This window comes from Podarcis melisellensis, assembly GCF_964234715.1.
Source record: "Podarcis melisellensis genome assembly, chromosome: 1".
Taxonomy (NCBI): Eukaryota; Metazoa; Chordata; class Lepidosauria; order Squamata; family Lacertidae; genus Podarcis; species Podarcis melisellensis.
In genome coordinates this window covers 92425939-92568528 of record NC_138528.1, presented here as the reverse complement: position 1 = coordinate 92568528, position 142590 = coordinate 92425939, and the positions used below count along the sequence as shown (strand labels likewise).

The 142590-nt window shown below is 43.9% G+C and overlaps 6 protein-coding genes across 16 annotated transcripts in view; 4 read left to right on the top strand and 2 right to left on the bottom strand.

Annotated features, from left to right (window-relative positions):
- STEAP3 (STEAP3 metalloreductase) overlaps positions 1–22786 on the top strand; it is a 24504-nt gene extending 1718 nt beyond the window's left edge. For 2 of the 3 annotated variants that reach the window (XM_081921879.1, XM_081921880.1), the window contains exons 2-5: positions 13325–13819; positions 14482–15009; positions 18608–18769; positions 21359–22786. In XM_081921879.1, coding sequence (XP_081778005.1) covers positions 13334–13819; positions 14482–15009; positions 18608–18769; positions 21359–21649 — 1467 coding nt within the window. In that variant the 5' untranslated portion in view covers positions 13325–13333 and the 3' untranslated portion in view covers positions 21650–22786. Of the gene's footprint in view, positions 1–11024; positions 11173–13324; positions 13820–14481; positions 15010–18607; positions 18770–21358 lie in introns of those variants that run through there. The other variant, XM_081921881.1, reaches the window with a different exon arrangement.
- LOC309376000 (UPF0538 protein C2orf76 homolog) lies at positions 14989–45043 on the bottom strand. Of its 4 annotated transcripts, none has more exons than XM_081922123.1 (7): positions 44178–44400; positions 42574–42726; positions 41311–41361; positions 38869–38906; positions 38646–38723; positions 33367–33485; positions 14989–15057 (listed from the first exon to the last, which is right to left on the bottom strand). In XM_081922123.1, exons 2-7 carry the CDS (start codon positions 42704–42706, stop codon positions 15006–15008), a joined length of 471 nt encoding a protein of 156 aa, XP_081778249.1. In that variant the 5' UTR covers positions 42707–42726; positions 44178–44400; the 3' UTR covers positions 14989–15005. The 4 variants fall into 4 exon arrangements, with proteins under 4 accessions (XP_081778249.1, XP_081778250.1, XP_081778248.1 ...); XM_081922124.1 differs by lacking the exon at positions 44178–44400 and adding an exon at positions 43967–44171; XM_081922122.1 differs by lacking the exons at positions 14989–15057; positions 44178–44400 and adding an exon at positions 44943–45043 and having other exon boundaries at positions 32793–33485; positions 38642–38723.
- Positions 45044–45929: 886 nt separating this feature from the next.
- On the top strand, positions 45930–52778 carry DBI (diazepam binding inhibitor, acyl-CoA binding protein). The gene is made up of 4 exons (XM_081922179.1): positions 45930–46059; positions 47491–47608; positions 51784–51846; positions 52542–52778. Exons 1-4 carry the CDS (start codon positions 46051–46053, stop codon positions 52616–52618), a joined length of 267 nt encoding a protein of 88 aa, XP_081778305.1. The 5' UTR covers positions 45930–46050; the 3' UTR covers positions 52619–52778.
- Positions 52779–61592: 8814 nt separating this feature from the next.
- Positions 61593–70139, top strand: TMEM37 (transmembrane protein 37). Its single transcript, XM_081883555.1, has 2 exons — positions 61593–62139; positions 66297–70139. The coding sequence occupies exons 1-2, from the start codon at positions 62119–62121 to the stop codon at positions 66867–66869; spliced, it is 594 nt and encodes a 197-aa protein (XP_081739681.1). The 5' UTR covers positions 61593–62118; the 3' UTR covers positions 66870–70139.
- A 3486-nt stretch (positions 70140–73625) lies between these two features.
- Positions 73626–107409, bottom strand: SCTR (secretin receptor). 5 transcript variants are annotated; one of them, XM_081921960.1, is made up of 15 exons: positions 107330–107409; positions 103216–103601; positions 90466–90595; positions 87912–88022; positions 84299–84417; positions 82919–83016; positions 81746–81881; positions 80573–80726; positions 79187–79247; positions 77180–77246; positions 76890–76981; positions 75782–75920; positions 75639–75674; positions 74187–74228; positions 73626–74100 (listed from the first exon to the last, which is right to left on the bottom strand). In XM_081921960.1, exons 2-15 carry the CDS (start codon positions 103258–103260, stop codon positions 73918–73920), a joined length of 1413 nt encoding a protein of 470 aa, XP_081778086.1. In that variant the 5' UTR covers positions 103261–103601; positions 107330–107409; the 3' UTR covers positions 73626–73917. The 5 variants fall into 5 exon arrangements, with proteins under 5 accessions (XP_081778086.1, XP_081778085.1, XP_081778087.1 ...); XM_081921959.1 differs by lacking the exon at positions 107330–107409 and having other exon boundaries at positions 103216–104525; XM_081921961.1 differs by lacking the exon at positions 107330–107409 and having other exon boundaries at positions 90466–90592; positions 103216–104525.
- A 173-nt stretch (positions 107410–107582) lies between these two features.
- CFAP221 (cilia and flagella associated protein 221) lies at positions 107583–138268 on the top strand. 2 transcript variants are annotated; one of them, XM_081921679.1, is made up of 25 exons: positions 107583–107761; positions 111996–112183; positions 113101–113201; positions 114467–114553; positions 114673–114768; positions 116862–116962; positions 120281–120384; positions 121228–121387; positions 122224–122356; positions 122452–122563; positions 123675–123786; positions 124764–124851; positions 125791–125880; positions 127329–127424; positions 128107–128203; positions 129157–129284; positions 130144–130224; positions 131989–132096; positions 132237–132374; positions 132750–132908; positions 133010–133110; positions 134316–134408; positions 134901–135008; positions 136885–136950; positions 138047–138268. In XM_081921679.1, exons 2-25 carry the CDS (start codon positions 112042–112044, stop codon positions 138168–138170), a joined length of 2625 nt encoding a protein of 874 aa, XP_081777805.1. In that variant the 5' UTR covers positions 107583–107761; positions 111996–112041; the 3' UTR covers positions 138171–138268. The 2 variants fall into 2 exon arrangements, with proteins under 2 accessions (XP_081777805.1, XP_081777806.1); XM_081921680.1 differs by having other exon boundaries at positions 107583–107802.
- Positions 138269–142590: the final 4322 nt, after the last annotated feature.

Sequence of the window (142590 nt, the reverse complement as noted above, 5' to 3'; positions counted from 1 at the left end):
ATGGAAGGCACCACATTGAGCCACATGAAATGGAAGTCCATCAGTGTATCTGAAGAAGTGTGCATGCACACGAAAGCTCATACCAAGAACTGACTTAGTTGGTCTTTAAGGTGCTACTGGAAGGAATTTTTTTTGTTTCCCAGTAATTCAAGTTCAGCAGAAACATCATCTGCAAAGTACTCCTCTTCTGTCTCCTCCATACTACCAAAGCAGTAGGTAGTAAATGCTTTACAGTCATACCTTGGGTTACAGCCGCTTCAGGTTGCGTCTTTTCAGGTTGCGGACCGCCGAAACCCAGAAGTACCGGAATGAGCTACTTCCGGGTTTTGGCGGTCACGCATGCGCAGAAGCACTAAATTGTGCGTTGTGCGTGCCAAACGCCAAATCGCAACCTGCGCATGCACAGATGTGGGTTGCGAATGCTGCTGGTTGCGAACGTGCATCCTGCACAAATTACGTTCGCAACCTGAGTGTCCACTGTACTGTGTAAATTACTGCTGGAGGAAACTACAGCTGATTGAAGGATAAATGTGAATGCATTTTAGTAAGAGTTATCGGGTCATGCATTGGGGTTGGTTCTGATGCACTTTACTGAATCCCATTTGCTCAGAAGTAAGCCCTACAGGATCCAGTGAGACCAACTCCCAACACTTAGGATTGCAACCTGTGGGCATAGAGGTCTTCCATGCTAATTCCAGCTCTGCGTAAAAAAAAAAAAAGCTCTGACCTTGCATATGGTCGCTATTCTCGGTCAGTGTGTTTCTGGTTTCGAATTTCTAGAGAGCCAACTGTGTTAATCTGCTGCAGTAGAAACAACAACAGAATCTTGTAGCACCTTGAAAGACTAAGGCTAAGATCCTGCTCTCACAGAAGCAGTTTTCAGCAACTTGCCCTGTAGCTTCCTGTGCTCCCTGGAAATCTGCTCCGGAAACCTGGGGAGGGGACCCTCTGGAACAACATTGAGGTGGGGTAATACAGAGGGGCTGCAAGGTGTCCACAGAGGGCTTATGCCACAATAAATCAGTTTGTCTTTAAGGTGCCATGAGACTGTTGATATCGGTTGATAATTGTGCCATTCTCTATTGCCAATTCTTAATGCCTCTTAATTTTTCTGGAGGTGTTGTGGAAATGCTGTAATGTTATCAGCACTTCTCTCCCATGATCAGAGTTAAGGACACTTCCAGATGACCTGTTTGTCGAGCATTCATCCTGATTTTGCACCACATTTGTGGGAAAGCTAGGTGCCATTGTGCCAAATTTCCAGTGCATTTCCTCATCACTTTTCTTATCACAAAAGTCCAGCTTGGGGGTGGGAAGTAGATATGTTGTGCACAGCCTCCCAATCAATTATAATCCGTGTGCTGAATTTGCCAGTATGTGGCTAGGTCCCACCCCAAAAGTAGCGACTCTCTGGAAAGGGCCTTTAGCTCACATTGTGTGTGTGCATGTGCATGTGGGGGAGGGGGAGAAGCCAGTGATGTTTCACTTTGCAGATGATGTTTCTGCTGAACTTGAATTACTGGGGTTTAAGATGCTTCCCTTCACCCAGGTAATAATGAAGAATGGGACATTAAGGGTTTGGTGTGGTTTCACATAGCAGAATGCTAAATGAATGTTAAAAATGAAGACGGCGCTTGAGTTTTCATCCCTTTTCTTCCCAGGTTTGCTTTTGCTGCTTTGAAAGTATTAACATAACTAAAGAAGAAGAAACTTGACTAAAGAAAAAGTGGCCACTCTGATTGAGGAAGGGCTTCACGCTTTGAGTTTCAGAGCGGAGAAAGGGAGAGAGAAGCCTTTAGGTTTTCTTAGTTGTTAGGGTATATCAGAAGGGTTCTTCTGCATGTACCAATTCAAGGTTTTGGTATTTTATGGAAGTACCTGAACAGTTTTGATACCCCAGCAGTGAGTGAAGCAGCTGGGCCCCAGGATCTTCATTATACCTAGAGTTATCTATAGCACTCGTCCTGATTTGCTTGTACAAAGCTCACACAGAGGTTCAACAGTGTTCACTCTTCGTTGAGCAGTTGTTCAGATTTGTTTGTGGGGAGGTTGTACAAAAGTAGATGTTCGTCCTGATTTGCCTGCATGGAGTATATACATCTTCCTGTCAATTGGTCATTCATCCCATGTTGCCTGTGCATTTCCATGTCACCTTCCTAACTGCAAAAGGCCCACTGTGTTTTCTTTTAAGTGGATATGTTGTGACAAAGTACTTCACTTCACTTTAATTGCTCAGACATAAATTTCCAGTATGTGAGTGAATCCATCTTGCAAAAGTTCTTATAGGCTAAACTAGAGGCAACCTACATCTGATTCCATAGCATCCTCCAAAGTGTTGGTGCTGATCTCAGCCCTGTAGACCCGAAGGAGCATCTCCACCCCCATCATTCAGCCCAGACACTAAGATCTAGTTCTGAGGGCTTCTGGCAGTTCCCTCACGGCGAGAAGTGAGGTTACAGGGAACCAGGCAGAGGGCTTTTTCGGTAGTGGCACACACCCTCCCATCAGATGTCAAGGAGATACACAACCTTTAGAAGACATCTGAAGGCAGCCCTGTACAGGGAACATTTTATTGCTGGGTGTTTTATTATGTTTCTGTATATGCTGGAAGCTGCTCAAAGTGGCTGGGGCAACCCAGTCAGATGGGTGGGGTACAAATAATAATAATAATAATAATAATAATAATAATCCTGCATGTAGGGGAGCCTTCAAATTACTTTAGGGCAGCTGAGAAGTTTTCTTGCCCAATTAAATAAAAGAAAACGTGCATCTCTTCACTGGTTGTGGTGGTGTTTGTGCAGGAGAACTTGCCAGTGGACTGTGGACCTAGTGCTTGGCTGTTTGTGGTTGGAGTCAGTCAGGGTCGTAATCTTCCAAAATGTAATGATGTTCCGGAAATTGAGAAAGGGGATTGGAAGCAATATCAAATATTGATTTTGGTGCTTGTGTGAGTATATAAGGTCAGGTAAGATCAAATCCTGAATGCAGCAAGCTGTTAGGTGACAGAAAGTTAATGAATGCATCAAATATGGCATCTGTTTGTACAAGACCCCCCCCCACACACACCTTTTGTCCTTGCTGGTGCACACACATTTATTACAGGAATATGAGCCCTTCTCCTAAGAACATTTAAATTGCTTTCAGAATACAATGTATGCATTGAAATATTCCACTTCCTGGCATGGCCAAACATGCTGGGAAAGGTGTAGCTTATAGTATCAAAATTCCTGCAAAGCTTTTTTTTCCTCCTCCTTTAAAAAAAAAGATTTAAGAATGACACTAAGACTCTTTGTGCTGCTTGTTGTAGCAGATACCAATTTGATGGTGCAGTTTTATATGCCATAATTGCATACAACAAAAACTGAAGGGGGAAAAACCCCCAAGATTGAGTGAATTATGCAACAACAAAAACGTAGGAAAATATGCATTATAGATGCCAGTTGTTTAGTCTAGCATTCAAGAATGCCTTGACTTTGCCCTTGAACATCTCCAGTAAGAGACTAAATGGAAATAATCTTGATCAAAGGTTCTCAAAGCGTGTCGTGCCAGCATCTGCTAAGCATTTTTATATTTAAAAAATCACATCTCCAAAAATATAATTACGAGGAAATAGAATCCAACAGATGTGCAATGGTCATTATCTTTTCAGGTCTGGCAGTAGGGTAGGCAGATTATGGAAAACAAACAGGAGAATGAACAAAACACACTGTAGCCAGAAATACTATGCAGTATTTAAGGTAAAGGTACCCCTGACCATTAGGTCCAGTTGCAGGTGACTCTGGGGTTGCACGCTCATCTCGCTCTATAGGCTGAGGGAGCCAGTGTTTATCCGCAGACAGCTTCCAGGTCATGTGGCCAGCATTACTAAGCAGCTTCTGGCGAACCAGAGCAGCGCACGGAAATGCCTTTTACCTTCCCGCTGAAGCGGTACCTATTTATCTACTTGCACTTGACGTGCTTTTGAACTGCTAGGTTGGCAGGAGCAACGGGTGCAGTAAATAAACATGATATATTTCAGCCACATCAAAAATTGCATGCAATAGAATAGTATCAAAACATTATATGGGAGGAAACTTACAGATAAAAATAAAAGAAGCATATTTTAAAAGCCAAAAATTACAAATATAATAGTTTGAAATTCAGTTAAGTCTATCTAGGCGTAAGTCCTATTAAGGCTGCAGTTCCATAGACACTTACTTGGGAGAAAACTGCACTGAGTGCCATGGGCCTTACTCCCTGAGTAAGCATATATAGGATTGCAGAGTCAGTAATCTAATGAAGAAACAATCTTCTGTGATGTTTTTTCCCAGTGGGAGAAGCCTGTTTCAACCTGAATTCTTTCTCATGGAGCTTTTGCTTCATTTCATGTGTGCAAGGCAACATTCAAACATGTGGCCCTTTAAGAGCTGAGGGAAATCTCTTTTGTAAACCTGTAACAACCTTTCTGGCCTCCTTGCTTTGTATCTAAGCAAACAACACAGTGTTGCAAGTGAGTTCTAAACAAGACTGTAGAAAGAAGTTTTAAAAAATAAATAAAAAGAAGGCAGGGGACCATTTCAAAGTATTCATAGTAGTAACTAAGTACCAGACAGGAAAGTTAAAAAGTTGAAAATACCCATTTTCTGGAACTACCAATAAACTCTACTAGAAAATAGAGGCTCCTGATGTTCTCAGAAGTGACTGTTAATGCCAAAAGGGGGCAGGCAGCCCTTGCATGTCACTCAGAGTGCATGTAGGAAAGTTGGTGCAAAAGGAGTCATGAGAGAGTACTGCTAACCACAACCACCTTTCTAGAAAAGTAGGGCAGCAAATGTGCAGAGAACCAGGGTTGGAGTAATGGTTAGAAAATTGGACTAAGATTCAGGAAGACGTGGGTTCAAATCCCCCCACCCCACTGCCATGAAGCTCATTGGGTAACCTTGGACCAGCCCCTATCTCTCAGCCTAGCCTACTTTGCAGGGTTCTTGTGAGGCAAAATGCAGGGCTGTATACACACATGTCATCCTAAGCTCATTTGCAGAAGGGTGCATTTAAACAATAATAGTTTAAAATAAAAATACATCCGTTCCAGTATAAACTTGGTGATTTTGTGCAATAATTAATTCTGCCACTTGCCCAGCCTGGTTTCATTTCTATTTCATTTCTATTTATTTAACTTTCAGCATTTTATTAGTGTTGTGGTTTGGTAGTCATTTCATTAAAGAACATTTTCATATGCAGCTCTATGCTATATTTGTAATGACTAAACCGCTTCTGACACAAAGGAACACCGTGACAGAAGCCAGGGAGCACGGAAACGCCATTTACCTTCCCGCCGCAGTGATATCTATTTATCTACTGGCACTGGCATGCTTTCGAACTGCTAGGTAAGCAGGAGCTGGGACAGAGCAACAGAAGCTTCCCCCGTCACAGGGATTTGAACCGCTGACCACCTGATCTGGCAAGCCCAAGAGGCTCAGTGGTTTAGAGCCACCCACATCCCTTGCTGGCCACATGACCCTGAAAGCTGTCTGTGGACAAATGCCGGCTCCCTCGGCCTGGAAGCAAGATGAGCGCCACAACCCCAGAGTCTCCTTCGACTGCACTTAATCGTCCAGGGGTACTTTACCTTATATTTGTAATGAATAATAATAATAATAAAAACCTTCAGCAACAATGTGACCACTGCAGTCAGCAAACCCGTATAGATCCAAAAACAAAACATCCTGAACATGGCCCAACTGGCTGTTGTCAGTGGGAGCTCAGTGCACATGCATTGTTTCTTCCATTGTATCATGACAGCAGCACAAGGAAGTAGGTTTGGTTAAAAGATAGTGACTGGCTCAAAGTCACCCAGTGAGCTTCACATCTGAGTGGAGATTTGAACCCGGCATCCCCAGTTCAAGTCCAATACACTGATTACTACACCACACCTGCTCAATGACAACAACAACAACAACAACAACAACAACAACAACAATAATAATAATAATAATAATAATAATTTATTATTTATACTCTGCCTATCTGGGTGGTTTCCCAGAGTAATAAGAAGAAGAAGAGAAAGAAAGAAAGAAAGAAAGAAAGAAAGAAAGAAAGAAAGAAAGAAAGAAAGAAAGAAAGAGAAAGAAAGCAATAAAACATTTAAAACTTCCCTTACAGCTAGCTCCGCAACCCTCTATGCTGTTTCCTGTCCCCATTCTCCACCTAAATTCATCTCACATTCTCTTCTCTAATTCCGTTCACCTCCTTCATGGCCTGCAGCCTTGTGTGTCTTTGGAGAGAGATTCTAAAATTATTGCAAAGTCTTTGTTTCCAAAGTAGACTAAATAAGGCATAGTGAGTGCAAGTGTGCTTAATTATCATAGTGATAACGATAGGCTTGACTTTGGATATTTATCTTTAGCATTGCCTCTTGTGAAACACAGCTTCAGAAAATAATTCGCAATGCAAATTTCTGGAAACAATTAGACTTCCAATCCCGTTTCTGCGAACTTGTGTTTGTGTGTAAATATATATTCACATGGTGGGGGGAGGGAAGGAAGTGCTTGACTCCCTTGCCACAAAAACTGTAAATTTGCATTATTTGTTAGGCTAAAATCATGGTTGATCATCAAAAGTGCTTAGGGATTGGGTAATGGTAGCAAAAAGCAACAGGAGATGTGAGTAGTAAATGTCACCTCTTATTAATGGGAAAGAATTAACTTTGTTTACTGGCGGTTGTTTGGCATAGGCGCTGGGCAAGTTTCCAGAGGCCTGACAGGTAGGATTTAAGGTTAATTAAGCCTCGGTTACTTGATTGTCTATCATGAGTAGGGCTGGCATGCTAAATTCAATCAACCATCCACTGGTCATGTTATGTCATGCATCTAGAATGGTGAGGTCCATTTCCACAAATCTCTGGCTCTACCTAATAAGTGCTATCTGACCAAAGAGGCTTCTAGCCCCCCCCAAAAAACTATTGATTGTTGAGTGGGCCCATATTGATTCCTAGCCTGCCTTAGTTACCTTTACAAACAAAGACTCCAAGGGACAGAGTACAATTTCTAGGTTTTCTTGATCATCACAACAACCCTGTGAAGTTTCAAATAGGTGAACAATTCAAAAAATTAAAATTGTAGTAATATATATTACCTGCTTTCTCTTTTAAATCAGTGGAGGTTTTTAATTGTAATCTCTTATTCTGCTGCTTTTTATTGATGGCTCTGATTTTTAGGGTTTTTTAATTTGCTATTAGTTTTATTTATTGTAATGCTTTAAATGAATAAAATTGGCAGTATTTAAAGCAACTGGTCCCAATAAAATCAATATTGTTTTTTAAAAAGAAAGACAATCAGCAAGCAATTTTTTTTTCTTCAAACAGGTATCTTTTAACTTGCCATTCATCTTTGAAAGGACAACAGAGGAAAGAGGCTGCACACACCTCTTGCAGAGAAATAGGAAGATAAACTACCTCAGTGAAGGATATAATTTGTAGCCGGTCCTCATCATTAGTGCATCTCAAATGCTGGGGAGGATCACGTAGATTACATGAGTCTTTGCCAACCTGGCGCCCTCCAGATGTTTTTGACTATAACTTCCATCAGCCAAAGCCAGCACAGTTATGTCGGCTGTGGTGTTGATGAGAGTTGTGGTCAAAAGCATTTAGAGGTCACCAGCTGGGCTAAAAGGAATGCAGAAACAAAATAAAATCAGAGAGCAGCAACAACGGCAATGGTTTAAAAGATTAATGGATATATTTCATGGCATAGTTAATCTCATAATTGGCCCTGATTGCTATGCTAGGTTCTTCTGTGGCAAATCTTTGTGGAATCGTAACATTCTTGGCATGATGGCGGAAGCCATTGTGGTGGGTCTGCAAGTCAACAAGAGCCTCTTTTAAGACCTTTCCTGTATGCTCATTGACCACAGTGCCCTCTTGCGCTAGCAGGACTTAGTGTGCTGGCTTCTGCTAGCGCAACAACAAAGTTGAATCTGGCCCATTGGCAGTGATGGTATCAAATGTGAACACCTGTTATGCATAGACAAGCAAACAAATCTCTGGCAATTATTATCAAAACAACCTTTAACATTTTCAGACTTTCCAAAGAAAGAGTTCTTTAAAAAAAACTATTATCGCCAGGTATTTGAGTAGTTAATGGAATTTGAGAGGTATTTTGCTGGTCAGTAAATGCATATTTAAATGCACACAAGAAATGCTTATGACCCTTACACAGCCATATTCCACAATTAAACTGCAACAGCAATTATTGTGCTGTCTGGGAGAAGCATCACATTTTCTGAACTGGAAAATAAAGTCTTTTGATTGCTTGGAAAAATGAGACTTCCTTGAAGCAGTCTATATGGAAACTGTTTGCTACAAATAAAAGACAAATATGTGAAAAAAGGTCTTAAAGAGCCCTTAGATATTCAGCCATTAGCTTTTCATTGTTCAGTTGTGAGTGAGGAGCCAGGGCTTCCTGCACTGCGGTCAAAAAAGGCTGTTGCTATTTGTGGTATCTATTAGGATATTGGGAATCTTGCAGATGGCCATGATGTTACTCTGCCTACTTTATAGCGTCTATAGTCTTAAGAACCTGATTCAGCTAAGCCCTTGCGATTCAATCCCAAGGGGATTCAGTTATGCTCTTAGTGTCTTAGTGTTAAATACATGCTTAAGTAGAATGCTGAGTCAAACTCCTTGACTTTTATCTGCTCTACAAAAATAACTATATTTATACACAGTTGGTTATGTAATATGCCTTCTGGGCTGGATGCTGTGCTCCAGCAACAGAACATATGATCTATACTAGGGTTTCAGTGTTGGAGCAATAGGGTTGTTTGTCCTTTTGCTTAGACACCAAGAACTGGTTCTGTCTCCTGCATTAGGTAAAGGTAGGCAAAGGACCCCTGGATGGTTAAATCCAGTCAAAGGCAACTATGGGGTGCAGCTCTCATTTCGCTTTCCAGGTCGAGGGAGCCAGCATTTGTCTAGACAGCTTTCCGGGTCATGTGGCCAGCATGACTAAACCGCTTCTGGTGCAATGGAACACCGTGATGGAAGCCAGAGCACATGGAAACGCCGTTTACCTTCCCGCCGCAGTAGTACCAATTTATCTACTTGCACTGGCGTGCTTTTGAACTGCTAGGTTGGCAGAAGCTGGGACAGAGCAACAGAAGTTCATCCCATCCCACAGATTTGAACTGCCGACCTTCCAATCGGCAAGCCAAGAGGCTCAGTGGTTTATACCACTGCACCACTCGCACCCCTATGGCAATGGTGCCATGGTGGCAGCAATTGACTCTGCTCAGTTAAAGCCCATGTACAGTATTTCCCCATGGATTTGCTCCATGCTGGTTTTATTAGGCAAGAACAGGACACACAAGCCTCTTCCAGACCGGAGAGCTGCACTATAGGATATAACACAATCAACATGGACTTTTAGAAGAGTGGGAAAGCCCTTCACTAAATACAACACAGCCGTACAAGAATGTAGGCTTAAAGTTACACTATCAAATTCTAATGTAATTATATTCTTTATTACGAAATGGATTCATGCAGGTCATTCCATTATTGCACTGGAGTAGTAACTGCATTCAGAAAATCCTGCAAACTGCGTTTTTTATTATAGCAAATAAAGGCATCATATTAACTCACATGCTGACTTCTTCCAGTTCTCAAGCTGGGCAAACAGAGATGTTTAAGGTACAGGCTCTTCGCAATCATGTATTATTTTTAAATATCTCTCCTGTAGCTATGGGGGCAAGGGAGGTAGCTATGCACAATGTATCATGTGTGGCAATTGCGTTGGACTTCCTTCTAGATGTTGTAGCCTAGCTTTGGAAGCCCCTGATGTCCCAGAAAGAGAAATCGGAACAGCACATTTTCTTGCCCTGAAGCACAAAAGACGTATCGGGCAAATCACATTCCCAATTTTTGGCACTCTCAAGACATGGCTGCCTCCCTCCCACTCTCATGTTGCAATATTATGTAGAGTACACTTGCCTGGGAGTACACCCTACTGAGCACAGAGGGACTTACTTCCAAAGATACATGCAAAGGATCATACTGTCAGTTTCCTAACTTTCAAAAGAGGTTGACAGGAGCCTTTGCCTTACTGTTAATTTTGCCTCACATACTGCTGGTTGTGATGCCAGTAAAAGGTACCATGACTGACACTCACCTTCGTAAATTCATCTTGCTAGATATTACTGCTGCTGCTGCTGCTACTGCTATATCAGAGGTGTGCTTAACCTGTCCTGGAAGTTAGTGTTGCCTCTCCAGCACTCATGAATCCGTTACCAGCTGAAATCAGACAGGCACTGAGTGTGGTGTTGTGTAGACACCAGCTAAAGACATTTCTGTTTGGGAAGGCTTTCCCTGAGGTGCAACTCAGTCGTTTATGGAAGATCAATTTTATATTTGAGGAAATGTTTCGTGTTTTTTTAAGCGTTTGCATGGGTGGCTTTATTGGTCTAGAATTGATTTTGTTCTTACAAGTTCGTGTTCCTGTGTTTTAATTCTGTTTAACAGTGTGCTCCACTTTGATGGGTTTGTGCCATGAAATGGTCTCTACATTTTAATAATAATAATAATAATAATAATAATAATAATAATAATAATAATAATAATATCCCAGCTTTCTTACAAGGAGCTCAGTGTGGCATCCTTGTTTTTCCCCTTCCCTATTTTATGCTCACAGCAATACTGTGAAGTAGCATAGACTGAGAGATGGTAAGTGGCCCAAGGTCACCCACTGAGGTTCATGGCTGTGTGGGGATTTGAACCCTGGCCTCTCACATCCTAGTCCAATGCTCTAGACATGACAACACAGTGGCTCTACTTTTCCTCTACGCCGGTGGTGGTGCTGAAATATATATGATTTCTGCTTAGCATCTTTGCTGCGGTAACTGCAAATTGTACGCAGATGGGTCAGGTTTATTAACTTTCTTTCTGGATGGAGAGGCTCTTGGGATATCTTGTGCAGCTGGAGACAAAAAAAGTCTTTGATTAAAAGGTCTCTTTCTTACCAAAATCTGTTCACTTCACAGCAGGGATGTGGCACCTACTCAGTTCTTCTGAGAGAAGCCTCTCCAGATCTGAGGAAGGAATTAAATGACTTTGTTTCCCTCATAATGAAGCAGCTGCAGGAAGTTTGGGGGGGGGCCCACTTTTTTAAAAGAAAAATTGGTTAAAACTGACGTTTATTTCAGGTGCCGATGTTCTCCTTATTTTCCTATCTTCCTTTAATGATGACTAATTGCACAGTCCTGAGACCAAATAAATATGTATAGAACTGAGTAATTAATTTTAAAATGACATGATTAAATGAGAGCCTATCCACTTATCTGCAGCCTTTTAAAAAGAATAATAAAGCAGTGCACATTTTATTTCTTTCTGACCAGTGCCCTGACATTAAAGGAACTCTCGGTCAGGAGTAGAATTAAGTAGGGCTGCTTGCAAACTGGTAAATCAATTTCGCCACCTCTTTGACTTGAAGAGGAGTAGAAATTGCTGTCCTTGGGATATGGGTTAGGAATTCAGCATACTTTTCAACCAGCAGTACGGCTGTCTCTCAAACTGGCAACATTGGATGAGAGCTGTTCCTGGTTGCATTGAGGTTGAAGTTATTTCCACCGCTCTTAAGAATAAGTGCCAATTATGGGAAGGAGAAACAAGAGCAGAGTACGTATGTATGACCAATCCCAGATAAACATTACATGTGAATCAGCAGAATAAGGTTTTGGACCACCAATGATGCATACTTTAGCTCTTACCAGCCATTCTGCTAGACCACACTGTTTCTTAAACAATCATCTTACAACTTGGCTTAATCGCCTTGAGCTCATGATAGCACAGTATTTAAAACAAGGGAGTTTGTTTAATCCACCTTTAATTACAGAGGCCATGCCTGTTCATCTCCTTTAAAGCACCTTGGCTTGGCTTACATTTTTCAACCATTGAATTGTCAGTGTTTGCGCAAGCCACATCATCCATCAATTTGCCCCGTGAAAAACAAAACAAAATCCTGCTTTTCTCAAAACTTTGCAAACACATCTTTCTTCCGTTTCTGAATGGCACTTAATTACAGAATATAAATGCCAAGCTATGAAAGAGAGCAGAGCAGTTTGCTGCTCCTTAGGGAGAACGTAACTGTGCTTTTGAAGTGCTGTGGGCCCATTGTGAGAGAAGTCGCCAGGAAAAAAAACCTACCTTGACGTGTTGAATATTAATATATCTTTATTTCACTGGCTCAGAAATGCATTTCTCTTTGTTTTGATACAGGTATGAAGAACTTGTGGGCCCTCCAGATGTTGTAGGACTATGGCTTCTGTCACCGTCCCAGACCATTGGCCATGCTCGATGGGGTACATCAACATCTGGAGGATCTCAAATTCTTCACCTTTGCTTTAAGACTACTTCTTACTTACAATGCAGCTCAAACGAATAAATAACCCAAGTGACCTTTCATAGCCTGACTCAAGCTTTGTCTACTCCTGTGTTCCTTCAAAGGCAAAAACTTAACATGTATCTGCAACTGCACTATTCTCACCCGTATGTTGGGCAGAGCAGTAGAAAATATGTCAATCAACCCTCTTATGGTAGCTACCTCACTCTTGTGACTGCTACCTCAAGGCTTATTTGCATCAGAGCAGCAAAAGGCACTGGCCCATCTTATCCATATGTTCTTGAGTGTGAGAACTTTCCTAAATATTTATTCCAGAGTAAAACACATAGATTAAGGTAGGGCTGAGTGAAGCCTAAAGATGCCAAGAAAACAATGTGTTGGAGGATGGAAGAGATTCTTCCCAAGCCTGAATATGTGAAAAAAAGGTGGTTAAAATTAATTCAGGCTAAGCTAATCTACTCGAAGCAATTATGATAATATGGCATAAGGCTGCAATTCTAACCCCAGCTGTTTATCTTGAGTCCTGAAATATAGACATACATTCACTTACTAGTTAGGAATAAGAGACCACCCGTTTACAGATTTCCTGTTAAGCTCTAAAATGTTATTTGTTTTGTTTGTTTGCAAAATTATATCCCACCCTTCGCTGTCAAACCAAACGGCATGAAACCAATCAATAAACATTGAAACATGCAATTCGCTACATAAATCATTCCATCTGTCAGCATACTACTAGATAGACCATGGCTCCTAAATCAGAAGGTCTGGAGAAAAGGGTGGACTTCCAGCTGGCCCCAAAAGATGGCCAATGGTGGTGCCAGCTGGACCTCAGGGGGGAAAGAGATTCTGCAACTGGTCCCAGAAGAAATTCCACAACTTTCATACAAAGTGGGGTGAAAGGAAGGCACCATTTTCAGCCGGGTATCTGATGCGACTTTGTGTTTTGTTTGCTTTAGCTTATCGTGATGCCGGAGGGTGACATGGCCAAGCCACTCCTCGGCCGACAAAATGTGGAAAGTAATGCAAGCCTCATCGCAGCCACTGGTAACACGACGGTGGGGATCCTGGGCAGTGGTGACTTTGCACGCTCCTTGTCTATGCGCCTGGTGTGCTCAGGTTTCAAAGTGGTGATTGGAAGCCGGAACCCAAAGCGCAATGCCACCCTCTTTCCATCAGCAGCTGAAGTAACTTTCCAGGCAGATGCTATAAAGAAGACAGATATTATCTTTGTGGCGGTTTTCAGAGAACATTACACCACACTCTGCGACCTCAGCGATGAGCTGTCTGGCAAAATCCTGGTGGATGTCAGCAACAACGATGAAATCAACCATCACAAAGAATCAAATGCTGAGTATTTGGCATCACTTTTCCCATCATGCACTGTTGTCAAAGGATTTAACGTCATCTCAGCGTGGACGTTACAGTCAGGCCCAAGGGACGGGAATAAGCAGGTACTGTTCTGATATATTGGTTGTGTGTATGCATCCAGACCTGTCACACTTGGAGAGAAAGAAATTATGGTGGGAGAGAGGGAGGGAAAAAACATGGCTAAAAATGCAGTTACAATACATTTTTTCTCATACCTGTGATGAGGGCTCTTTGCAGTTTGGAGATATCTTGTACAAACAGCACACAGCCTGCTGCCTTGTATACACCTCAGCAAAACCCCCAAACTCTCAGCTTCCTTTAAAGTAAAACACTAAATTCTGGGCCTCAGAGTTGCGAGAGCCATGATTTTTATGCAAATGGATTGATTATCTGATTGAGTCAAACAGAATTAATTCAAACAATCAATTAAGCTGTCTTTATAATCTAGTGACAGCCCTTGCAAAACAAAAACCAAAAAAAGCCACCCTCTCTGGTGTTCAGGTTCTCTATGAGTCTAGGTCATAGCCTACAACTTCCCTCAAAATTCAAGAAACTTGGGAAAAGGAAGTACATAGGAGTCAACAGAGACAAAGGTGCACACATGAAATGCTCAGGTGTGTCCGTATTATTGCTTTGTATGGCACTCGCCATGCCATCGCTTGTCGTCCTTCCCTTGAACCCCGTACCAGTGTTCCTGGTCTCTGCTTGCCAGTCGCTGCCATCACATGTCCTCTGTTTCCTGCAGGTCTTCATATGCTCCAACAACCAAGAAGCCAAGCGTGCCATTGCTGAAATTGCTAACATGCTGGGGTTCACCCCGGTGGACATGGGCTCCTTGTGCTCAGCTCGTGAGATTGAGAATATTCCGCTGCGGCTTCTCCCTGCCTGGAAGATCCCTGTCTTCTTGGCCCTGGGTCTCTTTCTCTGCTTCTACACATACAACTTCATCCGGCAAGTTTTGCACCCTTACATCCGGGAGCAAAAGAACAAGTTTTACAAGATCCCTGTGGAGGTCGTCAACACCACGTTGCCTTGCGTTGCCTACGTCATGCTATCCCTCGTCTACCTGCCTGGAGTGCTGGCGGCCATTTTCCAGCTCTACCGCTGCACCAAGTATAGGCGGTTCCCTGACTGGCTTGACCAGTGGCTGCAGCACAGGAAGCAGATAGGGCTGCTAAGTTTTTTCTGTGCAGCTCTACACGCTGTGTACAGCTTGTGCCTACCCATGCGGCGGTCCCATCGTTACTCGTTGCTCAGAGATGCTGTCAGTCAGGTACTGTACTTCTGATTCTTTGGAATGCTGGTACGTGGTCTGTTCTGTCTGCAAATGATGTGGGTGTAAAAAAAATGCTGGTGATCGTCGCTCGTCCCTAAGATCAGCCTCCATACCTGAGGACTGGAAAGTGGTCAATTTAGCACCATTTAAATAAATAAAAAAGCAATTTGGGTCAGAGAAGATTTGGGGAAATTACAGGGCAGGTAGCTTAATATCTGAACCAGGAAAAGGGGTGGAAAGCATTATTAAAGCTAAAATTACCAAGCACATAGTCTTGCATAGTTTCTGCAAAGTTAAGTCTTGTCTCGAGTGTGTCAAATAAGTATATGGATAAGGGTAATCCAGCAGACACTGTGTACTTGAACTTTCAATCAGCTTTTCATTCTGCCCCCTCACCAAAGTCACTTTATGGTCCTTTTATGGATCAGTAACTGGCTAAAGAACAGGAAGCAGAGAGTAGGACTAAACTGACAGTTAAGACAGTGGAGGGATTTAAGTAGTCAGTGCTGGGACCAGTGCTTTTAACTTGTTCACAAATGATCTAGAGTTGTTGTTGTTGTTTCTACCCCATCCATCTGGCTGGGTTTCCCCAGCCACTCTGGGCAGCTTTCAACAGAACATTAAAAACAGAATAAAACTTCAAACATTAAAAACTTCCCTAAACAGGGCTGCCTTCAGATGTCTTCTAAAAGTCAGATACTTGTTTATTTCCTTGACATCTGATGGGAGGGCGTTCCGCGGGGTGGGCGCCACTACCGAGAAGACCCTCTGCCTGGTTAGAGGTGATTAGTAAGGTGGCCAAGTTTGCTGATGACACCAAATTGTTTAGGCTGGGTAAGAACAAAACAGGTTTGCAAGGAGCTGCAGAAAGATATTTCCAAACAGGGTAAATGAGCAGTAAAATTGGCAAATGCAATTCAACGTAAACAAGTGTAAAGTGATGCAGGTTGGAGGAGAAAACCATAACTTCACATGTACACTAATGGGGTTCTGAGCTAGATATGCCTGACCATCGTGATCTTGGGATCACGATGGATAGCTTGATGAAAATGCCAACCCCACTGTGTGTACTAGCTGAGAAAAAGGCAAATTCCCTCATTAGGAAAATAAGCTGCCATTATCATAGTGTGTTATACAAATCTATGCTGCGGCTGCACTTGTAATACTGTCTATAGTTCTGGTCTCCAAACCTCCGAAAGGATACAGTGGTACTTCTGGATATGTACTTAATTTTTTCCAGAGGTTCTTTCTTAACCTGAAACTGTTCTTAACCCGAAGCAGCACTTTAGCTAATGGGGCCTCCTGCTGCCGTGCAATTTCTGTTCTCATCCTGAAGCAAAGTACTTAACCCGAGGTAATATTTCTGGGTTAGTGGAGTATGTAACCTGAAGCGTATGTAACCTGAGGTACCACTGTATTGTACAGCTGGGGGGGTGGGGAAGGTACAGAAAAGGGCAATCAAAATTACCAAGGGCCTGGAGCGACTCTTCTTTGGAGTAAAGGTTGGAATGTTTGCGGCTTTTTCATTTTAGGGGGGGAAAGGCAAGAAAGGGTGGACGTGGCAGAGGTGTATAAAACTGTACCTGATGTGAGGAAAATGGACACACACACACAAACTATGGAATTCATTATCACAAGGTATAGAAATGGCCACCAATTTGGACGGCTTAAAAAGAGAATTAGACAGATTGATCAAAGATAAGGCTACCAGTGACAATGAATCATGCTAACTGCATACTAACCCCCCCCCCCCCGTATCAGAGACTGTCTGTCTCTTAAGTAGCAGTTGCTGGAGATCACAAATTGGAGAGTGCTGTTGTCGCCAATGTCCTACTTACAGGGGCTTCTCATGAGCAGCTGATGGACCACTCCGGAAAACAAGATGCTGGATGAAACGGGCCTTTTGTCTAATAGCAGCGATCTTCTTACGTTCCCCAAAGCATTGCATGGGAGTTTCAGTGCAGCTAGTGGAAATATATTCCACATTAGCATTTTTCGACTCACAGCCTAAGAAATACTGATGAATGCAAGATGCCGCAATGAGTTAGCACTTTTCAGTTTTTTTATTCCTGCTAATATTGTCTGAGCCTCCTTCCCGATCACCTTGCTGTATTCGGTGCAAGGGATGCAGTCCCCCAACAGCCTCTTAATTCCAGCTGCATTTATTTCTCTTCTGTGATTCTTGTAAATAAATCCCTTGCAAGCCGTTGATGCCCATTTCCCTCTTTTCTTGCGTTGTTTCTTTCTTTTTTTTTCCCCTGAGCAACATCCTTGCTTCATGTATCGCATTGATTTTAATGGAATAAATGGCTGGGTCTAAGTGTCAGTCTCTGTAATATAGTACAAATCCCATTTCTTTTCTTCCATTAGCCTGAACGCTTCTCTCCTAAATGCACTTAAACCAAATCCCATTAAGCCCTGAGCAGTCAAGTATTCAGAGAGCGACACTTGTGGACTTGGCTCGAAACTGGAGCTGATTTCACATATTAATTGCAGCCTTCGATGGCAAAGCATGGTCTGATCATGGAGGTGCCAAGTTATTGGCAAGCCCTGCAGGGGTCAGTGAGAAATTGTGGCTGATACAGCAGAGGTGTTGCGTATTTGACATTCTCTGGTCCAAGAGGTGGGAAGACAGTCTGCTGTGAACAGGGCTGCACTCTTCTGGAAGGAGCAGGTCTGTAGCTTCAGTGTACTCCTGGAGTCACTGGAGGACCTCAGTGGCTAGGAATGCCTGTTTCCAGTTACATGGCTGCTGCATTTTGGACCAGCTGAAGTTTCCTAGTTGACCAGCTACAGCCCTTTGGAACAGAAGCGAAGCCACTGTAACTTCCAGCTTGAATTGTTGCAACATGCTGCAAGTGTGGCTGGCCTTGAAAACAACTAGGGAACTTCAGCTGGACCAAAACGCAGCAGCCAGGTTACGGGATTGGCTTCCATTTAGAACACACATAAACCCCTATATCCTTTTAAATGTGTTGTGGACGGGGGGGGGGTGTTTTTATTAAGTATTTTGTGTTCTTTTCTTTTGTATTTTAATGTTGTGAACTGCCCTGTGATCTTCGGATGAACTTAATTTAATTGTTTAATAAATAAAATTAATGTCCAGACCCAATTCGGTCCCCAAAATGTCTGAAAGGCTACCTCCTTTCTCAGAGACCCCCTCAAGTGTTAAGATAGGATTACCTTCTTGATAATTCCACCATCCTCGGTAGTGTGGCAGCACAGGAGAGGGTATTCTTTGTGGCAGTTGCAAAATATAACTTGTAAATGATGGTGACGGCGATGGATGAAATATAAGGTTGCTGGATGGACAACATTGGTGCAAACTCATTTTGTCCAGGAGTGGAGGCAGGGTGCACCAGCAGCAGATAGAGGCCAATGGCAGAATTAAATGCCTAGACTGGAATGGGAGTCAGCCATGTGCTGGCGCAGAAGAATTTAATCATTGCCACCTTTGACAGAAGGGCCACCAGGCTGCTGCTGCTGTTAAAGAAAAGAAACCCCATGAAAATGCTTCATGGGTACAGAGCGAACTGTGTGTATCTTTTAAACCCTCTTTTGTTGCTCCTACACACCTTTGCTCTTGTTCCTTCAGGTGGAGAAGAAAACAGATCCATGGGTAGAGGAGGAAGTCTGGAGGATGGAGGTGTACATCTCTTTTGGCATCATGGCCTTGGGCTTGCTGTCCTTGCTTGCCATAACCTCACTTCCTTCCATCTCCAACTCTCTCAACTGGAGGGAATTCAGTTTCATTCAGGTAAGTGCTGCAATTCAAGGGTTTTTAGAGAGGGAGGGAGGAAGACAGTTCTCAGGGCCAAACCAGACACAACAAGGCTGTGGTTCACATAAAAAGCAAGGGATGTTTTTTCTAATCTCATTCCAGTGCAGGGTGGCTGGGAAAAACTTTCCCTTTTTTTGTTTTCACCATAAAACAAGTAAAAGTAATGAAAGTAGTTCAGAAGATTGAAAAGAAGGGTCAAGAGCTGTTTTAGCCATGCCCTACATTAAAGCATTTGAACAGCCCCTTGGTTTCTCAAGCCATTTGCTGCTGCTGTTTGAGAAGTACAAGCCCTAAGTTCCTTTGGTGCACAGGATGAGTGTTGAGGTTCTTTGGACCCCAGACAATTCTGCAGCATAGATTTGACACTTAAGAACTGATTTGCGGCTGCCACCCCATATTAAATATAGAAAATATCAGCACAAAATACGTTCAATACTAGTTCAAATCCATTTTTTTTAATTTTCCTTTTCATTTCGTCATTTGCTATTTGTTTCTCTACATTGCATTACCCTAACAGAGGACTTTGTTGTTCCTCTGCCCCCCAGTGGTGAAAGTTTGTGTTTGTGTGTGTAAAAACTAGTTTAGAAGATCTCTACTAGGACATGCATGTTGTCAAACGACATCAATAATTTATTTTCCATGCATGTGTATTAGGATACAGTCCACTGCACACTTGCTTAATAATAAGCCCTACGGAATCCAATGGCCATTTACTTCTGACCAAATATCCATAGGATTGTGCTGCTCTTTATTTTAAAGGAAGCCATTGGACTAAGACAGTGGTCTGGATACGGAATTGCCCTTCCATAAACAGAAGGGACTCCCAAATCATCAATTCTTCCTGTTAGAAGAAAGAGGTTAGGGGTTGGAGAGAGGGGAGAGGCCATTTACGTACATCAATTCCCCTGCAGCCCCCAGCACATACCCCAAGCTGTTCTGGAGCGTCCCCTCTATACTCTGGAGTGGATTTGCAGAGGACATACAGTGGGAACCTGCAAAAAAATCATCGCCGCCAGCAGCAGCAGGATCTCATGAGCAGAGTTCCACATTCAGGAACTTAGGATCCATGCCAATGACTCATCAGAAGCAAATCACTGGAAAGTATCCTGCTCCAGTCATTGTATCTATTTTAGGCTGAATTTTAGCTGCCTGAGTTTTGCTCATTTATAAGAAAAGAAAGGCTTGTGTTACAGTTGTTCCATACCTATAGCTAGAGTGTTTTGTGTTAAAACTGCTTCACTGTGGTGGTGGTTGCATAAAGGGAGCTGTAAACTTTTACAAATCATTACTTAAAATTGACCTGATTACTTGGCAAATGGACCTGATTACTTTCTGCCAGCCTTTGACCAGGAATGTAAATGTAAGGGCAGCTCATATGATCAGGCCAATCCGCTGTGAGAGTCTGGGAATTTGAAAAGAGTAGCTTCATTCTGCCCAAGTAAAATGCCATAGAACAGGGGTCAGCAAACTTTTTCAGCAGGGGGCCGGTTCACTGTACCTCAGACCTTGTGGAGGGCCGGACTATATTGGGGGGGGGGGGGTAATGAATGAATTCCTATGACCCACAAATAACCCAGAGATGCATTTAAAATAAAAAGGCACATTCTACTAATGTAAAAACACGCTGATTCTTGGACCGTCCGCGGGACGGATTGAGAAGGCGATTGGGCCGTATCTGGCCCCTGGGCCTTAGTTTGCCTACCCATGCCCTAGAAGCTCATATATTCCCATCAACAGAATCTGGCCTAATAATAATAACAACAACAACAACAATGTCAGCATTACCCATTTTAGCTCCTATCCCACTCAAATTAGTTATAACTACATCACATTGAAATCAACAGCTTAGCAGTTTGGTTAGGAGGAGGTAAATCAGGGCCATTCAGGTGTAGTGGCTTTGTCCAGTTGGCTGCTCAGGATGCCAGGAGCCCCAGAGAACCCACATGCACCTTGTTGGAGGTCCCAATAGATACACCTGTTTCAAATACTAGGTCATCCACCCACCCACCCTCCCCATCATGCTATCATTCCTATTCATTTTCTCTTTCCAATCTCTTGTTCTTTTTGGATTTGCCCGCCCCCCTCATTCTCCAAGTCTGTGTCCCTTATTGTGACAAAGCTAAAGTATACCTAATTGACATAAGCACATATTGCCTGTACGCCTCCATTTCCCCCTCCATCTGCTTTCCCTTATTTTAGCATTCAGGGACCTGTCATGCTTGCTCTATTGACGCACATTCACATGGCTACTAATCATAATTTTCATTGGTTTCGGACCTAATTAAAACTTACTTGACCTGGATGGAGGGCCGCCTTTGGGGATAAGGTGCATTTCAAAGCTGCTTGCTGCTCAGGTGCATCCCAACCCTGTGCTTACTCAGAAGTAAATCCCACTGAGGAAAGTGGGACTTGCAGCCAAGGAATTGTGTACTGTATTGGACTGTAGCATTGGGTAGGATACAGCTACATACAAAGGATAAGCAACGCTTGGGGAAACAAGAGTACCCAATTCCAGCCACGTCACTGAAAACAATGTTGTTGTTCTTCTTCTGCTCCCCTTTTCAGTCCTCCCTTGGCTTTGTCGCTCTGGTGATCAGCACTCTGCACACCCTGACTTACGGCTGGACCAGGGCCTTTGATGAAAGCCAGTACAAGTTCTACCTGCCTCCCACCTTTACTCTCACGCTGCTGGTACCGTGTGCTGTGATCCTGGCCAAACTCTTCTTCCAGCTCCCTTGTATGAACCAAAGACTGCGGCGCATCAGGAACGGGTGGGAGAGGGGCAGGTATGTCAAGTTCACCTTGCCCAGAGCATCGGGGGAATTTTCGAGTGGAGAAACCAGCAGCACTGTGTGATCCAGCATCTCTCTCTCTCTCTCTCTTCCATCATGACAAGTTTTCAAAGAGCACTATGAAGATTCTGGGGGTTTCTTAATATAGTTTTTGTTTGTTTTTTGAAGCTTGTAAGTTTGGTATTATTGAATGGTGGTGATAATTATCATCTTATTTCAGGCACTTAAGGAAGGAATGTTACCAGTGTTTTAGAATATACTGGTAATTCTGGGGGTGGGGAGAGTGGTTGCCTTAAAACTTAAATCTTTTGGGGGGTGTTTGATGCGGCGGGGGAGAGACGTTACCAATGTATCTGGCTTACACCGCAGTATTTGGAATATATTGGTAATTATGTAAGGCAGGGGTGGCCAACATGGTGCCCCTCCCAGAAGTTTTAGACTACAACTTCCATCAGTCCTGACTATTGCCTAGCCTGTTACTGATAGGACTTGCAGTCCACAACACACAGAGGGGCCCATGTTAGCTAACCCTGACGTAGGGGGTGCAGAATGGTTGCCTTAAAACCTCAGTGCACAATTTTAGTTGCACAGTTTAATGATGCATAGGAAAATAGAATCACTCTGCTGATGCATTCAACAAAGGGGTGGGACACAGCATTTTCTGCGCACCTGGCAAATGGTTTCTGACTTCTTCTTTTAAGCCAGCATTCCTGCATGATCACACAGAGCACACAATCAGTCCACCCGTAAACCAAAGTGGCAACTCTGGAAGGGCCTATTCTCCGATAACAAACGGTGTAAAAAATAATAATACTCTAGGTCAGATTGGAAGTACGTGTTAAGTTTATTACACGGCTGCCATTAAAACAGCAACCACATGTTTATAAATCCCTTCTCCCCTTCTGTATACAAACTACCTGTGCCCCGATGTCACAGCCTGTGCATTTGCCCACCCGACGTGATGGTCTGAAGCTGATGGGACAAAACCAAAAAGTGTCATCGGTTGTTGCAGAGGAAGAACTAAGCGTGAAACTGCCACACATTTAAATGCAGTTCAAGCCTCACTTTTCCTTTGCAAGGGCCAAATTCACACATTACTACTTATGTATTTATTACATTTATATAACAACTTTCTGCCAAGGAGCCCAAGTCAATTTATGATTTTTTAAATATTGAACAAATAAATGATGCAAAATGTAAAGTTGGCCCTGACTGAGCTGGTGGGGGAGGAGGGAATAGGTCCGACTGGAGAAAACCAAACCATGATGTTGTCTTTGCCTGCTTGCCTCTCTCTTCTCCTTCCCACACAACTGGTGACCATTGACTGGAGGAGGCCACTATGTCATCCATGCAGCAATTGCTCAAGTCTCTTTGGCAGCTTTGAATAAGTGAAACGGCAGGTGTGCCAGTGATCGTTTTAGCATGTCAACAAATTAGGTAAAGTGAGCTTAAGAGGAACCAGGCTGCAAACTGAGCACATGCTGGCCATCAACACAAATTCCCTCAAGATGTCTTGCAAACAAATGGTGCAAAAGTTGGAAAGCAACCTCCATTCCAAGAGGGAGTAACAAGAAGCTGGTAGCTCTCCAGAAACATGAAACAGTTGATTCTAAGCAGAGCCTGTTGCCCTTTGAAACGTCCTCCTGTGTCCTCATCTGCAGCATGTCGGTCTTCCCCATCCACCTCGCCCTCCAGCCACTTCAGGTGACACACAGGGAAAGATCTCCTGGAATGGCTCACAAAGTTTGTAGTGGCTGGCGAGGAATCTCTTCAGTCCAAGGGTTACACTCCCTTAGGAGGAAACCTTTGGGGGCTGTGTGCCAGTGGTGGGTGTGGCACAGTGGCAAAAGTGGGGCAAGCAATGGATGCAACTCTTTGTGCCTTGGTATTGTAGACCATGTTCCAGCCGGGCAGAAGCACTTAAGGAGGGCTCTGAGCAGGGCTGGTCAAGGGCTGAACAGGGTGGTCTGAAGGCTGCATTTGGCCCCTGCAGTCGTGGTTCCCCACCCATTTAATATGGAGGAAGGAATACGTACAACAGTTTATAGAAAGAGAAGAAATGAGTCTTCCCACCACCTCATCTAGTGTGCCCCTTTTATATCATAGAATTGCAGAGTTGTTTTAAAACCGCGCAGGGGAAATCGGGGGTGGTGAGGCAAGGAGGGAGAAAAACGAGGGAGCAGCAGTAATTTGGTTGCTGGCCAACCACTTGAGAAAACAATGAAAACTTCCAAACGCAACTACTGACCAGGAGCTTCTACAACCAGCTGACATGGCTGAAGAGCGTCCATTTTTATAGCATCTTGTAGGGAAGAAAGAGGCTCATTGGCCCACTTAGAGGTGACCAGAGGGCAAGCATTTAATGTGACATTTTAAATTCACATCCTTCAAGACTGCCAGTCAAATGCCCCCAAACACCAGGGCACCTCAACTCCCTGCATCTTCAATCTTCATTTAATGAGCTGCTGTATTCCCACCCAACCTTTTTCACAACTTTGATGCCAAAGCATTATCTAATGAAGCAACTTCCACAGTTGATGTACAATGGAAAGGCATTTCTGCACGCCAAATATAAGTCCTGAGGTTCTGGACGGTAAAAACGCATACAAAGTTCTAATGAGGAATGAATTCATCGGCTCAGAACCACTTGTTCCAGGACCTGGAAAAGCCAATGAAGGAAGCTGGAACACCTGTAATTAAAAAAAGCCATGGGACAACCTTAACAAAAAGAAACAGCTGAGCAGAAAGTGGGATGAAGCTGCTTTCAGTATTGTCCGGAAAAACCACGTCTCCTAAGTTAACACTAGTGCAAGTCACTATAAACAAATAAAATAACGACCCAAGACTACTGATTCACAGCACGGACAGCTTATTACTCCATTAAAGCAACAGAAATCTTTGTCTAGAAACGGGCTGCTGCACCCATGCACACCCCACTTGCATTGCAAAGCAACCCCGTTGAACTGACCCGATAGTGGTTTCAATGCCACCAGGGATGCATGTTACCGTCAGCTGCTACACATACAGTATGTAGAGTGGGACTCGGGCTGCTAGCTCTGATGTGTTGTCTCATATCTTGAGAACAAACGCTGTAACCCTGGCCAGATCAGATCCTGACTGCTGAATGGATTAAATGGTGCAAAAATGTTTTGAGACTACAGACGTGCTCGTTTAATCTGAAGATACAGCATAGACATTTAGAAGTAGTAGCATTATTTGATTACTGTTAGGATATTAGATACGGAAACTGTCTTGATACATACCACAGGACCATTTAGACCACAATATGCAGCTTCCTTTTGGGCTACTCTGCCTGTACAATTTAGAAGGGGCATATCAAGGCAAGTATCAGGCTGTGGCCTACAATCATAAGAAGCATAAATACATTCTCTACATGTACCGGAAGATGTTCTTGGGGACTGTACTAATAATAATTCCCCCCACCCTTTCCTCTTACTTGGCTTGAGTTCAGAAAAGCAGTTTTGAAAGTTTGGGTAAAAAAAAAACAATTTACAGGGAAACCTGGGGAGTATTGACTGTCGTGCACTATTTACAATTTCCCATAATTTAACTGCTGTCATACAAAATCTTGGGAGGAGTTTAAAAAGCAGTTTGGGAGTTCTGCAAGGGCAATCTTTGAAAAGCTAACTAAAGAACATTCAGGTGCATGCAAAGAGCACTCCTTTGGGTCACAATGTTGTGTAACACATGAATCGTCTGAAAAGTTTTCAAAACGCTGCAGAGGGAGGAAGAATCAGGCAGAAGGCAAACAAGGATTCTGTCGAAGGTAACAAACTCAGGCAGCAAAAAAATTTCAGTAATGGGCTGGCCTTAAGCCATTGTTACCATGGAGGATGGAAAGACAGAAATGCAAGAGTTTGACATGGATCTGAGCTGTCTTCATCTGATATAGAAAAGTGAACACTGGCACCAGATGTAACACAATCGTATAGGACACCCACGTTTCTTTGTTGTAAGTCACTGTGAGCATGACTTTTTGTGTGTGGAAAAGCGGCATACGAAGAAAATTGAATGAATGGCATTCCAGTCAGGGTGTTATGAAAGCAAATGTATCTGAATGTCTCTTCCAGAGAGTTGTGCTTGCTTCGGTGGGGGCTGGTCTATGGGGGCAATGGAACATTGGACAATCAAGCTCAGGCTGCCAGCTGCCAGCTCTCTGCCTTCTGACTTACATCCAGTCCAGGGAGTGGCCCTGCCTATCTGCTTCCTCCTCTTCAGTCTCAGAGGTCCCCTTGCAGAACTCAGCAGTGAGGAGGATGGGGACAAAACTAGAATTAGTCGGCTCACCTAGTCATTGCCTCTGGTTCTGCCTTCTCTTCCCCCCCCCCCACCTCCCAATGGGGCACCAGATACCACTGACTCCATTCATACGCTATCCTTTCAAAATCAAGCCTGCAGCTGCAAGATCAAGAAACATCTCTCCTTGAAAAGTAGCCAGTTGACCCTATTTATAAGCAAAACCCCAGTGAGGACAAGAATCGAGAAATCCAATGTGACCGAAGAGCTGAGACAGAGAGGTGGAGTATTACTTGTCACAATTTTATGCAGGTCTAGAGGAGAAACTTCCCAGTGATCAGACAGCTAAGTGCTACCTGCTTTTCTTTAGCAAGCAACAGGGTAGCTACCGCACTACCATGGGAGAAGCAAAAGGACTGGGAGAGAAAAGCACCACCAACCATAGGCAAGTGGTCCCTTATGTTCTCTAGCATGCCCCTCTCTTGCTAAACTGTGCCAAGGCTGCTACTCGGGAGTAGCAAAGCGTAGCTCCTCTCCAGATATTCTAAAAAAATGTCAACGTATTTCCACAGGGTTGCTTTCCACATTTTTGTCTGCTTTCAAGACGCAAAATTCAGCAGGGAGGGCTAAGCTTGTACTGTGCTGCCCAGGGGGGCAAGCAGAAGGAGGGGGTGCAGTTGTTTGGGGACCTGGAAGATAACGACAGTCATGGTGAGAGAACTGTAAGCCTCCGTGACTGTGCCCTTGCAATGGAAATCCTGTGGGGATCCAGCCTCTTTGCTTTTAACAGATACCACCGATATTTTCCGACTTCCCTCCACAACCACAAGATCCAGAAATACACAAACACACACCCTCCAGCCCCAGACAGATCCTTATGCAGTGCACACAAGGAAGACACAGAGCTCTGGCAGCTGTAACTTGACAGGCCACCTGTTCATATTGTAAGATGCCCATATAGTTGTTACATTCTCATTCATCATTTCTTCAAATGAACCCCAGCTGCTTTACATACAAACATGGAGGAGGCCAGGTTTCAGCACCTTCCTTTGTCTACAACCCATAAAACATACAAGAACATACGAGAAGTTAAACAGAATAAAGCCTCTTTATAAATAAAAAAAGTTGCAAACCAAAAATCTTTTGTAAATAGTTTCTGCATTTTTAACCCATCAGTACTGGACAGAAGGGTTACGTGACGCTTGTTTGAAGATACATACCTATGTTATTTTTCTATTTATATTCTGTATGGATATACTGCTGCAAAATGAGAGACATGAAAATGTATACTGCTTACCATTGATGTTTTCTGCACTGCCCCAATTGTGCCTTGGGAGTTTTAACCAGTTACTATCCTGCCTCATACTGGAACTTTAATGCGTCCTGTTGCTATCTTGTACAAAGTGTAACCAGGATATATATCTATGAAATGGAAGCACTGATACTAGCGAAGCCCTGCTATTTATTTTCTTTCTTATTCGCAGTAAAAAAAAAAAGTTCTTTCTAAAGTTCCTTTGCATTTTATCCTAATTCGGCTGTTTGAGGCACATTTTCTCCCCTTGCGAAACACCAAGTTCTAGGGAGGGAGGGAATCCTAAGGCCAATAGAGATTCCCCTGCACTAATATTTATTGTCTTTATTTAATATTTGATATTATTTTTATTCAATAGGCTAGTCACCTAGCCTCTGAGCTTCTTCTAAGGAAGGGGAGAGCCATTATTTTATTTTATTTATTTTATTTTTTGAGACAGTGATGACTTTCTTGAGAGGGGAGATGTTACTGAAACAGTCAAGTTTCTTCCAGCCTCTCCACTTCCTCAGAGGCAGATGGAACAAGAGAAGGCCTCCTACTGCAAGATACAGAGCCGAGTTGTAAGAAAATAAGAAATGGAACTCTGCCTTTACTCCTTTGATGCCATGTGAACCAACAAGTCTACCACGAGGTTGCTGTATCCATATTCATTGTCGTACCAGGAGACCAGCTTCACAAAGTGATCGTTGAGAGCAATGCCAGCAGCAGCAGCATCAAAGATGGAGGAGTAGGTATCACCACTGAAGTCACAGGAGACACCCTGGTCCTCGGTGTATCCCAGGATACCCTTCATAGGGCCGTCGGCAGCTGCCTTCACAACCTTCTTAATGTCATCATACTTGGCTGGTTTCTCCAAGTGGCATGTTAAGTCCATGACAGAAACATTGGGAGTTGGGACGCAGAAAGCCATCCCTGTGAGTTTTCCATTCAGCTCAGGGATGAGCTAGCCAACAGCCTTCGCTGCACCTGTAGATGCTGGGATGATGTTCTGAGCAGCTCCTCTGCCATCTCACCACAGTTTCATTCTTGGCTTAAGATAGGGAGGAAACACTGTCAGGGAACCTTTACTGATCCATACAATGACCTAGGATATCTCGAGGCAACAAAAGTCACTTCATTCTCTGTTTTAAAAAGCTATAGCAGGAAAAAGGGAAGAAGCAAAAGAGGAAAGGCAACGATTGCCTTCATCACTTTTCTTTTTAGCCACTACCTCAAAAGAATGCAACATGTCGAAGACACCATCTCCTACTTAGGAGATGCAGAATTTTGATGAGCTTATTTGGCACATGGCTTCAAGTGAGTTCATTTAAATTCTTGCACTGAAGCTTAACCTCTGCAGGTAAAGCTTTCAAACACTCCCTAGGTATTTGCACTGGATTTTTTTATTTTTTTCAATTCCACTAGTTTCCATTATGCAAAGCTTTCCCTTTCAAAGTCTTAGGATCTAGCAAGCACTTAATTTGAAGCAGGATTTATGGGGTGGGATGTTTTATATTCACCCCTAAGATCAACTGTAATTTAATACAACGAAATAGACACGAAATACCCCAGCTATATTTGCATCCATTGTAGGCAAGTATTGGTTATGTTTTGTAAATTAATAAATACATGTTACTTAGTGCTATGGTGTAGTGGTTAAGAGCGGTAGTCTCCTAATCTGGGGAACCGGGTTCACGTCTCCGCTCCTCCACATGCAGCTGCTGGGTGACCTTGGGCCAGTCACACTTCTCTGAAGTCTCTCAGCCCCACTCACCTCACAGAGTGTTTGTTGTGGGGGAGGAAGGGAAAGGAGAATGTTAGCCGCTTTGAGACTCCTGAAGGGGAGTGAAAGGCGGGATATCAAATCCAAACTCTTCTTCTTATGGAAAAAGAGGTGCCGGAATTCACCGTGAATGCCTCCCTTGTTCTCTTATAATGGCAATGGCATCCACCTGAGAGGTGCCAGAACTGAGTTCAGGTGAGTTCCAGCGGGGGGGGGGGGAGCCTTGATGTTAGCACACAGTACTGACCATATTTATTCCTACAGAAGCCCCATCAGTTTCAGCCACACCTGCTTCTGCATATGTATTCTTAAGGAAGCTGTACACCTGATTCTATGCATGCACACTCAGAAGTAACAGTACAATGGCAGTTGCTCCCAAGTAAACATGCAGATGACTTTTTCTGTGATCAATATCTTTAACGACCGAATTGCAATGAATGCACACTATTTCAGCAAACCAGATCTGTTTTACACAAACAGAACTAAATTAACAGCATGAAGAAGATTCCACATCCATGATCTGCAGGGAATAGATTCAGGTTAGCATATAATAAAGAGGATTAACATACAGGAGAAGCAAGCTAGGAGTTTCCCCTGGCTTTTTGCTTAACATCAGTCCAGCAAATATTTGTCTGCGCAGCCTTTGGCATTTCATCGGGCATAGAGAACACAGGCCCCTTGGGTTAAACCAGTTCACTAATGGTTATTCATAAAGGCATCACTATTTTTCCTTGCACCTGCAAAACAAAAGCACAGGCTGTGCTGACACCTTGTGGCTTTTGCCGCAGACAAATCCGCTTCTCGCTTCTCCCTGCAGAGTAAAATTGCATTGGTCTTTCTTCAAAAGCAACTAGTGTGTCTGTCTGCCACAGTCGTGCTTGCTGAAATTCCAGAAACGGCTGTCGGCAAACCATGTGCTTGTCACTCGGAGAACAGCTGCAAGGTGACACTTACGACACGAGTAAACCAAACTGAATGGGACACTCGCACCAACTCAAGTAGAGGACAAGCGTCCTGATGTGCTAGGCAGCTAAATTGTGGGGGGGGTAAGGAGTCTCTGCCCCTTACCTTTGCAGAAAAATAGCATGCTAGCACAGCTCAGACAACACAAGGAGCTGAAAATCCCTCGCCTAACAAGACTCCCAATGTTCTCTTTGCTCTGTGACCCTGTCACTGGGTGCATATCCATCAGTTCAAAGCAGCTGGTGACAGGGAGATTAAAAACTGCAGGGTTTTGGGTGAGAAGAGGATGTATACAGAAACTTTGTCTCTTGCCTCCTGCACCCCGTAGTTCATCCACAACTCCCCCAACGTGTCTCTTACATTCCTTGGGCACCAAAGAAATCTCTCACTTTGCTTCCCAATCACTGCTTTATCTCTTCTATGTAATAAAAATCAAAACTCTTTCCAAGCCCTTCTGTGTTCTCCTCAAATCCATCATCACAGAAGTGCAAGGCAGTTTCACCCAGGTTCAGAAGGATATACGTTCTTTCTGCATTTGTGACTTTTCGTCCAAAGAGTTTTGGCCCCCCTGTAGGCATGGTTTTCTCACCGGCTACTAATTTTTTTATCCTCCTGACCATTTCTCCTACAGTCAATTCAATTCAGCACTCTAGAAACCATAAATTTGCTTTTTAACCTTGAAGCCAAGAGCAGCTACACATTTGTGTTCTCCCTACAATAAAAGATGTTTCCCTTATGACCATGGCAGAGTCATCCACTTCTCTACATGGCAGTATATCTAAATGCTTGCAGTGACATGAAAACAGGTTCAATTCACATGTTACTTTGGTAGCAGAGATTATTTTATCTGCAATCGCTTGCGCTTCCAAATCACCACCAACACCCCACATTCTTGAAGCATCGTGATTGATCTAACCCTGTAAGGTATCTGCCACAAGCTGAACTGCACAGCACACACAAGGAGATGCATCTGTTTCCAATTCAGGTATTAACTTAATCAAATATTCAGAAGTTAGTTATTCGTGCATCTGCAATCCCTCATAAAATCTGAATGAGTTATAAAACACATTTATTTCAATTGGGACTAAATTCTAAGGAAGCCTAGGCATTTTCACACCCACCATTTTGCAGAAAAGAAAATTGGAAGGCACAGTTTATGCATTCCCAAAGGCCAAAAATTACTTGGGGTTTCTGATGTTCCAGCCATCATCTTGTATTGCAGTTCAAAACGTTATACCTCAGAGCTCCACCAGTACTTTTTTTGCTGCCTGCCAACCAAGGCTTATCACTACACAATTTCGAACTATGTATTTCTGACTCCTTCTGTAAGCAGAAATGAGGCACTCAGCTTGTAGAGGAGAGGATGGGGTAGAAATCTAAAACTAAAATGTTTCAATGTTAGTGTTTCTCCATACCTTTGGGGGCGGGGAGTCATTTTAAAGAGCTAGTGAAAACACACAATAATCAGTACTTCAGAAAGTCGTAATTCAGAAGCATCGTTGCCAGGAATAAAACAGAGACCCTATTGTTAAAGCTCACTCAAACAATGAAATGCCCCTGCTTTCGCACTGGAGAATTCCTGAAACAGCAGCAGCATTAACTTTTCGCTCAAGAGTTTTTTTAGATATTTCCAGATTTCTTACACTGCGCAATACAACTGGACAATGTGGGAACACTAGGCACAGAGTGGAACAACTGTAATAACCTTCAAAAAGAGCCAGTGCACAATGGACAAAGTGCATCAAAAAAGAAAGAAACGCTGCCAGGTTCTGAAAATATCTGAACCACACCTGTACCTCTTTTCTTTAAAGAACACCACAAAACGGAAGCTGCAGACTTTAAATCTGCAAGGCATTTATGTTACTATCCACCTCTTAAATACACATTCTGGTCTCCAAATGGCTATCCCTTAAGACCAAAGTATATTCTATTATTCTAACAGAGAAAATAATCCCAACATGCCTTGGGATGGCCACTGACCAAATGGCAACACACCACCTTGTTGGAAGCCCCAGTAACCAGCCAATATGGTGCAAGGAATTTTACTGCATATCTACACCCAATCAGAAAACCAAGGAAGGAGAGCAGGTGTAAAATTCCCATCACAAAAGGGGCTGCTAAAAATTATTGACTCTGCAAATGGTTTTATGCCCTCCAGGGTAAATGACAGGCTAATAGGGCGCAGGTTCAACTACAAGGAAGCTTCTTCTTCTGCCCCAAATCTACTCTAGTGTGTCAGGAGAACCCACAGAACAACATGTGATGGTGGGTGGGGGGAAAGAGGAGCTCGTTCTGTAAGGCAAGCCGAAATACTTATGGTGATGGAACAATCTCCTCAGTGCTACAAGGAATTCCACCCTATTTCCAAAAAGAACAAACAAAATTCTCCATTTGCTACCCACAAATCCACCAAGCATCACCCCTGTGTTTTACAAGAACGTATTTCACTTAGAACTCTAGCCATCCCTTTAAAAAAATAAGAAGAAGAGAAGCATTTTGTCTGCAAGGCTGAAGAAATGAATTTGAATATGGAACATGAAAGATTTGGCATGGGTTAGTGCTAATGGATCAGTCACACCTGTTCCTTTATTATTTTCCTCACAGAAAAGGATCTTTGAGAGTGAGCTCTGAGGGAGGAACTGGCTATGGTGTGACAAGATTTTGAACAGCAGCCATTCTGAAAAAACCCCACAGGATTCCCAGCCCCAGCAGTAATGACTCACTTGCGATAAATAATCCTTTATTTCAAAAGTTTCCAAGTTTGTACACAACACTTCCCACCCCCACCCCCACTCCGTGAAATTTTTCAGATTTGTAGCAATAACATATAACCATTCAGCAGCAAGTACCCATTTACATTTTATCCAGAAGACACAGAAAGGATTTTTTTTACAAATGGAAAAGAATGGAAAATTAGCTTACGTATATATTTGGGTTGTGTACAGAAAAACCCCACCTCATAGGCTTGGCTATGGCTTCGTAGCTCAGATTAGCATCATATTTTGCCTCAGATCCAAAGCAGAGGTCATCTTGCCATATTTCCCAAAGTCTGAGATGTCTTCCCCTTGACTATAATAATAATAAAAATAGCCCAATATATTTCCTAAGTCTTGAAGTCAGCCAGCTTCACCTCGGACTCAAGCTGCCTTGGATTCTAAGGAGGTCCAAGTGCCTCCAAGGAAGAGATTTTTGCCTCTGACTTGCATCTCATCCAAGGCAAAGGCACAGCCCTAATAAAATACTGGTGTTAGTTAATTACATTTTACATCTTGTCCACAGCCAACATTTCACATTTTAAAAATGTATGGTGGATTGGTATGTTTCCACTGTAAAACACTTCCCATACGATTTGTGAGTAGGGGCTTGTGTTTGAAAAGAACTGAAGATAGCAACTGTCTGAAAAGAAGGGTTTGTTGTTCCTGCAAACAAAATTCATAATACCTATAATATACAGCTTTTTAAGGTTTAAGAATTTACAAAGCCTCACAAAACAAGCAGCGGGGGAATCTTCTCCCAAGTTGCAAAGTCTTCACCAGGTAGCGACGGGATTGGCTTTATATTTCCTGTAATCATCCATGCAGAAAAATGCGAGCTCCGTTTCATTTGCTGAAAGGAAAAATATTGAGCGTGTTTGGTGAAAACATTAATTTTCAAGCCACAGAACGTTAGATTAACATTAATTAGAATCACAGATGGTGCTGAATACTCTATGGTTCAAGGCTATTGCTAGTTATTCGCTTGTTTGTTTTTACATCAGATCCAAATAGCAAGAATGCGCTTAGTACACCCAACCCCAACAGCATACTACAGCCAGGGGCAAGAACAGCACCCTTGTTAAAAGGCACCATTTTAAAACAAGGGCTATGAAACCATTCGCAGAGCATTCCATAAATCAATCCAGTGCTTCTCTTCAGAATACATGGGAAAATAACAAAGTTCCTCATTCTGTTCCGCGGGAGGGGGGATATCCCCCTGAAATTAACCTGTAGCCATAATAATTTAATACTTAGAGGATGAGTAGAATATTTTACAGATCACTTTACATTCTCCCTCATGACCCATAAAAAAACGTGCGTCTGAGGGAGCTAATTTTTTTGCCCTGCCGATGATTAATTCATGAGGCTTCAACAATATGCAAAGTGAAAGACACAAATTGGCTTCTCCAGCAATACCTTCAAATGCCTCTAATTATCCACAGGGGATATGGCAGAGCTGAAGGACCCGCAAAGGTTCAGAGCAGCCACAATTCTTCCCACCAGCGGGTCAAGGACTTCCTCTTCTAAAACAGTAAGTCAGCAACATTACTAATTCAGAGCGGAGGATGGAGCTGACGGAAAGCCATCACAATTAAGAGACGTCGGATTCTTTTGAAGTGGCAAGCCACGACTAAGTTCCACCGGTTTTATTTTTTTTAATAAACTAAACCAGAAGTTAATGAAGTCTGCCTGTGTAATGCAAAACAGGAGCGAGGGGCAGCAACTCTGAATATTGGCTAGGATGCCTGCGGAAACTGGGGGCAAGGGAAAAAGAGGAAGATACAGCAGCAGTTCCCAAACTTTTTTGCCCTCCCCCCTGGACCTCTTAAAAATGGTTGAGGGTCTTGGTGGGTCACTTAATCATATTTTTTCTTCCTTTTTTCACAATTGTAATGTGCTGTGTTGTAATTCTTAATTGTATTTCTATTGCTTCTTTTATTTCTTATATGTTTTATTGAATGCCATAAAATTCTACAGCATTCAAATTCTAAATGTTCCTCACAGGCCCGCTGCAAACCATCTGAATGAAGCTCGTGGACCACAGTTTGGGAACCTCTGTCATTCAATATACAGTGGTACCTTGGGTTAAGAATTTAATTTGTTCTGGAGGTCCGTTCTTAACCTGAAACTGTTCTTAACCTCAAGTACCACTTTAGCTAATGGGGCCTCCCGCTGCCACCACACGATTTCTGTTCTCATCCTGAAGCAAAGTTCTTAACCCGAGGTACTATTTCTGGGTTAGCGGAGTCTGTAACCCAAGGTACCACTGTACTTGCAAAACAAAAGGGAGATGGTGGTATGCTGCCTTAAGTCAAGGCGGACCACTGGTCCATTTAGCTCAGTATTGTCGGCAGCAGCTCTCGCAAGGTTTCTGGTAGAGCTTCTTCACATGCTGGAGATTGAATCTTCTGCAAGCCACCCTGAGACCTCTGGGGATAGGGCAGAATATAAATTCAATAAATAAATAAAATAAATCTTCAACCTTCTGCATGCAAAGCAGGTGCTCTACCACTGAGTTCCAGCCCTTCCCCACGAGACAGTTAAGCCTCATTTATCAGACAATTGTTGCCAATTAAAAAAAAGTTAATTCTCCCAAGCACTTCCAGGTATAGGGCCTGTTTCTACAGGGTGAGTCCTTTAAAAGAGGCCTCGTGGATACAGAGTACACATGTTCCACAGGGCTCTAACATTTCACTCCTGGGTTTATAACCTGGGAGAAATAAGCAGCAAGCTTCAGGTTCACACACTGACCCCCACTGTCCACTCCCTCAAGAACCACATTTCTTTGAATGCAGGATCTTTCTGGTTTAGTTACTAGAGCCTCCTTGTGACAAGGAGACTGTCGTCTTCAAAAGCAACTACTCTACTCTGAACTTTAAAATGGTAGGCGCAATGCCGGTGGTGAACAAAAGAGGTTCAAAGACTCTCTCAAGGCAAATCTTTAAAATGTAGTATAAACACCAAAAACTGGGAAATACTGGCATGCGAGCGCTCCAGTTGGGGAACAGCCTTTACCAAAGGTGTCATGCGTTCTGAAGATGCTCAAGCTCAGAATGAAAGGGGGAAACGTGCTAAGAGGAAGGCACGCTTGGCAAACCCTTACCGTGATCAACTCCCGCCCGGAAATATATGTCCCTGCTGTGAAAGGACATGTGGATCCAGAACTGGCCTCCACAGTCACTTATGGACTCACTGTTAAAACTGTGTTTATGGAAGACAATCTTACTTGGCTACAAGTGGTCGCCAAAGAAGCAGCAGCAGCAGCACAGGTTGAGAAGTGGGTAACTTGTGGCACTCCTGATGTTGCAGCCCTGGTTTCTGGCCAAGCATGTTGGGCTTTTAGGAGTTGGGAGTCCAACGGCAGCTGGAAGGCTGCAAGTTTCTGCACCCCTGCCATAAAGGAAGGATGCATTTCCCAACTTCAGAAAGTAGAGAACGCAAAGGTCCATATCCCCTCCTCTGTATCTTCTTGGGCTACATCACTAGCCAAACCAAAATAGTAAAAAGGGGCAGTGATGACAGCCCTCTGTATCTGACTCAGTTCAATCAGAGAGTCCTTTTAAAAGTGCCCAAGTCTCTTAGCGTTTCAATTTAATTGTTCAAATTGATTGTTCAATTCAAATTCAATTCATTAAGTGTTTCACCAGCTGAGAACCCCATTCTGGGGGAGGGTTGAACATAATTCTTCCACTTCATGAAGCAAAATTTCTATGGTCCAAATATTCAGGCAAAAGGTATACAGCTTCCTTTAATGCTTGCCTCCTACATCTCCACCATGAGAAGACTGGCCTAAGAAAGCCAATCTCACAAGACAGCAAAAAAGCATTTAGGTCAGGCAACCCCCAGATGTTTGGGGACTACAATTCCCATCATCCCTGACCACTGGTCCTGTTAGCTAGGGATGATGGGAGTTGTAGTCTCAAAACATCTGGAGGGCCGAGTTTGGGCATGTCTGATTTAGGTTCTTACAGGACACATCTGTTCCAGGGCTTTCGTTGAGAGTATACCTACATAGCAGCTGCCCATGTTTCTGGTTCAGTGCAGATGATAAGAATTCTGGAGCTTCCCCCCCCCGCCCCATGCAAAGTTTTCCATTTCCATAAGTTCATTAGCAACAATTAATGGATGCCAATTGCAAATACGGGAACTGGCAGCTTCAAAGTAGTTGGATTTGCTTACAAAATCCAAGTAGCATCAGCATGCGAAGTCAGGTCACTCTCTAGGGCGCCATAACATTTTCCAATGATAATTACCCTTTACAAATTAGCCAAATATGCAAATTAGCCTAAATGAGCCAATTCAAACATTTCTGGAAAGCCCACATCCCTATTGCTCTGTTTATAACCACAGTCATTCCCTCCATTCCTGATGTTTACACTGTGAGTGCCATTGCTTATGTAGCCAAAATGCTACCGTCAGAGGGCAAGAAGGGGTGGGAGGAGGGGGACTGAAAAGTTTGAAGAGGTGCAAAAAGCTTTAGGAAGGGAGAGAGAAGCCCTAAGGGGGATAAGAGCCCAAAACAATGCAATGAGGGCTGCGTATGCTCAGAGACCATGGAATGCTGACTGTCGGAGAGAGGCAGGAAAAACTGAAGAGATGGGATGGAACAGCCACCTCCATGCTGTAACATTTTGCTGCAGATCCCACCGGTGTTCCACTAAACAGCTGTTTTAGAACACTTCCAAGAAGCAAAGGAAGTTTTCCCTTACAGTAGCAAAAGCATATTTCTGCCAGGAAAAAGAGGCCAGCCATGCAGATACAGCGTATCATTGTCTCATAATGAAGCTCCCCTATAGGTGCAGAGCTTTTAACAACACTGCATCAGCTTTCCAAGTCAGGTGCCCTCCTCGTGTTTTGCACTAAAACTCCCATGAGCCCCCACCAGCAAGAGCTAAGGATGATGGAGAGTTATAGTCCCAAACATCTGGAAATACCAGGTTGGGATCTTATCAACCCCCAAAATTAACTGAATGCAGAAATGCCCTAACACACCTTACTGATTTAATATTTAAAATCTCTTCATCATGTAATACATTTGATTGCTGAATATGTAAGCGAGTGTATAAAGGTATAAAACAAGCACCATTAACTGTACTGCTGGATAAGTGTTTAATGGTTCTTGTATTTGTACTTGTTTAAAAACCCAATAAAATTTTGTTTTAAAATACATATATTTAAAATCTCAGCAGTTAACTGGGAAGCTTGATGGTCCAGTAAACAAAAGACCAGAACCTAGCTCTCCTCATGCCATCAGTAAGCCTGAATCGTTTGACTACCTCACAGGCCAGCCAGAGTATCAACCCAAAAGCTTACTTTTCTTTTTCGTATAACGTGAATCGAATGAGATGTGATCGCTACCTGCTCAACGAATGTTTCAGAAGTTCAGCTGGCTTATGTGGAGCAAAAGTTTACACCCACCCAGCGGACACCTGGTTTGTCACACAACACTGTTACCTTGCATTTATCGCTGCATGACATGGCCTATGGCACTTCCCAATCGGGCAGCAAGCAAATGTGTTCCAATATTCCCTTTTTATACTTATATTCCCTCTCAAGTGATCTTGGTGACTCTCCAGAACTGAACATTATTGAACAGGCTCTCCTCATTACTCCTCACTAGTTACACTGCTTAAATTTCCAACCAAAGCATCAGTGTAAACGTCGCTAAAAAGATGAGGCAGGCACGGTACGAATAACCAAGCTGTCAGTCATTTAAAATTACCCTCAACAGAATTCCAAGCATAACCTTTTTATTTCGCGGTGGGGACGGGACGACAGAGGGAATACCCCCATTAGCATTCTGAAGAGAGGTACATGGGGCCCTCGAACCCAATGATTTGAATGTACGTTAAGCACACATACACACTGGTCCTCAATAATAGTCAGGCTGCGTATGGAACATCAGGTTTAGCATTTGCTTTTCAGCAGGCTATCCAAACATAATCAGCCAGGATAATGACAAGAACAACGAGCTGAGGCTTCAGTCAATCCCAGCCCACTACCAACCTACACCAGCGGCTTTCAGGGTGCTGTCCTCTGCCAAAATGAGTTTGTCATCATCTTCTAAACTCACGACGAGTTCATTGGTCTAGAAATGGAGGGGGAGGAGGGGATGAAAATAAATACGGAGTAGTCAAATAACATTATACCCTACTAGAAGGCAGGCACCTTCCAGCATGAACAAATTAAATTTAGAGAGATTTAGGAGGGGAGTGAGCAGTCATAAGATGTACCTTAGAGCCATGCGCCTGGTGAAGAATCTTCATTGTATCTGAAAGAGATTGCTTGCTTTGAGATAGGTTTTTTGTTTCTTCTACTGGGCATTTAGCTATAATGCTCCATCTAAGGTCTTGTGCATCAGACCATACATTCTTCCCGCACATTTGTTACCTTGCAATATTTTTCTTCTTATTTTGCTTCTCTCAACTAGAATTGGACAGGCAGTACAACATCATCACAATCCTAGAAAATCCCTCCGAATTCAACAGAGACTTGTTCTTTACCAGCTCAAAAATACTAACGGAATCAGCTGTAGAAGGTTTATATACTTAGAAACATGCAATCTAATCTCACATCCATTAAGCCCTGAACACAAACACCGAGCAGAATCCTTAAGACTACTCAAAAATACAAATAAATTAAAAACCCAGTTGACAGTATAGGCTGCAGAATTCAAGCAACAAAATGAATCTGAATTTCCAATCGCAGTTTTGATTAGTAGTTATATGGTTTAAAAGTAAAAACTCACACACACACAGAAAGCAGGTCCCTTTTTAAACTGTTAATCAGAAGTTGTGTGATACGAGATCATCTTTCTTCCTAATATAATCACAGTTTCCCAATCCGGATTGGAGGCAACCTCAGAATACATCCCTACTTGATAAACCTCTACTTGCAACAAACATGTTGAATTGTGCATGAAATATAAAAGCTGGTGGTGTTTGCTAAGGACACTCACTGAGGACCTTTTACTGTATACCAAACACAGAGAGGCCACATTACAACTGACTTTTTCTTTATCTCTGCAAAGTAAGTGGCAATCACCTATTTAAAGTAAAGTAAAATATGAAACAACCACCATGTCTTGCAATTGCTATACTGTTGCTGAATGTCCAGCCTACCTATCGGTGTTTTCAGGAAAGTCATACCCTCAAGCTATGAGCAGCATTTTATTTTAAAGTAGGTGTGCTTCAAATGGCTGCTTTTTTCTGATAATTGCACTCTGGTTTCTTATTATCAATACCTGCTGCTTTTGTAACCATTATTATGTTATGCATTAGCAAAGCAAGGCAAAAGGCAAATGTTCACAACCAAAAAACCACCCATCCATTAGCTAAACTGCTGTTTTCTTGCCGACAGTTAATGAAGAACTATAATGGATTGTGTGGGAGAGAGCGAAACCTGTCAGTTTCGGTTCTCAGTTTCTTATTTTTTTCAATCTTAAACTCAGTTCTCCAAGATGCTGCAGCAGTTTGCAATTTTTTCATAAAAATTAAGTGCTATGATCATTAAAATTTAGTGCTATTGTTTCATTAAAATTTTAATGCTATTTTCACCTAATGTACACATTTTGCAAGGATTTTTTCTTAATATGGTACTGTATGTTTTGCATGCTGTTTTCACTAATATCTTCATTTTTATACACATTTCCCCACCTATGTGCATGTTTGTAAACACTGGTTAGAGAACTTTGTTTCAGAAAATGCAAATTTGATACATTCAGCATTAAAGGCAAACGGAATTCAGTTTCTCCCCCTATCCCAAGACAGGGCTGAACTGCAAAGTACTGCAACTAGTAACCACTACAAATGTCCCCTGTAACTCCTGAGCCAAGCCTAGATCTTCTTGACAACAAGCAGGAGAAACCTGCTGTTTAATTGTTGCTCCCTGAAAGTTGAAAGTTTTCAAAATGTCAGATTCCAAGCTAGATATATTATATATACTATATTGCCAAATCAAATATATTTGATTTTGCAGCCCAAATCCTGTTTGTTTTCAATGATTAATAAAATACTTTGCTTTCAATTTTATATCCGTTTCACAAATTCATACTTAAGCTCTTTCCTGTTTACCTCCAGCCTCATTCCCACTCTCTTCTTATTTACTATGTAAATTATTTCCACACATAAGCCTCTCATTCCATGCTTCTTGCTCCTGCTTGGCTACCCCTTCTGACCTCACAATTAGTTGCTGGATATTGAAATGCAGAAGCACGGAGGAAACTGCAGTTCCAAAGGATTGTGGGTCATGAGCAGCACTTCAACATGTGAGGCGAGTTTAAAAGGCACTTAAGGAAGATGATAAAAAAATTAATACCCAAAAGACAATGCTGCCAATTAACACCAGCATGAATAATCTGCAGGCTAATACTGAAATGAATTCCAAGATGTACAACGGTTTAATTATTCCATGAGGTAAAGCTTAACCTGTCATGGAACCAAAACTCCCAATTATTTTCCAGCCCAACCTCTACATCCAGCTTCCCCTCACAAAAAAACCACAATGGGTATCTAATTAGGTCCCCTCCAGATGTTGTTGAACTACATCTTCCATCATCCCTCACCAAGCTAGCTGAGGCTCATGGGAGTTGTAGTCCAACAACATCCAGAGGGCATCACAGGCTAACCCCGATGCAAATAAACCAATTTAATGGAAGTGCAAGGAAAGATACATACCATATCTATATTTTTTAAAAGGAGGTGGAAGTCCTGTCCTTAATACCACATCTAGAAAAAAAAATGTTGAAAAGGAACATTAACCATTTTCACTTGGATTTAACAAGATACACACAATGGGTAAAATTCAACACTGCATTCTTCCAGTTGTTCCATTTGTATAAGCATTTCCAGGTGGAGCAATCATCCCTCCTTCCCCTGCACACTCTTTTGAGGGTTCTTCCAAGCCCCCCCGAGCCAGTTTGGGGGGGGCATGGGGAGAAGATGGGGGAAGCCCCATTTCACAAGCAGAAGTTCTTGCCCTGGGCTCCTGCTTTAAGTGAATCCTGCCCACAGTTATTATCTGTTCTTAGAATCAGCAGCACAATCCTATGCATGTCTACTCAAAAATATGTTCATCTGCGTCCAATGGAGCTTACTCCCAAGTAAGTGCTCCTGCAGTCCAAGTCATACAAATCAATGGAATCCAAGTTCCAAAAAAAACATGGAAAAGGCTTATAGTGGCACATTAAGTGTACCAAAGGATGTTTGAAATTACAGGTTAAAATCATGCACAATACATCCCAGTATCTGTGAACAGTCATCATAATCCCATGAATTCCATCCACACTATTACAGTGGTACCTCGGGTTAAGTACTTAATTTGTTCCGGAGGTCCGTTCTTAACCTGAAACTGTCCTTAACCTGAAGCACCACTTTAGCTAATGGGGCCTTCTGCTGCTGCTGCACCACCGGAGCACAATTTCTGTTCTCATCCTGAAGCAAAGTTCTTAACCCAAGGTACTATTTCTGGGTTAGTGGAGTCTGTAACCTGAAGCGTATGTAACCTGAAGAATATGTAACCCGAGGTACCACTGTAGATCCATAACTGCAAGAAGCCTTATATGTGACATGTCTCTGAGAAGCTGAGGGTCCTCTGAAGGATGAGCAATAGAATGCAACCTACGGATTCCTAGAGCGTTGTTTATCCAGGCGATGACATAGTAAAAACATAGGAAGTTGCCTTATACCAAATCAGACCATTGGGTTCATCTATCCTAGTATCATGAACACTGATTGGCTTTCCAGGGGTTCAGGAAGAAGCTTTTCCCAGCACTACCTAGAGATGCCAGGGATTGAACTTGGTACCTTTTGCATGCAAAGCACTGGGCTACAGCTCTTCCCTGGGGCCTATCAGCATGGGGCAGTGTCCCCCCACTTCCCCCCCCGCCACATGTTCCTTGGCACACCAAGAAGCACTAGCCAGCCGTAACAGTTTCTTACCATTCTTCACAAATTCAATAAACTCTCCGACAGTCTGATCCAGAGTAACATCATGGTACACAACAGGTTTAAAATTACGGTGCTCAAAGGAGCGAACTAGACGAACAGTGACAGTAACGTCTTCCGATGACATGTGAGTTATCCAACAAGTACCTGGAAGGCAAAAATGTAAAGCAACATAATGAAGGAGCTTGCTTTTGGAAAAAACAAGAGCATAAGGTCCTAGCATTGGGTACAATCAATGTTTCAGTAGCAAAAAACTTCAAGTTCTTTTATTTGTTTAAGATGTAATCCAGCGTTGTACATAAAAGAATTGTACCCAAAATGCATATTGATATCTAACCAGAACTTTATATATATATATATATATATATATATATATATATATATATACACACACACACACACACACACACACACACATACATACACACACACACACACACACACACACACACACACACAAGAGCAGCCCCTAGGGGCTAACAATTGGCAGGGTTGTAGTAGACAGCAAAGGGGAATTTAACCCATCCCTGCCCTGTGGAATACTGTATCATTCTTTTGAATCTAGCATTTGCACTGGAAGGATTCCCCTCCGGCACCAATTGAGGATTCTACTCACTTTCAAGTGAACAAAATTTATATACCGCTTGACTGCAATAAAACCTCTAAGCAGTTGACAATAAGTAACCTAGCGAAACAAATCTAAAATGGTGACTTGCAGGTACTATTGGGTGAATAATATTTATTAAATTTCTATACTGCCCTCCATCCTGAGATCACAGGGAGGTTTACAATATAAAACACAAAAATACATAGCATAATAACAAACAAACAAAAAAATACCCCTGCTGTTCAAAAGGCCAGATTGTTTAATCAGTGATTTAGCAAAGTTTTTACAATGTTCATTCTTGTGCCACTTCCAGTTTGTTGTAATACAGTCTGTACTTGTAAACAGATGTTTCATTTACTTGCTGTACCTTATTTGCTAGAATATACTATTTTGTCGTTTTAACCATTTAAGTAAAAGGGTGTTTGCCCCACCCACTTTTGGTCTGGCACGTTCAGAGCATCATGCAAGCTACACCAATACCACACGGTGGCATAAATAATGTTTAGTAAAAGTCAAGCAGCGCTGTGTCTAATTAAGACACTTAGTTTTTAGCACCATGAACTGTACATTTGCTCATAATGCACAAATACAAACGTTGTACTCTCCCAGATACTATTTTTCGCTACACACAATGTACCAGGGCACTGGGGTCGGAGCCATCCAACCCAAATCTCCCTGAGTATCACTCCAAACTCTATTTTTATTTTATTAGTCTCTTGCTCAATGGTGTAGCGGTGCAGGGACGAAGCACCACCACTTAGCTCAGAGTGGTGAAATCACCTTATGGCGGGCGCCAATATATAAATAATTGCGTCAATCCTCTGCAAAACCACTATAGCGACCAAAGTATCAAACAGAACGTGGAGCAATTCTGCGCTTGACACCATTCTCATGTCAGGCTAGGAAATGTCATTCTTGCTGCTACTGGGAATCCCCGACCAACTCGCACGACGAATCCCGCTCTCCTCATGCTCCCCGGACTTTGCCTCACCGGCGCTCCAGGCAAACGCCTTCCCTCCAAACACGTGGCCCAATCTCAGGCAGAGGACTTCCACTTCCTGGTACAGTACTGTACTTAGACGCCGCGTTTCCCCGGCAGCCTCCAGACACAGCCTCGCCTCCTCTGCAAACGCCTTCCACGAACTCGCTAACGATTGGCTGTCGCGAGCACATTTCTCCCGCCCTACTGGCGGAGTTGCGTCGCCCACTGGTCCCTTTATAATTGACGGCAACTTTGCCCATAGAGAGAGCAAAACCCATGGCCGGTTAACACTATATGGGAAATATAGAGATATGGAACTTGTAGAAAGCTTAACCTGCAATCTTATATACATACACGTTCTTGAAACTCAGAGGTTTACATACGTGTTTCATGTTCTCTGCTTTATTTGGGATTTGCACTGTACAGCGGAATCTGTTGGGAGCTACCCGGAGTTGCTAGGGAAACCCAGCCAGATGAGCGGGGTATAATTATTATTACTATTATTCACGTTTACATTCGCGTGAAAAGTGTAATCAGAATTTTAAAATGTATTAAAATTGCTTTGCGGTACAGTCCATTCTCCCCATTGTTGCAGGTTGGGGAGAAGGCTGTGGCCAATAGTGGCTTATGACAACCCTGCAGTGTAGCCCACTGTTAATACTGCAAAACGCTCCGTTCGTCGCAGCAAATATTTAATGCGCTGAAGTTGCCTTGAGACACCCACTTCCAGCCCAAATCAACCGCTCAGTTTCATATTAAAATAGCATGATTTGCGGTCTACGGAGACGGGAACAATCTTCTCCTTTGGCGAGGTGGGGTCTAGGGCTTGAAGCTGCGCGTTCGGCATTCCCTTTCGACTGCAGGCGCTTCTCTTTTCGGGCTTATTATCCAGAGGCCGCCGTCATTAAAGTTGATATACTTCCGGTTGTCGACTAGTCTGTTCGAATACTCCATGTGCGGGTCAAGAATGGGGGAAGCCGCGCATTGATAGAAATCATGACATTTTCTCAGCATAGTCTGCATCTATCAATTAGGGCAATTTCCATGATTTGAAATTGCTAATCAAGAGTTCTTAACCCAGATAAGAACCGTAGCTATTCTGAGCATGCAGTTTTGCTTAAGAACATAAAAAAGAAACCCCGGCTTGCAGAGTCCACCTATCGTAGCATTACCTCTGCAAACGAAAAAACAAGCCAGCAGGCGCTGGACGGTCCACTAATAATCGTGGGTGCCTGCTTTTTAAAGTTAGAATTAAGCTCGGGATGCATGCACGCGCACGACTTCCGAAAGTCCTTATGTGCAGCCCGCAGCTTCCTCGATAGACGTCATCGTAGTTGCTGCTTTTTCCCCATCCCCCCAAAATACTTGCTTACTTTAACCTTAATATGAATCCTTATGTATTTTTATCAGCTTTTGTCATGGGCGTAGCCAAAGGAGGGGCAACTGCCCCCTGCCCAGATCAAGTAAAACAATAGGAATGCCTACTTAATTGGCCAATCACGTCGGTTCTTTCCCCCTTAACAAAATCCTGCCCCTCCCCAACAAAAATACAGGATTGGCTACGCCTATGGGCCTTTGCGTCACTCGCGAAGAGGGTCTTCAAACAACGTAAGGAACCAGGGAGGTAGGCTAGTCTTCTATTTTGGTTATACATACATCTGTGGCCACCATCGGAGTCAGGCGTTGCCTTCCGCCCGTCAGTCCCAGCCGCTTGCCGAATCGTGGTGGGAACAAAGGCCGGCGAGTGCCCGCCCCCTCTCTTCTGATTGGCCGCGCGAGCTGGGCTGATTCGTGAAATAGAGACTTTGGGGCAAGAAGCTGCAACGGGCGCAGTTCAGCCTTTTGTTGCATCGGGAGGAGGTCGCTGCGCGCTTCTTTAACCATGACACAGGTAAGACCCCCCCGTCCCTAACGAAAGGGTGCTCTTCCCTTTGCAGGCGCGGCAAGTCTGCTTCTCTTTCGCTAGGCTTTTCTCAGTGTCGGTTTCGCTTTTCTCTGCAATAGTCGGCGGAAAGGTGTACGCGCCTCTGTTGAGGTCTTGTTCCTGCTTTCTTTCTAACTGGAATTGTGTCTTCCGCACTTCTCCCTCTGGCCGCTGCCTAATAAGTTTGTTTTATGTTGCTCCTGCAAGCACCCACACAAACCCCACCCCGCAATATAGGCGGCCCGGAATGAGGGGGCGGGGTGTCTCTTTCTTTCCTCGTCGGGGAGGAGAAGGAGAAATGAAGCGCCCTTGTTCTCCCATTGCAGAGCACGCGCTTGTGCCTTGGTAGGCAGTGCGAAGTTCTCCAGGGGCTTATTCCTCTGCAAAGTTGCGGCCAACTCTTAAAAGTAGGTCGCTGCTTCTGAAATAGCCAGTGATCATTATAAAACCACAAATGTGAAGCGTGTACTAGCCAGGTAAATTCTTAAAAATTCTTCCAAAGCTGTTACTTTGTATCTTCATTCATGGTGGTTGAAACTTTTCAGAAGCCAGACTTTCAAGATTTTGCACAGTGGGTCTGCAGTCCTTATGCATAATAGCTTGAAGCTGAGTTCTTGTTGTTTAGAATTGCTAATACTGTACAGACAGCCTTTTCTTCTCTCTCTCTCTCTCTCTCTCTCTCTCTCTCTCTCTCTCTCTCTCTCCCCCCCCCCCCCAAAAAAAAATAATAATCTGGAACAGGCACTTTTGCCTAACTGATCTAGTGGTTGAAGGATAGGCGATAAAACCTCAGTTTTTATGGTATGTGAGGCTCTTGTGTGAAAGGATTCCTTAGCATGCTGACTGTGGATGCAACAAGAGAATTTACAAAGTTGGGCCTGGGAAAAAGCATGCAAATGCAGCTGGAGATAATGGCCCCTTGTGGCTTCCGCTGCCAAGTGCATGAGCAGCTTGCTCAAGGTATCTGGCAGCACTTGGTGGCGTGTGCAATGTCTTGGTGAAAGTGGCTTGCAGGAACTTGAACTTGAAAAGAAATTGGGCAACATCGGAGGCAGCCCCTGTAAGTCGTGCTGGAACAGCTTTTCTGCCAAGTGTTAGTAAAGCAACTCATTTTGCAACCTTCCACCCTCAGGATAATTATCAAGCTTCAAATCTCCACACTGTTTGCCCAACTAAATTTCCACACCTTGAATCTTATGCATGCTTGTCTGGGAGTAAGTCCAACTAACCTGGTGGGACTTATTTCAAAGTAAACATGTAAAGGACTGTACCACAGTTCATGAAGCTCTAAAAAGTTTGGTGCTAAAATTTATTCTGATTTAGATGAATTACTATTGGCCTACATTAAGTGTATTGAACAGCAGTAAATCCCTTAATTTGAATCCTTATTTGAAATAGGCAGAGTTTGAAAAAGCTGCAGAAGAAGTCAAGAAGCTGAAGACCCAACCAACAGATCAAGAAATGCTGGATATCTACAGCCATTACAAGCAGGGCACAGTTGGAGATGTAAATACAGGTATGAGTTAACTTCACACCACATTCAAATCCATGCTTAGGGATTGCTCATTGAGCAATTCTTTCATCCTAATCTGTTGAGTTATTTCATTGAGAATTATAAACTACTATATACTGAAATGTAACGTATCTCACACCAGATAGGTAAAGATCCTATATGCTGTGAGTCCAAATGAGCACCGTAAGTTAAATCTGGGTATATTAACTGCATGTAACACTTGATAGTAAATGTGCTTCCTCAATACAGAGCTCCTTAAATGCCCGGGGCAGCCTTTCAACGAGATCAACTTGCCTTTCATTTCAGACTTGCTCGTTTTGCTTGAAAGCAACTTGCAATAGCAAGCAATTTACTTAGCTGCTTATAACCTCTTTCAAAATCTGCTTCATACCATAAATAGTTAAAAGCATCAGTTGCTACTGCTTGCATACATAGCATGGAGTCCTGCGATGTGCATAGATTTCATACAACAGCATATAAATAAGTGGATTAAAAAGTAATATTGCAGCAAACATAACCATAGTTTCAGGTACATCATTTCACATCGTCTCCCTATTGAGGTGACCATCACGGCTAACTTCTGCTACAGCAGCTCCTTTGAAATATGTAATAGCTCACATACTTCAATGAGTGTAGCCAGATTTAGCTGATTCTTATGAGACAGTAGAAACAAGTGGGATGTAACTTGCAATAGTGTCTGCAGAAATGTTCTACATTGCAGAGGCCTAGTCAGGACGAGTTGTCTGATCCTTGCAGAGATTCCATGTTCTAAGTGAAGCAATTTACCCAATCCAGTAGTTCAGGGCATTGCTTAACTTTTTGGTGTCCTAGTCTAACTGACTCTCAAGAGCTTTGGGCTAGGAGCACTTGCAGCTCTGAAAGATACTTGCTATGAAAGATAGCTTGCTCTGATTTGCACACAACTCAAAACAAAATGCCTTTTCTGTGAGGGTCCTTGGCATAGAACTCGTGAAACTGCTGCATGTGAGAATGGCAACTGTAAACTCTGTTCCAGTGGAACTTGCTATGAGTTTGAGTGACTGCCTTTAGAAGCTACAACCAGATCCTCTTTACCTCTCTCCACAACCCTTGCCCAGTATTGCAGTACAACAGTTAAGCAGGATATGAATGTGTCTGCTGCTTTGGATGTGTTGCCATGTTGGCACTCCAAGTATCCTTTGGACTAGTCAAATCAAATTTTATTAAACGGTCACAGACCAGATTAACTCGTACAGCTAGTCAGCGAAGCATAACACCGGAAAAACAAAGGACAATTTCAATACAGATTAGGCCATAACAGCAATTTAAAATTAGACAGCATAAATAAAATTAAGTATTTGCCTTCGCCTGCATATTAACATTGGAAAGCTCTTGTTTCCTACGCCTAATAGCGGCTACACAGAATTTGGACTAGTGTTCAGAAAGTGAATTCCAAAAGGATAGGTTGGGCCACTTTTAGTTGGAGCTGAGATAGCAGACTATTGCACAGCTAGACTAGGGTTCACATAACAGCCTAGTATTACGCTTGGGTTTCATCTTTCAAGAGGAAGGTGAAACTATCAGATTCACTAGTCGAGGACAGAAGCACCCATTTGGTATCTTACAACTAAAAGCACACCTGTAGAATCTGCACATTGCACTGGATAGCAGTGTTCGAGGCAGGGGGAGGTTTAATATTTAGATATCCTTTGCAGGAATATCAATAAGTAGCTGAAGTCAGGTTGGGGTGTGCTACAAGCAACTATTCGGAAGAGCCCTAAAAATGCTTGGGAAGTTAAAGGCCTTGTATATCTGCTTCCTTTAACTTTGGTTTTGTTTAAACATTGGTGTGAGAGCGTCATGCAAACACAACTTTTGTACTGATCATGAGAATGACTAGTTTCTCTTGGAGGCCATTCTTGTTGCCACAGCTGGTACCCTGATCTACCAACCTACTTGGTGGTTCAGCCTATTGGATAACTTCAAATGCAGGGAAGTTAGCTGAAAAGGGAGTCCAGTTTCAGTACGTAAAACTGGATGGAAAGTCTAGACATAATTCTTCTGTTTCTGTAGCTTGTGTGTGTTTTGGAGAATGGGGAGGGGAGAGAGGCTTGGTAGATGAATAAAGGATAGCATACTGGTTCTTGATAATGGGACCAACCAGAAGACTGACATGAGTACCCCTGTTTTATTTTGCAACAGTGTGGTTACTGATGGACATGCTGCAGGAGGGGGATCTGAAACTCTTGGCTAATTGCCTCCGCTTCCAGTGCCAGCAGTGCAAGGGTCAGGCAGTAGCTTAGCTTCCCTCTGGGATGACAGTGCCAACTAGAGCTAAAGGTCACCCAGTACCTTGCAAGCAGCTGGTTTTCATGAATAGCCCCATTGCCAATCCTGGTGTAAAAATGACAGTGCTGTGTTTGCATGCAATTCATTCTGAAATGCTAATCGTAGAACTTGAGCACAATACATTTGTTTATGTATGCCCCACCCCTCTCCAGCCACTCCTAAAGCACAGGCATGGAAAGTAGGTCAAAAGGCAATATTTGACCATCCTGGGCCTTCAGGCAAGTCCTTCTAAAAGAGCAGTCAAATACGGACAAACCTACTACACCAAATGCTGGTGTTCAGTAGATTGCCAAGGAAACCAAGGCTCCTCTGGTACGGTAGCCACTACACTAGGCCAAGGCACAAATGGTTAACTGTTACAAATGGTTAACTGGAAGCCAAATGAGAAGTTGCTGGCTCAGAGTTCATTCGATCCTTTGGAGGATGCTGTCTCTTTTCATACAGGGTGGCTGTATAAAGATTACTGGAAATATATGTGAACTTATTCAGATGCTTGAGGTTCACTATATAAATGCAAAATAACATGGTACGATTGAGATTGTGATTGGTTACCAAAAAAACAGAATCGCTTGGAGCCAAAAGGAAGAGGCCGTCTGTTCCAGGTGAAAATTTTTGCAATGGAATCTGCCCCTGTATCTCTGTGTACCATAGAGTAGCTAGTTGGGTAGATCAGAGAAGAGAGTGCCAGAATATTGTCTTCCTTATTGCTGAAAAGGATCCTCCTTGTAGATGGAAGTGGAACAACCAATATGGCAGTAGTGGTCCCAAAGTGAGCACCAAGGAACTACCAGAGCTTGCTCCTGAGATGTTCTGTGCATTTTCTGTCCCAGTGAATGGTTGTCTTAAGTGTCCTTGGATATATATAGAGAGAAATCTTATCTTTTCGTATCTTTTTTATTTCCAAATGGAATATTACAACACATATGGCATGCAATTTGCATGAAAATGTAGGGTGATTCTGTGCAGAGGGGTGCAAATTGAGCAAGTTGCCTACCATTAAAATTAGTTGTGAATTGATGAGTCACAGTTTTTGATAGGTGTAGCCAGTATGGGCATATTTGTCTTAAAATCTAGGCTGCCTAACTTGGCAACACAGGCTTCCTATCTTATGGAAGAACAAATATGCAGGCACTTCTGTTGATGTGCTAGTGAGTTGAGTTAGATGATCCAAAGGAAACTTGCTCATCTTGGTTTAGGGGGCTCCATTGTGGCCTTTAGGTTGGCCTTTAGGTTGCACATTAAACCATGTATGTGAAATCATTTTGAACAATGATTAGTAAATACCCTTCATCCAGGAACAAACATGTCATGTTGACTGAATAGTCCTTGGATTAAAGCCGTCCTTCAAAAGTTGAGAGGCAGCAACTTTGCTATCATTAGCAACTCTTCCATGGCTTTCAAGGAAGTACCTCTAGATTGGATATCAACTTTAGAAAAACAGTTAGAATCGGCACACAGCAAAATGTGATCTATCCTAATGGAAACTCAGAGTTAACAAACAACTTACTATACAATGAACAAAAACGGGCAGGAAGTAAATATTTGGCAGGCTTAAAGCTTTTTAACAAGCAGGGCTAAACTTCTGTTTCTAGGCTGAAAAAAACAAACAATAAGTAACAAAAGGATGCCAAAATATATACCCCAACCATGCTGTTGCCTCTTAAATCTAAATGGGAAACTTAAGATAAATAAGATTCTGACTGGTCAGGATTGTGATCATCTTTATTTTTAAGAAGTTTCACCTGCAAGTTCATGCAGTTTGCCTTTGTTCGTATACCCAAAGTGATCTCTTGTACTGTGGGGGGAAAGCAAGGCTGTTGGATTACTATGTTAAAATGTCACTGTTTCAGACCGTCCTGGGATGCTTGATTTCAAAGGGAAGGCCAAGTGGGACGCCTGGAATTCCTTGAAAGGTAAGCCTTAAGTGCAACAGCAAATACAACTCAATTGCTATCAAATCATTGGGATGGCTGACTCAACTTAATCTCACCCATAGATCAACATTACTTGCCTTAACTCTAGCAGTTCATTCCTTCAGTTTTATGGCCTTCCTTTAAGCCCTTAGTTTCAGTGTCACAAAAGCTGGCTGTACTGCAGCCATTTCATGTTTCCACGTGTGCACAGATGTGCTGGTGTCAATGGATGCAGTGGGGGGAGGGTATCTGTGTTGAAACTCCTGCTAGCAGGCTGTTTCAGCACCTTCAGAATTGCCAAGAGTCGTCTTTTATAGATTCCCAGCTCTGTACCTGAGAAGCTAGGAGGTTCCTTTGGCCAAAACGCATAACTTGTAAGGTGTACATGGGAGTCAAGGTTGTTTGTTGCTTTCCTTTCCCCACCTTGTCCATTTTAAGGGTTCATGATCTCCACCACTTAATCCGGTTTCAACATACAGCTGGGCCATCTTTTAGACTGAGTTGACTATTCGTGTTCACACGCCACTGAAGTAAAGGTTAACCTACCATACGGTTATGTAACAAATGGGCACAGAGGAGTCCTTGCTTAGGTGACTAGGGCGAGGGAGGCAGGCTGATACCATAGATCTAGCATGGCTTGAACACTACTTCATGTTTTATCTCTGCTCACATACACAATCCTTTTTCTCTTTCAGGAATGTCCAAAGAAGATGCAATGAAAGCATATATTAAAAAAGTGGAAGAGCTGAAGGAAAAATATGGAATGCAATAAACCCCTTTCCTGCATGCCTTAAAATGGAATCATGCCTTACTCTACTAACTTAAACTGTTTTACACAGTGTGGCAGTGCCAAGACTTGATGCCAGTTTCTAGAATTAATAGCTGTGCAAATTTACTTCTAATGGTTTGTATAATAAACACTATCAAATTCACTTGTTGGTAGTCTCGTGGATCTCGTATCAGGAGGAGTCCATTACTGTGCATGATACCTGCTCAGGTTGTATAGAGGACCACTAGTATAGAGGCTGGCCTCTGTCTGGCTCTCCAGCAAGGATGGCAGGATACTGTTGAAATATCTGAAGCCAGCCACAGACTGCTTTTAGCTGGAGTCCCGTGGCACTTCCTCTCTTTGTCCCTTGGCCAGTCATTAAGAGCTGCTCAGCTGCTTCCAGTGCTGGGGCAGACACTGCTTCACAGTTCCAAGTCTCTTGCCCATCTCATGTGTGAACAAACAGTGTGACACTCCACTGGTCAGAAAAGTGGCGAGTTCAATTCACGAAGGCTAAGGATCCTTGTTCTTGATGTAAGATTGGAAGTGCATTGCAAATATTGTTTTCTGTGCAGCTTCTAAAACTTGTAGGTGCCAAGCAGAATGATGCCGCACTTACTATAATTGAACAATGCAGCCAGTGTAAGGCACACCTTCAATAAAAAGGTAAAGGACCGCTGACAGTTAAGTCCAGTCGCAGACGACTCGGGGGTTGCGGCACTCATCTCGCTTTACAGGCTGAGGGAGCAGGCATTTGTCTGCAGACAGTTTTTCCGGGTCATGTGGCCAGCATGACTAAGCCGCTTCTGGCGCAACGGAACACCGAAACCAGAGCAGTGCATGGAAACGCTGTTTACCTTCCCGCCATAGTAGTACCTATTTATCTACTTGCACTTTTTGGTGTGCTTTCGAACATCTAGGTTGGCAGGAGCTGGGACTGAGCAACAGGAGCTCACCCCGTCACAGGAATTCGAACCACCGACCTTCTGATCAGCAAGCCCAAGACCGCATCCCTAAACCTTCAATAGCAGCTGTACAAATAATGTAGTATAAAGCACTGGAGGGAATTCAACAACACATGACTCACCTGCACGAGCATTTCAGCTTCCCCTATGCACTCTTCTGGGAGTTTTGTAGAATCACGGAATTGTAAGGGACGCTGATGACCATGTCGTCCAATTCCCTACAATGCAGAAATATGAAGCTGTCAAACCTGCAACCGTAGTGTTGTTAGCACCTCTCTCTAACTAGCTCGGCTATATCTATGCTCCCTCCACGCCTCCATAGCTGGTTTCAAGACAAGCAGAAGGAAAACCCATATTGTGAGAGCCCTTGTGCAGTCGTCCTGCTTATGAGATGCATTAGGCATATTCCCCTCAAGTTGTTTGGAAAATACTAGAAGTGATATCAAGCTGCTCCATACCTGGAGTTAGACCCACTGAAATAAATGGGCTGATTTTGTTAGATTGCATTGGCTTCAAGGGAGTCTGCTCTGAGCAGCACTTGACATTGGATGTTGCCCTATGATCTAGCTTCAAATAGCAAAGATGACCCTTCAGTACAGGATGGGGCAAGCCAGCTTAATCCCTTGGATGCAGGCATAGTCTTTGAAAACTGCCTATTCACAGGCGGTCTTAGACTGTGTGTCACCTTAAAGGCTTAGTATCTTCCACAGGTTTCATTCAAACAAGTGCCAGCACAAGGGACCTCAGGACAAGCAGTGAAATGGTGTGAAGGTGGTTTTTGGCAGAGCAGAGCCATGGCCCTGAGACATGGCAGCCTGTATTGTATTGGGAAGGCCAGATTTAGGTTTGATGAGGCCCTAAGCCAGGGGTCTGCAACCTTTAAGACAAAAAGAGCCACTTGGACCCGTTTCCGAAGGAAAAAAAACCTGGGAGCCGCAAAACTCGTAATTATAAAAATAACTTTTTTGTCACTTTTTTATTATTTCTTTGTTTGACCCCTCAGAATTACTCCTCCTCATAGAAATAAACGTTAAATTAACAAGTTACCTTTTGTGTGTGTGTGTGTGTGTGTGTTCTTCACGCCCCTTCAAAACAGTGACCAGTGTACATGCCCCCTTTCAATGCAGTGACCAGTGTACATGCCCCTTACAATGTAGAGGGCGGGCGGGAAGGTGACGTCGGGAGGGTGCGTGACTGACGCACGCACCGCCCCCATGCAACGTCACAGCCAGTACAGTGCCTGCCACAGTGGGGAGTGTCGGGGCGCACAATACGCCTCCTCCCCTTGCTAGTATCCGCCCCGGAGCCATGGCAAAGGCGTAAAAGAGCCACCTGCGGCTCCAGAGCCGCGGGTTGCAGACCCCTGCCCTAAGCTACTGAAGGTAATAGGGCCCTTTATATGTCCAGCTGCCCTTTGTCAACAACAAATTGTCGCTGTTTTTGGTGTTGAATGTATGCTATATGGTAATTTATGGGCCCAATATGTATCTAAAGCCATTTGCACATAACAGATAGGAGCCTACACAACACAAAACACTGTTGCTGTATGTAGGTTTTATTTTATTTGTTTTTTATCTTATATTTTGGAAATGTACATCCAGTTGTTTTTTTCCTTTAATTTTTTGGGGGGCCCTAAGCTATAGCTTCTTTAGCTTATACGTAAATCCGGCACAATAGGGAAGATTCCTAAATCCTACTATGGCCAACAATCTAGGTGATGCTTCTAGGACGATGAGGTGTTCCCCGCTGCAATTTTGAGAAGCAAATTGGGTCATAACTCAAAGATGAGCTGCAAAGCCTATCCTGGTCACCAGATGGAGCCAAATAACTCTTAATGTAGGCGATTTGGACGCCCTTGCCTACTCTTGGCAACTAAAGTTCTTAACTGCAACTACTGTTTTTTAAAGGGTATTCAAGCAGTATCTGTTACAATATTCAATTGGAAGGATTAAGTAGAATCTTTTCACTCCTAAAGCTAGTGTGTGCTGCTCAAAAACCTTGCTGGTTCAGCTCAGATTTGTTTTATCTGTTTGGAGGTAGCCAAAAGAACCTGAAGCTTAGTGGAATCAAGAGGGAAGAACTAAGGCTGGCAGGCTTCGTACAGGAGCAGGTAAGAAGGCCTAAGCTGGATCATATCAGAGTAGACTTGGAATTCCATGATGCCTGTTAACACTGAATGCTGACTCTCCTTGAATAGTTCCTGGGACCAAAAGAAGTTCCCAGGCCCTGCTCCTTAGAGCTCTGCAGGTAAAATGAGCAGAAGTGTGCCACTTGGACCAAGCCTTTCCAGTTAAAAGCTATAAAAAACAAATCCTGTGAGAAGGCTAAGCTACATACACAAATGAAGTCTGGCTATGTGTTGTTTTCCTCATGGATGTGTGTGTTATGTGAGTCAGAAGACAAGTACAGTCATACCTTGGTTCTCAAACGGAATGCTTCCAGAAGTCTGTTCGACTTCTGAAAATGTTCAAAAACCAAGGCGCGGCTTCCAATTGGCTGCAGGAGCTTCCTGCACTCAATTGGAAGCCGCGTCGGACATTAGACTTCCAAAACAAGTTCACAAAACTTCACTCACTTCTGGGTTTGTGGCGTTCAGGAGCCAAAACATTCGAGTCTTGAGGCGTTCAAGAACCAAGGTACGACTATACAGGGGTTGAGTCTTTTTTTCCTTCCTAAAAAATGCTGTTCTCCATCTTGGGAGTTTAAGATTTCTCCCATGGAAGAAAATACATAGCTCCCATATATTTTTCCTTTGGGAGATGGGATGGAAAATAGTAGTTGTGGGTAGGTGGGCTATTTTCAGCAAAATAAGACTGCTGGGAGGAAAGGGGAGAGGATCTTTTCCCTTATCACCTACTTTTCTGAGGCTGAGTGTTGCCTTGAGAGGGGAGTCACTAGCTAGATGTGACTCAAGGATTTGTTCCTAAACAAATAAAAACTTATCTCTTGAGTGTGTATAGGGGTCTATACCATGACACAACAACAGCCTCTTGCCAGACATTCAAAAACAAACCCTTGCACTATTTAGATCATTGCTATATATGTTTTGAAAATGGCCTTATTTGTGGATTTGAAGAGCTCCTGCTACAACTCTTGAAGGTTGATTAAGCTGCCACTTTGCCTGCTCAGCCTAGAAGAAAATCTGATAACTGGGCAGACTCTTGTTTTTATGGATGCATTGCAACAAAGGATGCCAATCTGAACTTTTTCTACGGTTTATTTCTGTTGATCACAGTATCACTGCAGTTGGCACTACTTCATATGAAAAGAGGCCCCCATTCTGACCCTGTTACTATTCCTTAACTTAAATGTGACCTAGAAAATGTAAGTAAATATCCTGACCTAATACGTAATGTAATGGTCAGCACACACAATCCTGTGTTACCAGAAAACGTTAATTGCCATTTCCTGTAAGAAATAATTGGGTTCAGCATAGGCAGTGCCATCTTTCTCCAAAGGTAAAGTAATGATTCAGGAAACAATACAATCAAGTCATGTCTCACTAGGGTCATGTCCTTCCAACTTCAGACTTGGTAAACAGACAGTAACTTGTAGGAATAAACAATAGTACAATGAATAAATGAAGTATAACAGTCAGGAAGATCCTGCCTCTCCCCAGTTATGTTGGTCCAAAATTATACTTAAACCCCATATTTAAGTTGGTTGGGATTCTGGGAAGTTCACAACATCAGGGACCCACTTTTCACACCACAATCTCAAGGATAAACTAACAGATCAAGAAACAGGTGAGAGACACTGTAGTTGTGCTGCTATAGAATATCAACAGAGGGAGCTTGGCACACAATGCACAGATCTTTAGTTCTGATTGCTTCAAGACAAATACGTGTGACCCCCCCTTTTTTTAGGGTGGATACTACAGCAAATCATATCCACTCCAGGCTTTTAGACAGATAAGGATCCTGGGGATCACTTCACCTTTATGATCAAGGTATGTACTATATGATTTGCTGCCTATTATTATTATTATTAATTTTATTATTATTAGTGCTTTATACTGGGGGCCGCAGGGGTACGCATACCCCTAAACATTTTGTGAATCTAAGTTTGGTCTCACTGAGTGGCAGTATTTCAATATGAGTAGGAAAATGAGAGTACCCCTAACCTTTTTTTTAGGAAAAAAGCACTGGTTGGTTGGTTGGTTGGTTGGTTATGTATGTATGTATGTATGTATGTATGTAAACAGGCTGCCTTAAGCAGCATCCGTATGCGCTCTCTACCTTTTTATTTCATGTAAGAAACCAACCTTTATTCCTCTGTTTTGTGGACTTCATTATTGGGCGTAAGGTTAAAGGTAGAAGCACTTATTCATAAATGGACACATACAAACTCCACCCAAAGGTCCCAAACGTTTTCAAAACTACGGAGAGATACGCATGGGTTCACCTGTACACCTTGTATCTGCAAGTGTCTCCGCTGTTGGGGAAAAATTGACTGCTGTGTAACGAATGACTTTCAGAGCTGCACACTGCATGACTTCTCTATAAGAGTTGAGAGCACACAATTCTAGAGCTCTCTCATAGTTGTACTGATGCCTTTAAAGCAAATTTGCCCTGGAATGTAGCTAAAACTGTTAAACACTCTTCTCTTCTCTTCTCTTCTCTTCTCTTTCTCCTTCAACCCCCTGTATCTTTTGAACTTCAGATTATCATATTGTTTCGCAATACATTGGCTGACTAGCTTTGTTTTGCACAGAACCCTTTCCACTGGACATCCTGTTTTTCATTACAAGGTCTGCATCGAAAAAGGCCAAACTGTCTTGCAGTGTTGAAGTGAGTCAACATGATGAGCCCTTCTTTCGGTCTCAGTCCTTGTAGTTGAGCAAGCTTTTCTATCATGCCTCTATTCTACACTGATATACCACTGATATAACATGAGCCTGTAACCTTGTATTTATCTCATTTGTGTGTGCTATGAAAGGGCGCATTCAAATATTTGTACAGTGGTGGTACCTCAAACGTCTCGGAAGTCGAACATTTCAGTTTTCGAACGCCGAAAGCCTGGAAGTAAATGCTTCAATTTTCAAACGCACCTTGGAAGTCGAATGGCTTCCTCAGGGTTTTTTTCTTTCTTTCTTTTCAATTTCCTCTATTGAATTTGCAGGCCGCCCTTTGAGCCTCGGTTTTCGAATGTTTGGGAAGTGAAAGGGTCTTCTGGAATAGATTACGTTTGACAACCGAGGTACCACTGTATTTTCTACAGCATCTGAAAGAAAGGATGGGGAACAATGATTTGGGATTATGGGAGTTGTAGTCCAACATCATCTGGTCCCATATTTCACACCTAAAGACCGCAAATATCATCTCAGCCCCAAATGTATTTTGGAGGCACTCTTTTCAAGCACCACTTTCTTTTCTCTCTGCCCCAGCATTAAAATAGAACTTTATAATACGGGCCTACCTTACAAGACTGTTGTAAAAATGATTGAGGTGACCATAAATCATGCTGAACACTTTGACTGTGCTAAGGTATGCTTAATCAAGATGAGGCAGCTGTTTTAAAGTGTTGTCTTACATCTCTCATTATGCAGAGTCAGACCACTGGACTATCTAGGCTTGTATTTTCTACTTGGGCGCACAGTGCCTCTCCACAAAGCCTTTCCCAGTACACCTACCTGAGATTCTTTTAACTAGAGATGCCAAAGATTGAAACATGGTCTCACCCTGAACTGTGAGCCTTCCACTTGGTTTGGAGTATTTCCTTGGTGGGGTTGCGAACTGCCCTAATCACACTCTTAAAACGCTAAATTGCTATGTTTTCAAGACAAAGCTTGGACTTTGACAGCAGACTCTGATAAAGTTGGATGTTTTTCCTTGTGATTCACATGCTGCAATCTTTTCAAAGCAGTAACGACTTTATCAAACATAATGAGAGAGTGCAAAAGTTCGCTGTTTTATTATTCTGGCTAGGAGCTTCCTTACTTTTATGTGGAGTAACTATAACACTATCAGATCTCAGGCATGTAAAATTGGAGACCTTTAGCCCGTTCCCTGACTTTATACAAGGCTGTATCCCCTAAGGTGTGCTGCAGAGGACTATATCTGCTCTATTTCACTCTACTAACTGCTGTTTCAGTTGATCCTGAAAACTAGCTGCTGCTCTCAGAAAAGAGACTTGACTCCTAATTTGTGACATAGTCCAAAGGGAGCATGAAACAAGAAAATAGCTGACCAGCGCTACAAGTACATGAAATCCCAATAAAGTGGCTTAGATTTCTTTCCATTTTGTTTTTTCTTCCACATAACCTGATTTAGGCAATGAAACAGTCACCAAGTACGAAACAATATTGGCTTTTGAATGCAGAAATATGGAATGATCAGGGAAAGCATGTGGATAACAGCTTGCAAGAAATAACATTTCACAGTGCTGGTGAAAATACTGCGTGGGCAATTATCAAACACAAGAAGATGGCTTTTTAAATGTTAAGAGCTATAGATTTCACAACAAGGAAGAAACTGAGGATATATACTTTACATGGATATGACAGCAGACAAATCGATAAGCCCACCCATCCTGCTCCAACAATCAATTTACTGCAAGGGTGAGCAGCAAGAAAGTAAGAAGGATCCCCTGTCCACCCTGCCTCCCTTATTTTGCTCAGCAATGCCTTGATAGCTGCAGGCGGTGAACATAATAAGGACTTGAGGGTACAAATATGTTAGAGCATCAGCCTTCAATCATCCTAGCATGCCAATGCCAGTTTAACTGCAAGCATGTGCAGTCTACCCCAGGCAAGAAGCTGGCACTGGATCCAGTTTTCACAGGCTGCTCAGAGCTGCCCAACTGGCATTTATCTTCTTGTGTTTTCCTTATGTTAAATGTTGTGCAATCATTGCTGGGAGATCCCTACTGTGAGTAAGAACTCCCAGAGAGAGTGCGTGGGGGGGGGAGTGTCTAGTGACACCTCTAAAACAAACAAAATGGAGGCAATATGCTTCTCTCAGTGGCAAAATACTTCTGAATACCAGTTGCTGGAAACCACAGGACAAGGGAATGTTATTGGGCTCATGTCCTACTTGCAGGCTTCCTATGGGCATCTGGTTAACCACTGTGAGAACAGGATGCTGGATTAGATGGGCCTCTGGCCTGATCCATCAGGGCTTTTCTTATGTCCTTAGGATTATTTCAGAAGCTTTTTTGTGACATGTTATCCCAAATTGACTGGTAGACTTTCAAAAGGTGACCTTAGAGGATAATGAAATGCAAAAATGCAACCTGTTGCTGTTGTCTGCCTCTCTCTGTCTCAGGAGACAGTGGAGAAGCGTGCCTTGGGGGTGAAGTCAAACTGTTGCAAGGTTGCAGTGCAGGCTGTAGAGACTAATACCTGTATGGAAGAGACATGTTTTGTTGCTGCTGAGGCAGATGAAAGTGTCTGGTTTTGCTTCTGCAGATGCACCATGGTGCTTCATTTCTCTGCGCTTCTCCCCATGGTCATTCCTCCTCTGGTCACAATTTGATCACAACGCCTAGATTCCCTCATACAAACCTGCTTGGGTTTTGAGACCTTTGGGGGAGGCCCTTCTCCCAATCTCCACCTGAGAGAATGTGGGAAAAGGCCTTCTTGGTGGTAGCAACTCTGGAACTCCCTCCCTGCCGAAGCTAGCCTGCAGCCTCTTTGTTGTCCTTCCATTCCTTGTTCCAACAGGCTTTTGCCAAGTGACTGCTTTTAATGAAAGGGCTGGTGCCCTGCTGCTTTTTATCACAATTGTTGGTATTTTTAAAACACGTGTTACAAAAACGCTTGGTTTTTCTACGTTTTTAGTGCCCCCCCCCCTTTGTAAACCACCTTGAATCCCGTCAGGGGCAAATAAGTTGTTACTGACAAATTGACAAACTGTATTCCAAGTCTTGTTTTGTTTGCGGTTATTGCCCTGCTGTGAAAAAAAAACACAATAAAATGCCTATTTCACAAAGAAAGGCAGCACAACTGAAGTCGCCCTGAAAGAGGCGGCTTGGAGCACTCCAGGTCACCTGCGCATGTAAGCGCGCAGAAAACAGCGGATCCCCCCGGAAAAGGCGATCCGTGGAGATCTGCGTGGATCCCTGCCACCCGCGGCGACCCAGGAGGGGACTTCTGCCGCGGCCCCGGCGAGGGCGGCGGTTGTGCCCCCGGCGGCCCTTCCCTGGCGCCGGGCTTGCCCGGAGCGCCCTCCGCCTCTCTCGGCCCTCCTCCCCCTGCTCCTCCTCCAGCCGCTCGCCGGCTCCAGCCGCTTTCGGCGGCCTCCTCCTCCTCCTCCTCCTTCCCTCCTCGGCTCGGCTGCTGACTCAGCCACAGGGAAAACTCAAAGGGCAGTTCGCCTGCCTGCCTGCCTGCCTCCCGCCGCTCTCGGCAGGACGCGCGGGCGAGAGCGGCCTTTGACGCGCCCCACTCCGCCGCCATGGGCCCCTGGCCGGGAGCGGGCGCGTGAAGCGGGCGCCCGGGAGACATTTCTCGCGCTCTCCTCCGCCGCGCAGCCGCCGACCTCAAAGTTGCTCCCCGGACTTCGCCGCCTCGCTCCGCGGGAAGGGGCGCAAGGCAGCATGACAGCCATCGCGGTGCAGGTAAAATCGGGAGCTCAGGAGGAGCCATTCTTCCTCTCTGGCGGGTGGGACAAATATATATATGTATCTTTTTGTTTGGGCTGGAGCTGCGTGTTTTGTTGGCATCGCTGTGTGCCGCCGCCGCCGCCGCCGCCGCCCTTTGTTCTGGCGTTGCAGCGCCTCTGCCCGCCTTTCCCCCTCGCCCTACAGGCAGAGCCGCTCATCGCAGCCCGCGCTTCAAACTAGCCGACTTTCTTTTGCCACCTGTTGCTCGATGCAAATTCCCCGCTTATTATCATCGCTTTGTCTTGAAGCAAGGCGGAAAAAGTTCTTTTATGTGCTATTGTGTCGATCCCCCTTGGCTGTGGCCAACTCTCTGTCTCTCCCTGTCGTTTCCTTTAGGAGAGCTTCCCGGATAGAAGATCTTCTGTCCTCCTGCAATCTCAAAATCTCTCTCTCCATCGCTCCCTCTTCCTGTAGGTGTGTGTGTGTGTTTCAGGTCCTCCAACATTTCTCCGATGAAAATAGGGACACCCTATTTCATCATAATAATAATTTCACTATTTATACACCGTCCATCTGACTGGTTTGCCCCGGCCACTCTGGGAGATTTCATACATACATACATACGTACACAGTGGCGTAGCATGGGTTGTCAGCACCCAGGGCAAGGCAAGTAATTTGTGCCCCCTAACCCGTGGATTTAAGCACTCGAGTGCGAGCGCACCCCCCCCCCCCAGATGTTGCGCCCGGTGCAGCCAGCCCCCCTGCACCCCCACGCTACACCACTGTACATACATACATACATATAACACTAAACTTTTTTTAAAAAAACTTCCCTATACAGGGCAGCCTTCGGTACCTTATCTCCTTGGCTGGGAAGGGATCACATAACTCCATACCCTCCAACATTTCTCCCATGAGGACATTCCAGGGACATTCCAGGATCAAATCAGAAACCAGGACAGTTTTTGTAAATCTGGGACTGTCTCTGGAAAATAGAGACACATGGAGGGTCTGGCATTTACATCTGACTTTGAATGTCTGGACTGCTTTTCTAGATTTACATTCACCATCCAATGAGGGAAATCTGATGAGAGACAGTAGTTAGAGCGTGGGGGTTAGGGTTCGAATCCTCCCCGCTCGACATAAAGCTCAATGGGTGTCCTTGGGCCAGTTGGTGCCTCACAGCCAAACCTACCTCACAGGGTTGTTGTCCCATTGAATATGCAAACTCTGTATGCTTTCTAGCTGCATACTTGGGGGGGGGGGACTTTAAAAAAACTTGTTTGCTTTCTGACATTTCTGCCCTGCCTTTCTTCCGCCATGAAACCCCTTTTAACATCATGTGTACAAAACGATTCTGCTCCAGAGGCAGAGCTATGGTCCGTTGGGGTTTCACTGTGTAAGCTTTTGTCAACTTAAGGACTCAAATAACATTCTGAACTTGCTCCATTTCCTCCCTTCTCTCCTGGAATGCAATGAGTTGTTTACAAAGATCAGTGGCTCTGTTCCTCCCCGGGACATTATTACTGATGTTTCAGCAAAACTGACTCTCGCTCAGTGGATCTTGTGAGGATATTTTGTGCAAGAGCCATATTTTAATATATAGAGATAGATAGATATATAATGAACCACAGGAGCTGCAATTAAGAAAAGAAGAGATATAGGATGTTACAAGGAGGATATGCTCACAGCGAATGTTTTTAGCTTGTGAACTAAGCTCCTGAGAAATGGGAGCAGGATGGCATTATAGAGAGTTGCTTTATACTGAGTCTGACCATTGGTCCTTCTAACTGAATCCTCTCTGCACTGGCAGCCGCTCTCCAGGATTTCAGACAGAGGTTTCTCCTTGCCCTGGAGATGCTGGGATTAGAACCCATGACCTTCTGTATGGAGAGTGGATGCTCCAACCACTGAGCTACAGCCTTTTCCTCAAATTCCCATTTCAGCAGTTTCCAGCAAAATCATATAAATCTATGCATGTGTACACACACACACACCCTTAAAATTATTAAATAATAAAATCAAGCATTTAAAAACACTTAACCTTTAAGCAACTCCTATCCAGCATTTATTATTCCTCTGCTGGATGTCTCATCTTCAACGCAAGCTCTGCTTGACTGAATTTCCCATCTTTCCCCCCCAAGTTGTCCTCTCCTGCTTCACACTTCTTATCCTTTGAAAACATCATTCATTGTGCTGATCAGAGAGGAAGTCCTGGTTTTCTCTTTGATACCTCTCTGCCTGGGATAGCTCACTCGGTAGAGTATGGGACCCTAAATCGCAGGGTTGTGGGTTCGAGCACCCACATTAGGCAAAAGATTCCTGCATTGCAGGAGGTTGGACTAGATTAACCTTGAGGTCCCTTCCAGCTGTACAATGCAATGATATTCCTTTGCTCCTTATGTTGTGCCCATATCCAAAGCAGCCTGGATAGCTCAGTTGGTTAGAGCATGGTGCTGATTATGCCAAGGTTGCAGGTTCAATCTCTGTATGGGACAGCTGTATATTCCTGCATTGCAGGGGGTTGGAATAGATGATCCTCAGGGTCCTTCCAACTCTACAGTTCTGTGAAATCATGTCACAACATTATAAAATGATGGCCCTGGAAAACCCATGAGACAGCTCCTCAGGCAATAAAGGTTATCTTGATGGAGACATCAAAATAGTCAGGGTCCTTTCCTCCAACACACAGGAAATCAGAACTCGTGGAGCTGCAATACTCATTACTAGAAAAGTGTGTATAGGGAGAAGTAGAACATTTTAATCTCTCACTTTTAAAACTCTGGAGGCGGCATCAATGACAGCCAACACTTCTGCACAGAACAAGCCATGGCAAGACAGATCAAAATGTTAAGCTGGGGAAGTTTCAATGCAGCTTTGGGCGGGCGGCCTGGGCAGGCAAGCTTGCAGTGGCAGCGAGGGAGGCAAGTTCGTAAAGTGGGGCAAGCCACATGCGCAATAGACTTGTTCCTACACACACAATTTTAAAAAAACGCTCCGATGGTGGGAGGATTTCCTGGTTCAGCCAAGAGCAGGTCTGTGCTGCTTTGTTGTTGTTGTGTAGTCGTTTAGTCGTGTCCGACTCTTTGTGACCCCATGGACCAGAGCACGCCAGGCACTCCTGTCTTCCACTGCCTCCCGCAGTTTGGTCAGACTCATGTTTGTAGCTTCGAGAACACTGTCCAACCATCTCATCCTCTGTCCTCCCCTTCTCCTTGTGCCCTCGATCTTTCCCAACATCAGGGTCTTTTCCAGGGAGTCTTCTCTTCTCATGAGGTGGCCAAAGTATTGGAGTCTCAGCTTCAGGATCTGTCCTTCCAGTGAGCACTCAGGGCTAATTTCCTTAAGAATGGATGCGTTTGATCTTCTTGCAGACCATGGGACTCTCAAGAGTCTCCTCCAGCACCATAATTCAAAAGCATCAATTATTCAGCAATCAGCCTTCTTTATGGTCCAGCTAGTGGGAAATAAAAACTCTGTTTGCTAGTATATGGTGCCTTGTTGCTTCTCTGAATAGTAGTCAGCCAGGGCATTGCCTACAAGACCAAAGAAAGATGCGACTAAGTGTAGCCTGCTTCACTTTTCTTTTTCTTATGAATGAAATATGGCAGATAATTTACTTTCTTTGCAGACTCTTTTCTTAACAGCATAAATGTAGCATCTCTCTCCCTCTCTCTCTCTCTCTCTCTCTCTCTCTCACACACACACACACACACACACACAATGTTATATTCAAAAGATTGGTTTGGTAAGACTTCCACTGCTTCTGTGGCATTTTAAATGTTTTATCACTGTCTTCCCTTTCTCACAGCACTCTCAAATCATTTGTATATTAAGGCTGCGTACACACCATAGATGTAAGGCACATTGCTTCCCCCAAAGAATCCTGGGAACCCCTCGCAGATCTAAAGTTCCCTGCACCATTAACAAACTACAATTCCCAAGATTCTTTGAGGGTAGCAGTGTGCTTTAAATGTATAGTGTGTACCCAACCAAGCTTGTCTGCACGGTGTATTTAACCGACTTCAACGACTCTTGCTGTTATTGAGCATCCTTTCTAACTGGTCACAACATCAATAGCAATATAATTGCTGGCTGCGATTTAAAAGCAATCTGTGTTGCTTTAATAGGAGGGGTATTTAACTTCTTTCTTTCTGGACCTTCTCTTTAAGGCCCAGTGGTTACTCACTCGTAGAAGACGGACAAGATCGTTTTTTGAGATGTTCATCAGGAGCCTGATTATCCTCTGCGTTGCGATAGCCATTGTCCTGTCCTCCATTGCTGTGTGCGACGGGCACTGGCTTTTTGCCAAGGGAAAGCTCTTTGGACTGTGGCACTTCTGCACAGTCGGGAACAATAGTGCCCTGAAATGTGCCACTGATCTCACGTTGGCCAACATTCGAGGGATCAACGCGGGAATGACTTTTGCAAGAAGTCTGGTGTCTTTTGCTGTTGTCGTCGCAATCTTTGGCCTGGAACTTCTCATGGTCTCCCAAGTCTGTGAAGACGTCAACTCCAGGAAGAAGTGGTCGATGGGATCGATCCTTGTTCTTCTCTCGTTCCTGCTCTCATTCACTGGAGTTTTGAGCTTCTTATTTCTTCTGAGGAACCACATCACTCTCACGGGTTTCACACTAACCTATTGGTGTGAATTCATTTCTGCCTTCCTTTTCTTCCTGAATGGAATCAGTGGACTTCATCTTAACAACATCACATTTCCGTGGAATAGAATGAGGAAAAATTAAAAGAATGGTGGATATTAGCTTCACCAGATACACAGAAAAGTAAACTGAGGCCTTTCAAAAGGAGACCAAGTTTTCTTAGTTTACATTAAGAGAAAACATATGAAATGGATGTCTCCAAGATCACTTGATAATGGATGCTGGATACTGGAAGTTGGCTACATTGACCTGCTTAGATTTTGAATGATGTAACTCTCCACAGAAATGGAAGTGCAAAAGACTGGTTTCCTTTGTTTAAAGCTCATTCATTTAAAGGTGGCCCAGTAAAAGCAAAACAAACTTGGTTTCCTGGTTTTAATGCTATTTAAGGCGCATCCTTACTGTAATCTATCTGGAGTGCTTAGATTTATTAATCAAAAGCCCCAATCAGGTCACAGTAAATTGTGATTTAATCTCATTAAAACCAATAGGTCAGATTGTCAGGACTAAGAAATCTCACTGGAGGTCATACTCAGTATCGAAGTGAGAAAAGATTATAAATGTGCTTTGTCCTTTTCAGAAAACTTAATGGTTTCATTTTTGCACATCAGCTGGGATCAAGATTAGGATCATTTGTACTATGCAAAATGTTGAGAATGCTAACTAGGGTCTCACCTCCAAATTCAAATAATTTGCATTTTAGCATAACCTATTCAAAAAACATTATATGGGCTTTGGTCCTTGTTGTTTCTGCCATGAGAGTATATCTAATTTATATACAATGCCAATGTTTCAACAAACCAGCCGTGCACTATGGAGATTATTGCTCTCATCTGAACTGTACCTCCCATGAAGCTTTTTATGGTGACAATTTGGTTTCACGAGATACAGGGCTTGTCTTACATCTCACCACATTCTGGTGTCTCTCTTAACCATTTTCCAAGTGGGAAAGGAAGAGATCTCAGGCCAGAGTGCAAGAGATGGCTGGGCTGCCCTGGAATGGATTTCAATGGCTTTCCAGATGTGGTTGGACTCCATTTCCCATCAGCTGCTGCTGCCAGCATGGCCTGTGGTCAGGAATGATGGGAGTTGTAGTCCAACAATACATGGAGGGCCACAGGTTCCAAGCACTGCCCAGCCGCATCTCCTACCTGGAAGCAGGATGGTTTGAAGGGGAACCACAGGAAGGCGCATTGATGGAGACGGACACAGACAACCAGACTTTGGTCATCATGACAAAGCTGCTTGCCTGATTTGAACCACAACAAGGAGCCTAATGACAGTAGGTATACTCTTAACAACACCGGCCAAATGATAAAATAACACCTGCAGTATTCATTTGGTTCAGTATAAGTGATTTTAAAAGAAACTTCCTTAAGATGTCCACCTTTAATTTTGTAACATTCAGGCACCCCTGTTGCTGGAGAGCAACACAGAGAATCAAAATGCTTAATATATGGGTTGCAGTCATCTCTTACATGGCTGGAACTTATGCTATATAATTTAATATTATGTCTGATTGTTATTTCTTTCATTCATGAATAGCAAGCATGGACCCCAGTCATTTCTATCTTAGAGTAAGCATCTTTACGAATAAGTATTATTCTCCCTCTCCCTTTTTCTTCACATGATTCCACAATCTCATTATGTGGCCAGATGGGTTAGAATGATTTCAATTATAGAAGATCCACAAGCCTCATTGTGTTGGAGCCGAAGAGGTGAATTGGGCAGCTTAGCAGCAACAAAGGCACTTTGCTGCAGAGAGGCAGAGCTATCTGCCCAATATATTGTTAAAGAGGTCTTTGCTACTCAGAGTTAATGAGGAAAAAACAAGGCAAACTCTTCCCTATGGGCTAGAGATGATCTTTCAAAACGCCATCACTCTATGCAGTCCTCAGAGAACAGGATGTAGATCAGGGAATGCTGTGCTAGCATTGCCAATTTCACTTCCCCCTTCTCAAAATCACAGGAAGCAAAGTTCCTGCTCTCTCTTTCTCTGAAGGCAGTCATCCAAGCTGGGAGTGTTGTTCAAATTCTCATTTTTTAAAAAAAATTATGCTTTGATAAAAATGCTTGGAAATTTTTTTGTTTGGGTTTCAGGAGTGACCTAGTGTATATCTGCTGGCAGGATTGTTTTGAAAATACATCCAGGGACACACGTAACTACCTATGTAGTTCTGTATGGATTGACAATTGTTTCTTGGTGAAACAACAGCCGTAATACCCTCAAGAACCACCATTTACCCAGTGCAACCATTTCATGACTAGTGGAGAGAGAAGTATCCTCACGATGGCTTAAAAGGGGTTGGTCAAGGTGGCTTTTATGTGAAGCTGTTCAACACACCCGACCCCCAAATAGTTGCCAAAATGGTGAGCGGTTGGCACACATTTGTTCATGATTATGTTGCAGAAGTGTTGACCAACTGTCCACAAATGGTTCAGGCGTTCTAGGTGAGTTGTCAAATGGTAGAAAGGGCTAATGAACACAAACCCTTATCAGAAACATGTGACGTGTGGACAGGCCCTCAGACTGTGCTGTTCTCCATTTAAGCACAATCCTTTTAAAATAATGGACATCTAGCAACTGGAAAGAGGCAATATTGTGCCATGGATTTCATTCAAGGGCAATCCCAAATGTTTGTTTAGGAAACATGATGTCTTTTTGGAAGAACGGTCTAGTGAATGAAGGAATTGTGGCAAGGCTTTGTTCCCCATGGGCCTCCCCAGATAATCATCTTGTAGCACAACAACTGTGCAGTTGTGACTAATCTGCTGTGTAAGAGCCACAGAAGTGATAGCTTCCCTTAAATAAGTACACATGCTTGGGGGATTTTGCATTCCCTCCCCCTATCACTGACTGCTTCTTAAGAGTTTCAGCTCCATTTTTTAAAAAAGCTCAACACTCCAACACTCCCTGAAGTACACACCATTCAGACTTTTCTTAAATTGGCACATTATGATAAGGCATCCCACATGCATTAGGCGGGCCTGGGTATCACACCATTTCCACTGAACTGAAGCTTTCAAGACTATCCCATGGAGGTTAAAACGCATTAGAGACCCATTTTGAGCTGACAATCTGAAGGAGCCCTCCACGCCATTCTATAGCTGGTTCTTCATATGGGCGTGTGATTCCATTCCTATTAAAGGCCATTTTGTCAGTAAAGACTGGAGAGTGTGATAGCAAAGGGGCGTGTTTGTATGTGGTCTTTGTCTCAAATAAGTGTTGTTTTTTATTATGAAACCTGCAGCTTTTCTAAACTGTTTTCTTAAAAAAAAAAATGGTAAGAGAATATAGGAAGAAATCTCAGATCTGAATGTCAAATGTTCAATAAACTACTTTGGGAATTGCTAGTTCTAGTCCTCTGTTGCAATTTGGGGGCAGGTAGCCATTAAACAAGAGCATGGAAACGGATGCCGAAGAGGCCATTGCTCAATGGGAGAGACGTGCTTTGCACCCAGACAGACCCGAGTTCAACCCCCAACATCTCCAGGTAGAACTAGCAAAGATCCATCTCTGAGACACTGGAGACGGCTGCCAATCAGTGTAAATTATACTGAATCGGACTGTTTCCTAGCCTTCCTCCAAAATCAAAAAATGGAAGACTGTTGGAACACACTGCATGGCACAGTCTCACAGCCACACATTTCTCTAGAGCAGAGTGATACAGTGTGTGGAAGGCTTAGCAGAAGAGACCAAATTATATTTGAAAATATTCAATTTTGATCAAAGATACACGTGCAACTGGTACTGTGCCATAGTCACATGGTGGGAAAGGATGCACATTCACATCCAGGGCTGAATAATAGCAAGGAATTGCTATCTTCATCTTTCTTTGCTTGGGAGGTTCACGAGGGCATCCCGTTGGCCACTGCCACAGACTAGAAAAGTCTGGCACTCCACAGGCAATTCTTAGGCTCTTAATTAGTACTTTGGCTCAAGGCGGCAGCATCAGTAGCTTGCAACAGTTCAGACTTGGAAGGGCGTTACTGTAAATGGGTCATTGATATGCCACAAACGGGTTGTTGGCAGTACAGGTGGGATGTTTTGTTTTGTTAATTACTGGATTTCCTAGTATACAGGGATAGCATCCAGCTTACTTGGTTCTTCCCTGAACCCAACGGCAGATTGCTTTTCTCTCAGATCCCCAACTCATATGCATGTGTAGTGCGATGCCAAAATGATATAGGCATGTTGAACAGAAAAGCAAGTCCCTTTCAACCTGGCAGAAATGCACACAGGACTTCAACAGCCAATTTCACAAAGTTTATTATGAGTTAGAAAGAAGCTAAGATGACAACCGGAGGAAGCAGAAGAAAGAGGGCAATTCAGTTTAAGCCTACCTGCCTATGTATAATGTTGTTTTCGCCTAATATTTAGCTTTGGATTCATCACAACTATTTGTTCAATAAGTGATAGTCCAGAACAATCACACCAGACAAACTAGATGGTTCAAACTATAACACAGAGTAGATGTTATTATCTCTTCAGCAGGAATGGGCTACTTGCTCCACATTGCAGCCTTCTGGGAGACCTGTAAGCTATTGGACCACAACTAAGGAGTGCATATTTATTTATGCATCATTAACACAATGCAATGCAAAAATAAAAAAGAGAGCATGGTAGAGGCTTGGTCCCAGCTGACGTATATTATGCTTCAATTTGTTCAAGGTCTCATGTGAGAAACAGTAGCTCTGAAAAGATGGATGACAACGTTCAATTAAGAGAAATGCTAATTCAGACTTTTTTGGTAACTTCCCCTGTGGCATTTTACTTTCAGGATTTATTTTAACCCTAGCATGTTGGAAAAGTGTGACAACTCCCCTTATCCTTAGTTTGAGACTTCTACAAATATTTCTTATTTGGAGATAATAAGTCCTTTGCTTTAATTCTGGGTTTTGGTTCAGACAAGTGGTCATACAAACTGCCACAGTCGGTACAGAGCCCGCTTTGGCAGATGCATGAAGTGGGCACCAAAAAGTGTGCTTGTATCATACACATGCACCCTGAGTGCAAAGAAATAAATGGGGGGAAAGTATTCAGTTTTTACAGCAGGAGGTCAAAAGGCCAAACAATACAAGCTGTACTATGCAGGACGTGCATGAATGCCAAATCCAATCAAGATCCATTTAGCATGGGTGTGACTGGCAGCTGCTAGTGATATATAGGCATAAGAAAATCAATAATGTGGGGGGCGGGGAATGATTACCTTCTCTAGCGAGCAATGAATACCCAGGATCTGTTGAAACCCAGTTTCACAGTGTCAGTCACATTTGCTAATGAATTTCTTCTACCTGGTAGGTTCATGTTGGAATCTCACATGTGAGCAACACCTGCATGTGGTTCCTGTAAGAGGGGAACTCAAATGTGCACATCCTTATTTGCACATGCAAATCAAAAGGCCTCAGATGCATTCTTTCTCTTTTTGCTCACTCGCTCTACCAGTTTGAAGGCTCTTGCACTTCTGTGGGCAAGGCTGCAACTCCGTGCAATAGAAGAGAAGGCCAGGAATACACAGCCACAAATTATGAGTAAGGAGGAGTGATGGAATCTTCTTGTTAGCTATTGCCTCCCATGGAGGAAGAATTTGCTGCTTCTCAATGCGTACACGTTGCTCCCGAGAAACCGGGGTGGGGGGTGGGGAGTCCCTGACACCCATCCCTCCCCAATCAGGCTAGCTGTGGCTCCTGCAGATGCATCATGTGACACAGGGGCATGATCCAGATGGTACAAACGAGCAGCAGCACAGATTTCCCCAAGGGAAGGGGAGAGAAAGCATTTTGCAGAGGCAGCCGTGAAAGCAAAGCAAATGCAAGGACCCAAGCACACATGCCTGACATCTGGAAGCAGTTTTTAATGGTCGGAACGTCTCCACTAGTCAGCCTGGCAGAGTGGCAGCGTCGTTCCACTTGTGCTGGACATGATACAGTTGAAGTTCTGTCGGCTCAAGCTCTACTGGCATGCAGTCAAACTAGATGACCCTTTGAGGTCTCTTCCAACTCTATGACTCTAAGCCATGTTTATCTACCTACATGTTTAAATAAAAAAATACAGACATGCAACCCATTGAAAGGAATAAGCAGGTAAGAAATGCACATTAACCCCACTCATCTGGTCAAGAACAGTCTTGCAAACACATCTAACTTAGCTCTGGCTTTGGCAAGTCTACCTGGAAAGAGTTCAATAGTAATTCATCAGCCACCACAAATAACACTCTGCATGTGTTTGATGTCTTTTCTGGTTTGGTACCGAAATCATTAGCTGGGCATTCTCAGCTTATTGAAGAGATCATTGTACGATGGGAGGAAAAGGTAGTCTGTAATATATGCAAAACGCAAGATGTTTAGGGCTTTCTAGGCATCTTGGATTAGCCCCAGAAGACAATAGGAAATCAAGGTAGACGATGAAGAATAGATATGGCACCCAGCTTCCTTATTCTTGAAACATCAAGGCAGCCCTTCACAGAATGTGTTACAGCAGTCAAGCCTCAAGATTACAAAAGCACGAACAACAGATACATGGGCTGAGAGAGACATCATCTTCTGGGAAAGCAAAGTAATTTAAAAAATATTCCCACAACCATCATGGCAGCTGAATGTCCAAGATCCAAAGCCGCAAACCTGTGAGATCTAGTTTCAGTGCTGATCACAATCCATCGTTGAATCCTGCAGCCAGTTAAGGGTGTAATTTTTTGCTGTGTGTGTGTGTGTGTGTTTTAAAGCTTGTATTCTACAAAGTGTCTCCAGACAACACAATGTTTCCCCAAGGAATTGCAGCTCATGAGTCATGTCTTGTCCAAACTATTCAATGCCGCACAATATTCAGCAGTACAAAACAAATCAGAAAAGCCCTTTAATCTGGCACTCACATCCCACTAGAAAATGGCATCTTAGAATGGTGTAGTCAGAAGGGAATCTTCCACCAGGAAACAAATCTTCATACATCTTTTCTGTAAAAAAGTAATTTAAAAAATCCTCCAGTTCCTCCAGGGGATAATAAAGATTCTGGGCACAGACAAAGCCAGACTCCACGCACAGCTAATTAAGGGGCAAATTCAGATCCATAATCTCAATTCTTGAGCTTTCCAGTTCCCTCCGAGTGAGCAATTAGTTCTTTTCTGCACAAGATCCATCACATTTGACTCAGATTTGGGGCAGAAGGTCCCCTTTCCTCCTGGGGGCTGGGCTTCATCAGCTGCAGCACCTGGGTGAAGCCACTGACATCATTAGGAAATGTGCAGCTGTGATGCTTCTGCGAATGAATGTGTTTTCTTAAGTGCCATTGCCGCCATTTTCTGTGGATCTCCTGCTGGACCTAAACAAAACATTATGGGGTCAACATGCAAATAAGAAGAACACGTATTTTGATTCTTAGTACATTACAATCCATGGGAAACTCACCTCTCCGTTAAGAAAACAGTAAAGCACAGCCACAGCAAAGCCCTGAGAACACAAGAGGCCCGGGTCAGTCATGAGATATACAACTGGAAATGGCAGGTTTGCACTCCAGAATAAAGATAGAAGCAAGAAAAAGCTCATGTAGACCTTCCAGGAACGCAGTGTGCTGCCAGATGTGAAGAAAAGAAAGAGTGACTTACAGAGCAATCTAAACCAGGGCCAGAGAAGAGTGGCCTGTCTACTACTTCATCCCAAGTCCTGCCACCACAAACTAGTCCGGGGCAAGAGGTGCAGTGGGGAGAGGGGGAGATCACATGCACATAGGGGCCCCCAAAGGGCTCGGCCCCCTGAAGCTGGTGCCCATGGTCAGGGCAGAAGGTGGTGGTGGGATTTCCACCATACCACTCCCACGAGCTCCAGGATTAGAAAGCTGGAGCAGCTTTGGAACCAGTTACCATGGTCAGCTCTGCTCTATTCCTGCCCCATAACACCCCATTTCGGGGGCCCATGCTGGTTAACCACCTGTGCGAACGCTGCCATGCGTAGCGTCTCAAGTGCAATGCTTTCTGCTACCACAGCAAGTGTGGCAGCAGAGGTGATGGTCCCTGTCACCTGTGCCATATGTTAGGCCCCTCCAGCAGCAAAGATCCATGGGTTAGGCTTGGATTGTTACACTAGGAGAAATGATATATTTTGTTGGACCAATTGGATCTTTTAGCAGTTGCAGTGTTTTCAATCTCACGCAGGTCCTTCTTGCAACAAGGGCATTCTGAGAAGAAAGTGAGCATGGGGCAAGATGGAACAGGTCCTTGTTATAAAGAGGGTCCTGCAAGGTGCCATGAGAAATACTGGATCTCTGGGGTGTTGGTCTAATAAGAAACCCAATGCAGAGGAAGGCTACATCATGCCCAACCTGAATGTGTATTTCATTCCTTGTTCCATTTAAAAGAGAAAGAAGGTTAACTACCTTTGTCCTTGTGGGAGGACTTTATTCCTAAAGCAGGCATGGCTAAACCCATTTGGGTTAGGGACTCACCTGCCCTCTCCCAATTTATGAAGTGCCCAAGACCCAATAATTATGATGGTGAAAGGTGGGGGAGAATCAACAGCACCAGGATAGGCATAGACCAACACCCTGTTAGGGATAAAAAAAATGTTCCCTCCCCAGTCATCTAATCAACCACTTGACCAGTGGAAAGAAGGTAATAACCTGTCCTCCTCAGTTGATCTGCCCAGGTCTGGGAGGAGGGGGCTGTGTGCCAATGTCTGTGTCTGCTTGTGTTTGTTTGCGCTCTCTCTGTGTATGTAAAAGTATGCATGAGAGAGAGTGGCGCAGCCATATCCACCACTGGCATGCAACCTACAAAAGATTTGCCAAGTGTTAATGTGTTGGGCCCCCCAAAAAGCTTTAGCCAATAACTACCCCTGTCCTAGTTACCTAAGAATTCCAGTTACCTCTTTGCATCCTGTTTGCTCTAGACACCCGGGGGCCTGGAAAACATTAAGGAGGTTTGCCAACACAGCCTGTTTTGATTGCAAAAGACAGGTGGGGCTTCTTTCATCTGAAGATGATGAAGACCTTCCAAGGAACAGATTACCTGGAAAGATCCGATGGCTTTTTCAAACAGAGCTTGAATCTCCATGGTGCCGTTCGTGGTATCGAAAGGGAAGAAAGCAAATATGATGTAATGGACTCCAAAGAGAGGGATAAGGATGAGTGTGGATTTAGCGAGTCTCCTAGGAGTAAAGACAGAGATAACAGAACAAAACAGAAATAAAGAAACGGCCTAAAGAGGGTGAGCTTCATATTGATCTCAGTTTGTAGGCAGAACTATCCCCTCCAGAGGCAACAGCAGAAAACGCAAAGGGAAGTTTCAGGGGCAGTGCAGGCTTGCCTTTAAAGATCAGCAGTAACACTAGTGCCAGACAACAGGTCACAGGGTCTAGGTCCCTGCAGCTTCTGTTTTTTTACATATTGGCAGCAGGCACCATGGACATCCTCCATGAATCTATCTAAGCCCCCTTGAAGTGAATTCCATAGTTTAAACTCTGTGCTGTGTGAAGAAGTGCTTCATTTTCTCTCTCCTGAATCGCCTACCTCTTCAGTTTCACGGGATGGCCCTTAACCAAAGTACAGTGGTATCTCAGAAGTCAAACGGAATCTGTTCCAGAAGTCTGTTTGACTTCCAAAACATTCAGAAACCAAGGTGCAGCTTCCGATTGGCTGCAGGAAGATCCTGCAGCCAATCGGAAGCCGCAGAAGCCTCATTGGATGTTCAGTTTCCAAAGAACGTTTGCAAACTGGAACACTCACTTCTGGGTTTGCGGCATTCGGGAGCCAAAACAGACGAGTACCAAGGCACTCAACAACCAAGGTATGACTGTATTACAAGAGAGGGAATGGGGATTTTCTCCATCAGCTTTCATCACACTACGCTCAGGGCTTTGCATCCAGATTTGTGCTCTGTTGCTGCTACTATAGATGGGGATAAGATCTTTCCAAAAGAAGCACAAGCCGACCTGGAGGCATTTTATTGGGGTGGGTGTCCTTGAGGCAGCTAATCAGACAAGTTTATCTGGGTGATACATATCTTTGCATATATTTGCAGGCAAACAGGTAAAACATCTGTGCACAGGTATCTCTTGCTGTTGTACTTATGTGTGAGGCTGAGGGGTATTTTTGTTTTTTGTTTTAAGCTGTCTTACTTGTATTGACTGGAATCCTTGTTCCTTCCATCTGGCCATCTAAGTTTGCTCATTAGAATCCTCACAATATTAACAAACAAAACGAAATTGATCTGCAAGAGAATGAAAAGCTGGCATTGACATTCACATATTTGAAAGACACGCATCAAATTTGCTCTCTTCAGTTCGATCTTCATCTCAGAAATCGGCTGTGAAATGGACTTACAGCAATAGCATGAATTTGTTTATTACGGTCCCAGACGAATAACATTTGGTACAAAAATAGAAGAGGCATTGTAATTCAGACTTACAACAATAGAAACTACCACAGGGCCTTGAATGAGCCACCGGGCATATGTAAGATGAGTATCCCAGCATCTGTAAGATAGCAAAATTCATTCATTATGCTTTTCAGGTCAACAAATGCCAGCGAGCATCATGTTAGCAATATTTGTCTTCAAAGGAAAAATATTGCAAGGCAACATGCCCAGCAGATAGGAGCTGGCATCCATCCTGGCCTTTCAAATTATACCGAATGGATGAAACTATTAGAATACTCAAGTGTGCAGAAAACAAGCAGGGAAAGCAGAAGAATACATTTGCATTTTACTGTGAGTCATGATTCAGAGGAGCTCAACAAATTGGCAATGCCCTAGTCGCCATCCTTTTTCAACTTGATGCCCTTCTTCGCCACTCCCATCAGCCCCGTCCAGCCTGGCCAATGGTCACAGCATGATGGGAGTTGTAGTCCAAAGCCCCCCCCCCCCAGGATCGGGAAGTGTACCCTGGTCTAGGGGTGGGGAGGAGCTGGATCCATCTAGACCTTGATCACCCTCAACCTGGTAAGGGAAGTCCCAATGGTGTCAGATGATCCATTTTTGCCTGTGCATTTTGAAATCAAACTGTGCAGGCAAAGGCACAACACTATGCATGCAAGCCCTGAGGATCAGCTGATTGTCTGGACTTGCATAGCCCTGTAGTGACTGCAGGCAGCCTTTCTGCCCAGCTGCTCCTTTACCTGCCACACAGCTAACCTCACATAGGACATCAGATGTGCAGCAGGAGGATACTGCTGGGCTTGTGGTTCTGGAGGGCCCCAGGCTAAGTAAGAAGACCAGGGCTGAGGTGAGGGCTGGCTGAGGACAGACTGAGGTTAATAGAGTCTCATAGAGCTTCACCTGGCTCTCACTATAACCAGGACTACTTTTCTTGAAAAAGAGGGGCTGTGATCACCTCCCTTATTTCCTTAGAATGGCAATGGCGCCCACCTGAGAGGTGCTGGAACTGAGTTGTGGCAAGTTCTGGCTGGGGAAAAAAGCCTTGACTATAACACAGGTATATATGGCTGCTGGCCTGAAAGATTTTTACTTCTGATACCGTATTCCAACCCCTGTCAAACGTCAAAGTCCAGAGGCCTCACAGCAATGCAGCTGAGTCAGCTTCTTATCCTTTGACTTGAGGTTCCGAAAACACTTCCTTGTTTTTCAAGATAATATTGTGTTTTCGTTTAGCGCGGTCTTTGCAACGAGAAAACAACAGCACTTCACAAACAACCCAACTCCCCCTGCTGGATGAGAAATGGTCATAATCAAATTAACGCATATGCAACAATACGTTTTTTTTAAAAGAAGTGTTTAAGGTTCCACAATAATCTGTGTTGTTTTTGATGCAACAGGCGAGGAACAGCTGCCCTTCTGGAATTTATTATCACAATAACTGCAGATACAGCTGCTTCCCCTCTTGCCATTTTAATACAGAGAGCTCCTGACAATGAGTGTCTTTCATAAATGCCCTGCTGCTGCTGCTGCTGTTGTTGTGATGTGATGTTCAGATGAAAACTCTGCCTATTTTCTTTTACTGATAATAATAAAAGTATGAGTTCTAGATGACAAATGAAGGCTACAAGTGGTTATTGGAACAGAACAAAAGACATAAACATGGTCTGGAACCAGATTAACTGGCCTGCCTTCCCCAGCGTAGAATGATGGGGGTTGCTTGAGACAATATATGTCTGGGCAGTGGGAGATGGCAAAGAGAAAAGAACGGATTCTGTTTTCACAAGGAAGCTGCAGATTTTTTTTTATACTGGCCAGGCACTTGTATAATGGGATACACACTATTTTTAGGAGTGGTTTGATCAGTATTAATTGCAACTGAACTGCTACTGTTATTCTCTTCTTGTCTCAGTGTTTCAGAACATTGCAAGAAAATAGGATTGCAGCCATTTGAAACCAGCTGTCAAAGGTTCTGTGGACACACAGCTGAGGCAACGCTAATAAATATAGAGCATGGAAAGATGTAATGGAAACACAACTTACCCAACATTTTCATGTAATAGTCTGGCCGTGACCCATGCAATTGCAAAGAAAGTTGGAGTGCCTGCAGTGAAGAAAAAAAGAGAGAGACCCCCCCGGGTCAATCCTTAAGGCTTATCCATACTTTCTCTTCTCCCGCTCCTTTCGCCCAGAGCAAAAACCGCTCTTTAGTGCTCAGTTGGAGCAAATAGCAATTCAGGTGTTTTGCGGATTGCCCTTTGTTCCAATTTAGAGCTAAAGACTAAGCAGAAGTGTGGGAAAGCCCTTAATCATAGAACGCACAAGAAATCATAGCATTGTAGAGTTGGAAGGGACCTTGAGGATTATCTGGCCTGCAAAGCAGGAATATGCAGCTATGACATCACCTGATAAATGAATATTTTGATGCATAATAGCAAACTCCTGTGGTTCTGTGAGGCAAAATGGGAGCAACCACAAACCAAAGAGAAGTTCCCCTGATACAGTGGTACCTCGGGTTAAGAACTTAGTTCATTCTGAAGGTCTGTTCTTAACCTGAAACTGTTCTTAACCTGAAGCACCACTTTAGCTAATGGGGCCTCCTGCTGCCGCTGCGCGGCCACTGCATGATTTCTGTTCTCATCCTGAAGCAAAGTTATTAACCCGAGGTAATATTTCTGGATTAGCAGAATCTGTAACCTGAAGCGTATGTAACCTGAAGCGTATGTAACCCGAGGTACCACTGTATACCCAGGGGAATATGAAGCTATACACAAGCACATGATGTTTCAGTTCAGTTGTCCCCAACTCAAAAGGGAACAACAACAAAAAAGAGCCTGTGGAAAACTGGCTGCTGAGGACTATGCATGCATATTATTGGCTTCTTTGAAATGTTTTTGTTACCTCAGCTGTGTAAGCAATACATTCTGCCCCTGCAAACCCTGCTCCATCACACACCTCAAAGCTGTACAAAGGATAGCGAGAGAAAGAAGGAAAGCGGCGAGTGGAGAGGCAAGAGGAGAAATAGAGGGAGGGGAAGCATCAAAAGAATCAATGTAGCAAAGAGGACGAAAGAAAGAATAAAGCAGGAAGCAAGAGCAGGGAATGAAGAAGAGGGAGCCAGAGGCTGTGTACACACCACACGTTTAAAGGACATGACTTCCCCCAAAGGATTCTGGGAGCAGGAGCTTGTTAAGAGTGCTAGGAATTGTAGCTACAGCTCCCAGGATTCTTTGCAGGAAGCCTTGTGCTTTAAAGTTGTGGTGCCAGAGATGGAGTGAGACAGGAAGTGAGAGACACACGAAATGAGGGTAAGCAAAGAAAAGTGAGGAAGGCAAGGGAAGCAGAGCAAGGACTGAAACGGAGTCACTGGGGGATAATACTGTGCAGCATTCTGTTGCAGCTCCCCCACTGGTGTCAACTGGTACTTACCCCATCCCAGAACCACAAACCACCAGAAGAACTTTCTTTCGGAGAAGAAAGACATCACCAGCAAGGTATGAAGATAAAGCCCTTCCACAAGAAGCCAGCTGTAGTTAGCCATGATACAGAAGTTAATGAAGACCATGATAATCTTACATCGACCCTGAGGAAAGAGGGAGAGAAGCTAAAGAGCATGTGCTTTGTCTCCCTTCCCATGGCATTTCACAGTCCTGCTCCCGAGCTCCACCTTGCTGTGTCATGCTTTATTTATCACCGGTGTAAAAGTCAGGTTGTGGTTGTTGCAATTACTACACTCATTTTTGTCGGTCTCACTGTAGATTTTGAGTGATACACAACTAAATCACACACAGAACAGACCTGTGGGGATCAGTGGAAGTTGCTTAAATCAATGGGTCTGTTCTGAGTATGATATCATGGGATATAAGTCGCTGTTACCCATGTATTTTATTTATTGGTTTGGATTGTTTTATTTCTACCACTAGCATCCATGTTTAAATGTATGCTGTATTCTTTTTTTTAAAAAAAATGTTGTAAAAGATTCAAAATGTTATCTTTTAAAATCAACAAGTCTGCAACAAATTATTATTCTTCTTCTTCAAATTAAACAAACAAATTATTATTCTTCAAGTCCTGAAAAGTTTTGCCATTTTCAAACCTACTGCCAATCACAGAGCTTCACATTCACTCCCTTGTGAAATCTTTATAAGAGCTGATTAATGCACTTCAATTAATTTCCTCGTAAAGTGTCATGATGCCACACGACACGTTATGCAAATTGTGCTTAAACACGTTTTGCTCTTTGGTTTCTTTGGCCTTGTGATTATTTCATTCATTTAGTTTGAACATCCACCCCTTGTGGTTGTGGTATTCATAAAACCAAAGAACAACTAAATATATAAACAATATATTATTTATGTTCAGACCATACATACACAAATAAGCAGGTGAACAGCACACTCCTTAGCATTTTTTACTCATACGTAAATCCTCAGTTTTCAGTGGGTCTGCACCAGGGAAGTTCACATAAGCTTGCACCTCAAGTCTGCCATTTTCCCTGACAAAATGGCTCACAGGGATGGAAAGGGAATTTAATTCTCAGGCACCTTTCTTCAACCTGTTATGAGCTGGATAGTAGGTCATATTTATAGGCTTCTTCCTTACCATGTGTAACTCACAGTAGACTGTATCGTCAGTGTCTTCAGACAGGACAGGATCTCTGATGAAGTTTGCCAAAGCTCGCAAAATGAACGATGCAAAGAGCTGCATGTGGATGCAATTTCTCGTACAGCGAAGCCTTCTGTGGCCCAAAGAGAAAAGCATCAAGAAGGTTTCTAAACAAGGAACTGCTTGGGTTTCTTATCAGACATATGAACAGATCTTACACCATCTAAAGCAGAATCAGACTATTGATCCATCAAACCCATCTGCTCATGGGTGTAGTCAGGATTTGGGAAGGGAGGCAGAACTGACATGATTGGTCAGTTAGTTAAGTATTTCTATGGTTTTACTTGATCTAGAAGGGAGGAGCTACCCCCTTGCCCCCCTTGGCTATGCCCATGCATCTGCTCTGACAGGTAACTGCTTCTCCAAGATCTCAGTCTTGCCACTTGAAGTCACTGAGGATTGAATATAGGGCAAAGTGTGGTACCACTCAGCAATGGTCATTCAAATCAACAGAAACCTCATCAGTACTCTGCATCCATCCAATACCATTGCCTGATCTGATAGCATCGTGAAGCAAAACTGACGTATTGATGGTAAAACTGAGAACTCTTGGACTGAAGATCATCTTTCCCACAACACTAGGCTGAGGAACTAGTGACCCTCTGGATGTTTCTGGACTAGACCTCCCTGACTCTTAGCCATGCTGGCTGGGGCTGATGGGAGCTGGAGTCCATAGCATCTTGACAACTGTGGGTTCCACCCCTGCTTTAATAGAAAGACAAAAGAACTAATAAAAGGGGGGATGCAGTCACTGCTTCTTTGCCAGGCTTCATCAGATCCACCTGAAAAACCTATCCAATGAGCAGGATATCCACCTAACATACAGATCACCTTCCCAAATCCACAGCTTAAGTTTTAAAACTTAAGTTTTTTCTTCTACCCACTTGAATATACACTTCTGCCTGTTGACGTTTGAACGGAATGTACACTTCCCCACTGTTACTGTGCAAAACAGGAAGCCCTTTCAGAATGAATATCTGACGAAAGATCAATGGAACGGCTTTTGAAATAACACTTTATTTCACTATTCATTTGGGGGTTGGTTTTTTCCACAGATTAACCAGGAAGTAGAAACAAATATTTAAAAAGGAATGAATAATTCTTCTTCACCTGAAAGAACCCAGAATGCCCAAGGCAATTGTCAGCGCCACAAGAGAAGCGCTGGTTCCGATGGTGTACACAATCTCCAACTTCCTCAGGTAAGACACCTGTCAAGAAACATCCAGGTACACTCAGTCCCGGCAGAGATGTGAATGGTGAATGTGTAGGAAACCCACTTGTCTCAAAAAGAGTGACAACATGTCTTTTTTCAGAACATGCTGTCCCATCATTTGTTCTAAAAGCACTACCATGAACTAATTTGGTTTTGCCTGCAATCAGAGTGATTAGAAAACACTGCCCCAGGTAGAATTAGGCCAGATTTAAAATTTAGAGACACAAAAACCCCACAGAGGGTTGTAAGTGGTTGACAACATATTTAAATTGTTTTACCATTGTCTACAGATGCAGTATTAGTGTGCCATAAATCAATGGCCTGGCTTTGCTTCCATGTCAACTGCGCTTGTGTATAACTAGTCCCAACTGAGCTTCAGTCACTTAAAACAGACTGCTGTCCTATAACAAATTTTTGAAGGGAGAAAGGCTCTGTTTGTATTATGACTGAATAATACTATGTTTTGTCACCAGGTGGGGCTATTTGCAACACCTTTTCCTACTCTGCTCTTTAGTGCTGTGTTTCAAACCTGAGTAAGCCACTGGCGGAAGATAAACACATAGGATGAAGGCAGATATCTAAAAGTGTGGTATAGGTGGCTTGAGCGCACTTTTTCTGCTGCAGAACGAAAACATATGTATTTACGATATTTCTGTATCCCACCTTTCTACACCAATCTAAAAACAAGTACAATAAAAGTACAGCCTAAAAGCAAAACAAACTACGAAGCAAAGTCAACAGCAGCTAAAATCAAACAAGCAGCAATTTTAAAAGCACAACAGAAGACAGAGCCATGGAACTGGACTCTCCTCCTCTCCTCTGGCTCCAGTTTTTGAATATCAGCAGGAACCTCATCCAGAGTTATCAGGAAATGATGCCGATCCAAAAGAGTCTGGTGAGAGGATATCCTAATGGGTTTTCCACCTGTGGCTTAGTGGGTCAATCTAAACAAGCAGAAATACCCAGGAATACAGGGAATGTGTGCTCAAACCACTTCCACCCCACTTCTGATGCTTCCCGATGACCTGCCTGTTGAGCATTCATCCTGGTTTGTTTGATGACATTGCTTTAGGGCGAATGTCATCCCACATTGCCCAGTGAATTTCTCCTTCACTTTCCTTATCACAAAAGGTCATGTCTGGGGAAGCAGGTTTATTGTGAAAGACCTTCCAATCAACTATAATTGCCCAACCTGAATTTTCAGCATTGAATTCCACCCAAAAACAGCAACTGTTTGAAAGTGCCCATAGGATACTGTACTGATTATTTGTACTTACCCTACGCTGCCACGCAACTATAGGAGCATTAATCTCTTCCACATTTAAACCACAAGCAATATAGGGTCTTGGATATTTTTCCGACCAGCCATCCTCGGTGCAGTTACGATATATAAACCCTTGGTTTGCGATGACAGAAAGAAAATAAGTCATACAGTTAGTAGTTGCAATTAGCACTGGTGAAAGCTACTATTATACAGTAAATACACATTCAAGGCCACATGGTGGAGTCTGGAAGTTTTTGCTTCCTTTTTAGATTACCTGCAGCTTGCTGTGATGTCAGAACCCGGGCAAATTGTGGTTCATCTTAACTATGGTTTGCTGAAACAAGCCAAATTCAAACTGTAGTTTATGAAGCTGGCTTGTTTCAGCAAAGCATTTTCAAGATTAGCCATTAGTGCAGCAGAAAACTGTTTACTGTTCTTAAACCACGGACAAAAATAGCTGTATTCATTATGTTCCAAAGAGATGTATTAATCCTGTTATGTTTAAGAGCAATTAAGTGACCCTGTCTGAACACAGACATTCCTGCTTCTGTCTCTGTTTTACTTTTTTGTTCTACAAGGAACAAAGTTCATTGTTGGCACCATAAAAATAAATGGTTCCCAAGAATGAAAACATCATTTCAGGATTGCAAGTGCGGAGATATATCACACAACTGGTTGCACTTACGCTGTGGATGTTATGGCTTGCTGTGAACCATAAAGCACTAGCATCAGTCACCTATAGTATAGTAAATGGTATGCAGTTAAATCCCAAGTATATTAATTGGAAGTCTGTCTCACTATGTTCAATGAGACTGGCTCCTTTCTAAGTACCATATACTTAGGCTTCAAGTTGTTTAAAATGTAACTGATTGATCAAGGCCAAGTTGAGTCGATCACCTTGGGCAGCAGGATCCACTGGGGCAGCATATCTGGCCTCCAAGGAACACAACACATATAGATTTTTATTCCTTCCTGGTTCCTGATACACAGCTTCTCATACTCTTCCCACTTCTTCCCTGACAGATAGGTTGGGGTGTCATTTTGTGATTCACATCTGGTACCAAAATGTCTTGTGGCAACGCTGTGATTGATCAATATGTATTTAAAGGTTTTCTTATCACCCTTCATCATTAAAGCAATAAAGCCCAGAGCAAGCACAACAAATCAAAACAGCCAAGAGCTGAGTTGTTTCAATTTTACCAGCTCCCTCTAGCGGCTGAGTTTTCCATCTGCAGGCAGCTGGTGGCAGAGGCTGTCCGTCTTCCCTGACCTGGTCCTTCCAGCTGCTCTGGAACTAACAACTTCCATCCGTCTCAGCCCCAGCCAGCGGGGTTGAGAGAGTTGTAGTCCAAAGCAGCTTTGCAGTGTTCCCAGCGATCAGGCGACAAGCTGCTCGTTGTCCCTTTTCCAGACCCTATCAAGCAGGCTGTTAAGGTGCTGAATCATAACACCTGAATTGGGAGAGGTTGTGCAGTCCTTAGATGCAATGGTGAAGTGGACGAGGAAGAACCAGAAGAGCTTGAATCCTGGCAAGACAGGGGTTCTGTGGCTAAGTGATTCCTGTCACCTCTACAGTTCCATGCTCTGGGGAGCAGTTGCAGCAACAGAGGACCACTCCTCCTCTGCCAGTTTATGCAACTTCCTCTGACGGACTGCATACACACAGCTGGAGACTGTGCTTGCATGGAATCTTCCTCTGCTCATCCCTTTTCAATTCCCTCCTGGTTCTGGGAAACAGGAGAGGGTGGGGAAGCAGGTGGGCCCTTCCCACCTGCCTGACCTGCCTCTTCCTCCTCTTCTTCCAACCCATCTGGTGCTCCACCAGCTTCCACCTGCCTCTGATTATTGCCTCCTGGCTGATACAGGTCCCCACAAACCATTGCCCCCTCTCCCGAGTCCACCTGCCCCCTGCCCAGATACACACTTGCCAGTCCCAGAAAGGGTACTTCTGGATCCAGCATTGTCGATGGAGGCTCAGGTAACCTTGGTGGCTAGAAGCACCTTTCTGCAGCTGCAACTGGTACAACTGCTACAACTGTTCCTGCACCAGGAAAACGTAGCCACAGTAGTTCGCGCATTGGTTTCTTCAAGACTGGGCTTGATCCAGAAGCTGCAGTTAATGCAGAATGGTGCAACGTGATGCTGACAGGAGTGAGTCCTTGTCTGCATATAACACCTGTGCTTAGAGATCTGCACTGGTTGCCAATTTGCTGCTGGGTCAAGTTCAAGGTGTTACTATTAGAATATAAAGCCCTTAAGAGACAGTTTACCTTACCCTATATATGTCCACTCAACTGCTGCAATCTGCAGAACTGGCACTGCAAAGGTGCCACATAACACCCATTTGTAGCAAATCAGTATTTTAGGGTGGCAGCTCCCACTATTTAGAACTCCCCACCCATTAACATCGGGCAGGCACCTTCAATTGACTTTTCGGTGCCTGCTAAAAACATTTTTTTCCTAGAGAAGACTACCCAAATATGCAGAATGTTTACATGGGTTTTAATGTTTTTAGCTTATCACTGATCTTAATCACCATCCAAAGCAACCCTTCACTGTGGCTCCATGAAAACACCACAGAACAAATACATCAGGCAGGAGCTGTCTTTCCTTGTTTATATTATGCTTCGTTTTTATTCCCAGGGACCAGAAGGGGAAATTACCACTTCTATCTGTGTGTTTATAGATCCATATCTATATCTATATGAACAAGCAGTTTCCTCAGAAGCACTCTGCGGGCAGCCCATTGTTTTTCTCATTTTGCAGATAGGAAGCCTAAAAAGTTTCATTGTTGGGATCTGAGCCCTGATCTTGGTCCAAATTCTCTCCATGTGTGGCACAAGAACATGAGAAGATGATTCAGGCTACAGATCCATCTGAATCACCATCCTGCTGCACACAGTGGCTAACCAGGTGTCTCTGGGAACCCTACAAGCAGGAGAGGAAGGCAATAGCCTTCTTTCCCATTCTGGCTCCCCAGCAGCTGGTGTTCAGTGCCATACTGCCTATCAATCCAGAGATGATGTATACAACCACCACAACCAGTTGCCCATGATAGATGGTGGATTCGTCTAGGAGTGACATTTTTAAAAATCCAAATAGGTTGTGCCACTTGTCAAATTCTGCTTGACGTCACAGAAAGAAAAGCCCAACGTAACATTTACAGAATTCACACTCTGGTCCGAATGGGATCCTAAGAGGAATTTACTGTTCACCTTCTTGCCTGGGGCGAACAGCAATTGCCCCACAGGGGAACAGGCAAGGAGCAAATGCAGAAACCTGCTATGACTCCTGATGCCAATCAGCTTATGGGACATCCAGCAACATCAATTAAGCCGAGCCCCAGAAGGGCTCTTGGTCTGTGACTTTTTTTCCTTTGTGATCCTTGGATGAAGGGTGGTATATAAATTTAATTAATAATAGTAATAATAACTCTGTGCAAAGCTAAGATAGCAGCATCAGACATTTCTGGAAGCAGCTCCTAGATTCTAGGTAAGATTCTACTTTCCCTAGAAAAACAGTACATGACAAACCACATTCTAGCCTGTGTTACACTGAGGACTCAGCCTTTAATCCTTGACAGGCATCAGACAGTGCCTATGGAAGTGTTATGTTTTAAGTTTTACCTGTTTTCCCAGTTACCATTTGGAAGGCTCTGGGGCAAGGAACGCTAACTGTTTGCCCAATGGAAGAAGACAGCCAGCAGGTTATATTATCCCACATTCCAAGGCATCTGTCTAGGAGTCAAGAACAACAACAAAAGTTACATACCTCACGCCATCCAGACGAAGAAGAGGAATTACCACATTCTGACCCCCAGGCCTGAGGTTCCTCAACCCTGCTTTAAGTACATTTCTATGCCTCATTTTCCTCATTTGTTACGCCTATAGTGGAGATGATCAGTATCTTATCTTCTGGGAAAGCTTGTGGCTTCTCTAGGGCTGTCACAAATTGTGATGGAAACTCAAAGTTTAAAACTCCCAGATTTGTGCAAGCATTAGCAATCATTTTTCTCTCTTTCACACACACACACACACACACACACACACTTCTGTCCAGAGCAGCTTTTCCTCTATTGAGGGTCCCTGCTTCTGATGGATTAGCTGGAAAATCAGTTTGGCTGGTTCTCTGAGCAAACCCCAGAATTTTGGCCATCAGTGCTTGAGATGATGTGGCTGGGCTAGATGGCAGCTCTACTCACTGCAAACTAATCTGAGCAGCCCACTTGGCATCATCTAGGCACTGCAGGTGCTACAAGGAAGGGAAAAACCTACCATGTATCACCTAGCAATGCCTGATGTATAGCAACGCTTCGTATCATTCCCTCTGCTGCCACCACCACTACCCAACTCTACAAGTGTTTTCCAGCTGGTGCAAAAACACAAAGGGCTCCTTTTACTTATTCTGCATCTTCACATGCTCATACTTTGTTTTAGACTACTTGGGTCTGCTTCATGTAGAGCCCAGACACCACGGGAATTGGCAGCCTACAGGCATCCATTAACTAAGCCAAGTGGGCATTAATCAGGCATTTGAGAAGGAAACTGTGATGAGTGTGCTGGGAAAAGGGAGGAGAAGTGATCTTGTTTAATTGTATATTATTGTGCCCCATATACATATCTTCTGAAGTAGGCATTTGGCATTCCTAACAGAGGACCCCCGTGATGCCAATGGCATACAGAGATAAAGCGTAGTTGGGGGGGCAGATAGATGACAGACAGGGCCATTAATGTCAAAGGTTCCCACAGACCCACTGGATGGCTATCACCAGACTTCACCTCACTGATAAACAGGAAGGGCAAGGACACTGTGTTGTTTATTTAAGAAATGACTATATTAATAAAACGTCATTAATCAAGACCAGGAGGAAACAGATCAATACTACCTTTCAACCAGCCATTGTTCTGAAATCTCTTTCCCAGAAGTCAACCATTCCCTATCCCACCTGAAACATGCACACCCACATTCACTCACCCAGGTCTCTTGTGGACACCACAGTAGGGGGAAATATTTTAGTCTAGCTACTAAATACAATACAGTGGTACCTCAGGTTAAGTACTTAATTAGTTCCGGAGGTCCGTTCTTAACCTGAAACTGTTCTTAACCTGAAGCAGCACTTTAGCTAATGGGGCCTCCTGCTGCTGCCGCACCACCAGAGCACGATTTTTGTTCTCATCCTGAAGCAAAGTTCATAACCTGAAGCACTATTTCTGGGTTAGCGGAGTCTGTAACCTGAAGCGTATGTAACCTGAGGTACCACTGTACTCTCTGAGCACACTAGATTTGATTCCATGCAACACTGAAATTTTTGAAACTGGAGCTTCCTTTTTCAAACATTATACAAGAAGCACAAAAGCAGGATGTGAGCGAAACGAGGCTGAAATTAGTCTACCGTATTTTTCGCCCCATAGGACGCACTTTTTCCCCTCCAAAAATGAAGGGGAAATGTGTGTGCGTCCTATGGGGCAAATGCAGGCTTTCGCTGAAGCCTGGAGAGCGAGAGGCATCGGTGCGCACCGACCCCTCTCGCTCTCCAGGCTTCAGGAAGCTCTCCGCAAGCCTTGCAAGCCTGGCGGGAGTTCCCGCGGGCTTACAAGGCTTGCGGACAGCAGCCTGCAGCCCCGGCGAGTGTCCGCAAGCCTTGCGCGCCCGGCAGGAGGTCTCGCCGGGCGCGCAAGCTTGGGGCGGCAGCCTGCCGCCCGAAGCACGCGGAGCCCTTCGGAGGGTGCCCCGTGCTTCAGGCAGGCGTGTGCAAGGCTTGGGGCGGCAGCCGCGGCTGGGGGAGGAAATAATTTTTTTTTATTCATTTCCCCCCCCCCAAAAAAAAAACCAAGGTGCGTCCTATGGGTCGGTGAGCCCTATAGGACAAAAAATACGGTAATTTTCTATCAAAAACGATGACGACAAAAAGAAACAGCTGCTTCTTCATTCTAGAATCCTTTTTTTTTTTTAATAATTTTTATTAAGGTTTTCCAAATTAAAACAAATAAAATCCAATTCATAAACTTTTTCCATTCATTCTAGAATCCTTGATGCGTATCCTGGTATCTCTAATGACTGGGACTTTCCTAGCCTGCAATCTCTGTTTTGGAAATGAGTCCCACAAGTGAACCCATGGCTACAACATCAGCCTAATTTTTCCTTACACGCGCACGCACGCAGACACACACACAGTTTTACCTGAACTCCAGAGCGATTCATTTCCAGTTGTCGCATTCACTTCTTCCTTGGAGAGGACCAAGCTGCAGAGTTGTTCTTCTGTTGTCATGATTTTCATGATTTCACATGATGAAATAAAGGCTCTGACCTGCTAGTTGAGAAAGCATTTGCTCTTTTATTGGTCAGTAGCCAAACACACACCCTACAAAACATCCACATAAAGGTTTATGGGCAGGTTACAGTTATAGAAATAGATGGATTCCTAAGAGTGCAGCATGTTAAAATAAGAGAATGCCCTTTGAAGTTTTGCCTGCCCTTCTGAGCTCATTTTGAACTCACTAGAGCAGGAGTGGGGAACCTCGGATCTGGGGATCAAAGGCAGCCCCTCCAGGTCTCTGGCTCTGGTCCTTGGGGCTCCCCCAAGCCACTGATTTCAGTGGAAGCAGCTGAACTACACCAGTTCCATGTTGACAAAAAAAGTCTATGTCATCAGGGTTAGATTGCAAAGGGCTTAAGTCAGCTTCTTTCACTGAAAAGATATGTTCATGAATTAGAGGGAGTTTATACAAAAGCCACCCCAGATTAGCTTGACACGACCTGCAGCAGGTATAGCCGAAAGCACACTGGGGCTTTGTCCTATAACAGCGGGATATCCTTGTTTCCCCTTAGCACATATTTGATTTGCACTGCTTTGAGCAAATTCCATGCCATCTGCACATTTATCTAATGCTTTTAATCTAATGTACATTGTAAACTTGCATTAACACATCGGGTTACCATACCAAGGTAACCCAGCCAGTTCTTGAAAATGTGTGGGCAGGATTTGTTGGTCTGCTGCTCCTTCGATTGCCTTTCAAAAAAAATCTCTTTCAAATGAATGAACCCTTGCCATTTGCCATTCAAAAAATATTAGAACATGCCCAAGAAAGATGTTAGATTGTTTCTGTATGACACAACTGCTGCTAGAATTTTGTTGGTCAAAAACTGGAAATTACAACAATGGAGGAATGGCAGATGAAGATGATGGAATTTTTGGAGCTAGCCAACCTGACCGGAAGAGTCTGTGACCAGTAGGAGGAGGAGTACCAGGAGGATTGGAAGAAATTTAAAGACTATTTAGCTAAATATGCTAAGATAGAAATACTTGCAGGTACCAAATTGGCCTAGGATTTAAATAAGCGATGTTATAGAATAATATGTTTCAAGTAAAAATGAAAAGAAAGAAAGATGTTAATTGAGTAAGTAAATTACATGTGAAAATAGTTTTGGAAAACTGTTACAATGATATACATTGAAATTCAGCCTGGGGGAGTCGAGGAAGTCACCCAACAATGTAAAGAAAAATGGAATTATTATACTTAAGATTTATATTTGTTTGTTTGTTTGTTTATATATATATGGAAAATCAATAAAAAAAATAAAAAAAAATATCGGAACAGGATAACTATGCACACAAAAAAGAAAGAGAAGAAGAGGGGAAATCCCTCACAACTGACAGCGGAAAAGGCAACCTAGACAGGAACAGCCCTGCTAAAATTCAGGATAACAAATGTGTGGAATTTCCATTGCCCCCCCCGCTCTTTTCTTTTGTTCTTTTCTGCACACAGCAAATCAAAATGGGGAAAGTCCATTTCAGCCTTAACAAAAGCCAGTCCTGCTCAGCCATAGCAACCATTCCAAAACTGGCCAGTGTTAACTGCAGACAGCATACATTTCATCGGTGTTAGAAAGGTCTCCAGTTAGCAGTGACAGACACAGGAAAGCAACAGGTAAACAGATTAAATGCTGCAAACAAGGCTATGGCTCTTACTGGGGTTTCATTTGAGCCTTGGCCCATAAAGAAGGGCTGGAAGTTGACTAAATACACTGAAATAGATTATCTGTATGCATTTTAGTCAGCTCATTTCTTACGTTTGCACAAATCTGCCTATAGATTGAACATATCACCTCCTGGTTAGGAATGTAGCCTAAATTTATTATTTATTTTAAAAAAGATTTACAACCTGCCTGACTGTAATCAGTACAGTTTTAAACCATAAGATGTTCAGATGGCCTGGACTGGTCCCTATGGCAAGTGCCAGAAGGGTGTCATACTCAGGGGGCAGTCTGAAGGGGTGGGATATATGTGATAGATTATAAAGATGGCTGGTGGACACACACACACACACACACACACACACACTCTCCTTGGGTTTATTTTCTTGCATTTTTTAAGGGCTTCTTTCTTTTCTTTGGCTGGTCATTTGAGCAATGACAGGAGGAGGGGAGATCCTCTCTTACCTGTCAGTCACTCAGCATGGAAATCATAATATTTATCCTAACTTATTTGCGACAGTACTTGACCCAAGGCGAAGATGGAAACACAGGAGGGAAGGTGCCCCTTTGCTTCAGATTCCAGAGAAGCCTGACGAAGAGCAGGGGTGTAATCTAAAGACACACAAATTTGCAATTGCCTAAAACTAGGAAAGGGAGGGTAGGGCTCAAACTTTGCACAATCACACCTAGAAGGAAGGTGTACTCTTGGGCCCTCACTAGGAAAAGGAAGCAAAATGTGGGGATGGTTGGCCTGCTCAACCACAACCATGGCTCATGACATTGGGCAGGGGTAGGCAAACTAAGGCCTGGAGGCCAGATGCGGCCCAATCGCCTTCTCAATCCGTCCCGCGGACGGTCCGGGAATCAGCGTGTTTTTACATGAGTAGAATGTGTCCTTTTATTTAAAATGCATCTCTAGGTTATTTGTGGGGCCTGCCTGGTGTTTTTACATGAGCAGAATGTGTCCTTTTAATGCATCTCTGGGTTATATGTGGGGCTTAGGAATTCGTTCATTTTTTTCTCCCAAAATATAGTCCGGCCCACCAAATGGTCTGAGGGACGGTGGACCGGCCCATGGCTGACAAAGGTTACTGGCCCCTGACACTGGGCCTTACGTCAATGAACTATTACTCATTGTGAACCATGACACTTGGCTAGGAAAACTGAACTGACAGCCATAGTCTTGACAACTAGCCTTGCATTTTAGAAGAGGGAGCTTTCTGGATGACAGCAAGCACAAAAAGGGCTTCCTTTCTGTCTGCAGACATAGAATAGAGCTTGGAACCATCTTTGGTGGAAAAATGCCTCAGCAGCGTAGATAGAGCATGTTAATTCCCTCACAGCCACCTGTGTGTCGCTAGAAAGCCCCGTTACATGCTTTGAGAACTATGTGTCCAAGCTCTGAAATGGAAAATAAACCAGAAAATATATATTTATATACCAAGCCATGACTTAAAATAGTCTGATCGCTCTGTTTTGTTTCCAAACCAGATGAGTTCCAATGAGAGAGGGGGATTTATACCTTGCCTTGTTAGATATAAACATGTCAGAAAATGTAAGCATATGTGTCAGGGTTTCTGGGAGAGAGGAGGAGATGACAGAGGAGACGGAGAGCGAGTGGGAGGAGGGGCAGAAGGATGAGGAAGAAGATGATGGAATTCTGAGGGAATCCACGAGTCTGAGCAGCGAGTCAGAGGATTCTCAAAAGGGGGTTACCTTAATCAAGCAAAGGGGAGGAGAAGGGAGAAGCGGAGAGGAGCCCAGTGGAAGACAGAGGAAGCAAGAGACGTCTCAGCCGGAACGGAGTAAAGGGGGTGGAGTTGTCAGTCTCTCGGAGGGAGCAGGATTAGGAGAGAACAGAGAGAGGGGGTTGGAGCAGGGTGTTCAGCCGGAAAGGGTGGAGAGCAGAGCAGGGGGTGGTGTAGCGGTCGAAAGAAAGGTCAGCAGCAACGTACGCGCGCCAAGTTCAAACGTAGAGGCGCGCGGAAGTGGAGAGAGCTCAGGGGAGGAGCCCGGCCCTAAAGCCAGAAAGAGGGGGGAAGAGGCGGCAGAGGATTCAGCCTCAGGCGAGTCACGGAGAGAGGGAACCCAGGGGGGCAGGAAGACCCTGCGGAAAAGAAAGGAGAGGAAGAGGTGGTCCAGAGCCAGGCTATTAAGTTGGTGCGGAAGAGGGGAGGAGTCAGAGGGGACTTCAGCGGTCTAACGTGGCAGACGTACGGCCACAATGCTGAACTGTATGAGAAGCAGAAATCTTTAATAAACTTTTCCTGTAAATAAGCTGCAACGGAGTGAGGTCTCTTGTGAGCTGGGACCAGTCCTGGGTGGCCGTGACAGTAAGTCCCCTCTCCGAAAGCAAAAATTTTTTTTTGCGAAGCTCACGAACGGGAGCAGCCATGAGCGCTGAGGAGCAGCTGGTTGCATTGCGGAATCAGGTTACCGCTCTCACATCGGCAGTCATTGCTTCGCAGAAGAAGAATGACGACTTGGAGAAGACGTGCCAGGATTTGCAGGCAAGGTGGGAGCGCGCGGACAAGGCGGGGGCCCCAGGATCCAGAGCGGAGGGCATTGCGCTTGGACGGAGGGGGGGTGCCCTAGTTCCGCATTTTAATGGCAACTTGCAAGACTATCCCAATTTCAGAGCGGACGTTGTATATGCACTGCACTTACTCCGTCACGATTTTAAAGATGAGGAGGAGAGAGTGGGGTTCATTGTTTCGCACCTGCATGGGGAGGCCAGGGCTTGGCTACGCAATTTGTGGCGCGAAGATGGACCGGCCCGTCGCGATTCAACTGCGTTCATCAAAGCGATGGATTCTTGTTTTCAATCCTCTGTGGATGTGGACATTGCGCGCCGTCAAATGCACGGGCTGAGGCAGGGGAAAGCGACTGTGCGCCAATACCACTCTAAATTTTTTGCATTGCTCACCGCCTTAGATTGGCCAAAGGACAGTAAACCGGTCAGAGATCTTTTTTGGGAGGGATTGAGCCCCCCCATCAAGGATGAGATCGCTAGGGGGGACAGACCCCAGACCCTAGAAGACGTGGTGCAACGGGCTTTAGCTCTTGGAATTCGACATGAGGGGCGTCTGTGGCACGAGGAGGACGGGCCCCAAGCGCGTGCGCAAGCAAGGACTCTCCCTTTTGTGCACAGGGACTTCAGCCGTGCGCACCCCTCGCCAATGGGGAAGGACAGCGAGGAGCCGATGGAGATTGGTGGTGCTAGGGCTCAGAAGCCATCCCAGAGCCCTGTCCCTGGTGCAGCCAAAGCGAAGCCTCCTAGAGGAACCAGGAAGTGTTACATCTGTGACAGTGCGCACCATATGGCGAAAGAGTGCCCCCAGAGGCTCCAGAAGCACACTGCAGCGCTGGCAACTGTAACAGCAGAGGTGCAACCAGGGGAGCAGCTTCAGGGAAACGACAGTGCCTGGCTGGAAGCAGAGCTACTGGGGCTCAGCCAGGCGGATCTGTAGACAAGCCCCCAGCATCACTGCAGAGCGTGGACCCTTTGCCTCCCAAACCGGCAGTTCTGCTCACAGCAACACTCCAGTTGCCTGATGGGAGACTCCTCGAGGTTCCAATAACGATCGATTCGGGAAGCAACGCCGACTTCATGGGACTGCAGTTCGTTAAGCAGCACAACATGGCGCTCCTGCCTGCAACGACGCCTCTGAACGTGGTCACGGTGGACGGCAGGAAGTTGCTGGGGGGGCAAGTGGTGCAGCAAACCCCTCCCATGATGATGCAGATTGGCAACCATCGAGAGCTTATTAGTTTCAATGTCACCCACTTATCGGACACACCCATCGTGTTAGGCATGAGTTGGCTGGAGAGGCACAGTCCCGCGGTTGCGTGGTACCAGAGGCAGATCAACTTTTGTTCATCGTATTGTGCTCAGCATTGCTTTCAGACCGATCAGGGAGGAGAAGCTGAGCAGCCATTGCATCTGGGTATGGTGCAAACAGTGCCTCACAAGTACCAGGAATTCTTGGAGGTTTTCTGTGAGAAGGAAGCTGACAAGTTGCCGCCTCATAGACCTTACGACTGCGCGATTGATTTAGTGCCAGGGGCGCAATTGCCTGCTGCCAAGCTGTACTCCATGTCGGAGGACGAAATGCAAGAGCTTCGGGAGTTCATAGACCATAACCTCAAGCGAGGTTTCATCCAGGAATCTAAAGCAGCGGGAGGCAGCCCTGTTTTCTTTGTGAAGAAGAAGGACACGCCCCAAAAAAGGCTTATAGTGGATTACAGGTTCATCAACAGCTTGACTAAGCCCAAAGCTTTCCCCATGCCCAAGATTGACGACCTTTTAGCGACCGTCAGGAGGGGCAAGATTTTCACCAAGCTGGACCTACGTGGAGCTTACAATCTCATCCGCATCCGGAAAGGAGATGAGTGGAAGACCGCCATGTTCACCCCTCTGGGCACATACGAATACAGAGTCATGCCTTTCGGCCTCCAAAATGGCAGCCACGTTTTTCAAGCATTTATGCACCACGTGCTAGCAGGTCTCCTCTACAAAAAGTGTGTCTGCTTTCTCGACGATATCCTGATTTTCTCGGAATCGCCGGAGGATCACGATAAGGACGTGAGGGAGGTCCTGCAGAGGCTGAAGGAACACAGGCTGTACGCCAAGTTGGAAAAGTGCCAGTTTGATGTCAGAGAGGTTGATTTCCTTGGCTACAAGTTGTCCGACGAGGGACTGGCCATGGACAGGGCTAAGGTTCAAGCGCTGTTGGACTGGAAAAGCCCTCGAAATCGGAAAGAGGTCCAGAGGTTCATCGGCTTTGCCAATTTTTACCGCAAGTTTATTAAAGGTTTTGCGAACGCGACGGCGGCGATCACTGACACCCTCAGTTCCAAGAAAAAGAAGTTCGTCTGGACCGAACAAGCGGAGCGGTCCTTCCGGACGCTTAAAGGTCTTTTCGCCTCCGAAGAGCAGCTGCTCCACGTGAATCCCGGCAGACCCATGCGGGTAGAGACCGATGCGTCAGATAGAGCGGTTGGGGCCGTTCTTTTGCAAGAGGATTCACAAGGCAACTGGCGACCGGGTGCGTTCTACTCCCGGAAGCTCAGCAAGGCGGAGCGCAATTATACCATATGGGACAGGGAGTTGTTGGCCATTCATGCAGCTTTCAAAGCGTGGCGACACTTCTTAATAGGAGCCAAGCACACGGTGCAGGTCCGCACGGATCACAAGAACTTAGAGTATTGGCGGACGGCTAAGTTGCAGACCCAGCGACACATGCGCTGGGCGGAGTTCTTTGCGGACTTCGACTTCAAAATAGAATACATCCCAGGAGACTCCAATGTTATTGCAGACGCGCTGTCCCGAAAGCCGCAATACTTGGAGGAAGCAGCTCCAATCGCAGCAAAGCACATTTTCGCACCGCAGGCGTGGACGTGCGCTACCATCGCAGTCGACCTGGACGCGGTGCGACGCGCGTTGCAAAGGGATCAGTTTGCACAGTCTAAGATGGAGGAGCTACGCGGAGGGTCGCGACACAACGATGAGTTTCAATTACAAGATGGACTTTTGACTCGTAAGGGTGCCCTTTACGTGCCCACCGACGATCTTCGAGCCAAGGTTCTGCAACAGTTGCATGACGCCCCTAGTGCAGGCCATTTCGGCAAAGAGAAGACGATGGAGTTGGTGGCTAGAGACTTTTGGTGGCCCCAGATGAGAGGAGAGGTGGCGGACTACGTCGCCAGGTGTGATATCTGCCAGAGGTCCAAACCAGTGCACCAGAAGCAGGCGGGATTGCTAGAACCGCTGGAGACACCGCAGCAACCATGGGAGAGGGTAGCGTTGGACTTTGTTACAGACCTGCCCAGCTCCAGAGGTAAGACGGCGGTGTTAGTGGTGGTGGACTTGTTCACCAAGATGGCGCACTTCATCCCTTGTGCCAAGGTGGCGACGGCAGAACAGACCGCAAAGCTCTTCATCGATCACGTCTTCAGAGTGCATGGACTTCCGCAGTCCGTCTTGTCCGACAGGGGGCGCCAGTTTGTTTCCACTTTCTGGCGAAAGCTTCTGGGCATCTTGCACGTCAAAATCAACCTGACATCGGCGAGGCATCCACAAACCAACGGTCAAGCGGAGAGGGTCAACGCGATCATGCAGCAGTACCTGCGGTGCTACGCCAACCAGCGACCTGCGGCGTGGGTGGACTATCTGCCGATGGCTGAATTCGCCTACAACAACACGAAACACGCTTCCACCGGGGTGACGCCTTTCTTCGCGAACAATGGCCGTCATCCCAGAACCTTCCCGAGATTTGCGGCACCAGGAGGGGGGGGGCCTCAAGATGCCGACCAGTTTGCAGCGGAGTTGCAAGAGGTGCACGAGGAGCTGCGGAGACATTTGGAGCTGGCAAAACAGGCGTATAAGGTGCAGGCCGATAAGCACAGGAGGGCGGGAGAGGACATCCAGGTTGGGGACTGGGTGTGGTTAGCAGCCCACGCGATGCCGGCCAGGTCATTGGCCAAGAAGAAGTTAGGACACAGGCAGCTAGGGCCATATCAAGTTGAGGCTAAGATCAATCCGGTGGCTTTTCGTCTAGCCCTTCCGGAAGGTTCCAGGGTGCACCCGGTCTTTCATAGGTCGGTGCTCACTCCCTACAAAACCCCACACAGGTTTCAAGAGTCAGGAGCACCCCCAGAGCCACGTAGGAGGGCGCCTGAGAGGGGGGAATCGCCAAGACCAGGACCTCTTAACGAGGTCACAGAGATACTGGACTCGAGATGGGGGGAGGAGGGAGTTGAATATTTTCTCGCCAGGGAGGGCACACCAGCCGCTGCTAATAGTTGGGTGCCAGGCTACGAGTTAGACGAACCCCTTTTGAAAGAAGAGTTCCATGCACTTTTCCCACATAGACCCATGCCAGCTGAGTACTTTGATGACTGGCTTTTCACACCCACATTGTCAGATAGCACGTTCAGGGGTTTCTCTTCCCCCGAGGAAAGAACACCAGAATCAAGCCCGCCCAGGGGATCGTGCTCGGGGGTGGACACGGAAACCCCTTATTGGTGGGAGGAGCAGCCAGAGGAGGAATGGCGTAAGAGGTGGCTGATAGGTCCTTGGCGGGCAGCACCGGAGGAAGTAGCGATGGAAGCAGAGACTGAGAAGCATTTGGGGGAAGAACCCGACTTCGAATACACTTACACAGAACTGCCAGCAGAGAACATTGACGTAGACGACCTGTATCCTGAGCCTACCCCCGAAGAGCCGCAGTTTCCACAACCGGTCCCCGGCGAGCGGGAGGGGGGAAGGGGGGGCTTCGAGGGGGGGATGGATGTCAGGGTTTCTGGGAGAGAGGAGGAGATGACAGAGGAGACGGAGAGCGAGTGGGAGGAGGGGCAGAAGGATGAGGAAGAAGATGATGGAATTCTGAGGGAATCCACGAGTCTGAGCAGCGAGTCAGAGGATTCTCAAAAGGGGGTTACCTTAATCAAGCAAAGGGGAGGAGAAGGGAGAAGCGGAGAGGAGCCCAGTGGAAGACAGAGGAAGCAAGAGACGTCTCAGCCGGAACGGAGTAAAGGGGGTGGAGTTGTCAGTCTCTCGGAGGGAGCAGGATTAGGAGAGAACAGAGAGAGGGGGTTGGAGCAGGGTGTTCAGCCGGAAAGGGTGGAGAGCAGAGCAGGGGGTGGTGTAGCGGTCGAAAGAAAGGTCAGCAGCAACGTACGCGCGCCAAGTTCAAACGTAGAGGCGCGCGGAAGTGGAGAGAGCTCAGGGGAGGAGCCCGGCCCTAAAGCCAGAAAGAGGGGGGAAGAGGCGGCAGAGGATTCAGCCTCAGGCGAGTCACGGAGAGAGGGAACCCAGGGGGGCAGGAAGACCCTGCGGAAAAGAAAGGAGAGGAAGAGGTGGTCTAGAGCCAGGCTATTAAGTTGGTGCGGAAGAGGGGAGGAGTCAGAGGGGACTTCAGCGGTCTAACGTGGCAGACGTACGGCCACAATGCTGAACTGTATGAGAAGCAGAAATCTTTAATAAACTTTTCCTGTAAATAAGCTGCAACGGAGTGAGGTCTCTTGTGAGCTGGGACCAGTCCTGGGTGGCCGTGACAATATGCGTATTTGGGTCAGCTAGGATAGCTCAGTCGGTGGAGCATGAGATTCTTAATCTCAGGATCATGGCTTTGAGCCCCGTGTTGGGCAAAATATTCCTGCATTGCAGGGGATTGCACTAGATGACCCTTATGGTCCCTTCCAACTCTACAGTTCTATTATTCCAGTGTAATGGGTTCGGATGTTATTCAGCTTGAGTCTGCCATTCTAAATAACAAGGGGGCGCTTTAAAAAGTAGCTCAAGCAACATGACTGAAAAAGGTAAGGGGACAGCTCTCCTGCAGGCAGCCAGGATTCCTTTATGGTTGTGTGAAAAAGGGTAAACTACGAAAGTTCAGTGTTCGAAATGTGGCAAGGACAATGCTTTCCTGAAACATATGTTTGTACAGTGTTCTATAGTTACTAAGTTTTGGGAGAAAGTGCTGGACTGTGTAGCTATGACTGTACAGAAAAAGTTAAATCTTTCAGTGGCGAATGTTCTATTGAACTACAGTATTTACCTACTGTATGGAAATTAACAACAGGACAACAAAAATGGATCCTGCGTGCCCTAATGGTGGACAAGAGATTGATATTGAAGAACCAGAAAAGTAAAGATACGATACCCTTTAATCAATGAGTTGGCGATATGATATCATTCGCAACCTATGAATGGGGGGGTGTATCACTTTTAGATATATTTTTGTTGTTCTTTTTCTCCCCCTCACTTTTCCTTTTTTCTGTATCACTTTATATTTTACTGAAGTATTTTCAATTACAGTGGTACCTTGGGTTAAGCACTTAATTCGTTCCGGAGGTCTGTACTTAACCTGAAACTGTTCTTAACCTGAAGCACCACTTTAGCTAATGGGGCCTCCCGCTGCTGCTGCGCTGGAGCACAATTTCTGTTCTCATCCTGAAGCAAAGTTCTTAACCTGAAGCACTATTTCTGGGTTAGCGGAGTCTGTAACCTGTGAAGCATATGTAACCTGAGGTACCACTGTAAAACAAATAATTTTTTTTAAAAAAAAAAAGTTATAGAGAGTGAGGCATAGCTGATGTTCTGTAGTGGAGAAGCCCGTAAGACGTATGTCAAAAAGTCCTGCTTCAAATCAAATGAATTCCCTCAGGGAAGCCACTGTCTTTTAGGATGTGTTCACATTACCGCCCAGCTGTGCATAGCAGCTTGGCTTCAATTGTGTCAGATTCGTTTCTGTCTGTGTACACACCAGGGGGCTTTCTCGTGTCTTTACTCCATGCAAATGTGTTCACAGCTACTTGTGTGATGTGAAACAGCACATCAAAGTTGTATAACAAAGTACAGGATGGATATGGATTTCGCTCAGCATTCTATGAACACAGATTAGAAACCCAACACTGGAAATGCAGCAAGAGCACTCTAAATGGGAGGATTAATGTATCCTTAATATCAGCCCCCCTCCCTGTATCTGCAGCAGTAAGAACTGCTGAGGTAATATATGTGAAGCATTTTGAGCACTGAATTGTTAGACCTCTAGGATGTATGTGGCCATGGTGTGTGCACACCAGAGGAGAGATTTGAGTGGAATCACTCATTCAGTGCACCTTTTATCCCAAGCAGCATGGCTAATCCATGATGAGTCATGTGCCAATTTCCCATAATTTTGCAGATGGGGGGGGGGGAGAGATGTAGGCTCTGCATAGGTTGTTTTGTATCTCAGGAAATCGGTGCCAAGTAGCTACTTCTTTTTACATCATATTTTAAACAAATGGAAGACGTTATAATCACAAAAGTCAAAGGCAACCTGTGGGAGTCATTGCTTCCTCTTGTGACAACAGGTCTAGCTATGGTTTTAAGGTAAGCAACTTAAGGCAGAAATTTGTGTGTGAATATGAAAATCTGGTTATACAGGTCAAATAATACCCTTGTTTCCAAACTAATAGTCTGATACACTGTTGTACTTTGAGCAATAATTTTACCCAATCCTTAAATAATATTGGATACCTCATTTTTTAAATATTTGAAATGGATCGATTAAAAAAATGTTTAATTACAAACTCTAAATATTTTAAATTTTGTTTTGGTTTTTTTTTAATGTTTTGCTCGTCTCCACATGACATTTATTCCTCTAGCCCCAACTAAGCAACATTGCATTATGGAAACAAGCAAGCAAGAAATAAAATTTTGAACAGGTGTATGTCAACAAAGCTATTTATTTCTCATATAATTTAGTATATCAGTTACAATCAATAATGATTATATAAAACATAAGCAAATATGCTTTTAACCAGCAGCTGTCTCAATATGGTTTATGAAGATAAAGAAAGCAGCTGTCATAAAACTTACGTTTATAGACTGAACAAATCGGGAGACTATCCATTCAGCTAATACCCTCTGCATATGCACAGCACTTAAACATTCGAATCCTCATAGCACACAGAAACTATTTGAGGACAAGACTGTGCTACGTGGTCTGAAAAGTTTACTTTTCCACTGAGCACACCTTTAGGGAAGGAAAATCTCATGCATTCCTAAATTGAAGCTGCCAGTGTGAATATGCTCCCCTAAAATAACTAAACTCTAATCTATCTTCTAAAGCACACTTTTCCTATCCTCTCACTGCTTTGCTGATGCATCAGAATGTTTTGTATGGGACATACAAGTTTTTAGGGAGTTTCATGTCCTCTCCTTGGGGAATGAAGCTCAGATTTTTCCCAGCTTTATCCCACAGTGCTTTGTTTATTCAATAAGAAAAATGCCTTGGTGTTCAGTAGGGCTTACTCTCGCAGAATCGTATGTATATATATATATATAGGATCATAGCCTTAGTGCATCAACCAGGCTCTCACAAATTTCTCCCCCTTTCCCTTTTCAGTGGATGGACTCTTGTGTGCGTTTGCAGCAAAACAATAATACAAGGCTCTTTGGTTACTTACAGTTAGTGTCGAAGAGGAAAGGATTATTATTACGATGGTCCACATGTTCGGCTGTTGTCTATCTCTTTCATCTCCCAGGTGCAGGATCAGAAGTCATTTCAATGGGCAATCCTCAGCAGGTTCTCTCAGTCTGTTTCCTTGGGTTCCTGAGCTCGCCTCATCTTTCACCACTGCTGTTGCTTCTGTTACTGAGTCCCAGGAGGGCTCTTGGTGCTTCTTTGAAGCAGGATGTTTGACACACACCTTGCACTGCAGGCAACTCGGCAGTCCATGTCCCAGATATCTTTGTCACCCGTGCCCCCTTTCATTACTCATTGTTATCGCTGCACTTGAGCAAGGAAAGGTCAATCTTTTACGTTCCCACGGTAAGGGCAGCAAGAAAAGTTCTGGCACAGATGTCACAGGAGCCAGGGGGGCGGGGGAGAGAGAATTTAATATACTGGAGACTGGAAGGAAGCAGGTGAGCACACAGAAAAAAAACTCTAGTGGGATGGGGTGGGGGGAGAGCTTTGCACAATGGGATTCAAGCTGACCAAACGGCTCTGCTAATGTCTGCCTGGAATGAAGACCGGAGAGCACAAAGGAAAACTGATGGAGAGAGACTAACTTCAATGGAAATGAAGCTCCACTCCTGCGGAGCTTTAGTAGGAGCAAGCTTCAGTGGGTGGGTATATGGAATATGATTCATTGTTCACACACACGTGGGTAGGGATGCAAGTACTCACTGGAAGCTACATATGGCGACAACTATATTGATCTAGTGTAAAAAGTAGAGCAACAGCTGCCACAGGTGCAGCCCATGCCTAATCACATTTATTCAAGGCTTACACAACTAAGTAATGGTGCACAAAACTGCATCCTTGTATTATTGACTTTTGGGGGGAGGACAGAGTTATAACCTGGTAAAATCATTTCAGAGCCCTCGACCAAAAACAAACACATACAGATGCATTTCATGCCTCCACCTCTTGAACACACATGCTTATTATCAAATGTGTGAAATTTGACTACAGACCTGAGTCCCCGTTCTTGTCATGTCTTACTGCTGGCTTGCACTGATTATATTTAGTACAGTGGTACCTCGGGTTATATACGCTTCAGGTTACATATGCTTCAGGTTACAGACTCCGCTAACCCAGAAATAGTACCTCGGGTTAAGAACTTTGCTTCAGGATGAGAACATAAATCGTGCTCCAGCAGCGCGGCAGCAGCAGGAGGCCCCATTAGCTAAAGTGGTGCTTCAGGTTAAGAACAGTTTCAGGTTAAGAACGGACCTCCGGAATGAATTAAGTACTTAGCCCGAGATACCACTATATATGCCATATCCTTTTTTTAATTGCAAGCAGGATTGCTGCCCAAGTAGCCCATTTAAAAAAGGCTAGCTATGTCCAGGAAGGGGATATTGCACTCTAGAATGTTTTACCTGCCTGCATTTCTGATATTTGATCTGCCACAAAATGTTAATCACTGTGCAGCAATACAACAAATGCAAAAGAAAAAAAAGGAAAGGCTAATGTAGAATTAAATTAGAAGCATTATTTTTCTTATAATGCTACAAGACCATATTAAATATACTTTGGGCTAATATTATCAGCATCTGTAGGTACTGAGATGATTTGCTCCCTCAGATATTCTGAAGAACCCAGAATGACATTAGTAAACCACAGAACTACTGTGGTCCATCAATTTCCCTGTCTGGCAGCCCAAAACATTTTGATGTGTAACACAAAGGACAAGATGGCGATTTCCATCACACCGATTCCACATTGAAAAGCTAACCCGTTGGACTAATTTAAACAGGACAGCATTCTTTACTGCACCTCAGGGCAGCAGACTAGCTTAGAAGGCACAGGGCAAGCTGTCTGGCTCACACAACACTCTGTCCACTCTGCATGCCTTAGCATATGAGCCAGCTGCCCAGTTCTGCCCAATGGAAGAGCTAGCCCTGTAAAATCCCTGTTGTCCCTCCAACTTTTTAAAGGCCTAGTTTGTGGCAATTCTTCTGCCTTGCACAACACAACTGGTGCATCAAAGATTCACATCCATACAGTATTGGCGAAGTACCTTTGCTCTATCTGGTGCAGAGGAATGGTTCATTAGACAGCTAGTGATGTGGTTGATGACGCTTCACCTTTCTGCAATGTTTGCCCTGCATTTAACAAAAGAATCTAACAAGAGCCCCCTGGACTGGGCCAATGGCCTATCTAGTCCAGCCTCCTCTTCTCACAGTGGCCAACCAGGTGCCTAAATAGGAAGCACACTTAAGCCAGACTTGAATACAAGACCATTCTCTCCTCCTGACCCCAAGCCATGAAGCCCTTTGGAAAATTCCAGAGATCAGGTATTTGAGAGAAGGAACAGGACAACAGATTCCGTCTCCATTGGCAGAATTTTAACCTGCTTTGCCTGCTTGTATCTTCACCATTACAATGTCCTGCTGCAACACAGTTCCTTTCCTGTTACCTTTCATTGCCCTTTTTCTTAACTTTCTCATTTGTGTTTCATTTTTGAATTAGACAGGTAGTCTACTAAAAAAAAAATGAGACTTTTGTTTGCTTGGGATTGCTATGACTGGCTATTAAGTACCAGCCACGTCCCCTTGGCAAAGGCAAGGATGCATCATAATAGAAGTGTTTCTGTTATAAGGTGGCATATGAGGCAGCAGTTCCACCTTCAGGTTGTAAGGTCATCGTCAGATACTACAGGGAGCAAGGCGCCTTCCTCTTGCTTGTTTTGAACTTCCAGGTCATGCATATAACACAGGGCCGCATTTAGGTTTGATGAGGCCCTGAGCTACTGAGGGTAATGGAGCCCTTTATATGTCCAGCTGTCCTTTGTCAACAACAAATTGTCGCTGTTTTTTGTGTTGATTACTTACATCATAGGAGCCTACACCACACAAAACACTGTTGCTGTATGTAGGTTTTATTCTATTTGTTTTTTATCTTAAATTTTGGAAATGTACATCCAGGTTTTTCCCCCCCTGTAAATTTTTTTGCCCACCCCAAGAGAGTGGGGCCCTATGCTATAATTTGTTTACCTTATATGTAAATCCGGCATTGATATAACATGCAGCTAAGGAACTGCTTATTATATCACAGTTGCATGTAGAAGCAAGGTGGGGGACTGTTGCACATAACTTTTAAAGGTGCTTGTTTGTTTTCTTCTAGTGCAGTGGTTTTGCAAACCTTATGCCTTCAATGAATGCTTTTTACATCAGTCAGACCCTGAGGATCTGATGTGGATCTGCTGCATGTTGCAAAGGATTCTGGGGCCAGCTGGGCCCTTCATCAACTGAACAACCTCTTATATCTCAGGGAAAGGTTGCAAACGGAAATCGGGATTGATGGGCAAGCTGTATTACATGGAAAAATCCCTACAATTCTTACCGATAATCAGAGAAGCTCTGACAAGCTTCCAGGGTCCCTGGAGCTACAATACTTGCAATAATTAATGCCTAAAATAGGGGTTGGGGGGAATATAATCTGACCAACCCTGGAAACCCCTGTTTTGCCTTCTAATCCTAGGTGTGCAGATGCTGGCGGCTGATATGCCTGGAAGCATCAAAAGCTACCATATGCCAAGTCAGACCATTGATCTATCTAGTTCCGTACTGTCCAAGAGTTAGATTCTGGAATTGGTTTTGAATCGCAGAGGCAACCCTGGAATAAAAGGAATGAATTAACTGCTGCAGCTCAGCATGGACCTGGCCTTTCACCTCTGACGGAAGAAGGGCCACAGCCCATTGGGACAGCATCTGTTTTGCAAGCAGAAAGACGCAGGTTCAATCCCCAGCACCTCCAGGTCGGACAGGGAAAAGACTTCTGCCCCAAACCCCAGAGAGCGGCTGCTAGTCAGTTCAAATTAAGCCCGGTAAATAAAGCCACTAACATGCTGGAAGGCAATTTACAGATAACAATAAGTGTACTGCTAAAAACATACCAAAAAAACCATTAAAAGCAATTAGCCATGGAAAGAATTAATCTATTGAAACCATACCAATAATTAAAGCAACGCACGACACCAGCCCTTTCGTTAAAAGCAGCTTCCAAAAGTACAGTACAAGCGCCGGAGGAGAAACCCATGTCTTTCCCATCCTCCTTTCCAAACTCACTTCACTAACCTGCTCAAACTAATGGTATAGCCCCCTCTGTCTTGAAAACCCTTTCCGAGGTAGCTAGCAGGAGGTTTTTTGTTTTTTGTTTTGTTTTGCTTTGCTTTTAAGGAACCTAAAGCCACAGCTTGAAGCATAAACCAGTGGGGAAGACAGAAAAGCCTCCTGCTGCCTGGCGGGCTTCCCTTCCTCGCTTCCCCCCCGGCCGAGAATGGCACGGTCCGCAGCGTGCTGAGTGCCTCGGAACGGCGGCTTGGCGACCGGCTTAGCAACGGAGGTGGAGGGACAAGCTCCGTGCGGAGGGAAGGGCGGGTGCCGCCGCCTTCTTTTTGCTCCCCTCGCCTTCCCCATGCCCCTTCCCCGCGCAGCCCCCCACTACCTACCCGGCTCCCCCGGCTGGCCCTGGGCTGCGTGGAGTGACCCGCGCGCACGGTAGGTCCCTCCTTGAGCCCAGAAGAGCCAGGGAAGGGCTGGTAGGTTTACACTGGGGGCCCAGCAGGTTGCAAGCGAAGCAGGCTGTTGCTTGCCCGGGGATTCATTGTCAGAGCAGAGACTCCCCTGCGTGAGGCAGCGGACGAGGGTGTGGGTTTGTTGTTATTGTTATTGTTGTTGTTATTATTATCATTGCAACTCTTTCCCCATCTGTCCCAGTGTTGTCTATTCCAGGGTGCAATGCAATGCTTCCCAAACTTTTTTCAGGCTGCTTCCCACCCCTTTTAGTTCCACAAACTCATTCCTAGTGTCCTCTTAAAAGGCATTATTCAAAATAACGGTTTGCATAAGCCGCATCATAAAATTATGAACAGGAACAATTAATTGCGTGTTTCTTCAGAATCCAATTAAAACTTTTTAGTTTAATTCAACATAACTGAGGGATTTGACCCACCGATGACACCAGTTTCCCACAGCCTGATAGTCATTTATGCCACCCTGACACCCCCTGAGTGCCACCCTTGGTATCCCACTGCATTATAGACTAAATATTTGGCATGTGGTCCTTTTTTAGCTCCTGGAGAATTGGGTTGCTTCTCTATGCAAGCTCAGGCCTCATCGGCCTCCTTAACCACTAACTCGGCTTGTAGTGAGTTTCTACATGAGCAACTGCAGACAACACCCAGGGGTTGCCAACATGGCGCAAATGTTAGTTTGAGGGCCATACATGTCTACTGCTTCAGGCAGCAGATTGTCGAGTACAGGTGACCAACCTGTGGCATGGGTGCCATAAGAGGCCAGGGGTGTTGGTGGTGCACTTCAACAAGGGTGCTTGAGAAAGAGGTCTTGTGGCCTTAGATAATGGCCTGCCATTGTTCCTTTCTCTTCAGTGCTGCCCTGCTACTAGCTAAAGATACACCTGCCTCTGGATACAAGGAGAATTTTATATGCACTGTAGTAGTGTGGATTGGAGTTGTAATACTGCATAGTGTCCTTGCCCAAATGATTGGCTATCACTCTTCTAGAAATACCTGTGGAAGTTTGTCCCATCCTTATATTTTTTTAAGAGTCCATGTTCTCTTGAGATCCCACTATACAAAGGGAGGTTGAGCTGAGCTGGAGTGTCTGGCCCAAACTCATCCAGAGACCTTCATGGCTGGTTGGGAATTTGAACCCAGGTCTTCTGAGTCCTAGACACAAGTTCTCCCACACTTTATTTTTTAAGGTACATTGTTCTCTATTTATTTCCCACCATAAACAGTATGTTCCAATATGGTACATACAACCTATTTTAGAATAGATAGGTGAGGAAGCTGTGTTGTGCAAGAAGCACATAGCACAGGGTTGGTACCAAAAGCAGCAGTTCATCTCCTCTCTCCCTCAGTTTGGGTAGTATTGCTGACCTCATTCCCCTTCTAGCTGCAGCCATCATTTATGTAGTTCGGCTCGGGAATGTGTGACAGTATCATCAAGATATGGGGTAAGCATTGTGGGGCGGGGCGGGCCAATTTGAAAGTGGGATGCTGTTTCAGTGTCCACTTTATGTCAAGTATAACCAGTGCTATTTTTCTAGGAAAAGAGGAGCCAGAACTCACCATGAATGTCTCCCTTGTTCTCTTATAATGGCAATGGCGCCCACCTGAGAGGTGCCGGAACTGAGTTCTGACAAGTTTCGGCTGGAAAAAAAGTCCTCAGTTTAACATGTAGTTCCACCCAAAAGATTTGCTCCTCTTCTCTCCCTTTCTGTTCCAAGGCTTCACCTGGTTTTGCGATGTCATGAAGGGGTTGGCTGCGACAGATGCCCAGCAGATGTTTTGTGAACCCAACAGACGGTTTATTATTTAATTTTCTGTGGCAAGCCCCAGGCTCTATTTACATTTAGATAACTCTGCTTACTTCAACTGGACCTGCAGTTCCTCTTAGCTGCTGCTGCTGCCTTTTGTAATTGTCTTCATTAAGTAAACAACTCATTCTAAAGTTATTTAAAGCAGGGAATTCAAATGCCGTTACTATAACTCCACATATTAATGTCTAACAAATGAAGAGGAAGTTGGAAAAATTAAGATATTTTTAAAAGATTGCCCTAGGAGATTAATTTATCATACTCTAAAAAAATAATCAGATGGACCTTGAGAGCAGCTCATGTTCGTTTCCTGGAACATTCTGAGATGGATGGAAATAAACTTTCTGTACATTACATTTGTTTGGTCAGGACCTGTTTCTTAAGCATAAGAGTATATCTGAATTGTGATCCTTTTATGTGACAGAATTATGGATTGTTGACTTACTCTAAAGCATTTGAGCCATTATGAGGTTCTTAAAGTTAATGAAGTTTGGCAATTATAATTAACATTACTGTCTGGATTTCTGTGATGAAGCCTTAAGTTATGTGTCTGATGTGTCAGATTGTTTGCTGAGAAATGGCAAATACTCATAGATACATCCATTATACATAAATAAAATGAAAAGAAACAGAAAAAGAATAAAAACAAAAAATAGATAACTAACTTCAAAAAACAAATATTTTCAAATTAACTTCTACATAGGGAGTACAAGCCTTCTTTACACAGCTTTGGCTTGACTCCTTAATTCGAATCAAGACTTCCCGCTATCCATGAACGTACTTAGTAAATCAAATTTTTTTTTTACAGATAACTGTATTTAGATGGTAAGTCTTGGAGAAACATTCTGATTGCCAGTAGGGTTTAGTCTACGCTAAGCCAAGTGATGCTCTGGAAGCCTTCTTTTTCCATGCAATTTATAAAGACATCCCATTCTCTCATTAATCTTTCTTTTGAGTGACTTCTTATTAGGTCTGTTAATTTGGTAAACTGCCTTCTCTCCCCCCCCCCCATCCCCTTTCCTGACTTCATGCAAATCCAGGATTGTGGTGAGGTGCTACCAGTACTCCAATGGGAGCTGCACAATGGCAGCTCAACATTTTATGTATTATGTATGTATAGGAAGAAATCAGCAGGTTTTAAAAAAATATGCATTCTAAAACAAGGGGCTGGATTCAGCTAACAAGTCCTGCTAGCAGAAGCCTGCACAAGGACTTTGTTGACTCAGTAGGGCTTTCCTCGCTTTCCTTCCCCTGTGCACCCCAAGTTGGCTGGGGGGGGGGAGGAGGTTGGGAGAACCCCAATAACAGCACAGCAGGGAAAGAGAGGACCGTTTGTTCCATCAGTCAAGCAGAAATGCTTGCGTTGACAGCAGTCTGGTTAGTGCTACGTTGAATTCCTCCCATAATTACATATTTAAATAAACATCAAGTTTACATTTCTGGGTAGGCATCCCTAAACAGAAATGTATTTAGTAGGAATTAATAACAGCAAAGGTGCCTATTGCCATGTCATATGGCACTTGTAAAAATGCCAGTTCCATAGATTGAAGCAGGCACATACAGGGAGGGGGGCCAGGGCTTTTTTCCAGCCAAAACTTGCCAGAACACAGTTCTGGCACTTCTCAGGTGGGTGCTATTGCCGTTCTGAGAAAATGTGGGTTCATGGTGAGTTCCAGCACCACCATCCCTCTCTCATTTTCGGACAATAGCACTGGTGAGGCAGTCCTCCAAGTAAACTGGCTCCAGGTTGTTAAGGGATTTTTTTACTAATAGCAGCACCTTGAATTTGGCCTGGTAACAAGCCAGTAGCCATTGCAGATCTCTGAGTAGAGATGTAGTAATCTGACAGGGTCTAGATTTCAGCCTCCTATTAAGGTTTAAGCCTTCCCCCGCCCCCCACTAAACTTTGTTCTACAAACCTGTTGCTGAGGGAACTGAGACATATCCTTCAGTGTCTACCCTGTTCCCAGATGAGTGAGTTTGGGGGAGGAAGGATTATAGAACAGATTTGTAAAAAGCCCTCTGCTTGTTGTGTATGCCATGTGAGAATCACCTTCAGGCAACTAAACAAGGAAGTGTCATTAAAAATTGTTGGGTTTTTCTCCTGCCATAAAATAATTACATAGATATACATGGGCAGGTAGGTTTGTATAATTAGTGGAGTTATTTGCATGTTGTTATGGCCATTATGAATGAATCTAATATCCTATTTATAAAGCATTTGTTGATTTTAAGGGGGGCGGATTCCTTGGAAATGCTCAGCAAGCTGTGTAACAGTGTCATCCATGGCAGCAGGAATTGAACTTTCGACTAGGAATTTGTGCAACAAGTGTGTTTGTGCATGTAGGATTTTCATATGTACTACTACTATATTTTTGCATTTGATTACAGGGAATGATCATTTTGATGCCTGGGAAGTTGTATTAACCACAAGAAGATGGAAGTGGTGAAATCAGCCTGTTCCGAAGACTTCAGCAACACCAAAGAAACCCCTGAGAAACTGCAGTCTCTTCTTTTGGACAGCCTGGTGGATGATACTAAGGAAGCAACTGATGTCCCCAATCGCCTTGTGGAATCCAGTAGGTGATTGTATATTCTTATGCAGGCGGGACTTCTTGATTTATAGGTTTTTGAAGGCCTTTGGGTGCTTCCAAATGTTAACTGTTTTTGGTGGGGTGCAGTGGCGTAGCGTGGGGGTGCAGGGGGGGCCAGCCACACCGGGCGCAACATCTGGGGGTTAGGGTTAGGGGGCGCAAATCCACAGGTTAGGGGGCGCAAATCCACGGGTTAGGGGGTGCAAATTACTTGCCTTGCCCCGGGTGCTGACAACCCACGCTACGCCACTGGTGGGGTGCAGGGTTCATTACCAAGAAATCCAGGTTGTGCTGTTATAGTTGATTGGGAGGTCTTACACAAAAAAACTATCTTCTAAAAGTTTAGACTTATTGGAAGAAGCTAAGAAATGGGGCAATGCATTGGATAGTGGAGGGGGGGCGGGGTAATACTTGCTTTGATACAATACCATTTCCTTGCGAACAAATAAGAGGAAACGCTTATTAAATAAACCAATGTTATCTAATCTCCCTGAATGCTCAACAAGACCTTCAGTCTTGCTCCTAATGAAGTTGACTGGTTGGCCAAGCAATCCAGAGATACACTGCTGCTATGCAGGCAAAATGGCTGCTAAATCCTTTGCCCACTTAGCCCAGGCAGGAAGCGAGGAGACTTACAAAAAGACAACATCTGGGTTAGTGTGGTGAGGCTGATAGCAATGGGCAGGTTGGGAGCGGGTCCCTGATAGCTTTTTCGACAAAGAAGGTAGACTGATTAGACTGTGGCACCGATCTACCTAAGCTAATCACAGCTAAGCCTCATTAAAACAAATGGAACGCATTAGTCACCGCTAATTTTAATTGAGCTCTGATCCAGCTGATCTGACTCAGTATGCCAATTATTGCTTCTGATTTCTTTCATTCTTTTTTTCTTCTCTTTTCAGAGATATTTAGAAAGCTTCTAAGAAATGATGTCATACAGGCTAAACCTGCCATCATGCACTTTGGAGGGTATATAATGGAACAACATCACCAGCAAGTACTGGTAAGTAATAATGGTGTTGTCAGGTAGCGGGCTGAAATGAAATAATTACACCTGGAATTGCCCACTGGCCACCTATGCTCATCACGCTAAACCATGGTTTAGTCTCAAGATGTGCATGAGCAGGACGGAGCCACAGAGCATCTTGGACTTGGACATTCTTAGCCTCCCCCCTCCCCCTCCTGTGCAGTTGGGAAAAGGACTTTGGTAGCATCTGCTTTTTGTTTCACTGGATCTCGAATTGTCATGCCATCCATAGAAGGGACCATGGTTTAGAGCAAGCCATTGTCAGATTCAAAATCATGGTTTATTAAGCTGGCTTGTTTAAACTAGTTGCAGCTGGCAGTAAACTACAATTCCTTGGGTTAGACAACATAGCTAGGGAAGAATCTCTATGTCAAGCCTATCCACACAGATTTATTTTTTTCTAATTCCCGTCTTGCTCCTTAATTTTGACAGGAAGTGAATTCTCCACACTGGTTCCTCTGAAGCTTCAAACAATTCTTGCATATTTTATGTATTATTAAACACATTATTATACATGTAATATTATATGCATACACTCCCACGTTTACTAAATTAACTAGCGCATGCATATAACAATGCGTTTTTAACTGTGTAAAATACATGTGTATTAATGTCCATGTACAATTACATTGCAGAAATATAGTACAGGATGGGGCTTGACACTTTTAAATTAATAAATATGTCTATTTTTTATGTATACCTAAAAATATATATGATAGTGTAAAAGTGGCTGGGACGTAAGCCAGCATTTGATGCAAGAGGTGATTCATGATGAATCGAACTTGATTGGTCAGAAGCACAAAAATCTATGTGTAAATCCATTTAAAAATAGATTTCTCCCCCATCCTTAGACACAAGGCAAGATTCAGGGGAAGTGAAAATGCTGCCAGAGCTTCTCCTTGGACCAGGGCAGCAAGTGGTGTGCCAGCTCTAAACTTTATGTAGCTCCTTCCTGCTCATGAATGTGTCTCTAAACCATAGTGTAAGCATAATATAGAAATGCGGCCACTGTCATTTGATCACTTTCTGAATATCTTTTCTATTTCATTTGCAAACACAAAGGGGGAGAAAACCCGTAAGAACAATACTGAAGGAAATGATTGGTCAAGGAGCTATTTTCCAAAGCTCACTAGATAGCACTTCGAATTCATTACAGTTAGACTGTCACTTAAGATTTTAAAACATAGATGTTTGTTCTTAAAATGAAAGGCAGAAAAAACCCTGCTTATTTTGTTCTGCAGAAACTTCTGAATATTTCAAGCGAAGTTATAAATTTCCATGTTATTCCACCGGAGACAAAGTACTTTCAGATCAAATACAGCAAAATAGTAAGTGTCAGTAGTAACCTTCTCATCATTTGCATTTAATTCTCCACTTTCCATTTTCAAATTGCAATATAAATGGCAGCTGGGCACTTCTTGGGAAATTACCGTTCTCTGTTTTACAGCAACGGCTTGTCCCTGGCTTGTCCTTCACAATTACGGTTGATTTCTGTGCTGATGAATGGCGATACTATTATGACTGCCTTAGAATCCATTCTCAGGTAAGACACCACAAGGGGAGGGGGAATGTATATGTGCTCCTCTTCACTTTGTATGAGTGAAATAAATGTTGTTGTACTCCATGATATATAAAAATAATGGATTGATCTTACAGATTAATAATACTCAATTTTATACACGCCATTGTCAGTCTGTATTATTCATCCCTTTCATACCATATTTTTTGTCCTATAGGGTGCACCGGCCCATAGGACGCACCTTTTTTGGGGGGGGAATGAATAAAAAAAATTATCCCCCCCCCCAGCCGCAGCTGCCGCCCCAGGCCTTGCGCACACCTGCCCGAAGCATGGGGCACCCTCTGGAGGGCTCCACGTGCTTTGGGCTGCAGGCTGCCGCCCCAAGCCTTGCGCGCTCGGCGGGACCTCCTGTCGGGCGCGCAAGGCTTGCAGACACTCGCCGGGGCTGCAGGCTGCTGCCCGCAAGCCTTGTGAGCCCGCGGGAACTCCCGCCGGGCTTGCAAGGCTTGCGGATAGCTTCCTGAAGCCTGGAGAGCGAGAGGGGTTGGTGCTCACCGATGCCTCTCGCTCTCCAGGCTTCAGCAAAAGCCTGCATTCGCCCCATAGGACGCACACACATTTCCCCTTCATTTTTGGAGGGGAAAAAGTGCGTCCTATGGGGCAAAAAATACGGTATTTTGTTCTACCCTCAGTGAAGAGATAACACACTGAATTTGGGGGGAGGGGGAGGGAGGAGCAAACAGAGGTCTAATGTGAACCTAATGAGGAAATACTAGGAGTGTCTGGTTTGGTTTGAAATACAAAATAGAAGTGTTCAGAAGAACAATGGTTCCAGGTTTTTTTAAATCCTCAAAACTGGTCATTTTTTCACTCGAATGCAGCAAATTTTTGTTGGAATGGATTACAGTCTCCTTATAGGAAGTACACTTGTGAAATTTGCATGGGAAATTCAACTCAGTGCTGCAGAAAAATAAAAATGAAGCTTCTTAGAATGCTGAACATTTTCAGGAAAGCTATGTTTTTCCATTTTTCCTCATCCCCTAGAGGACTAGGAAAATGCCTTTAAAGGCAAAAAAATGTCATTTATCACCATTGGATGGAGGGATATATCTCTGCATAAGGCAAAAAGGACCCCTGTACGGTTAAGTCCAGTCAAAGTTGACTTTGGGTGGGGTGCTCATCTTGCTTCAGGTCGAGGGAGCAGGTATTTGTCCATAGACAGTTTTCCAGGTCATGTGGCCAGCATAACTAAACTACTGGTGCTTAGAGGACCATGACGAGTGCCAGAACACACGGAAACACCGTTTACCTTCCCGTTGCAGCGGTATCTATTTATCTACTTGTACTGGCATGCTTTCAAACTGCAAAGTTGTTTATAAAAACCACTGGCATGTGTGGCTGGAATGTAGCCCACTGTACAATTTTAAAAGCCACATCCATTTCTCTGGTTTAGACTGCTCTGCTTCCTTTCTTTTAGCAAATGTTTTGTGCCACTGGGGAAGTGGTAATTCTGTATTGATTTGCTTTGGATGTTTGTATGTGAGGCCAATAAAAGGTTTGATGATAATGATGATTTCTCTGGTTTGGGGCTAAAAAAAGTTCCCACCCCTGATTTAGGCAGAAAGCACACTGATTTGGCCATATGGCTGTCTAAATCTGTTTCCATGTTCTCATATCTGAGAATGGAATAAGGCCGTAATCCTGCGCGCGCACACACACACACACATACACACACACACACACACAAAGTGACCCTGTAGTCAGAGACCTCTCTTGTCTGTTGCTGCACAGTGCCTAATATATATTTGGCATTTTTTATAAATAATAAACAATTGTTCTGATAATAAGTAAGTCTTGCATCTTGGTAAACATGTATAAAATCAGACTGAAGATCTTTCCTCTACATTGTGTATGTTCCTATAATGATAGGGGAGGCCTCTCCATTATTCTCTATTGAAAGCCAGTCATTTTTCACAAAATTCCTGCAGTCCACGTAACCTTGGTTCTTGTAACTCAGTAGTACAAGAGGAGCCAGTTAGCAACCACCCCAGTGCATGTCAATTAATATTTATCTCTTGTAACAGTCTATGTAATTTCCTTCTTGGTTTTCCCTCCAGGGAGATGACACGTTGCTGGTTCCTCTACATGCCTATCCTGTGATGAACATTGTAGAATTTCCATCCTTCATTAATTTATCTGATGTTTCTCTAGGACAATGGTAAGCTGTTATGATTTTTTTTTAATTAAACTGTTTCTCATGTGTTGCTAAAATAATTAGCTTAATGTGACGGGTTGGGGAGAGGGCCGAACGAAACAGAGTACCTTTTCATATGATATTAACTCAATCAGGAAATACAATTGCATCTGGTTTTACCATAGCAGTGTGCTTTCAGTGGGCAGGCATTGAAAATATATTTGATTATTCTGAAAGATTATCTGCGACTGTAATGCTGTATTTCTCTAAGGCTGATGAGATTTCTGAGAGACAGTGTTTATATTCCAGCAGTATTCTGCCACTATGGTAGCCTTGGTTGTATAAATGCTTTTCATTAGCACTGTGCTCTTACTGCAGAGTTATAGTACAGAGATGATGTATTATAGGAACAAATGAAGCTGACTTATAACTAATCAGACCATTGACCCACCTGTTTCAGTATTGTTTACATAAATTAACACAGACTCTCCAGGGTTCCAGAAGGGAGTCTTTCCCAGTCATACGTGGAGATGCCAGAGATTTAACATAGGACCTCCTGTATGCAAAACAGATGCTCTATATTGACAAGCTGGAACGTGTATAGAGAAGAGCGATCAAAATGATCAAGGGTCTGGAAACCAAGACTTGTGAGGAGCAGTTGAGGGAGTTGAGGATGTTTAGCCTGGAAAAGAGGAAACTGAGAGGAGATGAGATAGCCATCTTCAAACATCTCAAGGGCTGTCACATGGAAGGTAGAGCAAGCTTGTTTTCTCCTCCTCCAGAGGGAAGGACTCAAACCAATGGCTTTAAGTTACAAGAAAGGAGGTTCTGACTAAACATCAGGAAGAACTTTCTGGCAGTGAAAGCTGTTGGACAGTTGGAACAGTCTCCCTCGGGAGGCCGTGGACTCTCCTTCATTGTGGGTTTTAAAGCAGAGGAAAGACGACCATCAGTCATAGATGTTTTATTTGAGATTCCTACATTGCTGGGGTTTGGATTAGATCAGGGGTCAGCAAACTTTTTAGCAGGGGGCCGGTCCACTATCCCTCAGAACTTGTGAGGGGCAAGACTATATTTTGAAGGGAAAAAATGAACAAATTCCTATGCCCCACAAATAACCCAGAGGTGCATTTTAAATAAAAGCACACATTCTACTCATGTAGAAATATGCTGATTCCCAGACCGTCCGCGGGCCGGATTTAGAAGGCAATTGGGTCGGATCTGGCCCCCGGGCCTTAGTTTGCCTACCCATGGATTAGATGAACCTTGGGTCATCCAGCTCTGCAATTCTATGATGCTAAACCCTTGAGCTATGACTTCCCGATGCATGAAAGTCCCTGGTTGTGGACCCAGAAACATTCTCCTGAATGCATTCAAGTGAGGGAGAGGAAGCGCTTTGAATGTGCTTTAAAGGTATAGTGTGTGTGTAGCATCTACGCACAGGCCTCATTGTAACCATTTTGCTTTTAACACTCTCTCTCTCTCTCTCTCTCTATATATATATATATATTCTTACAAATCCTGTTCGTTAAGTGAAAGTAAGTTTATTCTTTAAAAAATTCTCTCCTGAGTCCCATGATCAATTCCATTTTTCACATACATACATCTCACCCTGTCCACCCTTGCCTTTCCTTCTTAGGAAGGCCACAATTACTACCCAAATTGGAAATGTTAAAAACCTATCAAGCAGGAAATCTCCTTCTTCATCCAAACTTAAAAAAAAAAGAAAAAGTTTCAAGGCAATACTACATATAAACTACATTCCTTATTAATCAGCTAGACAGGATTTTAGTCAACAGTTTATAGAATGTTGGAGGAATTTGAGTAAAAAATAATAATAATAAATTAACAAAGTGAAGAATATGCTGTGTTTTTCTAAGTCATTTTGTTTTGACTAGTTAAAACTAGACATGCAAAAATCCTTACAGATAGGCTTGGGTTTTGGAAAATGCAAAAGGCATCCAAGAAGCGGGTCACAGCCAGCTAGGAATCCGAAGCTGCTTTTTTATCTTAGGATACAGGTCTAATCATTGGCTGAGAAGATGAGCCTAATCCCAATAACCTGTGAATAAGCCTTATCGATATCAATAGATGTAACTAAGCAAGAGCTGGACAACGGTTCCAACAGTATCACGCTATCCGTCCTGGATGCTACCTCTTATAACCACAGATGGAGAAGTCAAGTTTCTGAAGGCAGCCCTGTTTAGGGAAGTTTTTAATGTTTGAAGTTTTATTCTGCTTTTAGTGTTCTGTAAGCCGCATTGAGTCCAGTGGGACCCCAGGCTCGCAGGATCTCATTTGCTTTTTGCTAGAACCCTGAGATTCACAGAGCAAAACCTGGTGCAAAAGACACATGCTTGGAATTAAAGAATTATCAGTCTAGGAACTCACAGTGTTTCCATGCAAGGACCCACTGCTGGTTATCTCAAGCTTCTGTCATTTCAGCAGTATAATTTTCTGGGCTAGGTAGGTTATCCCATTTCGTCTGTTATTAAACAATTTGGTATCAGAAATCTTTGTTGATCTAGAGCAAACTACCCAAAGATTTGCCTTCTGCCCAAGCCTCATATAAATTAAAAACACTGTAGTGATTACTGCTTTTTACCCATGAAAACATTACAGCTGCCTTTTCTTTCTTATTATTTTCATAAAATAAATTTTCATTCAAGATAATACGGTAATGAAAAAATACAGCATCTGAGCAAATTAAATACATGATTGTTTAGCAGATTATTGTGTTTTTCCTGTTCCAGGAATTGCTAATTTTAATAAAAATACTACTTTATTGTCACCTGTCTCTGGTACATAAATTGCATTAATTTGACAAGGGTTTCATATTCCTGTCTCTTTGTACTTACCGGTACGTTTCCAACATTTTTTTTATTATTTCAATATATCAGGAAAGAACAGCTTGTGTAACTACACAAAATCAAATCCAGTTATATATAAAGGCCCTACATCACTTAGTGCAGAGTCAGACTAAAAATAATTGCAGAAAGAACAGCAACCAGTTCAGAAAATATAGGGCATCACAACATACAACTGAATATGTTTGGGATCCAGTGATCAATCCCAAACATTACTGATCCAGGTCTCTCTGGATATCTCTATAGAAGACTTCCATTGTTGAGCAATAGCCATCTCAAGCTGCTACCAGCAGGAAAAGAGCCAACTTTTTGCGTTTAACAGTTGGATTAAGGTAACTTTGCAGGGCTAAGGAGGGGTTTGTACTTACCTGCTCAGTACATTTCTATCTGTCATGCTGCCCAGGGGTGGGCAGATGTGCTAATGAACATTAATGTAATTATTTCTGATTCTTTTGTCCTGTATCACCTTTTCCAGTAAAGAATATGTGATTCCCCTGGAGTGCAGCTGTCCCATAGATTTTGAGTTCCACATAGACTATCTTCAGCCTCACAAAGCCTTTACGGTTCATCCAACATCTGGTAAAATCTTGGGAGGGGGAGCATTACTTCATTAATGTGTGAATGCTAGTATCTTAAATAGTGTGTACTGTATATATAAACATATTATAGTGCAATCTGCCACCACCCCTCATGCTGGGCTGGGTAGGTAGATGGGTGGGTGGGTGAAATGAGGAAAAGTGTCCCTTCACCCAGCTAAGACAACTTTCCAGCAGCTGCTGAATTTGTGGGTTGGCAGGAGCCAATGGAAAGCCCCAAAATGTGGGGTTCAGTGGGAAGGGCCAACCCAAGCTGGCCCATAATTCTCTGGATCTCAAGCCAATCTCACTGTCCTGTCCACCCACTCCAAAGTCCCACTGTGGCTGCCATGCATGTGGCAGGGCTGTAAATAAAGCCCCATCGGTGGTAGGGAGGATGTTAGGATTGCCCCCTACTCCACAAATTAAGAACAGAGATCTTAATTGCTACAACCTCCCCAGTTGAAGAAAAGGAAGCCTATGAGCATCAAACTGCTGCTAGACTACAATGCCCATCATCCCTGGAAATTGGGCCATGTTGCCTTGAGCTGATGGCATAGCTTATCTGCACCAAGATGCTTCCAAAAGGTTGAACTTTTGGGGTAATCATGTTTGTTTGTTTGTTTGTTTTTACCAAGAAGCCCCACCAGCTTCTGAACTATACTAGTAATTCGCTTTTCCAATCACCTTGCCAAATTCGCATCACCTTTAAGGCCTCTCAAACTAAGCTTCCAAAAATCCCTGATTGTTCTGTACAATTTCTTTCAGTCATAAAAGTGCTGTGATTTCAAGGTGAATGCACTAACTATTTTTTTGTTTTTTGTTTTAATTCGTTCATTCACTACAGGAATAATTCCTGCCAACGGGAAAGCAGAAATTATGGTAACATTTGCACCATTTGAATATGGAACAGCCCAGATGAAAATGGAGTTGTGGATTTCCCAATTTAACTCAAAACCTTATATATGTGCGTTCACAGGAACATCATCGCCACGCCCCACATTAACGTATGTGCGGCCGGTGCTTGCTTTGAACATTTTTTTAAAAAATCATTGTGTGTTTCACTGAGAAACCTTTATAAAATAATATTTCCTGGGGAGGGGTGTCCTATCATAACAACCATACAGTGTGTGTGTGTGTTAGAAACAAATGAGACAAGGTGATATAAATACATCAGGCTGAATCCAGAGTAAATGAGTAAGTAAATGTGGTTCTTAGGCGACATTGAAATCAGGGGAAAAAGTTAGCTACAAAGTCCTGTAGATTTAAGTGGGAGGTAAGTTCCTCTAACTTTGGATCCAGCCCATCATTTTCCTTGGAAAAAGCTGCAGTAAAGATACTCTTTAATAATGCTTTGAGAACAGTAATGTCATTTTTTTACACCAGTCTGAATTTCAGCATCATATGTTTATAATTAAGGAGGGAAAGAGCTGTCTTAGTTTCCAGTCCATGTCAGTTTCATGTGCTCATTCCTAGTTCCATTCTGTCCCATTTCTGCATTAATGTGTATTTAAATAAAAATCTGGATGAAAATGTATAGTTAAATGTGCATTTTTAAGAGCTGACATTTTTTCCCCTTGCTGTTCTGGCTTCTGGGATAGCTGCGCAGCCTGCATTTGCTCCATAAGACACACACACATTCCCCCTTACTTTTTAGGAGGGAGAAAGTGAGTCTTATAGAGCAAAAAATATGGTAACTGTCTCAAGGGCTTCTGCCATTGCTAAAGCATACACAATGATTCAAAAGCCAACGTTTTTTGAACCACATCTGCAGTCTGTTGCAGAACTATAGATGTACTTCCATCTATCACAGTTAAAATTATGTGTCTCTTATGACATCTAGGAGAGCAGACTTTGAGAAGCAAGAAGCAGTTTTGGCGAGAATACCAAAGTCTCCACAAAAAGCAGTGGCACGGCTACTGCAGAAGACAGCATTGCCAAAGCAAGAACGGGCCAGTCCCCTACAAAAACCACAGGTGGGGGATTTAAGGAAAATAACAACGGCGGCAAAAATTGTTGGAACGAAATTGGGCCCATTGTTTGTTTTGATGTGTCACATTTTATTTCGTAGGCCATTGAATATAAAAACTTGAGATTCCCAGCTGATTTGTCAAATCCTTATGCTGTGGCAACTGTTTTGGTTCAGGAACCAGGCAAAATAAAGATTAAATACTTAAAAGAAGGTAATAACTTTGAGTATTATGTGTTTGTGTAATGTGTGGTACTACAGGGCTGGAATTTCTGGGCCTGACTAGAATACATGGAAATGGCATCAAACACACTTGATCTGTTCAAGACTTAAGTGTGTAAGTGCAGTGATCACAAACTTTTTCACCTATTTGCATTAAATTCCCTCCTCTTCCTCTGTTGTGATGTTCCTTCCTTGTGATGTTTTCTAGATTGTATGCTCTTTGTGATAGGGACCTGTGCTTTCATTTTATCACTTTCCATCTTCTCCCCCAATCCACCTCAGGCAGATTGGCTAGTCAGCCCTAGGAAAGTGGTTTGAAGTTGGAGGAACTTGCTCCCACCATGAAACACAGTACTTAGTTTGACTAATTTTGGCATCTCTGTACATTTACTAATTTGATTCTGTGACTTACAGGTACTAATAATGTCTCATTGTAGTTCTTACATAATATGCATAGTATGAATAATTTCATAATTTTATTGTATGATTAGTCTATATGATGTATTGTACATAGATAGATAGATGGATGGATACTGCCCTGGTATCTCTACACTGTAGATGGACAGGTGGTTATAAATATTTTTGGACAATAGACAAACAAACTGAACCATTCCATCTGAATCTGAAGGATCTTCCCCCAGTTGCAATAAATCACTTCTGAGCACTGAAGGTCCCTTCGACACAGTATAACTTTGTGTTTGTGAGGACCACGCTTATTAACCTCCCTGCATGGTTTTGGCCTCAGACCCTCTCTGTACTGATACTGCCGCTGTGCCACCCTGGTCATCATATGATCACTTCTTCACATGTGTACCACTTGATGAGGGTTTGTTGTATATCTTGAATTATGTAATGTAAACAAGAAACGTCTCATTTGAAAATATTCATAGAGCCGAGGTCTTATTCCCATAACACCTGAAGCTTCATCATAAACTCCTGTAAAACAGATCTTGGTAGCAATATAATCCACATTTTTTCAACATTCTGCAGTCTCTTTAATGCCATGCTAAATGGAATAATTCACCATTTGTAACTGCAGCCAGTGGTGGAAGGGCTATTTTACTCTGTCTCCTGAGCATCCTGTTTGTATTTGTGCCCTACAGTCCTTGGAGGGCAAGGTGATGGAGGAGCTATAACAAGGCAGGTGAAAGAAGCTGTTTTTGAACTGAAAGTCAAGCAGGATATACAAGCAGAGCTAACCAACCAACTTAAATGGTGAGTGGCGCTCACATATTATGCAAGCAGAAATAAACAAATATAACAGCTCATTGTATTTAGGACTAACTGAATACGCCGCTTAGCGTATCTTTTGCAAAAAGTGGATAAAATTATTTTATTCTTTGCTTCCCAGTTTGTAGCTGGTGAAAATTTATATGATTGTGATTTATCTTGGTCAATAACTGAACAAAAAACTTACTGGGACATATCAAGTGATGGTTTTGCGCTAGTGGAAAGCAATTCTCCTTCTGCAATGTGCAGTCCTTCTCTCTCTCCCCCCCCCCCCAATATTGGGAGGCCTTCAGGAACAGTAAGGGTTAGTCACAGGGGGCTGTGATAGGTAGAGGAACTGGCAAAAGATAGGCGTTGGGCATAAGCAGAATCACTTTTTGCGACACAACTCGTCGTTGAATCCTGGTTTGTGAATCATTCATGTGCCAATGCAAATGCAGTCTTTGGGATGAAACAAAACAGAAGCACAGGGCTATAACCAGAAGTGTACTTTAAAACAGAAGGGAGTGATTCAGCCAAAATTAAGTATTTTTGGGTCTTAAAAGTGCTCAAGTTTAATTGTGTCTTGCCCTTGTCAAGTCAATAGGCAGGCAATCTACAAAATCTGCACAATGTTTGCATTGGATTGATTTCCTCCTTGCAAAAGCCCTGTTAGTACGGTGGTACCTCGGTTTAATAACAGCCCTATTTACGAACTATTTGGTTTAAGAACTCCACAAAACCCGAAGTAGTTTCCCGGTTTAGGAACTTTATCTCAGTCTAAGAATGGAAGCTGAATGGTGGAAGGGCGCTGGCGGCAGGAGGCCTCATTAGGGAAAGCGCACCTTGGTTTAAGAACAGTTTCGGTTTAGGAATGGACTTCCAGAACAGATTAAGTTTGTAAATCAAGGTACCACTGTAAATAGTTGTCTCAGCTGAACTTTAAAGTGAAAACTGTTCTCTCCTCTCTGATTTGAATGCAGGCAGGTTCATTTAGGCAAAGATCCAATTTCTCCAACTTTTCAAAAGCAATTTTCTGAAGACCGACGTAGAGAAGTAGAACTGTACAAGGTAAGGCATATTTTTGTTTTAAAAGAACTGTGTGGGTTTGTACATTGCAGGCAACAGCTGGGATGCTTGTACTCAGGCAGATAGATCCATCTTGTTAGAGTATACAAGATGTGTTCAGGATTGCGGCTTATAGACTTACAGTATCTTAGAGGAAGCATGCACCTTGCTGCCATTAATTTTTTGGGATAATCTGTGCAGTCCCATTTCCTGTCTTCAGAGTTCACGTGCAATGTATAGCAGGAAGAAAAAGGAAAGTGGGGGAGAAACAGAAGGGGGGGCACCTACTATATAGGCTCTTCAGATATATCTTTGTGTAGCCGGTAGGTTGGGCAGTGGTCCTGTGGCATCAATATACCAGTGCTCCTTTTGGAGCATGTTGTGGTCTTACATGCCTTTTCAACGTAGACAAATAGTCAAAGGGACACAGGAATCTGCCTTGTACTGAGTCAGACCCATTGTCCATCCAGTTCAGTATTGTCTACACTAACTGGCAGCAGCTCTTCAGGGTTTCTGAAGGAGATCTCTGGAGTTGCTGGGGACTGGACCCGGGAACTTCTGCGTGCAAGGCAGATGATCTGCCACTGAGCTACAGTCCACTTTATTTGTATACTCCTTTTCTGTATACGTTATTCTCAAAGTGGTTCACAGCAAAGTATGTCAAAGAGAAATGCACCACAGTCCATAATATCCAGAAATGTAACACCTTGTCCCTTAGAGTTCCAGACAACTTCTCAGCTGGAGAACGATCTCATCCCACCCCTTCAGTGGCAACCTATGAATCAAACCCAGAACTTGCCTCACTGATGAGTTCTGCTTACATTTTGCAAGTTCTTTAGAAGACTACAATTTTATTGAGCCCTAAATGCAAGACTTTGCTTAAGGATCCAGCAAAGTACTAATGTGGGTATTTATATATCTTTGTTTATGGTGCTGAGGCAGATTAAGAGCGGAGAGCCTATTCTGGAGAAGGAGTTTCAAAGGAAGAATGTTGAAGTCTCAGTCAAACGTGTCATCCGAGACATTGGCGAGGTAGGTCTTTGTGTCAGAGTCAAATGGGTGGATGGGAATACAGCAGGGAAGCTTGCCTTTGCATTAAGAAATCCTTGTGAATATAACTGGAAAACTTTCCTTTCGTTGGTGTCTCTTGCCAATAGGAAATAACAGGGGAAAGAGTCTGGTGAGCACTTGGAGATTTATTAGGGAGAACAGTTGTGTGGGGGTAGCCTAAGATTGCAGCAGTAGTGTGGGGATGTCATAGCCACCTGAAATTTGTTGATTTAAAAAGAAATCCCAGCCAGATGCATCCCAGAGTTGATTGGCATGTACTTAAAGAGGAAGAAATGAAACACGTTGTCACCATGAAGTTCTGATTATTGTAATTTTCTTGTGCTTCTTGGAAATAAGGTTGCCTCCAGGCTTTTTGTATTTTGCTGGAGGGATTCACTAACATGCTGGAAATTTAGGTTTGCACAATTAAAGTGGATTAAAGTGCACTGGTGTAACAAATCCACTTTTAAAGTTAAATCAATCTCTTTGTGGTTAGGAAAGTGATGGGAAAATTTATTGAAAAGTGTAAACGATTGATTACGGTAAGATCATGTCCTGCGCGTGCAAAGCCGGAATCGTGCGTAGTTGAATCTTACCTGCCAGAGCTGGCGCAGGATCTTACAGGGCCATCCAAGATCTTGTGAAGGCCTGTGCAAAACCTTCCGAAAGCCTGGGAAGCAAGTCTGAGAGCTTAAAATCTGTGCCTGGAAAACTCAGCCTGGAAAGAAACTTTTAAGCTCTCTACCTTGCATGTGTTTACCGTATTTTTCGCTGTATAAGACACACCAGACCACAAGACGCACCTAGTTTTTGGAGGAGGAAAACAAGAAGAAGAAAATTCTGAATCCCAGAAGCCAGAACAGCAAGAGGGATCGCTGCACAGCGAAAGCAGCGATCCCTCTTGCTGTTCTGGCTTCTGGGATAGCTGCGCAGCCTGCATTCACTCCATAAGACGCACACACATTTCCCCTTACTTTTTAGGAGGGAAAAAGTGAGTCTTATAGAGCAAAAAATACGGTAATTTGTGCGATCTCAGTTGGCCTGCCGCCAAGCACATAAAGCTGTGATTGCACAAGTTAAATGTGCACAAGTTGTGACCCTGTTGTAATGGGAAGGAGTATCGTCACTGCACAAGCAAATCAAGATGAATGTCCATAGATGTAGAACTTTTCTGCAAACATCAGAACAAATGTTCCATAAGGACCGGCCACTATCAAACCTCCATGTAAGCAAATTGGTATGAATGCTCAAGAAACAGCTGATCCAGAGGAGCCCTTGGTTCTACAGAAGTCAATGGGTCATACTTCTGTGTAATTGCAGATACTTTCACCAGTATACATAGGCTGCTGTTAAATAAAGAGCTTGAAAGTGTTTATTCCTAACTGTAACCCTTTAAGACTGAAACTGTTCCCTTTTTGTGTGCCGTGCAGCCCCCGAAATTCTATCCCACGTTTGATCTCCTGCTAAACAACCCTTGGTGTCACAGGCACTGGAATCTGCGACGGTTCCAACAAGCTGCTCGAAAGGTACTGAAACAAATTGTCTCAGTTAAATACTGGTGTGCTACCTGCCAGCTGCAGGAATACTGCTCATTCCTAAATCCTTCCTGAATTTACAAGTGTGTTTTATAACTTCTTCTTTTTTTAAGTTACAGTTTTGTTGTGAAACTATGATTGAATCTATGTTGCGGCTATGATGGCTTCACTGCCTAAAGTGTTTGCATTAAAGGGAAACAGTATGCCAGCTGTTTGATAATCCCACCATTCCATACAGCTGCCAAGCCTAATTCTGCATAGGTAGGAGAAAGTGGAAATCACAGTAGCTGCACTGCAGAAATTATACCAGGCAGTTGGATGCTTCACCTTCCAGCTTCACAAGAACAACAAACATTCCTACACTTTAAGGTTCCATAAGTATGTTGATCGGTGCCTCAGATAGGTAGCTATATGCAGCTTTAAAGGCTTTATAATTTTTTGTGCCGCCTTTTATGAATTCAAATTTGTTTTTAAAGGGCCACATGCACTTGTTGTGCATACATTTTCCAAGTTTGTTGCACAACTGTGAGGTCTAGAAAACCCTGGGGCTTAAAAACGAAACAAAACAATTTGGCAGTTTCCAGACTTATGTACACAGAGATTCCAGAAAAGTTTTGGAAGACACATGCCACATAGAAAATGGATTGAACAATATCCTAAATGATTCTCCTAGATCTTGGTTCACGGCCGGCTCAATCGTGTGCTAAGTGTGTGGCGTGGAGTATTTAAAAATATGAAAACCCAAGACTGGGAAGAAGCATTCCCATCAGGTAAGCCCTCCGATTTGGAAACCTGTTTTTTAATATTTGTTTTCTTGTCACGTTGTGAAAAATGATTAGAAAGGATGCCATGACACACTGCTGTGGTGCGCACCCTCGTGTGCTATAAATGAATGAATAAAGGAACAGCTAGAAACATCCTTCCGTACCAAGATGGTTTTGTAGCACAGCCCTGCAATGCTTCCACTATGCTTTTTCCTCTTGTCCTCTGTGGGTGGGCCACACATCACAAGTACTGTAAAAACAAGAAACAGGAATGTCATATCATTTGCTTTGTGCCATAAATGGCAACGGCTACAGTCAGATGCGGGTGGTGGTTGCTCGTGAGTAACCAGGCAGGACTCCGACCTGTCTTTTACAGGTTTTATCTGGTGCAAACTATTTACAGTGCAGAACCACAAAGTTCATGTCCATCTTAGTCACTTGCAGAATCCGGGAGTGGCCCCTTCCAGCTTCTCCCCCAACATAAGAACTCAGACACCCCTCCTTGCGTTTCACCCCTCAGCGCAAGCTGGGCGATGGAAACGGCGTGTCTGCCTCCTGGCCAGCCAGGCTAGGTGAGGCGCTTGGGCTCTCAGCAGGATCTTCGAGCCCTCTCCTCGCTTGGCTGGCCCCTTCCCTCTCTGCTCCACTGGAGGTGTGGCTTTCCCCACCGCTGGACGAGGATCTGCTCCTCAGAAGCCTTGGAGGCTCTCTGAATTCCCCTGCCTCCCTCCCCTGTTCTGATGGCAGTCCCATGACAGCTACCATTTAGGCAGAACAGCAGAGGAAAGCATGAGGAATACTTTGGGAAGTGGGGACACCTTCTTCCATCATCTTCCAGGTCCCAGGGGTCAAAATGAGCAACGAAGGGACAAAAGTATCCCACCGTTTCTGTTGATCAGACTGCATACCCACTCATCACTCAATCTTAGCATTTGTACATTTCTGTCCTGGTTCAACAGAAAGCAGTTCCGAAACGACCAGCACACTAGCGATAAGTGATGATGGAAGAGTGCCTTGTGTCCTCACGGAAGATCGCCTGCTGCCTTCTGAATTCCCCACTTACAGTTCGTCTCGGGCTGATGAGCTGGTAGGTGCCTCTGTGACGTTAGCAATGGTTGATGGGTTAAAAGAGAGTGTCGAGCTCCTTTCATTCGGTTGGACAGCCGCTTCCTGTGGCTACACAACTGGCGTTCTCAAGCCCATCGATCCCAATTAAAAAGCATCCTGTGGTAACCTGGATGCCAGTTATGATATTTCCTCCTCAGTCCAACCGTTAGAAAAGATTGTTGTTACATAAATTGAAAACTAATAGCAATATTTATTTATTTATTTTATAAAAAGAGAAGAAAAGACAAATTTTCCCATTTGGAAGATGGATAGTGGAAGGTACAATTCATTACTTGAGGTTACTTTTCACAATAATCTGCCTCAGAAAGTCTGGTGGGACCAGAATTTGGAAATTTCAATTGAAAAAATCTGGGGGAAGCACTGGTCTAAGGTTCCATTCAAACCTTTGGGAGCTGCATTTGAAGTTGGTCCATGGTTCATATTTAACGCCAAGGCATCTGTCTTGTGTTGCCCCAAGGGATGTGTCTGCTGTTCTTGGAAGGGATGCCAAGTTGTAGGCACCTACTGACCTGTGTAGTGGGACTGCCTGAGGTTTATAATTTCACGTTATGGGACTTTGCCTAAATTGCCTTTACTACTGCTCAGCCAATCCCATTGTTTCCACAGATAGCATTATTAATTTTCTTCTTGGCTGAGGATCACAACAATAAGAATCAAGAACGAGTTGCTCACTTCTTAGTGGTGGCTCAGGCCACATGGTGGAATGCTAGAAGACATTAATTTAAGAACTCTGGGTTTCTAGTATAATAAAAAAAATGACAGATAGTCCTATTGGAAATTTGATACCATCTTACATACTGTTTTGATTTTTTCCCCAGGCACCTGAAGCTCTCGGTATAGTTCCTGTCAGGTCTGCAAATGTTAAGATTAAACAACTTCACCACTTCTATGAATTAAAGGTTAGATGGCTGCTAAGTCGGGTCCTGTTTTTTACTTTATGCTAGATGTTGGGCGGGACGCGGGTGGCACTGTGGGTTAAACCACAGAGCCTAGGACTTGCTGATCAGAAGGTCGGCGGTTCGAATCCCCACAAATGGGTGAGCTCCTGTTGCTCAGTCCCTGCTCCTGCCAACCTAGCAGTTTGAAAGTATGTCAAAGTGCAAGTAGATAAATAGATACCACTCCAGCAGGAAGGTGAATGGCATTTCTGTGCACTGCTCTGGTTCGCCAGAAGTGGCTTAGTCATGCTGGCCACATGACCCGGAAGCTATACGCCGGCTCCCTTGGCCAATAAAGCGAGATGAGCGCTGCAACCCCAGAGTCGGTCACGACTGGACCTAATGGTCAGGGGTCCCTTTACCTTTACTAGATGTTGGGCAAGACATGATCAAGAGGGAACAGGTGGCAGATTTCTAAATTCTCCAATTTTTATTTTTTAAAATTGTAGAAGTAATAATAATAATAATAATAATAATTTATTATTTATACCCCGCCCATCTGGCTGGGCCCCCCCAGCCACTCTGAGCGGCTTCCATAGAAACCAGGAAACACTAAAATATCATACATTAAAAACTTCCCTGAACAGGGCTGCCTTAAGATGTTTTCTGAATGTCAAGTAGTTGTTTATCGTTTTGACATCTGCTGGGAGGGCGTTCCACAGGGCGGGCGCCACTACCGAAAAGGCCCTCTGCCTGGTTCCCTGTAGCTTTGCTTCTCGCAATGAGGGAACCGCCAGAAGGCCCTCGGCACTGGACCTCAGCGTCCGGGCAGAACGATGGGGGTGGAGACGCTCCTTCAGGTATACTGGGCCGAGGCCGTTTAGGGCTTTAAAGGTCAACACCAACACTTTGAATTGTGCTCGGAAACGTACTGGGAGCCAATGTAGGTCTTTCAAGACCGGTGTTATGTGGTCTCGGCGGCCGCCCCCAGTCACCAGTCTAGCTGCCGCATTCTGGATTAGCTGTAGTTTCCGAGTCACCTTCAAAGGTAGCCCCACGTAGAGCGCATTGCAGTAGTCCAAGCGGGAGATAACTAGAGCCTGCACTACTCTGGCGAGACAGTCTGCGGGCAGGTAGGGTCTCAGCCTGCGTACCAGGTGGAGTTGGTAGACAGCTGCCCTGGATACAGAATTGACCTGTGCCTCCATGGACAGCTGTGAGTCCAAAATGACTCCCAGGCTACGCACCTGGTCCTTCAGGGGCACAGTTACCCTATTCAGGACCAGGGAGTCCTCCACACCAGCCCGCCCCCTGTCCCCCAAAAACAGTACTTCTGTCTTGTCAGGATTCAGCCTCAATCCATTAGCCGCCATCCATCCTCCAACCGCCTCCAGGCACTCACACAGGACCTTCACCGCCTTCACTGGTTCTGATTTGAAAGAGAGGTAGAGCTGGGTATCATCTGCATATTGATGGACACCCAGTCCAAACCCCCTGATGATCTCTCCCAGCGGCTTCATATAGATGTTAAAAAGCATGGGGGAGAGGACGGAACCCTGAGGTACCCCACAAGTGAGGGCCCAAGGGTCTGAACACTCTAGGTCAATAGAGAGGGATATTGATCCTGAAATGCCTGCCATGTGAAGTGTTTCCTCTACACAGTGTCATGGGAAGGCATGTGAATTACGATGAATATGATATTCCCTTGTTAATTCATTTTAGGTAGTTTTCATTGGTTCATTAGGGTTTTCTACCGTATTTCAATTCCTTTCCCTTTGTCCAAAGGTCCCTCAGCATTTCACCCTCATGGCATATCAGCCATTCTGTGTGCACCATGCGGCCACCAGTTACAAAGTTCCAAAATATTCCCAAATTCTGAGGACCGGTGCAGAGGTAACAAAACTTCTCCAGTATTACCCCCCCCCTTTTCTTGTGTTATTCTTAGCATTTGTTGGTTTAATAAATACTTTTTTAAAAACCTAACTAACAGAAAGACACCTTTCCGGAACATTTACTTTCTGCCTTTTTATCAGGAAGAGTTGATCCCAGTAATACCGGCTTCAGAGGAAAAACTCCAGGCACAAGAAGATGAACTGGACACCACCCTGCTAAACCTCAGAGCTCCCGAAGCTTTGCTTCATCCGCCAACCGATCATCCACTTCAAATTTTCGTAAGTAAAAAAGGGCAGGCCTCAGGGCCACATCCTGAATGGCTTGACTACAGTGGTACCTCGGGTTACAGACGCTTCAGGTTACAGATTCCACTAACCCAGAAATAGTACCTCGGGTTAAGAAATTTGCTTCAGGATGAGAAAACAAATCGTGCTCCGGGGGCAGCAGGAGGCTCCATTAGCTAAAGTGGTACCTCAGGTTAAGAACAGTTTCAGGTTAAGAACGGACCTCCAGAACGAATGACGTTATTAACCTGAGGTACCACTGTATTCAGTTTCCTGACTCCTTATTGGTAGGCTGTCTTCAAAAGAAGCAAGAATTGGGGGTGTGGTCTGTGGCTCTTGCTTCAGTGTCGCCCTTTGTTTCCTTTTCAGAATCCTAGCCCAGGACTGTGTGAGTTCAAGCAGCCATTTCCCTATGCAGAAAGCAGCATTGAATATCATATTTGCCCCATTCCAAAATACGAACTTACCAAGCAGTTCCCAGCAAAATCCTCCATACCGATGACCCAGAAGAAGTTCCTTCATCACAGGGTAAGGGCTGTTGAGGTCACTGGGGATTCAAGACATGGGAGCTTGTCGTCTTTTACTGGCTAAGATTGCTAGCAGAATTTTCTGATGTGTGGTCTTTTCAGGAGGTGATTCACGGCCTAACCGGCTGGAGAAAATTCCCATCAGTTATCCATTCAACTTTACCTAATGTACCTGCTCTGAACAACATAGCAATGCCATTCTGGTAAGTAAGAACGAGTGCTTTTGTTGAAGCACCTAATTAGGTTAATTGCACCTCAGTTGTGTATACCTGAAACAACCCAGGGAATGTCACAAGACTGGAAGTGTGGGCTTCCTGACAGGCCACTGATAGGCTAGTTCGTTTACAGTTTACAGTGGTACCTCAGGTTACAGACGCTTCAGGTTACAGACTCCACTAACCCAGAAATATTACCTCAGGTTAAGAACTTTGCTTCAGGATGAGAACATGCAGAGGCAGCAGGAGACCCCATTAGCTAAAGTGGTACCTCAGGTTAAGAACAGTTTCAGGTTAAGAACGGACCTCTAGAACGAATTAAGTTCTTAGCCCGAGGTACCACTGTACTATTAACTTATTTCAAAGCATTCGTATCCCATTCTTCAGATGAAAAACGGTGCTAAGAACAACAGCCAGATGGTCCCGGACCATTGCTCTGTACTTTGGTCAGATCAGATGAGCCAACAATGAGTGCTCATCTGGCAGCTAGCCATTTATTTATTTATTTGTCCTAGGCTTATTAATATCAAAGTGAAATGCTTGATTTGTGCATACGGCATTGCATGTGGTCAGTAGAGGTCAGGCTAAGCCTAAGTTATGCCTCAGTGAGGAGTTGAGGGAAGGGGAAGTTGGCTGCTAGATTTGTTCAAAGCTCAGCAGATTGTGTCCACTGTTTTGTCGACTGCTTAGGTGGCCCCAAACCACTTGGGTTTGAAGGAACAAAGGGTCTCTTTCTAAGCAACACTCTTACATTGCAAATGGCTCATTTTGATCTGATTTTTCTGTCTACGCATCGGGCACATTCCCCACATTCCTGGTTATTTCAGTCATGGATTCCTGCTGTTGCCCCACTTTCCACCCACACCATTGGCAGAGCATTTTTGTCCATCCCCTCAAAGTTTTCTGTGACCCGTAAGGTCAGACCCTGTTTTATGTGTTTAAAGGTTATGATGGAGGTAGGGAGGGTCATAGCATTGTGTTTGCTCTTGTTTCTCTTATAACATTTTCAAGAATAACAATAATTACTAATAAAAACAACTTAAAAGACCCAACAGTGAATGTAGACAACACACACACACACTACATATTCCTTATTTTTTGTTTGAAAGGCATTGATAACTATATGGAGAGGGTGTAGATTGTATTTCTCCCATTCTCTCCTACCTGCATCACTGTGGTTCTGTCTTCCGCAGCATTGATCCCTACAATAAAGTCATGATTCCAAAAGCTGTACCTCCAATACTGAATGACTTGCCAGAGCACGATAAGGAAAGTGTAATTGATGAGTAAGTTTCCTCTGCGCTGTTCTTTTGAAACAATTTTGTTGTGTTTCAAGCACTGGGACTTGGTTGCAAACGTGTACGTGTATGATTAAAGGTGTACAAGGTTGCTCTTGTAGGCGTGATGCTTGTGTTCCTAAAGGCTGAAATTGACAAGTTAGGCTACAATCCTAAGCCCACTTAAACCTGGGAGCAGCAGGATCGGTGGAGTGGTGATGGCAGGGCAGTGTTGTGCACCTTGCTTCCCAAGGGTGAGCGTCTCTGCCATTTAGAGGGTGCGGATGGCGGCAGAGTCAATGCTGCTGTGCCCACACACCCCACTCAGCTCCCCAAGCCTCAACCTTCTCCCTCTCGGTAAGCAAAAGCGAACCATTGGGAAGCCAAGGTTGCAACGCCATCCTGCCTTCATGGCCTTACTGAATTAAATAGAATCTGCTTTTGTGTAGACATGCCCTCAAACAACTTTAACAATAAAATAGCTGTCAACTTCATCTTCAGAGTGGCTGACGTGGAGTCTCCAATAATGCTTATACCAGAGATGGTAAAAGCTGAATTTCCACAGATTGACCTCTCATCTGATGAGAACAGATCGCAAAAGAATGGAAGGTAAGCCTGTTCCCATTAGAGGGGTGGGGAGGGAACCACCTGGCCTAAGATGTTATTGGACCATGACTCCCACTATTGCTGACCATGGGTCATACTAGGTGGGGCTGATGGGAACTGGGAGTCCCACACAACCCTACAACAAAATGTCACACAGCATTTAAGAATGTATGGCAGCCCATGTCAGTAGTGTAGATTTTGGCGAAATTCATCAAAAATAGTTCAAAAAGGCACATTATTCTTTTAGATTTTCCCCAAAAAAAGTTCAACAACCAGCAACTTGCCCCCCCCCCAATGTGTGTCTGAATTTTTTGAAATATGGCAACCTTGTCTAAGTGAAATTCGGCTATTGTTCCCCTCTATAAGTAAATGAATATCATTGGTGGTCATCTTTAGCCACTCCTGAATTAATAATGCAGCACAGTTCCTAATGCACAATTATTTTGATTTGTTTTATGTTTTTGCCATTCCTTGTAAAGAAATAACAGATGAGATCAGAACTGAGTTTAATTGTACTGACAGTTGGCGGGGAAGGCAAGCATTCAGGTTGTGCAGAACTGTTCTGCTTAAAAAATAATCCTTTGTACTTTGGAAGTCTGTTACTGTGCCTGAGTCCGGTTCAAGCTTGCTTGGATTTCTGTAGTGAAGCAATAAACATCATAATATTGACCAAACCTATTTATAGCATGTAGGCCCTAATTAAGCTGACATGTTCTTAAGTCCCAGCATATAGAGAAGCTAAGATGATGGTGAGAATGTGTATCTATCTAATTAGCTTTAATAAGCTGAGTTAGTGCATGAAGATGTAGTCTGCAATCCTATTTAAGGATAAGGGCTAGAGTAGGCATAGGTAAAGGGTAAAGGGGACCCCTGACCATTAGGTCCAGTCGTGGCCGACTCTGGGGTTGTGGCACTCATCTCGCTTTACTGGATGAGGGAGCTGGCGTACAGCTTCCGGGTTATGTGGCCAGTATGACTATGCCGCTTCTGGCAAACCAGAGCAGCGCACGGAAACGCCGTTTACCTTCCCGCCGGAGCGGTACCTATTTATCTACTTGCACTTTCACGTGCTTTCGAACTGCTACGTTGGCAGGAGCAGGGATCGAGCAACGGGACTCACCCCATTGCAGGGATTCGAACCGCCTACCTTCTGATCAGCAAGTCCTAGGCTCTGTGGTTTAACCCACAGCTCCACCCGCGTCCCAGAGTAGGCATAAAGTGTGTTAAATGCATGATAGCATTTAATGTCTTTAAAAACAAGAAACTATGGAAGATCAGCATTGGGACCATACATTTAACTTGTATGTTTAAATAAAACCAGCTGGGGGAGGAGCAGAACCATAGCATGAGACAAAAATCACTCCCACCCTATGCTGTTGTTTATACTGGAATAAGTTATCATAGCCATCAGTAGCAGTAATACTTTCCCTCCCAGGGAAAATGGCAGCTTAGAAGCAGGAGGATTTTCACTGGAAACACAAGATGAAATGCCATGGTCCTGACCCTCTGACCCTCTGACACACATACACACCCCACTGCTACTAAACGACGTTTCCATGCACTCTGGCACTCGTCCCATTGCACCAGAAGCGGTTTAGTCAGTGCTGGCCACATGACCCAGAAAGTTGTCTGTGGACAAATGCCGGCTTCCTCAGCCTGAAAAGTAAGTTGAATGCCGCACCCCATAGTCAGGTTTGACTGGACTTAACCAACCAGGGGTCCTTTACCTTACAACTACTACTAAGAAAAAACAGGCATGCTAAATGCATTTATGCATGAAACATACCATTTGCTCTTACTCCTATTGTACGCAACTGAGGTTCGCTTCTGAAGGCTGTTATGATCCTTGCAGTAGTTAAGAATTACTTTCTCTTCCTAGTGAAATAAATATAGAGCTTAAAGCTGCCTCATGCACATCTGTGAGTACTTCTGCACCTGTATCCAGGTAAGTGAACAATGTGAATTTGAATAGACATTGTATTGCTTTGCTGGTATAGTTAAGTAGAAACTGTAATGATCCCTGTTGATGGATACATAAAGGCTACTAAATGGCCATTATTCTGTGGACTCCGTATAGCAGGCATAGGCAAGCTCGGCCCTCCAGACGTTTTGGGACTACAACTTCTATCATCCTTGACCACTTGTCCTGTTAGCTGGGGATGATGGGAGTTGTAGTCCCAAAACATCTGGAGGGCCAGAGTTTGCCTATGCCTGCCGTATAGGAACCAAGCCCCACTGCTGCCTGCTTTAAAGGAGATTAGATTGAAGATTTATGGGCAAGATGGAGCATGGTGGAATTCATACATATGTATGTTTTATTGGGGGAAATAAATTAGGAAAGTATATAACATTGCACAGCTCTTCTTGCAGTCTTGGTATGATATAATTTTGTCCACAGTATTTGTTTTATGCAATCTGGCTCTTGGTTTTTAAGCAGCAATATGAAATATTATTATCATAAGAATAAACAACAGGATTTACAATTTCATGAATTATACATAAGATTACAGTCAGTATACATGTCCACATGTACTGGATATGTATATATTATCTATGAGAGGAGTTATAAATACAATACATAGTTTATAACAATATAAACAAATATATAATGTGTGAACTGCCCTGAGACCTCTGGGTATAGGGCGGTGTATAAAAAGGTAAAGGTACCCCTGCCCGTACGGGCCAGTCTTGCCAGACTCGTATATAAATCCAATAAATGAAAAATGAAGTGGTGTTGGTAGAATATATTCCATTGGTTTCAGTAGCCCTTGGATTTTCTGTATGTATACCAAAATTTGGATATGTTTGGCTTGGGTGATGCACTTTTGGACGCACTCAGAATATGGGCCATTATATATGATAGACTTCTGAGTATGGCAGGCCAAACATTTAACTTCCAAACAGGTTCCTCTCTTCCCAACCATTTGAATGTGCTCTGCCAAATGTTGGCTACTTCTGGTTAGTGCTAGCTCTGGCTGCTCCAGGAACAGTCTAGTTCATTTTGTGTCATGTCCTGAACTTTTTCCTCTATTCTTTTCCAGAGATATAAGAGACATTGTGGACTGGTATATTCAAACTCAGAACAACATTTTTGGACAAAGGATAGGTGAATCTATGGAGAAACTGAAAGAAAAGGCCATTCAGAAGCACCTAATTCTCAACTAAATACTATGCTGAGATAGTTTCATGCATCAGCCAAACTTTCTACATTTTTTTTTATGTAGCATAGCTTCTTGTGAAAATAAAAGCTCTACACACTGTTATATTTTCATGTGAGGACCCTGAACATTGCAAATTATATGCCACATGAATTGGAAGTATATGTTTTATTTCCCCTCCGTACCTATACATCGGTTACTTCAGAAAATGAGCTGTACTGTATTGTGTATTAGTTGGCTTGCAAGAACAGCTTCACACACTAACAGAGAGAAAGGCTGAGGGGAAAACACCAGGTGAACAGTTAATATCAGTGGTGGGATGCCCTCCCATCTTTATTATTTTATACAAAGCTGTTTCTGAGAAACCCTGTGGCTAGATTCTTTGACAACCATGTTGCTATGTATATATATTTTGCCATATACATGTTTGGTCCATAGCTTACCCACCTGTGCATACACAGAGAGAAAGAGCACAGTGTTATGTATCTTGTGTGACAGCATTAATTGCTTTCTGATAAAAGGTAGAAAAAAACTGATATGCTCTATATTTGAGTTCATTGCCTTCTGTTTAATTGTGGAATTACAACAATTATGAACTGTACCTCAGACTCTAGCCTGGACTCTTTGACTTTCTGGATTCAAAGGGTCACTGTTTCCCCTCAAGATCTTGCAGGCAGGTAGATTAGGCATAATGAGACAGCAAAGTGAAGGGGATTGAAAGTGAATTAGCACATCGGCCCTGTCATGGGCCTGTCAAGGAGCCGACTGGTTGCATGCTCAGGAGCTGTCTCAGTGACAGACAGCGTTAAATGTGAAGTTTGATTGGAAACGGGAATTTAGCCTGAGGAAATGTCATGTAAACTAATGTCTGTAAATAAGTTTTCTAGTATTAAATACAACAAAACAAATTTGCTTCATTTCCCCCTAGTTTTTAATTGGATTAATTTGCCAAGCCGTTGTTTTTCTCTGCATTGTTCTCTGGTCCGGTCCGGTTTCACGTAGACGTTTTTATCACCTAGTGTAAAACACATAAAATTCCAAGTCATCCTTTATCACTGACACCCCCAGTTACATAAGAAGTGGTGGTTTATGGGCTTTATTAATTGGAAAATTGGGAAAATGCTTAAGATTTTCATAAGCTGATGTCTGTGGGGAAACGCCGTATTCCTTAACATCAGTATCCTTGTTCAGTGCAATATATATTGCCAGCCTCTTAAATTAATTAGGGATTGTGGGGAGTAACTGACGCGCCTTCTGAAAATAGATCTAAAATCTGAGAGAGAGCAACATTCAACAATAATAACAAAACAAAACAAAAAGTTAATATACAGGGTACATCCACTAAAGTTGGAAAATGTTCCTGGTTTAGCCCCAGCAGCTCTTGAGATGCTGCCTGGCAGACTAGACAAGAGTGGCAGAGAATTATGGGTGGACCAATGGAACTTAAGGAAGCTCTCTTAACATCACCAGACTTTGGAGGGCTGTGCTGTTAGTGGGCTTTCCAGACACACATCCTAACCAGGGTAGAGCCTGGCCTTGCTTCTGAAAAGCATCTGGAGCCCCAGGTGAGTGGCTTTTCCAAGCCTATGGGGTACTTGGCCAGTGCCCAGCTCTGCTATCCATTGGTTCCAGACCTGTTGCTTTTTATGAAGTCAAACCATTGGTCCATCTAACTCAGTATTGACGGGCAATTAGCTCTCCAGGATTTCAAACAGAGCTTTCCCAGCCCTACTTGGAAACACAGGATTGAAACTAGGACCTTTTAGTGCAAAATTTGTGCTCCACCACCGGACGGATATAGTAAAAGTCACAATCGTCACCCTCAGCCATTGCCAGCACTTTTAAAGCAATAGCTTTTTTCCTTGTTTTTTAAAAAGTCTCAGGCTTTCTTCACTGCTGGGCAATCTTCCCAGTTTACCTGTGTGGATAGAGGATATTTGGTGTCCCCTGCTGCGAAAGTGTTATTGTTTATATAGCGTGATTCATTGTTAAAGTGTGTTTGAAGTTTCTGAAGCCAGCGCTACAGATTCAATCAGGTTTTGCTAGATAACCCACCTTACATAGCTGTACAAATAACAACATTTGCTATTGATTATTGTCCACATGTGCCACTTGATTAAATTTCCCAGTCAGCTGAATGAGGGTGCAAAGGTTTCATTTCCATTATTTCATGCTGGAGTTGCATTTTTAATTTCCTGCACAGTTTTATGCTATGGGGTGCTGCCTCGTTGCAATAGGTGGTCATGACCTCAGTCTTCCACGGAAACGGGGGATACAGATACAGTCACCAGGGTGACCATAAACAGCTGGATATTCAGAGCTGGCGACAATTGGGGGAAGCTGCTACATTACACAATAAGAGGTTTCTTTAACAAAATATTAAAAGAAACAAAAAGTACATCAATTTTACAACCATCATTATCGTTACATATTTTCAGCTTCATGTGTGTTGGCGTCCTTCCTTCTCAAGAGACAATGGAGTGTGCCTCCAGGCGTAAAGTCAAGCCACTGTTTTAGCAGCCCCAAAGTGACCTCCCTGGGGTGCAAGCCTGGGCAGTGTGTATGGAGGTCCTGGGCTGCCCAGCTGGTAAGACCCCTCTCTTGGTCTTGCTGATGTGGCCCAAAGGAAAGCAGAGCAACACGTTTGGCACCAGCTTGGCTGCAGCAGTTTCCAGAACCATCTTAGAGACTCCACTCTGGATTTGTGTAGGGTTTACTCCTTAGCCTTTTCTTCTCCTGAACATATCCCGCAGTGGAGATTTAGGATCAGAGTTTTCCTTCTACATGGCTACCTAGGTTGATGAGCTCCATTTGGCCCCTCCCCACTTCCCTCTACAATGGGGGTCAGCCAACTTTTTCAGCAGGGGGGCCAGTCCACTGTCCCTCAGACCTTGTGGGGGACTGGACTAAGTTTTGGGGAAAAAATAATGCCCCACAAATAACCCAGAGATGCATTTTAAATAAAAGCACATGTTTTACTTATGTAAAAACACGAGGCAGGCCCCACAAATAACCAGAGATCCATTTTAAATAAAAGCACATGTTTTACTTATGTAAAAACACGAGGCAGGCCCCACAAATAACCAGAGATGCATTTTAAATAAAAGGACACATTCTACTCATGTAAAAACACGCTGATTCCTGGACCATCTGTGGGCTGGATTTAGAAGGCGATTGGGCCGGATCCAGCCCCCAGGCCTTAGTTTGCCTATCCTTGCTCTACAGCATGTGCAGAAACTGCCACCTTGATCTTTGGACCCATTATTGGTCTCGTCCACATAATCTGCTGGAGTCTATCTTCACATGCAAGAGAAGTCCCTAACTCACTGAGGATTTGAGACCCATTGGCTACCCTCACCTGGTTTACCTGGCTAGTCAAAGCCGTTTCCCAGGGTGTGGCTGTTGTCACATGCTGAGAACTTCTAGGAGCCACAGGTGAGAGCTGGGTGAGGGACCAAAGGTGGACAAACTACCCCAGAAGGTGCATGACATGTCCCCCACCTGAGGTACTACCCCTTGCCTAACACCCCACACACCTGTATAGACATTTCTTAGCCCCAAAATTATTGACCATTTTCTGTTGAAACATTGAAGTATCAGTCACTCCTAGCCCTGACCTTGTACCAGACACTGAGTTCTCAAAGGATGAACCAGGCACCCCAAAGGTTGAGGAGAAGCAGACGGGGGTCCCTGAATTCAGTGCAGAGCCTCCCCTTGAAGGGTCCTCTGCACTGATAGCAGATCAGGAACTCCCGGAACAGTCAAGAGTAGAAAGAGGGGCTGTTCGCACACCCAGTCTTTGAGACCCATTGAGATTAATGGTCATGATGACTAACTTGAGACCATTCATTTCAATGGGTCTACTGAGCAAAAGTTTTTTTATTATTTTTAGTTTTTATTAATGATACTCTGAGGAAAAGTTACAGTCAACCCAGTTTCAAAAGCAAATGCACATAATAAAATCACATGTCTAGGTAGGCTTGTGTGAGCAAAATGGTTTTTAGCATGCAGAAAAACAATGCAGTGAAAGGCCGAGTTCCAGGAAACCGATGCTGCCACACTAAAGCTTTTTTCAGAAAGCTATGGGGAGGGTCGTGAATGGCTAAAATTGGGAGAGGGGAGTCACGGGTGGGGTGCCAGGTTTGGGGATTTCAGTAAAGTTCTCCCTCCTTTTCTCCTATAATCTACCGGTAAGCACTGACTTGATTCAGAAAACAGCTACACATTATGAGCTAGAGGATTTCAAATGGTGAACCAGAGCAGTAGGTGCTTCAGCATCATTACTGTATGCCATCATAAGATCACTGGACCTCTTCTCTCCTTTCCATTCTTGCAAGGAGCCAGGGGCGCCAACTTATAAAAAATATTGGGGGGGCGGGGGCCCATACCAACTTATAAAAAATATTGTGGGGGCCCAAGACCTCCAA

Bases quoted from the DNA above. Each gene is read 5' to 3' on its own strand.
- SCTR (XM_081921960.1), bottom strand. From the start codon at position 103,260: ATGTGGACCATCGTAATAATAATCCTTTCCTCTTCGACACTAACT. The intron at 83,017-84,298 runs GTAAGTACAAAT...GTTTCTTGACAG, and splicing joins TAGTTGCGTGGCAGCGTAGG to GTGTCTTACCTGAGGAAGTT. The intron at 79,248-80,572 runs GTAAGTACCAGT...TCTTCACTGCAG, and splicing joins GTTTGTGGTTCTGGGATGGG to GCACTCCAACTTTCTTTGCA.
- DBI (XM_081922179.1), top strand. The intron at 47,609-51,783 runs GTATGAGTTAAC...TCACTGTTTCAG, and splicing joins AGTTGGAGATGTAAATACAG to ACCGTCCTGGGATGCTTGAT. The intron at 51,847-52,541 runs GTAAGCCTTAAG...TTTCTCTTTCAG, and splicing joins CGCCTGGAATTCCTTGAAAG to GAATGTCCAAAGAAGATGCA.
- CFAP221 (XM_081921679.1), top strand. From the start codon at position 112,042: ATGGAAGTGGTGAAATCAGCCTGTTCCGAAGACTTCAGCAACACCAAA. The intron at 130,225-131,988 runs GTTAGATGGCTG...CTTTGTCCAAAG, and splicing joins ACCACTTCTATGAATTAAAG to GTCCCTCAGCATTTCACCCT. The intron at 132,097-132,236 runs GTAACAAAACTT...CCTTTTTATCAG, and splicing joins TTCTGAGGACCGGTGCAGAG to GAAGAGTTGATCCCAGTAAT.
- LOC309376000 (XM_081922121.1), bottom strand. From the start codon at position 45,015: ATGCCGAACGCGCAGCTTCAAGCCCTAGACCCCACCTCGCCAAAGGAG. The intron at 38,907-41,310 runs GTATGTATCTTT...AATCTCTTTCAG, and splicing joins TTTTAAAAAATATAGATATG to ATACAATGAAGATTCTTCAC. The intron at 34,159-38,641 runs GTTGGTAGTGGG...TTACTGTTTTAG, and splicing joins CCTGAAAGCCGCTGGTGTAG to AAGAGGAAGTCCTTGACCCG.
- TMEM37 (XM_081883555.1), top strand. From the start codon at position 62,119: ATGACAGCCATCGCGGTGCAG. The intron at 62,140-66,296 runs GTAAAATCGGGA...CTTCTCTTTAAG, and splicing joins TGACAGCCATCGCGGTGCAG to GCCCAGTGGTTACTCACTCG.